Here is a 110,791-nt window from a genome sequence, read left to right as displayed (position 1 = left end):
TAAAAACTAAATTGGGATGCCACATTGTATCTTCTTCTTGTGTACATTTCTGATTTCTTCCGAGATATTTAATCACAAAAAAAACTTCTGAACCATTCTTTATTTTTAAGCTGCTTTAGTCCAGAACAGATAAAAATCATAAATAGATTACAAGAACATCACTAAGTTTGATTATCTTTTTGCAACTCATCTGAGAAAGAAAAATACACAGAGAACATGTTGTCTCCTACTCACTCAAGAAAAAAAGCCCCTAGCTCCTACATGTGCTGCAACCCTCTGTTCAGGTTCTCAGGATGAATGTCAGCACATCTTGTCCCTGTCAGTATAGATTCAGGACTGATCGGACTCTCCTGTACAGAGAAACAGCATTAGTTCAAAGGAAAGCAATTATTAAAAAGCAAAAGAGGGCATCTAAGTCTAGTGAAGGTAAGCACACATTTAATGTAAGTCAGAGCTAAAGACTTTCTTTTATTTGTAGCTTTTCTGAAAACTTGTTTTCAATCAGTTTGTACACTCTGATTTATCTCCACCAAATCAGGATTTAATCCACACATCGCCTCCTCCCTCTCGTTCTAAAAGTCCCTAATGATGTGCTCTCCTCCTCTGATAAAGGTTAACTCTTGCCTTGAATGTCAAAGATAGTGTTCTTATCTTTCAGAGCTGCAAACACTTTACCTTCGCAGCTCCGGGCGTAAACATGACGTCATCCTGACAAAAATAAAGATCACAGAAACTCAAAGTAACTTTTGACTTTCGTAAGTTCTTCATGCTTCTTTGACCTTTCTGCTCCATAATTTATTCCCAAGAGGAGAAGACCGAGGCAGGAAGTTATGCAAGAGTCTCATGCAGCTGGAATTAGCATCAGAACCCCAGGGGGGAAGGAGTATGCTGCATATTCAGTGTTGGGAGTTTATTAAGTATGTACAGTTTTCCAAGTATGACCCCATGATTTAACAGATACAGGTATTAAAAAAAAGATAATAAAAAATTGGACTTTTTCAGGAGAGCATGACTTCATTTACAGCACGTAGACCAAAAGTCCCTTGAGTGACACTGAGCTGGCAGTCAAAGATCAGCAATGAGAAGATGTGTCTTTTTTCTCTGGTAAAAAGGATTTCTTGGATTTATTTTGAAGTAATGGTGGACACTGTTGCTGAACTATAAAAAAGAAAAAGACCGAAAGAAGTACGTGAGCGGTGATGGTAACAAACCCAATGAGGATAGTTGCATCAGCTAGCGTGACGGCATAGCAATGGGACACAGTGTACCCTGAGATGAACCAAACTGAATGGCTTAGCAGAAACGTGGCTTAATGTTACACATTACAGACATGTCTTAGAGCACCAGGCTGTGAGGAACACAGTCTGCTCACCTTCTGGATACTGAACTACAAACTGAGTTTACAAAGGTTTCAAGGTTTCAAACCGTGCTCCTATGAAACTATAAATATGAAACTATCGCCTGGTAGGAATGGGGCTTTAGTCTGCTCGCCTTCTGGACAACAAACTACGCTCATGTGAAAAGTTGCCTCTGACAAAGACAAGTAGAGTTAAAAAAAAAACAAAAAGATCTGCTCTCCAAAACAAATGCACTCTTTGGCAAGGGTCACGTTTTTTGTGACAGTGGGTGCTAGTGCTCATGGGAAACAAAGTCTTTATTCCAGAAAAAACACTACAGATTCCAGCCAAACCAACAGTCCTCTCTAAGCCTTTAGAGTCAACTACAGCCTGCTTTAAACATTGAAACATCACGTGTGTCACACAAAACTCAAATAAAATTGGGTCATCTGTTTATTTAGCTGAGTTAAATGTTTTTTATTCTTTATTGACCCCCAAAAAAACCTGATTCTGAAATTCTCAGATACAGCATCAAAGTTAAAAAGTGCCTGTACTGTATTTCCCTGCTCCTCTGATACCAGTCTGTTAGAGATCTGAGTCCTCCACCCTCGGTCTGATTTACATCTCTGTCACACATGTTCTTTGTCACATGACACCTGAGTCCTTAGAGGTTCACCTACACTCGTAAAGGCTGAGATATTTATAAGACAGATACTGGAATATCTGTAATCAGCTCTATGTAAAGAAACTGAACAAATGCCTCTACTGAAATAACATGTGCCACCTAATAAACTTGTTTATGTGTTTACGCTCTTACACAACCCCCTTGTTTGCATGTCCTCTGTCGTCAAAGCAGAGTAAGTTTACCCTGTGAAATGGAAAAGCCAGCGTTTCCTACTTGTCATTCGGAGCCCTCTTGAATGTGTAATTGCGCCGAGTGTTGCCGAGGTCATGCCGTCCTCATAGATCAAATGTCCAGCCCGCTCTGGTTCACTGTGTTACATGTTGCCTGTCTGAGTGCGTGCTTCCGCTCAGTTATTCCTTCAGGCATGTCAGACTTGTCCCCAAGAACGAATACAAGCAGCACTAAATCATTTCCTGAAGGGGACCACCCTGTGAGGGGATCTTTAAAGGGACACTCATAAATACTGACCTAACAGAAAGTGACGGACATACTTTAAAGAAACAGATAAAAGGGGATTTTTATGTTTTTTATATCAAATAGGACTACTTCTGTGGAAACTTTAAGTGTGAATCTGAGTTATTCACTTATCAAATATCAAAGAAAAGGCAGCAAAGGAAAGGCAGACTTTGTGTTTGGATGCAATTTTTTGTTTGCAAAGCAGATAATGCGTCCATGCAAATAAGACCTTCAAGTTTCCTCAGAGACTCCTTGAAAAGATATAGCAGCATCATAAAACATCTATTTTTATTCAAACTTAAGTGCTTAAATCCCTAGGACAAGAAACACAAGCCCTCCTCTTCTTGTCTGTGTTTCTTAATGCTTGCAGCTTCATAAAAACATAAACCAAACGCTAAGCAGACCCCAAACTTCCTCCAAATTGATTTGCACGTCTTCCCTCTTTGTGTCTGAGGGCCATTTTGAGCCCAACCAAGCATATTGAGTGCTGTCAATCAGCTCCCTGCAGATGTTAAAGTTTCAGGGTGGTTCTAATTGTACCACAGCAAAAGCATAAACACTTGGGCGTGCCACCGAGTAAAGAGTTCAATTACAGACAAAAACACTGCCCCTCCCTCTGCAGGAGATAGGGTGTGCAAATATAGCTCGCTGCCAGCTGCTACCAGACACGAGTTATCTCTCCTGATAATAAACAAACTGCTCCAACACGAGGATAAATATATTATAAATAAGCACATGTGTGAATCACTGACTTTTAATAGGAGCACAGTGAGAGGGAAGTTTTAATAACCCCGTAATGACATCAGTTACTCACATTTACACTTTTGAGAAGTGGAAGTATCATGATGTTATTTAAATATCTGAAAAAAAACAATGTATTTATCCACCCCATGCACATGCACATGCACTTTAATGTTCTATTGAAGTTGAAGAGATAGGAAATGACACCATTTTTGGTTTTTCTGTGCTTTTAAACCAACCCTTAGGATATCTTTCAGTTGTTAGTCCTGCTACACTGACAGGAAATAACAGGAAAAGTATCAAGTGGCTGCTTCTGAGTGTATCCAGTGTCAAAGTGTTTACGTGTGAAATCCTGCAAGGTGGCTGCTTGGTGGTAGAGAAAACAGAGGAGGAGGAAACCACTTTTAAAATTCTGAATTAAAAACTTATATTGGCAGAATAAATCGGACTCAGGGTTCTCAAGATTCCTGTATTCGCAACCAACGTATTTCAAGCTACACCCAATGTAGCCACAAACTTAGATGTGATGAAGTTTTTTATATGGTGGAAATTTCTTATTAAAAAGCCTTAATTTAAAACTCATCTTACCTTCTTTGGACTTGTATTCAAATTGTCCATTTCTGCTTTAAACCCCTCTCCATCCAGCAGTGCCGTTTGTGTCCAGACTTAAGTAAATCTTCTCTCAAGTGAGAAAAACAAGATGCTGACTTTTCCCCCTGTCTCCTGAAGTTCAAAGTGTATAACTGTTGGTGTGAGTATCGCCCTGCTGATTTCCTTTTATAGACACATAATAGCCACAAATAGCTTGCAGACGGCAGCGAGCCTGCAGGGCACCACTAACAATGTTCATGCTGGGAGCTACGAGCAGCTTTGAAGTGCTGCGGCTCTCTGTCATATTTTTAAGAACAGAAACTTTTCCTGAAATAAACACTTTCTTCAACTTCATCACACCTCGGAGCTTCATTTCCCTCCCAGCACGGCTCTCTTAAACGTTATGTAATGCCACTTTATAATGAAATACCTCATCTGGTTCATGCTGTAAAAAGGTAAGATGGTGATGATTAAACTAATTAAGTTGATCAGGGAGGTCAAAAGAGACAACATTGGTGTTCATATTCAAAAACCCACCCCCATGAAGAACCAAAGCGGCAGATACTGTTTCTTTGTGAGCCTTGAGACAGGAACAACATGTTCTTGCAGAAAATTGCGAACTAATTGTGTCATTAAAATAATAAAAAGAATCCACACGAAGACTCGTATTCAAAGTTTCACACTTTGCACAGAAACTTTTGTGAATGCTGCAGCTTTAAAGAGCAGGAAACCCAATGCCCAAGGATAGACCAACTAAGATGATGTAACAGATGCACTCTTTGTAAAACTACTTTAATTTCTGGTGATTTCTGGATGACTTTGTGAAACTTTGGCTGAGGATCCTTTTGCAGACTTTGTTGTCCAAGTTAGAAAGCAAGAGTGTGACCCTGGAGGCGACTAAAGCTTGGTATATGCTTGATGCAACCACAAGATCCGTGCAGCTTGGTGTGGACAACCTAGCCCCTGGCACTGCCCTTTGAAGCAGAAAATTTCCATGTCACGCACTAACAAAAATGCTTAATTTCCACGCTGAGACTCGTGGACAAACCAAAGCTCCTAGTGTCTGAAGTTCAAATAATCAGAGATCGCCATGATTACCATGTGATGAACAAGTCCTGGTGTGAAATTGCCGCCAAACTTGCATCCCAATGCATCACCTATTGTGCAGAAAGCATAACCCAGCCTTCAGGGTGTCTGAGACCACCTCCAAAGCTTGTTAGATGTGTCACAACTGTCAATAAATCAGTCAATCAACACCTTTTTTTATACTGCCAAATCATAACAAATTTTATCTCAGGAAGTTTTCCAAAAAAACATTTTAATTGTGGACATAAAACAAAGATGGAGGAGGATCAGCCAATTACACCATTTGACTATTTGGTTGAAGAGATGTTTCTTTTTTAAAGTTGTGTTATCAGACCATGACTCCAAAGAAAAGGACAAAACAGACTCAAATAAAGCAGGATAAGACAAAAAAGATTGGTTGTGTTTCTATGATTGCACAAACTCAATTATCTGGCCTTCGTTCAAAGTTTTGTCGCATGTTTGAGTTTTCCTCTGGAGATCAGTGAGCATATCTTTGGTTTTGGATATGTTTAGCTGAAAGTCTGACCCCTCACACCAAACAGGAGGTCATGACTGGGCTAATCATCTCGAAGCAGACTCACAATCACAGAATTGTCAGCATATTTTATTATTGTCTTGTTGTTGTATTTGGGGGAAAGTATGCGCCCCTGTGGGGAGCCCATAGAAGAGCACTTGTGATCAGATAAATATCTAATAACTCTGACTCTCTGTGTCCTTTCAGTTAAGAAGATTATGGATCATTTACTGTTTTATAATTTTGCAAGAGTTCAAAAATTTTCTAAATGAAAAGTGCTTTAAAAAAATTAAAAGGTAAGCTTATTTACCATCCTCTGTTTTGTTTCAGGCCTTTGTGATCTGTTCCTGTTAGTTTTTATCTGAGGATGGAAAAACTTTTCAGAAAAAAACAAAATCTGAGTTAAACCATCTTTGTCTACAGGGAGCGCCAAAACCCAAAGCAACAGAGAGTTTCTTCCAAAAGTTTTAAATAACAAACGTTTCTACTTTATTATTACTGTGCTTTTATATTTTCAATAAAAGCAAACTTTAAATGTAAATTATGTGTTATAGATATAAAATTTGTATTTGTGGGTGTGTGTGTACATGTGTTTGCCTTCCCTGTTGGAAAAGTCTGGACTCAGTTTCTCTGCTGGAAAGAAAGAAACAGGGGGGATATGATGTTTGCGAGTGATCTTAAAAGAGAAATTTCATTTTTAATCCGAGTTTAAGAAAGAGCGACAGTGTCTGGAATTCGACCAGTGAGGGTGGATTATTGTGTCTGACACCTGAATGAAAAGAACATTGAATATGTTCATGTATCCAGGTAATCTGAACAGCACTCGGCCTGCCGCTGATCTCAGCATGTTCCTTACACTGATCTATCAGACGCCTGGGAACAGATTTATTTATCTGCTTGTTTTCTGCCACATCGACCTCTGTGTTGGTGCATCAGTGAGTGAAAGCAGACCTCTGGAGTGGATGCTAATCCTTTAAGTACACTACATTCTTCTCTCTGTCACAGCTGTTCTTGTCTGTTTCCACCCTGCTGTCACCCTCCCCCTGTTTCGCAGCAACAGCAACTCCACACAGCGCTAACACTGCCTACACTTCACTGTTGTACAGCCGCTGTTTCAAACTCTCAGAGATATTTAAAAAACGCCCGGAATTTAATCACATTAGGGCCTGTGGCTTTTGAATTTAAAAAAGGTTAATGACTCTAAAATTAAATTTCAACCATTTCATACCTGATTTTCGTTTAATCCTTTTAGCCTTGTTTTATACTCAGCATCCATTAAAAGCCATTTGATATCTCGCACATAACATCCGACACATTTTGTAAGCCAGTAGCCCCAGGCAAATCCTCTAACACAGATTAATTTGGCCTGGTGTGAAGTCATTATTGAGCGATGCGGGGATGTGACCGATTGAATAAATTCATTTCAAAAATCTGGCTTGTTTCAATTTTTTTATATCTGACCTAACTCAAGAGTAGTACTTTGAATATTAGTGCAACCCTGGTTTTGTTTTTGTTTTGTTTTTTATCCTATATTAATTGTATCCCTTTGTATTTTGTCATAAGTATCAACTTTGTAAGAACTACAAGTCAATTTAGTGATCAGTCAGGTCATTTTCTTGGGTTGTGCAGCTGCCATCACAGCTGAGATACTGCCTGCAGACTGACAGATATTCATCATTCAAATTTATAAGAATTGAAGTTCAATCTGTGGAGGGTTATTAACCAAAAACAGTTATGAGGAGATTAATTGTAATAAATGCTAAATTAAAGTTTAAAGGTTAGACCCCATCAAGCATTAAGAATAATCAATGTCGGGGGTGCAATATTGTTATGAATTATGAATATCCGTAGATGGAGTCTAGACACGAATGGTGTTAAGAGTCTGGAGGAGGCTGGATCTTGATGATTTGGTGAGGACTGCAGGGCTGAAGAGCAGAGAACTGAGGGATGAAGACTGGAGGAGAGTCATGACATGAGTCTAAAAAACAGCTGACAAGCAAAAAAAAACAAAAACAAAGCATTTAAACTTTGACAGCTAGGTGATGATTGGTTTACGATTGAAGCTGCGAGGATGTGATTGGATGGAGGGAAAAGCTGACACGCCCCCAGTCAGCTGATAGTGAGAAGCGGGAAAGAGTGTGAGCACACAGACAGTATTTCTGACTGAACTTGCTCTAAGCTTTATTTGTTTGACAGTTGCTGGTGAAAGTATTTCGATCAGATGATTTTAACAGTTAATAGATTTGACTTATTACACATCTGTTGGAAAAGCAGTCCGATTACCAACAGAGACATCACCGTTCAAGACAAACTGCTGTTCATTAACATCTGCATTTGATCATCTTCTCCTTTTTTTTTCTTTGTTTTGTTTTGTTTTGTTTTGTTTTGTTTTGTTTTTGTTTTTAATGCTCTTACTTTTTAGCTAGTATTGCACAATTGAAAACAAGAACATTTTAATAATCTTCTAGCGAAGAGCAACAAATTTGCAATATTTTTGTCACTCCAGGACAGATAAAATTGATAAAAGTTTAACAAAAAAAAAAAAGATGATTCCCCTTTTCAAAATAATATCTCAATCATCTGTACAGCTGGTCAGTTTTTATTAATTTTCCAGGAGACCCTTCATTAAAGAAAGGGTAAATTTGTAAATTTCTTTTATGGTTATCCAAAGTTTATAATTATATTCAAACACTTACTGATACCTGCTACCAACTACTGCAATACTTATACCTCAAACTTTTTTCTGAATGTGTCTTAACTGTTCTATCTGTTTTTTTTTGCTGGACCAGGCTTTGCAGGATTTGGCTGAAGAAAAAGATGGCTAAGCTGATACAAAACTGCTTTCGTAGCATCAACTTATGGTTTTAAAAAAGCTGTGAAGTTATAAATGGAATGTAATAATTTTCACAGGAGTGAACTGTTACTTGTGAGATAGGGATCATATCTCAGGCAGGAACACTTAGTATGGGCATGATTTGTCTTTTTTTGTTATGTTTTATTTTGAAAGTCACTGGGCATTCTTGGGTGGTTTTCGTGTACAACTTCCTGTCTTGCCAGAGCTTATTTTTGTAAATCAACGCGTCACAGCTCTTGCGTCCAGCAAAACCAGGAGGCTTTCATATGTGTAGGTCCAGGTCCGGAGCAGGGACATGTGAGCTGACGTTGACTTCAGTAGAAACCTTTCTGATCTGGTGCCGTGACGGAGAGGAGCAGCCTGTAGCTGTTAGCAAGGAGGCTCAAAGCCAGTTTAAACCAAGTGGCAACCTCTGGTGAAAAATATGAGACAAAACAGACATGCTATAATCTGCTGTTTCTCGAGTGTCCACTTGAGGCTGGCACTGGAAGTATAGGAAGTCACATACACACCAAGCCAAAAAAAAGCTGTTTTCACAGCAGAAATTGACCTGTTTACAGCCTGGTTCAAAAAACTCTGTCTGAATCGCCAAATTTTACTATTGGCACAAACTGTACGAGAGGGTAAAAATTTTTTCCAACTCAGCAGTTTAGAGGATTTTACGAATTTGCCCAATCACAGGCACAGTTTAGCTCATGTGACTGATGTACACCCAATGGCTGTACTCAAAGCCCCAGTCACTTCCAATATGGCTGCGATAGCTCATTTGCTTCTAAAGTCTGTTTCAAAAACAGACAGGTGGCGTTTTCCTTACGCTACTTCAACAGAAGTTAGATTGAGTTCAGTTCAGTTTGAATATCACACCTGATAACAGTAGTGTTGTGCATTGTAGGAAATTCGAATAGAATAATACAACATGCAACATTTTGGCCAATCAGCTTCTATTAAAAGGCAACAATGTTAACTGTGAGACTTCCCACAGCTTATCAGTTTATAAGCCCTGGTACATGTTTGCAATGTTACTGATGAGCTTCTATAATTGCAGAGTATGCGGCAATACAAGCACTGATCCCTGAGCCTCTCTTTTATTACCCAGTCATCTAAACCCAGGCTCTCCGTCTGTTCACTGTGTCGCTGTCTGTGCATGAATGCCTCTTGAGATGTGCAGACTCTCGAGTCTCACAACATGAGACCAGTAATTGACTCTGAATTGAATTTCTCACACTGGATGTGCTTTTCAACAAGTTGTGTCCCCAGATAATTATCACCCAGCAGGCGGTCATCATCGAGGAGTGCTGCGATAAAACAAGCAGCTGTGTTCCACGTGTGGTCAGGAGCAAAGCAGCAAGGTGCTGACACGGTAACAGACAGTCCGGAGACATCAGGACAATTAACAGCTTGGAGGTAACGTACCAGTCAAACACCTCAGACACAATGCGATGGACTGAACTCATCGCTTACGTGTAGATTTTTGGTGTGTCGTACTCCTTGAGTGTTTCCTGTTTTATTTTGTAGTTCTTGATGTTCCTGTGTGCCTGACTTTGGGGTCATTAACATAGTGGTTTCAGGATGAAACGCAAAGGTATTGTTGCGTTCAGGCCTCTCATTTACATCAAAACAGCATTTTAGCTGACCTAAAACAGAAGCTTTTGACACTGGCTAGACTTTACTTCTGGGTTTATATCACCAGCTTCAGGCCTGGCATGCATACTACAGTATTATCAGTCCCTCAGTGTTGCAGATTTTTGCGTCTTCGGGTGAAATGTTGTCGTGTTAACAGAGGGGGGATACTCATTTTTAAGTTTTTGTTCTTTTTTTGACAAACATTTACACTCTGCACATGGGTGCTCTTCCTTTGTTTTCACCTGTCGTGACAGTAAGTCCTTTGAACCTCAATAACCTAATACACTGTGGTCATTTCAAAGCTCAGAGCTTGTTTGATAAGCAGCCACAAAACCCTAAGAAGAAAATAGATCTTTTTAAAGTTAAAAAACATATTTGACTGTCATCTATTGTTATACAGTATTAGTTATACAGACATATAAGTATTCAGAAGGTAATTTTGTTTTTCTCTCAGATGTGAAATGACCATAGTTTGTTGGATCGTCAGGGTTATACTAACAGAGATGGAACACAAGTGTGAGACATGACACCAACACCAAAGAGGTGGGAGCCCATTATGGGAGTATGGTCTTTTTGCTCTAGTTTACATGTCTGCAGCAGTGTTCATTTGTTAAACGCTCCCTGTTAACCTCTCTTTTCACAATAAAAAGCAAAAGGAGATGAGCAAAAGATACATTGCTGATCAAAGAATCTGAGGAATGAATATTTTGTTTTTTAATACTGATGATGGTGAATTCATGTGCTTGCTCACTGACTTTCAACAAGTTTGCTTCAAACTTTCCGTTTTGAGGCCAAAATACACTGGTCAGAGGCGCCGCCATTGTGCAACTAGAGTCTGTGCAGTTTTCTTTTGGCTTTCCAGTATATTGTAACCCCCGCCCCAAAAAAAAAACAAACAAAAAAAAACCACAAGAACAACAGCTGTCAATGATCGGTAATTGTGACTTAAAACCCTGTTCTTGACATTTAAAAACCAATGAAAACTAAACTTTTCGTAAAAACGAAGACTTAAACACAATGCAGCCCAATAAGAGCTTCATGTCACCACTGCATACGCATGTGAGAAACATTTCTATGCTGTGTATTTATTTTTTAAAGTTTGACGACGCCACATCTGGTTTGACTGGGGAGACAGAGTTTTTGACTTATACTACAGCCAGCCACCAGGGGGAGCAGTTTTGTGGTGACCTCACTTGGAACCAAGCAAGATGACATCCCTGACATCCTGGTAGATAAAAGTTTAACATTTGCAGTTGTTATTTATGCCATGCAGCTAACTGATTATCTGTACAGTCGGTCTGTTGCTGCAGGATTAGTTGGAGACCAATTTAAAGTCAAAAGCAGCTTTTCTTCACCCAAACAAATACAGAGGATGTGGGTTGGAGCTTCTATTTGGAGTCAAATGAAAAAAATAGTGCCATAAAATTGATAAGGTTGAGCTGTGACACATTAATATACAAAAAGCAGACTGAGCAGGTCACGAAGTCATGCATGTAAACTACCTACAACACAAAATAAAGTAAACCTGTGTAAAAACTAGCTCGTATTTAACTTGACTACAACAACAAACAGACATAGCGAGTGGAGCCAGACCAGAAGTCAACAGGTTTGAGGTTTTACAGCCCGAAATGACCGAGGAGAGGATCGTGACTAGAGCAGAAATCAAGGAAACTCCTTGATCTGTGACTCCAGGGGTCTGGCGGTCCAGATAGCTGGACTGTACGTGCAGCAGGTGTAAGCAAATATACGAGAGAATGCGCAATCAACACACAACTTAGCAGAATCTTTATGCAGAGACACACCTGATGTAAACCCTGCATAGAGACTGTTTTCCATGAGCACTTTCACCCACTGTCATAAAGATGTGACCATTCAAGGTGTCCATTTGTTTTGGAGAGCAGATCTTCTTTTAAGGTTAAGCCCCAAATCAGTGTGCTTTATAATGCGGATTTAAAAACCTGTGGGTGACTTCAGCTCAGTCCACTTCAGTCTGTGGTCTCTGTGTCTCATCAGGTGGTAAAAATGTGCTGAAAGAATAATAATCCAAACAAAAATAACAATATATTTACACTTTATTGAGAAAGTGGACACTGAACATGTAGAAATCTAAAAGCTGTTTTGACTTTTAGTCTGCACATTCTTTGCTTCTCAAAGTGTGAGGTGTCATCTCTTTCTTCTCTCGTAGTTTAATCTCTCAGGTCTGCATCACTTCACACTGGAGGTGTGTAAATACATTCAGTCTGGCTTGGTCGCTACAGAACTCAGACTCCCCACTGAGCTCTATGATCAGCTGTTTGGCATTTTCTCTCAGAGCTGACTACAAAATATCTGAGCGCTTCATGTCCTCACAGATACAGACTCTGTTCACAAGCATGGCTGACACTTCAGCAGAGTGCTGTGAAGCAGGCATAGGTAGAAGAGTCTGCCTTTGCTTTTTCCTCTCTGGTAATAAAAAATAAACTTTTAAAAAAATACTTTTTAGCAGCACGTGAATCTCCAGAAACATTACTGAGTGTGCAGAAAGCAAAACAAAGATGTGGAAATGAGCCTGTTTGTCTCCCCAAGATGTCAAGGTGGCTGAAAGACAAAAACATCCTTGAGATTGTCACGTGGAGAACGTCAAATCGGTTTCCTGCTGGGGCTCTGCATCAAGGGCTCCACATCTTCATCTGAGGTAGAGGGATGAGTGAGGATGATCCGGGGGATCTGGGAGATGATTGCAGAGAGAAACAGCATCAGGAAGGAAAATAGGCAGGTTGTCATTTGGCATGATATCTCTCAGGTCACATGTTTTTATTTTTCTAGGATTTAGAGCAGAGGCCGAGCTGGTTTTGGTTGATATTACACAGTGGGAGGGTTGTTGATTGTTGGAAGTCTGCTTACTGTCATGGTTTGCTTTCCCCCGTGGAGTGATTCTTTCTTCTGCATGGTAACTGCCTCCAATTCAGACAGTGTTTTCTTCAGGTCCCTCTCCAGATCAGACTAAGAGACAAAAAAAAGGAATAAGGACAGAGAACACCACCAGAGGAAATAAAGTTTTTTTCTGGCTGGGATTTATGTGCAAACTACCCACAATGCCATTCCCATTGCAGAACTTTGCCTCCATCTTCCTGGACAAACTGTCCTCTTTGCTCTCCTCCCTCTGCTGTTTGCTCCTCCGGCCCCCTCCTGCCCGGCCTCGCAGCTGTCGCCCTGTCACGTCCTGAGGATCCGGAGGCGGAGGAGGAGGCTGGTCCAGGTCGTACAGCTGACGAGGAAGCAGTCTCTCTCTGAGCACTTTCATCTTGATGCAATTCCCGGCGTTCCTGAGGGCGGTGACGGCTTGGTGGTGGGTCGCTCCCTGCATGCTGAGGCCGTTGACCTGGAGGGGCGGTGGTCACAGCACATCATAAAGTTGAGGTCAGTGAGAGTAGGAGCAGAAGTCAGAGGTGAGGAGTGTGAGTGGACTAAAAATAGGTTGACCCAAAAAATATATGAACGAGTATGTCAACATAAATCGACTTGAAACAGGCAGACTGATGAAACTCAAACAGAGGGAGAGTTTTTGTTTAAGTGAAAAAAAACAATATCCATAATTTTATCTTTTCCTGAGCCACATTTACAGAAAACATCGAAAGGAGCATTTTTTTATAACCAGAGTTGCTCAAAATGACAAAAAGTTTGTACATCTTATTACTTTTTGAACTCTTAACTTTGTGTTGAAGTTTGCATGAGAAGATGTTGAACAGGTTTATTTATGCTTTTTTTCTTTTTTCTTTTTTTGTTTAATTATAAAGATTTAATTTTATCAGCAAAACAACAAATTATATTGTCAACAATAAAAGTTCAGTATTCAAACAGTTTTTATGTGTATTTAAACAGAAATCTAAAGAAGAACAAAAACGTAGTGTAGATATACACATGAACAAACATTCTTTGACACATAAACACCTTGTTTAACACCTACATACATACAAGTGTAAAGATTAGGTTGGTGTTTTTCTGTGGAAGTTATTAATTTCAAAAATGCATTAGTAAAATTTAGAAATGTAAATTGTAGCAAAGGGGATGTATGTATAAAGAGCCGATCATAAAGAAAAGATTAGAAAATTAAATGAAGATAAAATGAGAGAAAAAAAAAACGTTTTTTAATTATCTTTTTTCTCCTTAATTACCTAAGTCAAGTCACATTATCTTAGTAATCAAAAGTTTTATTTTCAAAAGTATTAGGTATTTAAAAATCATCCAGTCGCTGTACACATATGTATTCAGATTAATCCATTAAAATCATATCATGTTGACTTGTTGTTGTTGTTGTTGTTGTTGTTGTTGTTGTTGTTTTTAACTAATAAAAAAACGATATTTTTTAGTAAAAACTCAATATTCTGACTGTTATATAATTCCATGTCATGTGCTTGGACTACAAGAAGACTGCTGCCTTGACGGCCACAACTATGGATCCAAAGGAATAAATAAATAAATCTCTTGAGCTGTGTGCTGGTTTAATGTCGCCCTCTACTGACCACAAGAGGAACAGCAGCAGTCAGCTTTCACAACGCATGTCTGTGGTTTCCATTCGTGCTACAAAAGATCAAGTCTCAGCAAAGATCACTGAAAAAAAGTGGAAAAATCTGGCATCTCTTACCTCCACTAATCTGTCTCCAACATGGACTCCAGCTTTCTCGGACGCTCCTCCTTTAGTGACTCTGGAAATAAAGATGCCCTGAAAGAAACGTGACACATTAACATGGATGAGAATCTGAATGCTTGTTCACTTCTGTCAGTACATCAGCCGGAGTTAAAGGTACGGGAGCAGGAGCTCTGTTTTCTTTCATCATCTCTCAGTGTTTCATGTGCAGCTGTGTCCTCGGGTTAAAATATGTCAGGGTCATGTTTTTATGCATGTAGATATCAGATCCTCAACAAGATATGTAGAGCATCCCGTATCCTGGTTTTAACACCTTTAAGACGGCAAACCAGGAAGCAGGTGACATGTTGACTTCACTGTGAATCCAGATTTGGATTCAAAGTTGTCTCATACATTTTGTTATCCTGCTGTAATGACCGCATCTTTTAAAGCTTTTTTCTATTTTCTGTTTTAAATTCCTATCTATTTGCTAAGCATTTAGACTGCGTGTTAATAAAAATGCATTTAAATACAGCAGGAGGCAAAAACGATATGATTCAGAAACTCTCCAGCAGATGTCACTCTCGGGTTCTGTTGATTAGCTTTAGGTTGAAACCTTCAGTGAGGTGTCAGGTGTTTCAGCACAGGGGCGTGCACATCTTTTAAGGTATTCTGCACCACTTTAATGATGATAATGAATATTGGCTTGTGACTGAAATGCAAACCGATGTAGAATGAACTAAACATACTTGTATATTTTTTTAGTTTCTTGTATAGCTCACAATTCTAATTTCAAGATGTAATCTTTGTCTTACCCCAGTGGCAGATTTCTTTTTATGCAAAGGCTTCATTTTTCTGTTTTAGTATCTTAAAATATGACAATTTTCTTGACTTGTCAGCTGAATGAGAGTCATTTTAAGCTGAAAAAGACAGTTCTAGCTAAAATTAACATCTTAACATTTTCTTAGATTTCAGTTTTTGCAGTGCAGGATGATTAAACCAGGATCATAATGAACCTGTTTGTGCGCACTCACCTCATCATTGTCTTTGTACGGCAGAGAGCCCCTCCCTCCAGCGATACTGAACCCCAAACTCCCCCTCTGACCAGACACTTTGATCTGTAACTAAGAGGAAATGATTTTTATCTCTAATGAAAGCCTGAAAGTGTGTATGAGGTCTGCGGGGAGAAGAGGAGACTGGAAATAAATGATTCTGAATGCATGCAGGAGCAGTCTGAAATTTAACAAAGATCCACAGCGTGCAGTTACTCTTAATGGCACTTTGGAGATGAATGTTTCCTGAGGAAGAGTCCGCTCTGAGGAAGACCTTTGACTGACTGTGATGGAGGACACCTTAATGCTGTCTCCATGGTGACCGCTGCCTTTGTGCAGAGCTCTGTGATGCTGAGATTTTCTGCTCTCTCTGGTGTCTGTCCTCTGATGGAGAAATCAACATGGTGAGATATTTCTTTTTTTGTTTTAACAGCTGGCTCACACAATGCAAAGGATTAAAAACGAGGCAGGGTGTCTTTAGGCCATCTACAGTGGCCCTGAGGGTCAAAACATGACATTTCAGCAGATACTGCACAGCATAATAACACAAAATCCTATCTCAGATGACATTTTAGAAAATAAACACTACATTGATACTTGAAAAAACTGCACAAAACACAATCTGTTCATAAGTTCAACAACAGTCAGGACAATTTTCACATCCAACATAACAAAGAACATTTCATTAAACACAGATTTTCACAAACCACAGCTTCTTACAAAAATATTTGTCAAAGCAACATTTAAAAAAAAAAACATTTCACTTAACACAAACATGACATTTCTAAAAGCAGATTTAAACTTAAATCGAAGCCAGAAGAGCAAAACGACAAAAAACATGATTTTAAGGCACAACAAAATACCAGAAACTTTAAAAGACTCCACAGCTGCAAAATCTTTAAAGCACAACCTCAAGTGTATCAAACAAACATTTGATATGTAGAAAAACACAAACACATTTCACAAAACAGAAACTGACATACAAAAATAAACAGCTTTCCATATTTAAACTTATTTCCGGAAACCATGACATATCAACAAATCTTAAAAACTGAAATCTGAAAAAGTGTTGACGCCTCGAAAATGTTTTATTTGTAAATACTAAAAGACAAAAATGATGTTTATAATTGCTTTAAAGTTTGTTCAGATTCAGTTTCTGCAGTGAAGAACTTTCTGCTGATCTTTTCTGCATTTTCTGAAGTGTTTTGACCTTCAGGACCACCGTAGCTTTCCGGTGAGTCACATAAAGTTTGCAAAATGTCAGATTCTAAAAGGATAAAACATCCAGCTGATTTGTTTAACCTGTAAACCTTTTGGGAAGCAGCATCAGTGAGAACCTGCAGGAGTTTCAAACCACCTACAGCTTCATAAACAAGTGAATTCAAACAAACGCAGAAGAAAAACATCAGCAAATTGGAAAACAGACCTCCTTGGGTTTCTCAATTTCCTCTGCTTCCTTGTCTGCGCTGGAGAAGAGAGCGCTCACACCGTCCCAGAAGGGGAGCAGACGAGACCCGGCCTGCTGGCTCTCTTTGTTTGACCCCCAGCTGAGGACAGGGAAAGACCAGTGTGTGCTGCTGGTCCTGGGGGGCGTGTTAGTTTGGAGATTTGTACACTCCTGGAGATTTTCAGAAGACACAACCGGCTGCTGGGAAATGAATCTTTGTGTGACAGATGTGAGAATAAAACTACAGACAGTGATGAATACAGGCGCAAAGGAGCTGCATTTCTCTGAGCTGAGCCTCTGACTTCTGAATGAAGCTGCTGATTTTAAAGGCAGATAAAGAATACATTTTTTAGCACCAGGGGGCGCCATTACAGTCAAAACATTGCTACAGCATGAGAATGAAGTTGCCTTGTTTCTCTGTCTGTGCTTTTGTTCTAAAGAGCACATATTATAAAAATCAAATGCTCCAAAGCGTTTATGTCATTGGCCTAAATGATGTACCTTGAGGAGGCAAAATATGAGAATTTAAGATGATGTAGGACTCTAAAATCAAGTCATATAACACTTATAAAACATGTTTTTAATCATAGTTAGATGCATATTCACTGTGCTTGGATGCAAAGAACACAAATATAAACGGCACTTTTTGGGGAACTTGAAGCATGCTTTCATCACTACAACATGCAGCACATGCAGGATAGACGAGTCAAATACGGGACATGCGAGCGAAGCTGTTCAGGAACTTTGTGCACTGACAGACACTAAAGCGATGGAGGGGTTAGAGAGTGGAAGACCTGCTTCAATGCCTCCTGAATCACTTTATTCTCATCATTTTTGGATATATGTATTAAAAGAAAACCAACCTATCTCGACAAACCAACTTATCAAATCAAATCATCAACAAACATGTTGTTTAGTGTTGCACTCTTTTTATTGATCAGTGGTTAAAAAGTCATCCAAATCTCTGGCACAGTGCCTCAGAGATTTGATTTGTGCAGCTTGATCAGAAAATAATTAAAAACATTAAAACAAACAGTTGAACCAATCACTCTGGTCCACTCTTTAAAAACAGAATTTACACAGTTCATCATGTACCACTTAAAGAATTTCAGATACGCCAAGAAGTGCATTAAAGTGGAACTTCTGACAACTGCGTTTTTAAGGATGCCATCTTTGTGGTATGATCCCTGTTTTCACCAAACCACCCACAATCATTTGAACAGTACTCTGTGTGAGGGAGCTGTACAGCTGTTTTTGGCATCTATTCAAAAGATATAGCAAAGCAGTGAAGCACAGCACATATAAATAAGACAGCGTAATTTAAGTTTGATGTGCAGTACTCTTATTTAATTCATGAATCAAAAAAAAAATCCAAAACTATCTGAAGATGTTCTACAGGTTTCAAGGCCATCACTCCACTAATGACAGGTGTATATGGTTTAAATGGATGATAAGACATTAGTGACTGTTTTGTTCGTTATTTTGATTTAAAAAAAAAAGAAAGAAAAGAAGGTACCGAGTTTTAAAAAAAGTTAAAAATCTGCAACTGATTAAGAAATTTGCTATACATTTGTATTTACATCTGAGCTGCCAAAAAGTATAAAAGTATTGATATTCACAAGAAGACTATACAATAATCCTTAATCAGTAGGTCCAAAAGTCCTGTTTCTGTTTGCCCAAAATGTAAAAAGAAGTATTCACCCAGTGTTTTAAAAATAGATATAGAACAAATATATATAATACATTTATGAAGGTTTGACCACATTATAAAGACTGATGATAGTGCAACTATCTAATGTATACTTTTAAAAAGAGGCATTTAAAAAACTCTTTAAAATATCTTTAAGAAGGAGCGTCTCTGTGCAGATTATTGCAGTGGACATTAATTCAGAAGAGGAAGGCACAGCGGCCCCGATACACCGAGTCACACAGGCGCTCAGGACTGGAGATGGAGCACGGTTTACAGGCGTCCAGGGTTTAATCAAAGGAAGGGAAGGCCACACCAGGGGTCATAGGTCAGAGAGAAAAAAACAAGGAGGGGCTGCAGGGGGTTTGTGCAGGACGACATGGCCAGACACAGGAGGTAAGAACATTTCTGAGGTAAAAGGTCACACAGACGTGGTCACTCTGTCTGCAGCGTTATTGACCTCGTTTTTGTTGGAGTCCAGGCCTTTGGCAGCGTTCAGGTCGTTACGGAGGTTCTCGGCTGCTTTCTTCATCGTTTTCAGCTCGCCGGGGTGAGGCGTGGCCCGTCGGAGCAGAGTTCCCTGAGAGATGGGGCAAAAGTTTACTCACTACAAACAGACTGAGTGCCAACATAACCAAGTCTATCTTATCTCACTTAACTACATTTGGACTGTGTAAAGGCTACTCCTATGACGCTAAAGCTCTGTGCAGAAACTCAACAACTCTTACAAATGATGTCTTTAAATTAATAGATTTATCTTAATGTGAAAATGTAAGAGTTACAAAAAAACACACACATCAGAGGACACAAGACAAGATAAAAATCATGAAATCCTGCAAAAAAGACGTAAAACTAGTGCATAAGAAAGAAAAAATCAGAAATATTAGTTGCTAAAATATTGTTCACAGGTCAAAACAGTCTGAATATGATAAAAACAGTCCTGATAAAATCCAGATCCTGATCCAGCCATAAAAGAATTACAATAATGAAATGATATAATTTTCCTGCATGACTAACTCCTGAATAACTTTCATATAATTACTGTGAAATTACTGGACAGTGAAGGAAAGATGAAGTTAAGGACAGGCCTTAAGATCTAGATCACAGTGAAATGTTTCCTCACCTTCTCATCATCCTCCTCCTCATCATCATCCAGAAAGTGAATGGCACTGATCCGGTTCATGGCTTTGTTGTCCCACGTGTCATCTGCCATGTCATTCACCAGACTCTCCAGAGCTCCACAGCGGGCCAGATTATCAGAGCCTGGAGGGGAGTTCAGGAAGCACACGACACAATGTTTAATATGCAGAGAATAAAACGCTCTGATAATCAGAGTGAAAGTTGACGTGAATGTTTCTGCAGATTAAAATCAATATGGTTGTTGTGATTGCTTCCCAGTGAGCCGCCAACTCAAGAAATGAAAGCTGACACACAACCCGGAGCCTGAAACTGCCAGATCACAGTTTCAAATCCCAGCTTAGTCACAAGCTTACAGCAACTCAATCTTCCCTGCCCCCACCTCAGCCTCAGCCTCCCTCATCTGGCCTTCACTCGTCTAATATCTGCATCACTCAAGAGCAAGAAAGCACGGGACAGAAGTGAAGGGATCTGTTTGATATTTAACGAACAAATGGCCTTTAAAAGAAGAGTTTCAGTGTAGTAGTGAAACACAAACACTCTCCAGGTCAAAGTGTTTCAGGATATTGGTGACGACTAAGGCACAAATCACAATGAAGTGCTGTATCAGGCGGAGATCGAGCCGGCCCTCAGCAGCATCCTTATAACCAGCGGGTGAGCTTTTACTGGCAGCAGGCCAGCCGCTGCTAAGCCTCTTTAGCTGTCCAATCCAACGCATTTCTGCAAAAACATAACCAAGGAGGGCCTCAAGGGACAAGAGAGGCCCTGATCTGATACAGAGGATGTGATCTCCTACAGGACCTCATAATCAACAGAAAAACTGGAGGGAAGGATGAGAGAGCACGGAACACAGTGTGCTTCTCCGAGCAGATCATGTGATAATGTCATGAAAAACCGGCGGGCCCTGAATGCTCAGACACGATAAGTGATGGGGAATATTACTCAGATGATATCGTGATTGTTTGAAGTCATTTCACATCAGAGGAGCAGAGGAGCAAACAGAAACAGCATCAACTTGAAGCCTCCTAAATTTTATAATAAAGCATCCGCAAAGATCAGAGACACCTCACCAGGGCTTTTGAATCACCTAGATCCCTCTACCTGCTGGGAAATACTTCATTTTCCTCTGCTCAGAACTTCCTGCAGGAGCTATTTCACAAGTGATGCTTTTTAGTTTTTGTTTTTGTCACCTGCACAGCCACTACAAGGGGCACTTCAGGTTAACAGGCATGGGAAAGCAGCTAAAGAGGCACAGGTGATGTAGGGATCTGGGGAACGGAAAGAGCAAACATTTTTATCTCTAATCTAAAAGTGAAAATCAAAATGACAGATCCCTTTTGTTAATATTCCAGTTCCTTTTGGATTTCACAAGTTTCTCTGTGATTTCTGCAGCTGGAGTGCTTGGGAGTTGCAAGATGTGTCATTTTGAGGCTTCTCCTGTGTATCTCATTACATATCAACAGTGAGAAACTGACACAATTACGATAAGAAATTAAATCTACTGGCTGCGATAGCTGTGGGTCTCCTGTCATAATTTATTATTGTTTAGTTTCAAGTCCAGATGACACATAAAATGTTCAAAAAATTAAAGAAATTATTCTAAAATCCAATTAGACGCCAGTTTTGAATTAAGAGTCCTCACTTAGGTGTACTTTGAAAGCTGGCTTCAGTAAATCTACTGATAGATGAAGAAAGATTACTGTTTCACAATAAAACACTTTTTGAGAGCATCACTCTGCACATTTAAGATGCATGTAAACAGCATAGTCAGACGGAAGATGGGCTGAACATAGCTCAATTGACATGCCTAGATAATGCAATTGCTATTGTGCTGCAGTTGGAGTCAGCAGGTCTTGGTACAGAATAGGAAGTAGATTACCACGATAAATGGGGTCACTGCAGTCCAACACAACAATAACATCATGCAATATAATTAACACATATAGTAGGTAAGAAACATAAAGGGCAACAGCTGCATCCACCTTAGCCATCATCATCAGATTGTTGTTTCCTCTTCTGGTGAATCAAAACTAGAGTCGTGGCCCAGATCGCGTACTTCTGCACTACCACTCATTATTTTAAGTGTATAGGTGCGCTCCCATTGACAGCACAGAAAAAGCAATGCACTTGATTTCTCAGCTGGCCCATTAAAAACAGTCAAACAATAGTTGATGGATGTAATCAATGAAAAGCAGAAGAACTGCTGTAAATGGTTGTGAAATACGATCCTAGTTTCCAGTAAATTTGAAGCTGCAGCGTTTGATTTGGCACAACACTACCCCCTTCTATCGAGTTATCGCAGAGTGTACACAGTTCACTTCAAGTAAGTGTACTTATGGAAGTATGTGATTTGGGACACAGCAAAGTTTGATACACATACAATTTTGCTTATCAAAAAGGTAACAGCACTGTCTACAAAAACAGAGTGAAATATTCTCGGCCAGAAGTCTGATTCTCCTCTAGATCCCCTGCTGTTACTCTACGATAGATATATGATCTTAGCCGGACCACTGTGTGCATGTTAACGTGCTGACTGCCTCAGACTGTAGCAGAGCCTGTGGTTGTTAAAATGAATGTCAGAGAGTGACTCTGATGGCATCTTTACCTTTGTTGTCGGGATCATACGGCTGTTGAGGCAGCAGCACACAGGTCAGCACCTTTTCCCCCGTGTCTGGATCCTCGTCAGTCTGGAAGGTGAGGAGCGGCTGTGACTGGTTTTCTGACAGCCATAAGGCCTTCAGCCGCAGCGTGGTCAGAGACATCGGTAAGTGGACGAGCCTGGAGACAAACATGAAATAAATCACCGCAGAGAAGACACACTGATACACGCTGTTGTGTGAACATTCTGGATGACTACTTTGGTCAGGATAAGAAACTTGGCAGTTGTTTAGACAAGAAGCGAGACATTTTCCAGACGCTGAGGTGAATTTGTTTATGTTAGAGAGAAGCAGCAGACTCTGCTGCAGCGTCTTCTGAAGAACCAAAACAGGTACAGGCAGAGAAATGAAGTCAAAACAAGATTTGACTTTAACCATAAGTACAGGAATGAATCACGAAGAGTATCTGAGGAACCAAAAAACATGAAAGGCTATTTCATTAAGTATTAATGCATCTACATTAACTAATATGAAGGCTGTAGGGGGAGTTTGTATCTGATTATGAAATGAACTTAAAATGCCTTTTTCAAACCTTAAAATGTAAACTAAACCACCACTGAAAAGTTATACATCCATCTTTTATTGCCCAACATTGCTGTGAACAGATATATGTCACAAGAGCAGCCTTTCTTTACATTTGCGACAGCAAATATTTACAATAAGTGACACATTTGAATGTTAAAAAGAAGCAGGATGTGTTCTTTGTCAGAAGCTACAACCTCTGCATGTACAGAACAAGATTAGAAAAGGTAAAAGATGAACATCTTGTAAGATGTTCCCTTTGAGAGACTCAACAGTAAGGCCCAGAAAGCACCAGGTATATTGTCAAGGTGAATAAAAAACTATCAGAGACTGTATAAAAAGGACCTGAGGGTCTTTGAACGCACCTGTTTCCAGACACATCGAGCACGTGCAGCTCTGTGGCTTGTGACAGCTCTGACGGTATCCTTGTCAGTTTGTTCTCTCGTACACAGAAGACATTCAGACCGCTGCAGCCCCCGATCTAAGAGACAGAGGAGAGCAGATAAGACAGAGTGTCAGCTTGAAAACACAGAGAAGGACTCACGTGTAACGCTGAAGCTTCTTTCCTGGACAAAATAACAGCACATAAACCTGTGCTTTGGCCCTTCACTCCAGGATTGAAGATCTCAATAGCAGATAAGTCAATGGGATCAAATGTCAATCGGATCAAATGTCAATGGGATATAGCAGAGTGACCTAAAGGAAGGAGCAGTTAGGCTCAGTGGCCGGACAAAGCAGAGAGTGGATGGATGAGCTGAACTGTAGTCATAATCTATTAATCTGCTCAGACACAGACCTGAGCAGGATATCAGAGCTGCTGCAGAGAATCGTTAAAAGAAGAACGTTAAGCTCATCGTGTACAACAGGAAATATGACAGATAAAGAGCAGGAAGTAGAAAGGAGGGAGTTATTAGTGGAGAAATCCAGCGTGTATACCTGAGAGAGGTTAAAACATACAAGTCACACGATGCTTATGACTTTATTATGCTTTCAATATAAAACCTAAACAAACCCAAGCCAGATGAGCACACAGAACGTCGAGTATGAGATCTGAGTCATTGTAAAGAAGCAAAAAAGCTGTAGTTTACCAGTGTAAATGAAATCTGTTTTCATCAATTCTAACTTAAACATCCATAAACATCATAATATAAATATATTTTTAAAATATTGCTTATCTGTATTCAAACCTGGGGTTGCAGGATAAAGTGTGACCCTCTTAACTGAAACCTTCGGCTATAGGTCTTCATTTAGCACGGTCACTTTTAACTCCAGAACACCAGTTGCTCTGTAAAAGTTGTGATCCTGCCAGAACTTGAGTCCATAGTGGAGAATGATTTTTGACAACCAATCACAGAATAAACCAGACATTTTTATGCTTTTTACAATTTGAACTCAGAGTTTAAAAAATTCTAGCTTATCTGAAAGAATGGAGCTTAACGCATGTGCATCTTTATGATGATGTTTTTAGCCAATTTAATACCAGCCTTCCGCTTTCTTCTTACCAGTGCTTTGGTTTTTCTCTTTTTCTAAAACTGAAATCTGCCTTCACAGAAGATAAACACAATCAGATACATTATTATGTCCACTTCCCTTTCAGCACGAACACATTTCAGCCCTGAATTATATGTTAAGGCCAACTTATCAACAATCAATCAAATCCATAAAACTGGGCCAATGGTCAAGTAGCTCAGAGCGGCACAAATCAATGCTCGGACTTTGGTTCCACGCTGGTTGTCAGAGACATCATGCAATGCTGGTTTGAGAAAGCAGTGACACCATCGATTCATTATCTAGGCCAACTGTTATTTTACTCCACACACTGCAGGCTTTGCATCATTAAGACACAGAGCCATTGTGCCACGTCTGAAGGAGCCTTTCAGATGAAGCTTCAAACCAGGCAAGCGTTCACTTAAGCAGACGAGAGGTTAGAGAAGAACATCATGTACAGACACAATGGACACAGTCAGATGGAGCTGAACGAACCGCAGCCCCGAGCAGTAAAAGTGAAATAAGAAAGCTCCACAAGTGAGAGTATTGTTGATGCAAATATGAATGAACTTTAGACGGTCTAAGCCAATGAGACTAGGAGATGAAGATGTATTTAAGAATTACATAACAGTATTACTGTCTTACTTGACAGCAATAAAGCAGCATGGAATGAAGGGATTTTATTCAGTGGGGGAAAATACATCACAGGTTGGTGGTGAAACGTTATAGTCCAGGTCTGAACTGAGGAATCAGTCAAACAGCACTGCATTTTTATCTAAAAGCAACTGCAGAGGCAAATTCTGAGATGTGAAATGTGGCGGTGCAAGCTCCAAACAGAAGATGGAATTTTGACATTTCAGTCGTCTGCAAGCAAATATCTTTTTCTGTATTTCTGTACCATAATGGGTGACATTCTTGCTCCTCACTGACTGACAGCAGTTTAGACCATAAAGCCAAAAAGGCTCTACCAGCATAAGAAATGTTGTTAGTAGACTCTCCTTTAGGTGCACCTGTGTTTGTTAAACGTGACAGTCTTACCTCCTTAGGTAAAAACGATAGCTGATTTCTGTCACAGTTGAAGTTGGACAGTCGCTTTAATTTCCCAATACTCCTTGGCAAACTCTGAAAAAACAGAAAAATACTAAATTAAAGAGACAACATGTGCTTAAAACTTTAGATAGAAATATCACAGAAGCTTTATTTGCCCCTAGATTTTATTTTCTAACAGCTTATTAAAAGCTATCAAAGTGAAAAACTTTTCCATGAACATGAGCAACGACATCAAGCTGTAAATTATTCCTGCATCACCAGTACGATGTGTTTCTCTCACAGACAGAGACAAAAGAAGATGTGTAGCTCTCACAGATGTTTCATTTACTGACACATACACAGAGACACATTCAGCTGCTTTCGCATTAAATGTTTACGTATTTAATGTTTGTGTAACATTGTTTTACTTCCCAAATTTTCTGCATAAAGAACAATTCCTGAGGAAATATGAAGGTTAATAAGACACTTCATGCAGCAGCTGCATACACACCTGTAGCTGGTTTTCTGTTAGCACAAGCTCAGTGAGGCTTTCACAGTGGCCGATGCTCTCTGGGAGATACGTTAGTCTATTCTGATCAGCTTTCAATATCGAAAGCTTCCGTAGTTTTCCTGCAGAAGAAGAAATAAATTAAAGATGCCACCTGCAGATTTAGTTCAATATTTTGAATTTTGCAAAAATACAGAACAGCAATAATCTGGCAGTTACAGCACACACAGCATCCTGTGCTCATGACTTTAATATGCTTACAGTCATTCTTAATAAGGAGGAAAGATCATTCACATGAGCTTACCGATGCTTTCTGGCAGAGCATCAATTAAGTTCTGAGAGACCAGCAGATCTGTTAGCATCACCAGGCCCCCGAGCTCCTCTGGAAGTCTCTCTATTTTGTTTTCTGATACATCCAGGCACAACATGCTTCTCATACTGCCCATCTCCTGAAAGTCAGAGCAGAGAATTGTATTCTTTCAAAGGGTGTTGCTACATGTTTGGGGGGGCTATGTTGCAAGAAAGCTTTTTGCTCTTGGAGTGGCTGAAAGACTAACAAAAGGTGAAGTCTGTTTAAAACGAAAGCGAGACAAAAGTCAAAACAAAGAGTGAGAAGATCCTTGATATGAAAAAGATGTTGATTGATTGACTCACTGCAGGTATTTCGGCTAACTGGTTTCCATCCAGCCACAGGTCCTTCAAGCTGACAAGACAGCCTATCGACTCGGGCTGTGTGGGAGAAAGAAATGTTGAAATCCAAAGAGTGAGGGCCAGGAAGGCCAAGCAGAAAGCAAAACACACAAGAGGATGAAAGAGCAAAGAACACAATGCAAGTGGTTTAAATGTAGCCACAAACAGCTAGACAAAGAAAGAAGCAAAAACAAGCAGTCGAAGTCAACTTGAATGAAAAAAATGTGAGTACTTTTCTTCTCTTCGAAACCTTACAGCCAAAACAGTTTGTCAAAATCTCCTAACTTTGCCAAATTCTTTCCAAAGTTTACTCCGAGAGATAAAAACAAAGACATTTATTACACTCATAACTTATCTATCATTCATATTCATTTACAGCTTTACTGCTTTTTTAAAATGTAGCACAAGGGGGCCAAAAGAGTAGCAAAAAATTAATAAATAACTAATAATAAACAACTATGCAGAAAGACTGCAGTCCAACGTCCACACAAACAGGAGATAAATTACAAGCAGCTTCAGACACACAAAGTGCCATTTCTTCGCCAGCTGATTGTGCTCATCTCAGTAAATCATTGACCACCAGAGAGAGAAGTGGAACAAGATTACAACTTAAAACCAAAGCTCAAAGCAGATGGCCATCCACCCATCTGTGTGATAAAGAGTGAAAGCTGTTTCTAGGGATGCTCATCTACCTCTACACAAGAGCAAGGACATGAGAAAATTTGGTTCTGCTAATGCTGAGAGTCAAAAACTTTCCCAGCATGAAGAAGAAAACAAAACTTACCAAACTGTAGAGTTCATTATTCCCTAAGTCGAGTTCTTCAAGTCTTTGAAGTGAGGATAGTGACCTGGAAATGGCAGATACAAAGAAGATAATAAATCAAACTATGCAAACGTGTTTCTATAGAGACCAGGCAGTCAAATACTTACTCTGGCAGGAATGTGAGCAGATTTTCTCGAAGTTCTAGTGATACCAAGTTGGTAAGGCTGCAAAAACAAAAGAAAGGGGATCATTATGTTTCTAAAAATGCCATAAAAATACATCCTTGAGTTCCATTTCTTCAAAACTTCTCCTTCCCTTCTCCACAACATGGACTCATATTTCTATCATGATGAGAGCAATCAAAGTCTGGAAAAATGTCTCTTTACAATCAGATATCTGGAAACAGGAAGCACTTAGGAGGCCAGTCAGTCTTATCAAGGCTGTAAAATCAGGACGGCACAAACAACCACTGAAGACTCTGAATGAAGAGCAAAATGTCAAAAAGGGCATCACAGATCAAAGTACATTTATTGCTACACGCGTTGTTTATGTCTCAGCGCTTTACAAAAGCTCAATTAATGAGGGCTTTTATGACAACAGCTGACGAACGCAGCATAAAGTCCATGTCCATAAAAATAAGACGACTTATTATTCAGCATAACAAATTTAGAAATAAAACAGGAATTAAAACCCTTTAATGTGCCTGTCCTCAGGTTTCTGTGAAAGGTATTTTGTTCTGAGTAAAAACACAACCCCTCCTCAGGAGATAACCCGCTGCTGTCATCAACCTCTGCAACATTTATCTTATCCGCTTCTAAAAAACCCACACCATGTTTTTCCAGCTCTGTTATGGTTTTCATTAACCTTTTCCTCCTGAAGGAGCACTGCGTTATGTAAGATGTATATGGGACATATGTGGGGCACATGCTGTACTGTGAAGAAACAGAGGAAGATGTTACAGAAGAACTCCTGAATGTTTTTAGTCACAGAACTGTTCATGTATACAGTATGTATGTGTTACCCTCTCAAACTGCATGCAAAATCAAAATACTCTGGATCGGTCTTGTATACAGTTTCACATCGATGCAGTTCATGCTCTTGTTTATGCTCAGTTTGTACCTGTTGCCATGGCAAACCTGAAGAGGAGGGGAAAAATGTATGTAGATTTGAGGAAGGGAACACAGAGAGAGTGGAGGACTCTCTCACAGCATAGCAGCATGAGTGTAGCCCACTAAGAAAACCAACGTAAAAGAAAAATGCAACACAGTAAACAAAGAGCAATGATGGAAGGCATCCAGTAGTTCATCTTCTTTGTGATTTGCATGTAGCTCTTTATTAGAAAGCGAAATCAAGCTTTATTTCAATGAGTTGTTCTTTATTACCACTAGGGCATGAGAAGTGACGATTCCTTCGACCATTGACCTGACTGCAAACCGAACTGAACCACTATGTGGAAATGGGGCTGTACAATACATACAATGCTGTAGGATATTTTACCGATTCTTACGGCTCGATATGGTGCGGCAAGTTACAGCGCGATAAGTTACGATATGGTAGAAAATAGCATGGTAGGATGCTATACACTATGGTACATTATGGCATGATAAGAAGTGGACAGCGTGGGTCCGCCTTTGACCATTGTACAGTTTTGAAGACAAAATACCCCCACCAGAGGCACCACCATTGTGCAGCCAGAGTCTGCACATTAGAGGCTATGAGGGACTCAGAGAGAATCTGAGTGGAGCCGGGTGAAAAAAGTATTATCATTTTTCTTTTGAGAGTCCAATCTCTTCTTGACTCTCCCTCCTGACATATTTTACAATTACCGCAAATATTTACACAAGCACAGCAGCTGTCAATGACCGTGAAACGTGACGTAAAGCCTCGTTTTTAACCTCTTATATCTAATGAAAATGAAACTTTTCAGAGAAGAGGAGTTGAACACAAGGCAGCCATATAATATCTTCAAATCACCACAACAAGCGGGTGTGAAAAACATTCCTACAAGCTATATTAATTTTTAAAAGTTTGACCGCAGCCCATCTGGAATGGCTGGGGAGATTATTTTTTGACCTGTACTGCAAATTTTGTAGTGACCTCACTTTGAGCCTAGTAAGATGACGTCCTTTTTTTTTTTTACAGTCTATGGTACAATATGGTACTTTACATTGCAATGCACATGCACTGCATATACCATACTATACAATACAATATGAAAAGGTATAGAACAAAACAATATGATATGGTGCATAGAACATTTCTACAACTACCTCAAGGGGTGTCACTGTTTCAGCATAAAAATGTAAGTGTCAATTGTTCGTAGCCGATGATTATCAAAAAGTATCTATACAACATGTTACATATTGTGTAAATTAAGGTCTGTGATGAGGTTCAATTACAGTCACACTGGACAGCCTTAAGCCCAAAAGCTTGGCAATTTGTTTCACTGTTGTTCCAAAGTCTTATTCCTGAACTACAACCACTGAAGAAGCCGAGAGTCTGATCCTGAGTCATATCGCCAGGCTTTTGCCTGCCATACACGCAAGAGATTTAGCTGTTATCCATAATTTATGTCAACATGTAAAACCAAGACAAATCTCTGTTTACTCTAGCTCTAACAGCTTCGACAGCTATCTAATGGTTAAAATATGCCATCCTGATCACTGCCAGAGGTTATTTCATGTGTGCTACTGGACAGCATCAGCTCAAGTTTCACTGCAGGTTTTAATTTCAGAAGAAAGTCTTTCTATGTGACAGTCAACACAATACAAATTCAGTTTATGAGTTTAGATAAATGAAGGTTTCAGGTTGTCACAGTTGCATTAGTGGATTCTGAGAAAGTCGGTCAAATGTCAGGAAATTAGCAACATTTCTGACCAAAAGTGCCCGTCTAGTGGTCGAGTAATGTGATACCTTTAAATCCATCCCTGTAAGCGTTTAAATCCAGTTTCCCTTAAATTCCTAACTTTAACTAAAAAACAACCCTTGTGGCACTTTGACCTTAAAGCACATAGTTCTGTTATTAAATCTAATTATGACTAAACTCAACAATAACGGCCGCCTCATGGGAATAAGAATGCTGGCAGACAGGTCTCCTCGCTGTGGCAAATTTAAAACCATCGCACAACAAGCCTGCTGCCTTTTATGAACAAAGACAATGCAGCCAAGCAGACGACACAGGCAGATGTGTCTGAGGAGAGTAATGTGGCTGGTATGTTTACCCCTCTGTGGTGAGACAGAGGAGATTGTAGAAGACGTTAGTTCATCAGCAGAGAGACACACAATAGAACAGCAAGCACTTTAACATGTAATGTGCATTTTTGTTGCTGGAGTGGATAACCTTTGGTGTCTTTGCAGTAAGAGGTATACATTTAAGCCCAGAAGGAACACTTTTGTGCCATGTGTTAATTGGCTGTGTGGGAGGAAGTGCTCTTAAGCTAAAAATACAGCAGTAATTGTCAACCTTGCCGCCAGATAAAGAGTCACTCAGACAGAGGAGTGCCACTCTAAAGAAATGTTATGAGTTCAATGCATTTTAAAGGAAAATGCTGACAGGCGGAAATGCAGAGAAACACAATGGGTGTTATTTGAACCTGAAGTCATCATTTGAGTGCATTAAAATGCTCGGAAATATAATTTTCGAAAGGTTACAGACATCTAAAACACCATCCGGTCAAAGAAGCACACATATTAGTCATTTCCAGCTCTGATAAACTCTCCTCTGCTGGCAGTCTACATGAAAGCATTTCACAGGCAAAGACAAGATGCATTCAACATTTCAAAGCATGTTTGTTAAGGCATGGTTTTTACTTACTTTCCAATGTTATCTGGCAAAACTTGTAATGAAATATCATTGATGGAAAGGCATGTGAGATTTCGCAGCTCTGGAAAACTTTCAGGTAACCTGGAAAAATAAAAGAGAGGACCCAAATATGAGAGGCCAGCTAAAAAAGGAGACCACATAGGGATCTAATGCAAATGCTTTTAAACACTTTGGGCATCAATTTTGAGCAAATGTTGGAGCAGCTTGCAAGAGCAGAACACTGGTGTAAGTGATATTGAGCAACAGTTTCCAGCTTAGCCATAAACTCTTGATAAATTGAAATTTTTTATCTACTTGTTCTTTATCTTTGCCCTTCGTCCTTCCCTTTCTTCTGCCAGTCACAACTGCAGATCAAATGTTTCAACTCAGATGTAACCATCAAAAGGATCAAACATGTCTGTCTTTTAATCACAATGTTTCTGAACTAACCGGAGGTAATTTGTTGCAGTTGTTTGTGTGAGCCGCAGAAAAAAAAAAGGGTATAAGGCAACTGTAATCTTTGCGCTCAGTTTTCTGGTACAAGGATTCCAAGTGCCTGCAAACGGCCTCACTTTCTTAATACTTACCTTGTTCAAGACAAGCAGACCACTAGCAAATACTGTATTTAAGTTTTTACCTCCTATTCGGTATCAGTAGCTAAAAACAGGGCCTTTGTTTTTTTTTACACTATTTGTGTTCATGCTTTGTGGGTCTCAGCTGGTCTGGCTTTGGGACCATCAATTCTAACTTCCCATATTTACTGAATGAAACATGGTGCATTTTGAGCCTGAGATAAAACAGATTTTCACTGACTGCTTCAATTTTTTGCATGCAAACCATAAACTATGCAAAGAACAGACAGCGTGGCTTCGCTTTTTACCATTGTGCAGTTTTGAAGCCAAAATATCCCCATCTAAGGCGCTGCCATCTTGCAGCCAGAGTCTGCGCAGTAGACACAAAAAATGTCTTATTTCTTTCTTTCGAAAATGGAATCTCTTTCTTGGCTCTCCTTCCTGACATATCTAACTACTCCGGAAGGAACTACACAAGAACAGCAGCTGTCAATCATCATGAAATGTGACGTAAAACCCATTTTTCAACGTCTAATAACTAATGTAGAAGAAACTTTTAAGAAAAAAAGAGGACTTAAATACAATGCAGCCCTATGAAATCATCATTTCACCACAGCATACAGATAAGGGATGGGAGAAAAACAAAACAATATATTGAAGTATCAAGATTTTTTCGTTTAACAATTTTAAATGGGATTTTTTTTTGTTCAAAAATTGATTTTGAGTTTGAAAAAAATATTGAGATGTCAGATCCTGTGCATTTTTTTTTAAATATGGCTCTTGATGTTGTGTGTAGGCACAGTCATCATCATTCAAAGTTTTCGCATGATCTGATGTTAAAAAAGAAAACCAAAAAAGGCAAAAAAACAAAAATATCGAAGAATTAAAGAATCACAATTAAAAACAAATCTGCACCCAAAATATAGAATGGAATTGTGAGAAAAGAACATTGTTCTATAAAGAAGACAAAAGAAACTTTTCTATGAGGTCTCATTATTTTTTTAAAGTTTGACCACAGGTCATCTGGAATGACAGGGGAGACAGGGTTTTTGGCCTATACTGCAACCAGTCACCAGGGGGAGCAGTTCTTGTGGCCTCACTTCAAGCCGAGTGAGTCGACGTCTGTTTCTTTTTTTCAGTGTATGGTGCCAACACCTCTCTTCACAAAACAAGAGTGTTTTTTTTCCCTCAGTTTAGAAAAGTAATTATCTAAAGCTGTCTTTTGTTTTCTCAATTAGCACATGAAAACAAACCTTGCAGGTCTTCGTCTATACTGTAAATGGTGTATTTAAAGTAGCATTAAAGGAAATAATCAACACCTGGATCAATGTATCCAGTATCCCTTTCAAAGCAAGAGCACAGGATTTGTTTTTCAACTTTCTTATGTCCTGGAAAAGACCTGTTTCCTACTAGTTCATAATCACTGCCTTAACCCATCACAGGACAAAAAAATAACTCTTCTTTGACCAAACAACAGGGCTTGGACGATGTGCTTTTCTCGCTGTTTGGTTCTTTAACAACTGTTGGGGGGGCGATTTGGTTTAACCTGTGATTCTTTGATATTTACGATTTTGGGAATTTTTAGTTTGCTTTTTTAACAGCAGACCATGAGAAAAAGGTAAATGATGAAGATAATGTCTACAGGCTAGATCAGGAGCTATATTTTCCAATAAAATGCCCACAACATGAGTCAGAAAGAAACATTTTACCCTCTGCTTGAGAAAAGTGGTGACTTTTTTCCAGTCTAGTTTATAAACAAAGACTGAAATAAAGAGTATGAATTTGAAACAAAAAATGATTTTTTGACAAAGAATCTTGATTCTGATTTTGATATTGCCAAACAAAAAATCCTGATATATGATATAACCATTTTTTCTCCCACCCCTACCAAACAAGCTTCTTGTGTCAAGTGTTTTAGTACTTTAGTACAAAGAAAATATCTGTAATGAATAACACCAAGTTCATTTACTAAACCTTAAAATCAGACATGTTTTCATATTCCTGAAGCAAGCTATCAACAAGTCTTCATAAACAATCAGCACCTGTTCGTGGTGTTTGGACCTTGGTGTACTGGAGCTGCTTGTAAACTTAACCTTCCTAATAAAAAACATTTTTTCCAGAGATCAAATTATTGCTGAATTTCCTGGTTCTTTCTGTGAAAAAATATACACACCAGGACCTCAAGTATTCATTGTTACTGTTTGAAAAGTGCTGGAAACTCGGGCTGAATCTAGGTTAATACTGTGGGAAAAAGAGTGTTTTGTGCGTGTGTGAGTGTGTGTGCACTTCAGCAGTATTGAACTGCACTGCCTTTGTACTGCCGTTCTTTGTTGGCTCCTGAACTACGTACTGTACTGTGGTGTGGTTTTGTCCCTGCTGAGGTGCAAATGAGACTTTATCTCACCCACACAATGACAAGCATATTCTGCAATCTGTCGAGGAGACTGAGAGTGCATGAAAAGACATCACAGCAGGATGCCTTAAAACTGAAGTAGGAACACAACAGATATGAACAAACATCTCCACAATCATGTTTTATTTTTACCTTTTCACCCTAACATACTGCAGTCCTGATAAACAAGCCTGAAACAGTAACTGTGTGTACACAAACCTTAACAGCTATGTTTTCAAAGTGACTAACACCACAGGATATTTTATGAAGAGTGGATAAATTGTTTTTGATAAGCAAACCTGTAATCTGTATAAATACCTTGTTAATGGATTTCCACTGAAATCTGCCACTTGGAGTGCTTTGCAGTATGAAATGCTTTCTGGAATTTCCATAATATCTGAAATAAAGAGAAAAGAAACATGCTGCTTATTAGCATAATTCCCATTTAATGCTCTATTAAGGTCTCCACATTATTCTGACTCAATGATTAGATCAGAAATAAATACAAAATACTATCAAACATAGTCAAATGAAACCGATCAAGATCACAGTCCACAGGGTGTTGCTCAAAATATTTGAAAAGCAACTAAAAACAAAAATAATAACTTTAAATGTGAAAAAATAGACCCATGTTTGAAGACACCAGTGCAAACAAACAGAGCAATAAATGAGTGTTTGTACTTCCTTTTCACAGAGTTTAGTTTCCCTCTCAGTGAACAGCCTGTGTTGTTGTTGCAAGAGAAACCTCACCACTGTATCTAAAGCAATGTGACTGGTCCATAAAACAGCTGAGAAATCTCAGACTAATGCAAACCATGCTTCATTTTCATGCTTGTTTGTTGCAGTAACTTCACTTGAGGAGTAAATCTGTCAGTGTGATTCATTTGAGGAGCTCTTTGCTGTGTTGCTCAATCCAAACAAGCAGGAGAAAATGCTCTGAAACATGGTTCTTAAACTACTAGTACTTTAATGTTAACATTGTTGCTGCTTTGCTCTATTTGCATTTTTTCTTCTTACCATTTCGAGAGACGTCCAGCTCCACCAGCTGCATGAAGTTGGCTATTTCTGGAGGAAGTCTCTGGATCTCATTGTCACTTAGGCCAAGTTTTCTTAGTTTCACCAGCTGGAAAAATGGCTGGAAGGGAGAAAAAAATCTGCATTAAGGAAATTGCCTTAAAGGGTTTTGCATTAAAGCGATGGATTTGATGCCATTGATGCATCCTGGACCAGCTGCAGAGTGCTTTCCATTTACAAACATGCAAACAAAGAAGCTCAAACACTGTCTTTAATATATTTTGTAGCTGATGCATTGCAAATTAGGCATGTTCAAAGTCAGACCAAGGGTCCAAATATGGCCTGAGGCCCATTTTCATACGGCTTCCAGCTTTCATCCTACAATGTTTTAAACAAAACCTACGTTTTTCTAGTAACATTTTATTAAACTGTATTTCGACTGTGCATAGTCTACTTGTATAAATCTAAAGCTCTGTACATTCTGCAGAAACTCAACAAGCTGACATATTTAAATGAAAGTTTGTGCCATGATGTGACAGCGAGAGATCAAAAAACACAAAGGATTCAAGATGAGATTAGTGTTATAAAATGGAGCAGAAAAATAGTTCAGAATGCAGGATCAGAAATATTTAGGGTCTAAAATGCAGGTCAAAATAGTCTGAACAATATGAAAAACAATCCTGATAAAAATCAGACCCTGATCCTGACTTAAAATAATTCTGACATATTTTTCCCATAGCGCCTCCTAATGGAGAACATTTTTCTTGAGCAGAGGCACAGTTTGCTGTGGTCTATGCAGCATATAGCACTGCAGAAGACTGACAATGAAGCACGTTTGACGTCATTCAGTGACTGATTTTTCCAGAATCACAAAAAAATTAGTTGTCAATGGAGTATTTATACATTTACGGTTAATAAACATGTCAGTAAGGGCTGTTGACCCTTGATGATTTTTACAAAATCAAATGTGGTCCTCTTAGAAAAAGCTTGGACACCCCTGGTGCAGATTTCATGGATACTAGCCTCCTACTAAAGGTCAGGAGCTCTGTGGTAGTGGTTAGGACATGAGGTCACTGTAATGTGAAAAAAAAAAACGATTAAAGATGCATGTGTTTTCCTGCTCTAACAGGGGAAAACAGAAATAACTTGAGGGTGGGGAAACGTCAATTAAATCCAAGCTGTTTGCTCCCACACAGTCTAAACAGGAGACAGATAGAAAGCACCTGTGGAGATGAACTGAGTGACAGGAGCGTATCATTGGTATAACCTCTCCTCTTCTCCAGTGGAAATACTTCATGACATTACACCAGCTGTGTCATGATAAAACATGGCTGCTCCAACATGCATACCTCTGCAGGACTTCGTACAGGGGAGGTTTTCACATGTTACAGCAGGAAAATCATGAGTGTGTCTAATAAAATTAATGATGTCTGGATTCTTTGAGCTGCTTCAGAATTACTTAAAAAAAAAAAAAAAAAAAACAAGCCACCACGACTATCATGACTTGATACTGAGAGAATTAAGTTTCATGTTAAGAAAGGGAGCAACAGAGGCTGGATTGCTATCTTTTAGTTCCATCAGTTGGCTGCAGCACAATAAAGGTTTCAGACTGAATACCTCAGACAGTCATCCACAACTTATGAAACTACTCCAAGATGTCATGGTCACAAGTTGCTCATTTAGAGAACAGAAGTCTGACTCTGTTGTCAGTTTTTGAAAAATAAAGATCCATTTGGCAGAGTCATTTGAAAGGCAAAAGCAATTATCCCAGGCACATACTTGACGCCCATTTTTGAGAGCGGGCAGAAGCTTGTCTGCTTGGTGGTGAAGCAGAGTGCAAGCTATGCGGCTTCAGGTTCAGTTAATGTTTTGGCATGAAGAAAAAAACAGCCTCATGAATTTCCCCCCTCTGGCCTTTGTATTTTGGGTGCTGCTGCTTTATTACAAGACAGATTAACAGACTGTAAAGGCTCAGGCATGAGAGCAGCTCCTTAAACCACATCTATCACTCTATCAATCGCTGAGGTTAACTGTTAATATGCTCTAGACTCTCTTGATCTGAATGCCCAGTATGCTGCAAATGGTTTTACATATTTATAACTGAATGGGCTTTTTGCATATTTTTTCATAAGTTTACCCCCATTTTTTCTACTGTTTTGTGACTTGTTGTAGCTGATGCAAAATAATTTTGCTTCAGGCCATTCTGCAGAGATGCTCTGTCAAGAAATTGCTCTATCCCTAAACATAACCCAGCAGTGTGGGTGCCTAAACTTCACCAAGCTGCAACTTTTTTTGTGAATGTGTAGCACAAAATGGGCTAATATGAGGCACCAATACTGTCTGGATAGGTCCAAAAGAAGATCATGGCATAAGTTACAGAGCTTGATAAAAATCTGAAAAACAAGAAGTGTCTGCTTCTTCTTGTGAATTAAGGGCCAGGAAGATGGAAAAGCATAAGGGCCTGTGTGCACTGACTGCATCTTTTTTGCACTGTTTGCATTGATTTTCAAAACAAAGCCAAAAAGGCTCAGCATCTCATTGCTCAGTTTCTGTAGTGCAAAAAATACTCTTGGTGTGAGCTGTCTTCCATCCCTGCACCCACACATGTCCTGTCTCTTTCATCAACCAATTAAAATCAAGAAGGGGCAGGACTTCTAATATCAAATTTATACACATGGTAAAGGACAAAGTAACCAGACTCGTTTTTCAAGGGTTAAATTTCTAGCTCTGAAGCTACCGGCAATGCTTGGATTAAATCCCTACCAGTGTTTTCCAAAATGTATTTTCAAAGGAGTCTTTTAAAAGAAACCTGGAGGTCACTACTAAAAGTAGTCTAATTGACAACTTTTGTAACCCTGCTACTGTCAACAATGCTGAGGGGCATTCTTAAACAAAGCAAAAGAAAATTGTAGCACACCGAAAAAAATTGCAATAGCAGGAAAAACATGGTGTAATGGTAAAGTAGGAGTGAAGATCTGATTCTGCCAGCTAAAATCTTCATGCAATCAGAAAAATGTGTGAGCGCACACATGCATATGCCATTTCAAAATACAGATCTCGTTTTATGTGTGCACAAGAAATATGGTGCACGAGTCCAAAAGTCAAACTCCACCCAGTTATTAAATGCACATGTAAATCCCAGGTCTCAAGACGGTTCAAATAATCTCTAATCCTTCCTTTCACTGTGCAAACAAACCTGTAAAGTCACAAGCCAAGACCAGTGACTGAGCTTTTTTGTCATTTCACTTTCATGTTTCACTTATTAACAAACACAAACTGTAGAGAAAGTATCAGAAGTGCAGCACAACAGACTTTCTCTTCATGATATTATCTGGGGAGTTCTGGCTTGTGCAGACATGTTCGTTTCCAGAAACCCAACCTGAACTGCCACAGATCTGGAAAATCATGCACATTCAGGTAGATTTTCCTGACGTGTCTGTTGCTCGGACTGCCTACCTGAGCTATGCCACTCCTTTCTGACACAGCCGGAAGAAAGGTCAGGTACTCTGAAACCTTCAGCGTCAAAAAAGAGCGAGACCACCTTCATTCAGTGCTTTTGTCCTGTACTAATCCTCGTGATAACAATACAATCAGGGGTGTAACAAAGAACATCACAGATTCTCTATCATTCAGTCGACTTCCACTTTTTCATCAAGCTTTGTGAGTCCTGCATTAACATATTGACAGTAAACCTGTTCTTCCTGTTGGCGTCCTGTGGCTCCACGCCCCAAACAATCACCCATGTGTAACACACAAAAACCAAAACAGCCTGAGAGTCAAGAATTCATTAACCACTCTCTAAACCTGAGTCAATGTTTGAATCTTTAGTTTCACCTTCAGCACTGTTTGCTGGAAAACAAGCAGAAGCCTGAGGGTGGTTCCCCAGAAGAGCCCTGAGTGTATTTGTTTAATCAACGACAGATGTGTTTGTTGCTTTCAGACCTTTACATGACTGATGCAAGAAATGCTTTAAAATATGTGCACAAGCTAAAATACTCATGGCAACATGCACAGACCAACCCTCCAACCTCAGTGAAAGACATCAGTGTCAGACGCTCAGTCTAAAGTTACATGTAGGTTACATCGTCATATGCACACAGTGTTGGATATCACAGCCGAGGCAGGACTTAAAAGAGTCTGAACCACAAGCACTTGTCTGGCACTCAACAAGTGCTCTACTGTGACAGGTTTTTCTCTGCAAAAACACCTCACGATGGGTCATGTGACAGTTAGTAGGTCAGCTCTAACTCGAGCTTCCTGCTCAGGGATTCACAGCTCCGCTCTCTTTACCACTTCAACCACATCGTGAACTCTGCAGCTTCCTGTCCCGCTGTTTCCCCTCCACGTCACAGTCAATGCCGTCTGTGTCAGTTTTTTAATGTCTGAACAGGGAGTATCTCATACATGACAGAAGACAAACACCACTTACCGCAATAAAATAATGAAATAGCAATTTACTGCACAGCCTTGAGTGATGACAGGAGATTCCTAGAATAATTACTACTACTGCTTTAAAAACAGCTGAAGCTAAAAGATGTATTACTAACCACTTAATTTGCAGAATTTTAAGAAATAGTGAAATAAAATAAAGCCTAAAATGTATTCTGTATGTTGGCTAATGGCATAGAGTGATTCCTGGTTTGCATGTTCAGTGTTACATCCCAATACCCTGTTCTCGAGGTGATCTCCATTTTTTAAGTTTAAAGATTGAAAAGCAACCAAGTTTATGAAAAAACAGTGAGTGAAAGAGAAAGTGAGAGCAGCGCTAATCAAAGTAGGGGGGGAGTGAAAACAAAGCAATCAAATAAAGAATTAGGAAGTCATTGTCCTTTTGCTTCACTGTGGTTATGCTCTCAAGTAAGGACATGTATGTTTTGACAACTACACGACCAAAAGCCTTCATCCAAACAAGTCAACTAGTCCTACTACCAGTTAGGGCTGGACAATTAATCAGATTTTAATCGTGATTTCAATTTTGCCATCTGACAATCATAAAAACAATATAATCGAAGAAAAATAATTAATATACCACACAGTGTAGATGTATGCAAGTTCCTGTGCTTCATAGCTCTTCTGTGTTCCATGTGAAGCCACAGCAAGTGTGTGTGACTTATGTGTATCAATAATACTGTATGTGCCACTTGCTGGTTCTTTAAAGTTGTGTTTAAATAAGTACTGAAGTTTTTGAATAAATGAATAATTGTGTATATTAATTGTGATTTCAATATCTCTTAAAATAATCGGGATTCTTATTTTTACCATAATTGCCCAGCCTTACTACCAGTTGGTCATAAGTTACTTTTTATTGATGTAGGCCTGTAGGATGTCTGGCATATGTTGTGTTTAAGCTGTAGTGGTCATCGATCACTTGTCGCACCTACTATGGCTCCGGTTGATGACAGACACCATCAGGTTTTAAACAAGACCAGATGTCAGATGCCATCTCGTACAGCCAATATGTTGGCATCTTCTGATTAAAAAAAAGGAGATTAAGTTAAACGATGGCTATGCCTGATGTCTGGTTCCAGATTTTGTTTACTTCCTCCTGTGTGAGTGTGTCACTCTCTCTGTCTCCGCTCTGCCCTCTGTCACAACCACTTCAACGCTTACTATCATCACCCACAGGACATTTTATTAAGTCGCGCAAAGATGCGCTTATCTATTTATGACAGGCTTGAATCAGATGAGAGAGAAAACAACTGTCTGTAAATGTTTATCAGCCTCAGCTGAAAGACTATTAGCTGTTGAGCTTGAAAGCACAACAGACAACCTTGAAATGTTCAAAACAAGAAAATCAGAGAACACAGAAATCACACTGCAGACACAGACAACACAACACCCTTCCTCTGAGAGTACATAGTAAAAATTGTGTTTTGGATCCACAGAGCTTTAATGTTTTGCTTTTCACTACTATTGACAGTATGACAAATGTTTGTCAAGCCTGATATGCATGTTGAAAATCAACATGGCATATCATAACATATACCTTAGCAGCTTATTATACAGCCTTACAGTTATCTCAACTGACCAAGCTTCAACGAGGAAATGTTTCAGCACTTTCACTTGTAAAGTGACTAAAATTAAAGCAGTTGCTGAACTTGGTTACCAATGAGCAAGTATGAAGAAATGTTATTTCATTCCTTAGTGAAACAGTAAAACAAAATGTCATTCAATTGTTTTTTAAAGCCGGATATGAAAAACGTAAAAACTTGCAGCTCTGTGTCACAGTTTCACTTCAGCCGGGGAAGGTGGGAAATACATTCATATCTGAACTGGACAAACAGGCAGAAGAATTTCAACAGGCAGCGAGTTTTGCATTCCTACTCTCCTTATCCTTTCTTAGTTTGTCTGCAGTTCAGTGAGCTAACTGCAGCTCACAAACCCGGCTGGAGCTGTGTTCTGTATCTGGAGAGCCAGAAAAGTTTAAACAAAGAAACGTGAGTGATTATTCGGCGTCTCAGAACAAATATTACATAAACAAGTGAATAGGTGCCTTAAGTAAAAGATCCCGCCATTAAATGCACACCATGACTTGGTCACCGAGTTTCCGTATTACACTTTTGAAACTACCTGCTGCTATCTGCTCAGATTCAACTTGCCTCATCTTGAAACAGTAAAAACACACCTTTTCTGTCTCATCTTGCCACCGAAGCTGCTTTGTGCATGTCTTTATCTGCCTGCAGCTCTGAATGTTTGATTTCAGAGATGCTACTGAGTCTTCTTGGCTGACTTATATAACTCCCAATACAATGACACATGAAGCGGTCAGAGTTTATTCAGTAAGCCACCTCGGAGGCAAATGTACAGAGGCCACACACTGAACACTGAGCATGTCTGCTACAAAGGTTTAATCCATTAAGACGTTTGTTGGGTTCACTTAACAAGCATCAATGATGTTAGTGTCAAGCCAAAGAGCACTATTAGCTGTTGCTCTTGGCTGTACATAAATGATCTACCATGCAATAATCTGATTTAGTTATACAGACATAATTCAGTCAACACATCACAAAAGTCTAAATAAAACATAAAAAGTAAATGTAAATAAGCTGTGCTTTATAACTTGGCTTATGTACAAAGTAGCAACTGTAAAGAGGTTTCTGTGTCACGGTCAAGCTTTCAGGCTCCCTTCAGATTAACTGGTGCCAATCTGGAGTGGTACACAGATGCTCTTTGGTTTCTATTTAGACTTATAGGATAATGTAAACACAGTTATCAGGGACGTGAATGGAAAGTATTTAAAATAAATGCAAATCAGCTGCAGCGGTACTTTATAAAGCATGGTGTATTTCTCCTGACACTATGCCACAGGGGTCTACGTCACCTTGAACACTACCACGGATGCACAACTCCTACTTTATAAACACCAATACCCTGGCTTTGATATTGGTGAATCCTGAAGCAATCTGATTTATTTCAGCATGTACATTTTAGAGGTTGATTTGATGTAGAAGTACAAACCAGTCTTGAACCTAAGAAGTGGATTAATGAATTTAACTTGCACATATTGCAAGTTTTTGTTAGAGTTGTTGATAAAGTAAGCTTTCAATACCGCCAAAGTGCTGAGGGGCTGTAGTTATCTCCTTTGTGATATTTTTGCCCTGCCGAGCAAAATTGCACATGGTTGCTGTAAACACAGAGGAACACAGAAGTAAAGCACATAGATCTGTCCTATGGATCAGCTCTTTGTCACCAATATCTGATCCAACTTTTTCAATTAGTACCAGATACTCAATACCATGATCAGACTGGTGCATCCCTAAGCACAACATACTTGTGCATTAGAGTGTCTGCATCTCTTTGTAATAATGTGCCTGAATGCTAGCTGACAGTGCAATATCTTTGTACATCAAACTGTCCGATCGGTCAACTTTTCATGTCAGAATCTCGGATAAGACTGGAAGAACCTCTGACTTATGAAGGAGAATAATAGAAACATAAATCGAGCTTTAGCTTTTATGCACACTTTGATTGTTTATTGTTTGTATCATGTAATCCCACACCTCACCCTACAGCAGCCTCATACAGATGTTTCAAAATCTGAGTCTGACTGCTAATCACGACTCCCTCACACACTCGAGGGTATGGAAAAAGTGCTTACTTCACAAGTTCCTACTTTCTCAGGTGTCATGTCTGTAGTTTGTGTGGGTTCATGGTTTTATTGGTCTGTTCTTTACTGTTCAGGTCAATGATTCATTAGGAAAAAGGAGCACATAGACGCATCAACACATCGCATAATGCTGTCTTTGTGTTCAGTCCAGATACCTGTTCCTGCACCAGCTTTCTTCGACAGACAAAGTAAGCAGTGTGACACAGCCATGGGAGGTTGCTCACATTATCTCTGTTCCATCACATTTCTGTGGACATGCCAAACCTAAAAAAGACTCTGTCAGCACTCTTTTTTTCCCTTCTTGAACTTCTGTAAACTGTTCACCGAGCTACTGTCTCTTTGAGATAAGATCCAAACTGCTTCAAAGGTTTAAGACCTGTGAATGAAATAAGAAAAACCACCAAGACACAAAAATAGTGCTTCACTGTAATCAGCTTAACACCTGACCCACCGTGACACCAGTTTGAAGAGATCAGGACACTTTCTCAAGTGAGCTAGACCTTATTTCACAATCTGTCCAGCTGTAAATCTGCCTCTTTACAGAATGTTCTCCCTGCTCAAGGTCACAACAAGAACACCTAACACAGTTTTCAGGCTTAAATATGACCTCCAGGGTGGAAAGTTACAGAATAAAACAGGTTTGGCTGCAAAAAAAGTTATAGGGCATACATGTTACGAATACACTCTGTCAGAGCTCTGGGCTGTATGTAAAAGAAACAACAGAAGTCAGGCTATGAGGTCTTCAGTTTCAGCCCAAGACTATGGTAAATACCTGCCTGTGGAGGGTAACATGCAAATCCCTTTACTAGTATCAGGTTAGTTGGTTAGGTAACAAGAATGAAGGAATAAAGTGTGCCAGAGTATTTCAGTCCACCTTTACCGTTCCTTTTTAACACAGAAATAAAGCCATGAGACAGCCTTGATTCAATGTGTGTGTGACTGTGAAGGGTTAAACCTTGTGAGTGTCAAGACATCGAGTTGTAAAATTAGCCAGAGTGATGACATCATTTTCCCATAACCATTGCTTCTGAGTAAATGGACAGAGCTGGATCAATAATGTTTTGGAACTTGATAAAAATGTGCAGTTTAGGCCTCTCAGCTTTGAGTAGTGCACTACTTTTAAGTAAACGAAAGGTACCTGCCTTGAAAAAGCAATATTTAACCTCTCAGACGTGAAACACTGTTGACATAGGTGGAAATATCAATGCAGTGGTCATGTTCGTATCTAAAGCCATGCCTTTATCAAGAAACCTGATTTTTTTTTTCACTTGTACTTGGAGAGAATGGGGTGTGTTTCTGTATAAGTCCCAAGTGTACCCTGTTCAAACTCCTTTTCAGAAATGCTTACTAGTAACGAGAAAGGTTTTGATTTTTTATTGCATGGTACATAAAACTGAACAGTTTTCTCTCTTTTTTTGACTTTCTGTTGTTTCTATTTTTGTCTTTCCTTTTACCTTTTTTTAGTAATACAATAATAATATAAAAAATATATAATATAATAAATATATGTGCCATTTCAAAATAAAGATATTATATAGATAATATAATATTGCATCATTTTGAAACCTACCCATTAAAAAAGAACACAAAAGGCTTAGAATTATGCAGGAAAGGCACAAAAACCACAAAGATATCCCCTCAAAAGAGGTCAAAAACAACTATTTCTTATTTTTAAAAAAGTAGATTAACAAAGAAAAAATATTAAAATGAAATGAAATGAAATGTACATAATGATCAGAAACTTTGTTGTCAAACTAGTATGACACCACAAAAGATCATAATTGTGGTCATACACCAATTTAAGGCAGACTGGCACCACCATTACTGATGTTCCATGGTTTCTTTTGATCTTGTGCTGATAATAAGTGCACCATTATTGGATCAATATATAGTGTTGGCTGATTTTTTTTTTTGTTAAAGTCATGAGACATCAGGCTTGAAATCCCAATGAGAGACTTTCTAGGGTGATTCATTTGAATACGAGACACTGAGGCTGATATATTTTGGTGTTTGAGTGCATGAAGCTGAGTTTATCTTTGCTGTTATGGTTATTTTTATCATTTATGATGAAGCATTACACATACTCTGCTGTTTTATCTGGAGGGTGAAATGACTACACCTCCTCATGTTTGTAATGTTTCTCTATACTCCCCTCTAACCAAAAATATATATTCACCCTGGACCGCCATCACTTGTACATCCTAAATATTTCTCCACTGAGTCATACAGATAACAAGGTAAGATTCTATCTGTATTGTTAAACTGCGCGGTTTGGAGACAAATGCTCATGGGTTATTCTGACCTCAGCATGCTCACCTGACTGAACAGGTTTAACACATCAGGCACAGAGTTTCGCAGCTGAAACACCTGGGTTTGGAAATGTTTTATGATCATACTCAGACTCCCACACATTCACGTTCTGTGAGCTCACAGTGGTAGGTGTAGCTCAGGGGGGAGTTTCCACCTATTCAGGGTGCATGCCTTGCTGATCTTGCGTAATTATTGTCCCCAGGTCCCACCAGATTCTCATGGGACTCCTGATCAGCTCAGTTAGCAGCTCTGTGTCAAAAGCACTTTAGCTGGAGAGATGCATTTCATGTTTCCAAAGACATGGCACCTTGGCTCTTAGCTTGCCATTTAAACCAGTGAGGGAAAGTCTTTCTTTATAGTGTGAGATGGTTCATCTTTTATTTTATACAGACATATTCTGAATACAACAAGAAAAGCCTGGATGTATGGGAGCCCTGAGTGGACATGCATCCAGACTCTAACTTTTCTGTTGTTAATGGTATCTAAAGACATTAAAAGATTTTCCTGTTGAGATGTGTAAATCTCAGCTGTGATATGTCAACTTACTTTCTCATCATCCCAGTAAAATCACAGAAAAAAATAATAACTGGCTGGTTGCTGTGAGAAATAACAATAAAAATGTGCACATAGTGTACATATGCTTTACCTTTTGGGGCTTCTGTAAATCAGTTCAAATCAGTGAATACATATAACCTTTATAATTCCCAGAAGATTATTATACCTTACATGGTTCTTTTACAAGCAAAGTTAAGCTAATAAACAATCCTGTTTCTGCATGACAATCAATTCCCTGGCCTGTCTTCCTCAAGTCTTATCATTTCTGATTGATATTTTACTTTTTCTTTCCTGTAAGATTCATTTACTAACCTTTTGATTGCTAGATGTTAAGGATTTTACAGCTAGAGTATCTGTTTATAGATTATCCTGACTTTATCTCATCTTATTTTTGCTTAATTTCTTTAACTTTTTAATGATTTTTAACGACCTTGCTATTTGTGTTGGGTGTGTTTTTAAGCACAGACGCACAAAAACTTGCTCTTTGCATGGAAGCCTGGTGCTTGCACTTGGCTTAAACTGTGTAATGTAATCACTAATGATTTCCAACATTGTCGCTGTGATATTCATAGGACAGAATGCAGTGAATTAAGTTAAATTTAAGGCTGTTTTCTTCGTACCTTGGGCAAGTCTCGAAGTTGGTTGGCATCCAGCAGCAGCTCCTCCAAACTCCGTCCGTAGCGGTAAATCTCATCGGGCACATAGAGCAGGGAGCAGTGGCGTTTATCGATCATCTCAACATGACGGTTGCACCGCCACAGGGGTATGCAGTGAAACATCACGGGGGAGCTGGGAATAAATCTCGTACCCGTGCGATAAACAAAGTGCAGGGAGGAGGAGGGGGATGCAACAGATTGCTTCGGCGGGACAGTCTTGAACTAAATTTATCGTCAAGCACCAGCAAGGCGAAACTCTCATGCACGTAAACACCGAAACTCCAACTGTAAGTGAGCCGTTACGGAGCTAGCGTTCGTTCGCTCTCGACGAACATGGGAATAATTCTCGTCGCTGCCTCACTTTGGTTAGTTTGTAGGCACCTGTTTTCTCTCCAAGTAGTCCCTTGTTGTGCGTCGACCTCAGCCGCTTTAAAATCAGCCCTTTCAGCGTAAGAGACGCAGGTTACATCTCCATGAAGAACAGGGTTGCATTCTCGGTTTTTCGTCTCGTCCCGGAGTTAATTTCCTCTCCCGTCCAGTTTCTGACCCGGAACACTCACTCCCTCATTCCAATCCTACGTCACCACTCCTGACGGCTCCGCCCCCTGTCCCTCCTCTGGATTGTCCCGTCTAGTGGTGAGAAGTCCGGCTCTTTTTAGGGAATCGGATCATTTGATTCAGCTCGGAAGTGAACGCTTGGATTCTAAATGACTCTTAATTTAGTGAATATACACATTCAGTTTCAGCGCAATGTTACACTGATGTCATCTGTAAATGCTGTGCGACAAATTGCTGTATCTAACTGATATAAAAATATCATTTAATGTCATCCTTGACTAAAAATAAAAGTCATGTTATATCATAGAAATAGTAAATAGACTAAAATAAATAATGCATTATGCACAAGGGTCATTTCTACATCACTTCTACACATCTTTGTAAATTTGTTAGTCACAGTAGCACAATTAAGCCAATACTTTTTCCACCATATGCGCAACGAAACCAAAATAGATGTAAAGCATTGGAATGAAGGATTTCTATACATCCAACCTAAATGATGGAAAACCAATGCAGCAAAGGTGGTATCAGTTTGGGTTAATGTCGGGCTGCAGAAGTAGTCTTCTTTTAGTTTGTACATCAAATATTTCTATTCAGTGATAACTTTGATTCTTAGCAGGAGGGATTTCAAATTACAGATTTGTTTCAGGCCACATCCGCAAAAAACGAACATAACACAAGTTCTAAAACTTATTCTGCAATCACTTTTTTGAGCCCTGAAAGGCAGTTCATTTACAGCTTACCTCAGAAACATTTACAACACATCCACCATATCTAAGTTACATGTTGGCAACCATAACCATGGATCAGACTAGACTTCACTGATAAATACAAAATTGTATTGCTGTGATAAAAGAAAACACACGCACACTTAAACCATATTTTGTGTTTTATTCATTCTTAACTATAGCATATCAAATACTCACACTGCCTGGCTATTCATGTGATGTAAAAACAAGTCCCTGAGTTATGTTTATTGGGAGTGGCTCATATTGTTCACTTAATGGTGAGTTGGCTCAAAAAACCGAATCGTTTACAAACGACACAATAATAGTCAAGTCCCGCACAGGGACGCCGTGGCACGGAGGACTCACGCAGCCCAGCGGCCACCCCTCAGGACACCCAGAAAGGGAAAACAGGAGTTCATGTGCCTATATAAGAGTATATGAAATATCAGTTACACAACCAGTACAAACTTGATTTATACAGCATGTTTGAATCATAGTGATGCATACAAGAGCAGGTGTGGCGAGTGGTTCCACTTTCAAATAAAAGTTTCAAAAGATTTAATAATCATTAACTCTGCAGAGGAAGCCCAGACACAGAATGGCTAGATAACTCTGCTACATCATATTATTATCTGTTGTAACTAAATGCTGTTCACAGAAAATGTCATATCTAATAATGATAAAACAATATGGTGTAGCATTAAATATGTCCCTTTGCTGTATAATTACGGTCCAACATCTAATCTAGAAAACTCTTTTGTGGGTCTTTTTGTCATGTGGCATCCAGCACAGCTCAGATCATTCTTCGTTTTCCATTCTCATCTCTCTATCCTAACAGGTCAAAGGTCAAAGTCAGCTCTTGTGTGCTGATGAGAGGTCAACATGAGGTCATTTCACCATCACCCAGGTCAGTTAGCTCTCCATCTCCCCTTATATAGGTTCTGTGCAACCTAAAATATTTGTCCCCTTGATTGTAACCATACTTTTATCATTTAAAACAAAAAATAATTCATGTTCTTTTACTTATTTATTTTTTGCACAGAAGTATGAGAAGTTGATAAAAGTTTGCCTTTCAAATTCTTGATCTCATTACCTGTTTTGGCCCTCGGCAATCACTCAGAAGAAACCAAGGAGACAAAGCTTCAAGATGATGAACAGTTTTCCTCCAAGCGGTCCAACTGCTCAGCTAATCTCCACTAAACTCTCCCCCTAATCCCAGAAACACACCACCACTCAGTGCACAGACAATAACTGAGAGACCGAATCAATCATAGTACAACTGGCAGATGCTACACGATAGATCTCTGTCACTGGTCTTTATCACTGAATTGTGAAGCTGCTACTTTGTTAAGACCCATTTTTGTTCCATTTGTACCCAAGTATTCAAATAAATCAAACATGGAAAAACATAGGCCTCCATCTAGGTAACATTTTAAAAGTTGTGAGCAATAAGTCACTTTCACAATATAGAAGAGAAATTGCTTCAAACTACTGAATTAAAAATAAGGTTAGATTAATGATGCAGTTTTGGCAGACCTCCACAGGTGGTGCTGAAGGCTGCAGTAGTCTTAGATTCTCCTCTTTTTTATATATATATCCCAAACAGTTGTTCAAATGCATCCAAAAAGTAAAAATAAAAAAAACTTAAATTGACAGGGCAGGTCCTCCAGAAGTGGCAGGCAGAAGTCTCCCCCCACTAAAGACAACAACATAGTGAGAGTAAGAAAATAAATACTTTTCTTCTGTTATACTGAGCTTATTTGGACACAATTTAGATGGCAAGACATGACAAAACAAGAAAAAAAAATAAACAGATATTTTTCATAGATCTTAACAGTTTACCAAAACTACTTAGACTGAAAGTAAAATCACTGATCTTTCTGAATCAATGTTTTCTACTGAGCATGCACTTTGTTTAATTTAGTGTCAAAATAGTTTGGAGTTCATTTGATCAAATGAGAACATTAATATTTCTCAAAATAAGGAAATGTCACAATGTGTAGTGGTTTTAAGTTACTGCAGATTTAGTAGTGTCACTTCTATGTATATCCACTAGAGGGAGCCAACTCCTATTAAATAACCCACAGAGAAAATATGAAGTCACATTTGCTCATTTCATCCTTCATTTATTAGTGAAGAAAAGTCATTATATCAGAGAAAAAAAATTAAATTCCTGATTATTTTCAGACAAACACAGAATAATCATAGGCAAGCACGCCAGGTCTTCCCTCGTCCAAAGTTAATGACTGATTAAGTGCAACTTTTATCACATCTACGCACTGTCGATATGAAGACATATTATCAGTGTTCATCTGCGTCCCATCTGTTTCTTAAAGGCCTTTAAGGACTTTGCCATAATTGGAGCAACTTCTGGAAATGGAAAAAAATGAAAAATTGTTGTTAAAAGCTTTTACAATTTAGCCACTAAATTTAATTTCAGTACAGAGAAATCAGGAAAAGCATTTTCTATCAAAATTTTTGCACATTTCAGGTGATTTTGTCCTCTCACTTGATTTTTTGCGAGGATCTTGTGCATTTCCACCTCCTGAACTGGTGCTGCTGGATCTACTGTGCTCCTCAGAACTCATCTTTGTTCTACTGTCCTGAACCTTTACACTGTTTGGAAAAGAATCAAAACAATATCATTCACCAAACAAAAACAAAGCAAAGAAAATGACAAAATGAATCTCCATTTGCCTCCCAGTGACACCATGATAGTACAGCTGGTGAGAAAAACATCCCCTGCTGAGACAGACGACAACACGGGCCCCAGGCTTTACCAACCAGAGTGAAACCAGTTTATCCAGCACATTGCTCCAATTCCTGCGTTTGGCTAAGCTCACCCAAAAAGCATGTCACCCACAGCTATCACATGAGTCTCTGATGGTTTATAACTCTGTTTAATGCTCTTGTTGTTGTTCAGAGGAGCTGAGCAGGCACAGGGCTTTGAAGGTTAAAACACAATAGTGTCTCTGTGTACCTGGTGCTTCAAGAGGAAACTACAGTTTTGTTTTTTAAGGTAAACTACTTATCTGTTAGTAAATTATGTTTTCTCTGTGTTTTGGTGTGGACTACTTCAACCTTAGCTCTTGTGTTTGAATGCATGGACTTGGTCCTCATTTATAAACTTTTTAATTTGGAAAAAGACGCTACACCAGATAATACTGACAAACAGATCAATAAATTCAATAAAACCTTATTTAAAAACCTGTTTGTATTTATTTGCATTTTGAACTCTGAAACTTACCTACACCTGGGCTGCTGTGACTGCTGAGCGGCAGTTCCATGTATCTCCTGCTGAATTCGCACATCTCTGGGCGGCTTTGCAACAGTATGTACAAACGCCATCTTCACCTGCCGACCTTCAAACAGTGAGCAGGATGTGATCAAAAATGTATCTTCAAACTTAACAGTTTCTGATTCGTGTTGAGTTCACAGCACTCACCTTTAGGTTTGTTTGAATGTGCCGAAGAGATACTTTTTGTCAGTCTTTTAAACTTCTTTTCTCTTTCTTCGTACAGTCTCATGTACATCTCTTTCCAGGATTCATACTCCTGAAGTTTGGCGTCTTTAAAGTCTCTCTGACAATGTTTGCCCCACAGGTGGTCTGTTGCTCCTATGTAGATCTGTGGAAATTAACATTGTCAGGACTACAAATAAACATCCTCTTACCAAAACTTTTGGAATTTTATACAAGGACTACAACATCAAGGTTTACTGAGAGGGGTCAAGGGAGACACAAGGGCTTCACATATGCTTTTCTTATTATTTTCATACTTCACATAGACAACACCCACTAATAATGCAATAACTGTTACTTTCCTCCCACTGAATGACATTAAATCCCTCCCATCTAATACAGCTTTCTTCCTTTTCAACACAGTGGACTTTTTGGTTCATCTTGTGTCAATTTCAAGTGGGACTACAGATCTAAATTAGCAGCTCACTAAATATGATGCAACCATCCTTAAATTATTATCTACATTGACATTATTATTACACTGTATTATTATAAGTATAATTTCACATTATCTGGTTGAAGAAAGAACTAGCAACTAGACCTAAAATATAAAAAGACCCTATTTGATTTCTAATCAAATGTTATCATTAAGCATATCTGAAGGCTGCAGCTCATCTTTCTGTTTATAAAGTCTTAAAGGGAACCCAAAGTGTCAGCACTTGATGGCCCTAATAAGTTGCTGTTTCCCTATTCTACTAAACTTCACTGTGAGTGGCGTTAAATGTCCCAATTAGTTTCAAACCTTTAACTTTACCACCTTTTAGACATACAGAGGTGCAAAGTGCGTTCTGAGACAATGACATATAAAGGTGCGGGAGATACAGTCAGTGTTACCAACTTAGAAACTTTGTTGCTATTTAGCGACATTTCAGACCCTCTCTTGACTTTTTTTCTCCAAAAAGTGAGAAGCGTTGTTACTGTGGGCCCCTTCCCTTTCCAAAATATTCCGACTGACAAGTCCTCCCTGCTCACAGCTGCAGCCAAGCAACTGCATGCAAATGAAACACGTGTAAGCTTGTTTCTTTTAGGTCACTATTGCCAGTCCCAAGCCTTGAGGAAGGAGGAGGGTTTTTATTTTAACATTAAAAAAAATCAAGAATTGACAGAAGAGTCAATTTATTTCTATCTTCTTATGTCTACTCTCCCTCCTGCATCTTCTTAATTGTCAAGTCTATTACTATTTTTGCTTCTGCGTTTGTCTGGAGATCCTACATGTGACCATGGCTGCATTGTTTACATGTACAATTATCTGTTAGCAGTCTGTAGCATGTCAGTGCTAACTGGTGAAAGGCCTGATGATTTCCCACAAGGTGAGGAGGAGGAGGTTAGGATGATGTGGTGGTTCTCAGGTGTGAGCTAAGAAGTGTCGACATTGACCTGTCCTTCCATCCATCGCTATTGGGAACGCAAGATCTATCTCCAGTAAGATGGACGAGCTAGGTGTGCTAACCCAGCAACAGAGGGAATACCAGAGGGCAGAGTAGCATCATGCTATTCACAGACACCAACGCCACATTTGAAGAACTCTACCTGCTGTGAGCAGACAGGATACAGGAGACAGAGACTGAACAGACTGCTGAGAAAGCTCAGTCCTGGACCCTGTGGAGGTGGAGGCTGGCTGACTGGACAATAATGGCCAAGCTGTCATCATCTATCTTGTTATAGACCTTTTTGCATAAGCTATACAATGTCTTACTTTCGTTTTCCTGATTGCTGCTGTGACTCATCCTGAATTTCTCCCCAGGGATAGTACTTAGTATATCAAGTATTTTCTATTTTATTCCATTGTGTGTGATTTCTCCTATATCATTCTTTCGGTCAGTGTGTTCAGGTTAAAATTGAAAAGACTGAACAGATGACATAGTGCAAAAAACTCTCCAGATGATGACAGGAATGCATTGCAACAAAACAACCGTGGTGGCCTATAAACAAAACTAATTTATGGAAATCTAAGAAAACTCGGAGTCTGTAGCATTTTTGATGTAGTGATTTTTAAGTTGATACAAATATTCATCAAGCAAGTTCTGTTATAGCTCCAAGTAGGGGCTCTTTTCAAATTGAATTTTCTTTGTTTGTGGCAACTTTGGCGCCCCCTGTGGACAGAGCAGTACCTGTCATGTCTTTTTTGTCTGGTACATGCATCGGTATTAATTCCTGACAATCACATCCCACTAACATTTTTCATGTTTCATGTATTAAGAAACTGTGCTAAATTATGATAATCATGTTGATGCAGAAGAATCCTATTGATTTATTGTCTAGATTTAGAATTAAAATAACTCAACTGAAAGTCTAAATCTTTATGATAGTTTTGTTTGCTTTAGCAGGTTATATGGAGGTATCAGCATCTATTTCTGCCTCTTTTATAACCAGCCAAAACATTTTCCCAGGACCTTGAGAGTGTGGCAGTGTTTCATGTCACATGAATAAACCTTTAAATTCTTTCTAAAGTTAAACAATAACTTTGGCTCTCAGTTAAATCAGCAATTTTCAGCTGCTGCAGAGACAAACGGGGTTCCTATTCCTTCCTCAGCAGGTGCCCTAAATAAAGTCTCACTGAGTGTATTCACACTGACATCCTTACTGGGTTGCATTCTTCAATGCGTAGCAGCTGTTCAGGCGTGCACCTCTCCAGCACCGGCTCCAGGATCTCAAGCGGGACTCCACCAGTTTCATAAAGCACTGAGAAAAGATTTCAGCTCCTGAATATAAATCTAACAGTTTGAAGAGAAGGAAGTCTTTGTGCTTTACTCACAGTTGATGTTGTTCTGCAGCGTGCGGATACACTGCTGGTACAGGCTCATCATGACTGGGAGGGAAACAGCCTTGTTTCCAGAGTACACTTGCATCTTTTTTTTTAATCGTTGACCGGTGAAGACTGCAGAGTCTTCATCACATAAGTCAGGCTCCCTCTCAACTATGAGAAACAAAACAGAGAGTAAAGAGTGAAAAATGATAAGCTTATAACTTAAAATATCTTCTTCATTTTTTCAATAGACGTGAAGGCACCTTTTCTCTCCAAATACTCCTCACAAGAAGGTTTGTCACACTCAGGTAGAGCAGCAGGTAAAGGGATGTTAATCAGGTCCATGATTGATCCCTTAGACTTCTAAATTATAACAGAATACAGGTCAGAACTCATAAATGTACAATTTAAATGTAATAATTTTCATGTGAATACCTGTTTAGGGGAAGCAGCAATCGTTTCCATTTCATCCATTCTTACATCAAGATCTCCTGATTCTTCTTTCACTGGGCTCTTGATTTTTTTAAGCCCTTTCTTCGCTGCAAATTTGTCTCTTCTCTTGCAAACATTCACGTCATAGTTCAGGAAGGATTCAAAGGACATGAACTGCTCGTCAGAGTTGATTTCTTCGTCTTCTTGCTTTAGTTTTTTGGTTTTGTGCTCAGCATTTTCAGACTCTTGTACAGATTTTGGACTCGTATGTTTTTCTTTTCTTTTCCTGGTTTTATCTTGGTCATCTGAACCTCTACATTTTTCTGTAATCTTGTAATCTTTGACACTAGCTTCCTGGACCATTTTGGAGTGTCTCCTGTTCGAAATAGACGATGAAGACTCTTTGCCTTTGTTAGTTGTCTCTTGGGATGTCTTTGACTTCTTTCGCGACTCGTTCTCTGACTTAAATGTTTCACTTTCAGATCTACTTTTTATTTTTTCTTTAGAATAAGAACAGGATTTCTGAGTGTCCTCTGAGCAATCAAAACCTCTTGATTCTTTATCACAACTTTTGATTTTCTTTTTCTTGGAAACAACTAAATCAAAATCTTCTTGGGATTCAATTTTCTCTTCTAAGAATTTACTCTGAGAAATACATTCATTTCCTTTTTGACCTCTCTCTTTCTTGTGTGTCTTCTGGGCCTCTAAATCTGCTTTCCTGTCACTCTTTCTTTTAAACTCAGCCTCATCTGAGGACTCGTTACTTTTACAGTATGCTGTTAAGCAGTTATTGTTGAAATCTTTTGCTGTCAGATGTCCATTTTTAGGAGAGTGTTGGTCCAGTTTGTCTTTAGCAGACAAACTCTCTGACGCTTCAACATCTTCTGTTTGGCTGCATTCAAACACAAATAAGTTAGCACAATTTGACATTAAAAAAATGCATCAAGTGCAACAGTTACATACAGCTTACCTTGAGGAGCCTTTTGGGACCAATCTTTTCCAGCTGCTAACAAGTGATTTGGCAAATTCTCCAGCTTGTTCATGTCTGCGCAGTGAGTTCACTGTTTTGCCAATTCCAGTTTCCTGATCCATTTGAGGACACAAGTCAATTCAAGCAAAGAAAAATATTCAATAAAACGCGTAACCTTGGGAAAAATGACTCACAGCAAGAATGTCTAATGTGATTTCCAGATCTTTGAGTTTCCGCAGAACTTTCACAACCTGCAAAGACAGACAGGGGAGAAAGAGCCTGTAATGGTACTTTGATGAAATTGTTGACATTTTAAATTAAAAATGCAACAAAAAGAGATTAAATAAAGTTTAGAAATTCAACAAGCCACATATGGAAGTGTTGTTTTTGGATCTAACAGTTGCTGATTGTGCATTCAGAGCAGAAGCTATGTATGGGAACAACACACCCACTACGGCTGCTCATTTTACTGCATACTATAAATGGATAATGCTACTGCTGGCTTCTGAAACCACTCAATATAACACCCTGTGGAGGTTGTTTTCACTTTCATTCAACTTAGACTCAACTTCAACGTAATTTAACTCAATGTGCAGCTTCATATTGGTATATTTACAAATCAATCTACATGTTAAATGAGACTGAAGGGAGAGCTCCCCAGCCTCCAGGGTTGATGGACAGTAACCATAAGTTGAACAACTGGAGGAGTCGCCAATTTTAGCAGCAGAGCACCTCCCTTTAAAACAGACTGACCCCTGCAGTGAAGTGCTGCAAATGTGTGCCTGCAGAGCACATGTCTGAGCTCTCACTCAGGCTCAACACACATCAAAGGGAGCAGGAAACAGCAGAGCAAAGCTCACAGGAATGTTAATTTATCATAATTCACCCCAAATTATTAGGCTATAACTTCATCTTGAAGGTCGAGGTCTAAATACAATAAGTTAATATGATACAAATAAAAAAAAAGTTTGTCAATCAATGTAAACAGACCTTTAAAAACCTGCCACGTTTCTGGAGCAATTATCTGCCTAATCGCTACAACCGCAAACTTCTGGTATTTGAAGAGACAGCACACTATTTACCACACAGTCACCGATCTGTCTGATCTGTTTATAGTGCGCACTTATATCAGAATAAACTTTGTTTCTACCGTAGCAGAGTCTGCTGAGTCTGTGAGCTGGAGTTTCAATCTCATAATTTTCTTCACCACATCAGAGCTGCTGGCCATCACGGTGCCTCACGTGCAACCATCCACACGCGCACACCTGGCAGCGCGCGCCCGTTGATGACCCTGATATAATGGGCGGGACTCATGGAACATTGTTAATTATGTGCAAATTCAAGTTTATGTCTATTTTTTCATCGTATTTATGAAATAAAATCAGAAGAACAATGAGATTAAGAGCAATGCTTACATGTTCCTAAAGTTTTATTTTTCTGCAACCCACTCTTTGTGAATTATAGGGCCTTTAAATTATATAGTAGGACTAAGAGAAAATTTTCCCATCCTTTGAATGCATAAAACATGTGGTATGCTTTTGCCTTTACCCAAATAAATGTATGACTTGTGGATGGGATACTGACTCTTTCTACTTTAGTGAGTTTATAATTCTTAAAAACAAACAATGCGTAGTAATTTGTCTTTAAACCTAAGCATTAGTTGAGTAAATGAAGCATGAATTGGAAATTAATGGTACAGTCACAATTACACAGAAAGAATTTTTTTTTTAATTCCCAGAAAACCAGGGGTACCTCAATTTTCAAGTAAGAGGAGAGGGACACATTCAATTTTGTGAGAATGAACAAAAGACAGCAGCCCTGACATATTTATTGCTCTATATGTTAGCTATTTCTTGTAGTCATTTCCAGAAAAAAAAAAAAAATCAGCCACCGCGTGACATCATTACAGACAATATGGGAAAAATATGGCAGGATGGTTTTTATGGCAGGATCAGGATCAGAATTTTATCAGATTGTTTTTCAGATTCATGCTGTTTTGAACTGCAAACAACATTTTTAGCCTTAAATATTTCTCATCCTGCATTCACAACTATTTTATGCATCTATTTTCCTTTTCTGCATAATTTCATCACTTAAGTCTAGTCTTGTCCTCTCTTTTGTTTGTTGAAGGCTCACATTTTCACATCCTGATAAATCATGTAAAGATGTCATCTGTAAGAGTTGTTGAGTCTCTGCAGAATGTACGGATCTTCAGCTTTATACAAGCAGCCAATGCACCATTTCAAATGTGCCTTTCTTGACATAAAATGTAGACTTACATATAATTGAGAATATGTCTCATTTCAAAGCCATACATAATACATAATTGATGTATTTTAAGATGAAGATTTGGGGCTGTATGGAAATTGACCTAAACCTCTCTAATTTGCACTTTGAGGAGCCTGCTTATTTGCAAGTTATGAAATCTTCTGGTATGACTGTGTCTGTAAGTAATCTGTGGCACGGGTCAGCAGCATCAAACTTTTATATGTGTGCACCTGGCAGGTCACCTGACCTCAACAGTGGCCACCTAATGAGGCTCAAACAGCTCCTCCGGAGACTTATTCCTGCCATCACTACTTTGTGCAGGGAGCATTAAGAGCATTCTTCCTACTTCCTGGTTTGGCAGCTGCAAAGCGATGGAAAAGCATCAGCTAAATCGGATAGCAAAGGGTCCAGCAGAATGACTGTTGTCCCTCTCCCCTTCATGTTGGAGACGTACCACCTGTGCTGCTCTTGCAGGGCCTCCCATGACCCATTCCACGACCTGTTTTAGCTTTTGCCATCAGGCAAAAAGTATCAGAGCACTACTGCAGAATACAACAGCTTCTACCAACAGGACTAATAGCTTCCCCTGTAATTGGAGGAGCTTTTCCATGAGATCATAAGACATGTACCAGAGCAACAGAAAAATCAAACTCTTCCCATGTCATTCCATTGCAGACGCTGACCAAATCCCCTCTGCATGTTGACATGAAACGATTGGGGCTACTGTGGGACACTCAGCATGCTGGGGGGGTTGTATTGTCCCTGCCCTCTGCCACATGCATTGCACAATACTTGATTGGCACTCACTCCCAGAGAGGAGGAGTTAACCACATGTCTCTTTCAGCAGGGTGACTGCTGCTCTCTCTCTCTCCTGCTCCAGTAACTGGAGGCACAAGTTCCTTCTTCACCAGCCTCAACTTCATTTATCCGGTAAGTGAAACTTTTATTGCATTCTTATGTTCTTTGACATTTTAGAAATATGAGTGCAATTTGATGACTTTAATTGCCATGATTGAAACTTAAGTTACTTTTCACAAACTTTGACTCTAAGAAGCAGTTTGTCTGTGTGAAGCTGAGGACCATTTGGAGAATTGGTTTCACACATGGCCACATTGACAGCGTGCCTCAGTGTTTCTAGTGCTCTTTTCGAGGTGGATTTCTTTTACCCAACTTATCCTGTCTATTGTCTTAATTTCAGATGTACCGAGGCCAGTTTTCAATCAGCCAAATGTCATTAAAGAAAAGAGACAAAAAAAAGCTAAATTGCCCTGATTTGAACTTAACATGTTAGAGGACATGAGGCCTGCTGCTCATGTCTCAAAGTCTATAAAAGGAACGTCATGGGAGAGCCGTCCAGCGATGCTATTCCTGGACTTACTGCTGATAAAATGTGACAGATGCAAAGAGGGGGCTTGTTGACGCACTCTGTAGCCCCCCAGCATCACCTGGCTGCACACGTTTTCAAAAGGTGTCGGTTTCCGGTTGTGCCTGGAAAAAACAACACAAACTTTAGATTGTAAAATGAACAGTTCATCAAACAAGTAAACTAAGGAACTTTACAGGGTGTCAATAACAAAACGTGTCAAATTCATCTAGCCCCCTATGTATTTACAGCCGAGTCACAAATGAGCTACCTAAATCCACCTGAAGGACCATTAAATTTTTGTATCCTTTTTGAGGTAGATGTTTGCATTTTCAATTCCAAAGACATTTGCCAAAAGTTTTCAAAGGGTGCAAAGTTTGGACATTTAACACCTGGAGTCTTCTACTAAAGAGCCATGTTGTTGTGCAAGATGACTGAAAATGAAAAAACAAAATGAATGACTGGTAGCAAACGTTGTTCAATAACTTTTATATATTGATGAGCATGAAAAGAGCCTTCTAAGAAAAGTAAGCTACCCCTTATACATCCCCAAATCTGCATTTCTGGATCATGTTTATACAGAGCACAGGAATGAAGCAACAAGCTGTGGATACAGATCAAGGTTTTTTGAGAGTGATTCTGAGCCCATGTAGTGATTTCCACTACAGAGCTGTGTCTCTATTAATGAAGAGCTACCCGTGGGACCTCAAATTTTCTGAAATTTTATGCCGAGGAATATTATTCTGGATTGGTAAACTATTTCCTTACTTCCTCATGGAGTTAGATAGCCATCTTTATTGCAGTGAGAATTGGCCTATCTAAAGTGCTTTTGTACTTTTTTTATGTTACTATCCTTTGCAAGTTGATGCCAATAACTACTTTTTTCTTTTACATTACTTAAGTATTTTAGAATTCAAGATGGATTGATATTTTTCATAAAACCATAAAAGTCTTTGGGTTGTACATGTATTCCTTGTCTTTGCACTATTAAATAAAGGTGCTGAAGAATTTACAAACCATCAAATTCTGGGCAAAAATTTTATACAGGGTCCTAACCACAAATTAGGTTTTTTGGAGGAAACAATTCAGCTGTGGTGACTTTATCTAACCTTTGACTACCTTCAATAAAATTTTATTTTAGGGTCAAATAAAATCCTTGAAAGGAATAAATTAATGCTGATTTTGAAACTAATCTGGGAACTACCTTTTTTAGTCTCACTTTTTTACTACTGACTGAATCTGATAAAGTTTGATAACCTTTTTCTGACATGTTTTTCCTTTATGTTTTCAGAAGGTTTGGGCTGTGTACCTCTGCTCCAGCCATGGCACCCAAAAAGAATAAGACAACCAAGAAGAGCAAAGGGGACATCAATGAAATGACCATCATGGTGGAGGACAGCCCCATCAACAAGATCAATGGGCTGAACACCCTGCTAGAGGGAGGAAACGGCTTCAGTTGCATCTCCACTGAAGTCAATGACTCCCTGTACGCCCCAAACCTGCTGGAGGGTTTGAGCAACATGAGGCAGGACAGCTTCCTCTGCGATCTGACGGTCGCCACCAAGTCAAAGTCTTTTGATGTCCACAAGGTGGTCATGGCCTCCTGCAGTGAGTACATTCGCAACATCTTGAAGAAAGATCCTTCCCTCCAGAAGATCGACCTGAACGACCTCTCACCTGTCGGCCTCGCCACGGCGATCACCTATGCTTACTCTGGGAAGCTGACCCTGTCACTGTACAGCATCGGGAGCACTATCGCTGCCGCCATGCTGCTGCAGATCGGCACCTTGGTGAAGATGTGCAGTGACTTCCTCATGCAGGAGCTCAGCGTGGAGAACTGCATGTATGTGGCCAACATTGCTGATGCCTACGACCTCAAAGAAACCAAGGAGGCGACTCAGAAGTTCATGAGGGAGAACTTCATCGAGTTCTCTGAGATGGAGCAGTTCTTGAAGCTCACCTATGAGCAGATCAGCGACTTCCTTGCTGATGATTCCTTGCAGCTTCCCTCTGAAATCACAGCCTTCCAGATCGCCATGAAGTGGTTGGACTTTGATGAGAAGAGGCTGAAGTATGCCGCAGATCTCCTGACCCATATTCGCTTTGGTACTATCTCAGCCCAAGACCTGGTGAATCACGTCCAGAGTGTCCCCAGAATGATGCAGGACCCCGAGTGCCACCGTCTCCTTGTCGATGCCATGAATTACCACCTGCTGCCATACCAACAGAACATCCTCCAGTCACGTAGAACAAAGGTGCGTGGTGGCCTCAAAGTGATTCTCACGGTGGGTGGACGCCCTGCCTTGACGGAGAAATCCCTCAGCAAAGAAGTTCTCTACAGAGATTCAGATAACGTTTGGAATAAGTTGACAGAAATGCCGGCAAAGAGCTTCAACCAGTGTATCGCAGTCTTGGACGGCTTCCTGTATGTGGCAGGCGGTGAGGACCAGAACGATGCCAGGAACCAGGCCAAGCATGCTGTCAGCAACTTCTGCAGGTAAGAACTCCTTGTCCCTTTGCAATGAATCAGTTGAACTTGTTCTTGCAGAATTCCAAACTGATGATAACTCTTTCTTCTTTAGATACGATCCTCGCTTCAACACCTGGAACCACTTGAGCAACATGATCCAGAGGCGTACCCACTTCAGTCTCAACACCTTCAACGGCCTGTTGTTCGCCATTGGAGGGCGAAACAGTGATGGCGTTCAGGCCTCAGTGGAGTGCTATGTTCCCTCATCTAATCAGTGGCAGATGAAAGCCCCAATGGAGATTCCTCGTTGCTGTCACGCCAGCTCCCTCATTGATGGCAAGATCCTTGTATCAGGAGGTTACATCAACAACGCCTACTCCAGAGCTGTGTGCTCATACGACCCCTCCACTGACTCCTGGCAGGATAAGAGCAGCCTGAGCACACCTCGTGGTTGGCATTGTGCCGCCACCGTGGGCGACCGAGCCTATGTCATTGGTGGAAGCCAGCTGGGAGGTCGTGGGGAGAGAGTGGACGTCCTCGCCGTTGAGTCTTACAATCCTCACAACGGGCAGTGGAGCTACTGCGCGCCTCTGCACACAGGAGTGAGCACAGCAGGTATTTCCATTTTGAACAACAAGGTGTACCTCCTTGGGGGCTGGAATGAGGGCGAGAAGAAGTACAAGAAATGCATTCAGGTGTACAACCCCGACCTCAACGAATGGACTGAGGATGACGAGTTGCCAGAAGCTACAGTCGGCATTTCATGCTGTGTCGTTACCATCCCTACACGGAAAACACGCGAGTCCAGAGCCAGTTCAGCATCTTCTGCACCAGTCAGTATATAAAGTATTAGGCAGTAGTAGTGCTGTAGTTTACATGTCTAAAGGTCTCCAGCTCTTCTGTTGCAAAAGTCTTGGTACCAAACTCTTAAACTTATCCCCTTGTATCCACTAACATATATTTTAACTCCCTTAAGATGAGGAAAAACTGAATAAAGCACATGGATGATGAAAAAATCTCATTTATCAGAAGCAAACAAAAAAAGCCTTGGCCTGAAATCATAAAAAGAATTTGAAAGCAATTTAATATATTTTCAATATTTATTATGTGTTAATCAGTAAAAATTGGAATCATTAAGGTCAGTAATGTCTTAAAAAGAGACAAGTGGATATTGCAGCAACCAGATGCATCAGTTTTAGACAGAAGCTTGTTTTTGGGGCCAACCAGTTGTATAAACTTTATTCAAACTGTTTTCTGTTACAAATAATAAAGGCAATTTCAAAGGTGAACAATGCCTTTGGGGTTAATAATGAAAACAGCACAGAAACTAATACCAAAAATGATAATTCTGCTGGATTTTGTGACAGTCTTGTTAAAAAATGACTGTAGCGACTGTGATTCTCTAATACTTGAACAGATTAATAGACAGGAAATAATTAGAGCTGGATAAAGTGTTAGCATTACCTGCCAGGAGTGGGTGCTCATGACTAGAGCTTACACACACACACACACACACACACACACACACACACACACACACACACACACACACACACACACACACACACACACACACACACACACACACATAACACTTTCATGAGTTCTGTTGGGAAAATGCTGTAAAGGTGTGGAGCGTTGAATGGGTCAGGATGTGATGGTGATAAGTTATTTTGTAAAAAGAAAAAAAGAAAAATATAACTCGGGGATGGAAGTGGTCAGCCTGAGCGTTCCTGGAGATCGAGATGTAAATTCCTTGAATGCTCATGTCTTTTAATTTTTTTGTTGGATTGTTTGTTTTTAAATTAAAGAAATGAAGTGTAAGCTGCTCTGAGCCATTGTTCTTTATTTGAAACATTTCATGTCCTTCCAAAGGCCAAAATAAGCAAATAAAACAGGTACCGGTTATGTTTTGGTGTTATTTAATCATTTTTATTCAATATTACTTAGACTTTGACATTATTGTCGTTCTGTACGCAGCAGGTGTATACAGGACAAATTCTGTTTACAAAGGGCACAGTTTTTCAGTACACAGATAGCAGTAGATAGCAATAGGTACAGATAACAGTAATAGCTGTATTACAGTTGTAGTGGCCTAACATAAAGTGCATCAGCAGTGGAATGCACAATAATAAATGAATAAATGTGCAGCAGTGTCTTAAAACTGACCTGAATAAAAATAACAGTGAAGTGTGTGCAATAATGTCCAGCAGCAGTGAGTATTGTCTGTAATTTAAGTGTTAAGCTGATGACTTGGGGGACAAAGCTATTGCAGAGCCTGGTCCTGCTCTGAATGCTGCAGAACCTCTTTCCACACAGTCCGTGGTAATGGGTGTGAAGTTGGTTATTGTGCCTGTTAGGTGGCATTTCTAAAATATTTTTGACTCTAGGGAATTTATGACCTGACTTTAGTACAGCTGATATTGTTAAATGAGTTAATGAGATTGAATAAAAAAATTTAGTTTCACCACATTAGGAAGAAACAAATGGTGAGGACATAAGGACAGCATTTATTTCCCGTAGACTTCAGCATTTTGACTTCCTATACTTCTGGTTTCAAAAGTCATAAATTCTGTTAATGTTGAGCCAAGGAGCTCTTTTTTTGCACATCATCTCAAATTCCAAGGTGTATTTACACACACAAACTAAAAGATAACTGGTTAGTATTTACATGCAGTCTACCATAAATCACAAAAAAAAAACCCTTTTATGACAAAGTTAATGATTTACTGTGTAAATATACTCTATACTGAGTGTGTATGTAAAAAAAAGACTAGAACTAAAGACAAAAATAAAGGGAAGTGCTATTTCAATTCAGACCCCGTTTCTTGTGTTATCCCTCAGATTGAAGGTAAGATGATTTATTAGGTCAGAGTAATGGTAGTCATATTGAATAAAATTTGAAGTCACAGAACCTTAACTTCAGAATCACTGCAATACAATTGTGAAAGGACTCCTGTGCCTAATTCCTGTCAACTTTTTCCATTAATGTCCAGGTTTTGATTATTTCACCTGACGATGGAGTGAAGAAAGGGGGATGTCCTGGGTAAACTATGCACAGACAGACTTTAAATGATAATAATCTTCTATCTCTCATATTCTTTGTATATAAAAAGGAAATTTAACTAGTTTTATACATTCATGGTGAGAACGTCAAGGTAAGAATAAATTATAAAACCTCAGACATTTGCATTGTCCTATTGATGCAAATTTTGAATAATCTATTTCTTCCATTTCAGCTAAATATTGTTTACTAACAACACCTTTTTCTACATATTTAGGTTATCTAAGTCTCACAAATTATGGTTAGGCTAAAACTGTTGGTTCCCTCAATAAACAAAACATTTGAATACTGCATGTTATGAATGATGCAGCATTGTTAATAGAAAATGGTAGCTGGTCAATTCCTGGTAAGAGTCCCTTTTTTAATAACAAATATCTGACTTCTGAAAGAAAAATTCTGCTGTCTTTTGACTAGCAGCCACATTCTTATTTAGGGCAGATGTCAGTGAAGTTCAGTGACCTGTGAACCAGTTTATTCACACACACACACACACACACACACACACACACACACACACACACACACACACACACACACACACACACACACACACACACACACACACACACACACACACCTAAAGAGAAGTTGATAGAAAGCGCAAATGCTGTGTCATGATTACAGTCAGCTTTCTTTAACAACTACTGCACCTCCTGATTCTCTGCCTCGGGTTGTAAACATGTCTCATTTTTCTCAAGCTGGAATCTGTGAATGAAAAAAAAGCCTAAGCACTTAACCTTTGTGGTGGTTGCAAGAAAATATGAATTGCCCCTTTATTCAGCTAATCTCTCCAATATATCAAGAAAATGAACTATTAGCTGTTAGACATTGTGGTAGACCAGACCAAGACATGTAAAGCTGCCACTGCCCACACTAATGTGGTAAATTGAACCCATTTCTTTGGAGGACCTACAAGATCGTAACACATTTTCTTTTCTCCATTTTCTCAAGATTAAACATTGATTTTAGTTATTTTATTGGAATCTCAATTTATTTAAAATCTTGTTTTCTCAAGACAACTGGATAATTCCATATCATTAGCCAGAAAACGCATGCCAAGCTGCCCTTCTGCCGCTGCCCAGTATTAAGGTAGGCTACTGTGATTCTTGGTGCTTTGGCTTCTTTATGAAAAGTACAAAGAAACACAGAAATTTAATCATGCACTCATATTATTGTACTATTGCACATTTCTTTTTTGTACTCATAGTTGTTATAGCTCCTGCTCTAGAGTATAATTGTGGCAAGTGTGTATATATAGATTAAGACGATTAATCTGGTTTTATTAAAGTATAATATTTTATTGTTCCTTTTGCATATTTTTCTTTCTTTCAAAGTATGTTCTATTTTATTATTTCAACGGATTTAAGGATACCTGAAAATTAAACTTGTAGTCTTGGAAAAATAAGCCTTTGTTTTCTTGAAAAAAGAAGAAAATTTGTTCAGTTCTAAAGAAAACATGTGAAATTAAGTTGTTATCTAAAAACAATAAAAATAAAAAAAAAAACACTTGATCATGACCTTTCAGGGTGTCCTTTATTTGGGCTTCCGTAAATCTGAATTCGTATTTTAACAGCATAAAGTCTTTTATTAAAAAAAAAAAAAATCATATTGTTTGTTTAGATGGTCCTCTTTTTTCATTTTTATTCATTCATTATTTTTTCCTTTCCCGGCCCTTGACTTTAAAAGCGAGTTTGACTGAATTTTCATCGTGAGTTTGCTGTTTCCGATCGCATTGAATGCAGCACCAGTCTGTAGTGATTGACAGGCTGTAGGGCGGGGCCTAGCAGCAAAGAATGCTGAGTCATAGTGATGTCATCCCCCTGCTCCGCTCCGCCTGACGGCATCACGTGTGTGAAACCAGGAGGGCGTTCATATGAACAACACACAGCCCGGCTCGAGGAAGCAGACTGGCTTGGCAACAAAGACGTACACACTAGGCACACGTATCTGTCATTCCATCACAGAGCTCCACGAGTAGCTGCCTCAGTCTTTAGTCCGTAACGGAGCCGAGGCTAGCGGGAATCGGCTCGGAGCATTGCCAGCCTTGGATGTGCTTTAGCGAGCTAACCAGGCATTAGCAGGTGATGAGCAGGGGCCTTCTTCTTGAGAGCTTCCAGCTAAGGTTACGACAGGGCACGCTGCTTAACAACACTACCAGACCGCAACTCACCACCAGTAGCCTTCAGTTTACATCTCCAGCCTGTTTGTGCCATGGGTTTACTCTCTCAGGGGTCTCCACTCAACTGGGAAGAAACCAAGAAGTACGCCGATCACATCAGGAAACATGGAATCATTCAATTCCTCAACATCTACAATAAAGTGAAGGAGCGGCAGAAAGATGTGCTGAAATGGGGAGATGAGGTGAGTAAGGTTTCTTAATGTTATCGTTATCAAACATGAGTACGGTGCTGCTGCTTTGATCTGTCAGTCAAGATGGTTGTGCATGATGCAATACTCGTCTTATATGTGCTACAGGTACATAAATAGATGCGTACAGTGTTAATCCAGGAATGAGAGGTTGTATTCTGCCAACATTGGATATAACAGGAAAAAAAAATAAACAGGGGAGAAATTCAATGTGAGAGTTTAAAAGGTTTTAAAGTAGAAAAATAGACGTAAACATGATAGATACGTGTCACAAAAAACAGAAAAATATTTCATAATTGCTTTTTTTTGCATGGATTATGAATGTATAGTTTCTAAATGGTAAATAGGCTTTCATATTAGTATCTATTCAGTAATTCTAGCAGCATACTTCCAAACTTCTAGTTATGCAGGTGTTATATGAAGATTTGCAATGACTTAACATTAAGTTAAAGCTCACTTCAAAGTACCTGAAGATGTGGATCTGGCAGTCGCATGCACTCTTCCTGCATGTGCATGATGCAATAAAAATACTTTTGTCTTAAAAACCTGTAAAAACTGGAAAAAAAAAAAAGATAGCTGCTTCTCATTGTTCACTCCAAATAATACCAGCAACTCCATATCATAGTAACAAGCTGACACAATAACAACAACAACAATCTTGGCTGCTGCATTTATTCCATCATTTATTATGCATATGCATGATGCGAGTACATTTTCACTCTCACGTAACTCTGCAGAAAAGATTGCAAGCAGATTAAGCTTCTGAAATGTGAATCCAAAACAGTTTTAATGTAAATCATGAGCAACTCTTACCATTAAGTATCATAGTAATTTACTGCAAATATTCATAGTTCATACAGAGCTGCGTTTTTGCAAGTTGTGCCTCAACATGTAGTTGAATGTACATTTCATGAGAATATGTGAGCCTCTGTCATTTAAGATACATGTGCTTGATGCTTAAACTTAATCATTTGTCTTGTAGCTGTCTCTCTGTAAGCCTGACAGAGCTCCCTGTGAGGACACATTCACCCAAAGCTTGACATACAGCATGTAAAGTCTTGTCGATATGTTTCTGTCATTTTATGAAACTCTCTCCTTCCATTCACTCACAGTTTGCCACCCACCAGTTCACAAAACTTCAGTGTGCTTCAGCTTGAACAAAGTGTTTTCATTTCCAACAATGTGGAATGCTGTTGTTATAGATTAATCCCTCTTTCAGACAGGGGATTACAGGGTTGCAGAGTCAAAGTCAAGGAAACATAGCTGATGGATTGGAGTTGATGTGATGTTGTTGCCATGAGATCTTGAAAATGCACACTTTGTTCCGTGGTCTAGCGTGCATCGAGACAACATAAGAAGAGTGCATTGAAAGAGCACATCCGTGTACTGATCATGTGTTCTGTTTGTTTGTAATCATTTACTCTAAGGTCGAGTACATGTTGGTGGAGCTGGACGATAAAGACGAAAAGGTCCGGCTTGTCCTGAACGGAGGAGATGTTTTAGACACTCTCCAGGAACAGGGCGAAAACATAAACCCCAAGTAAGTACGCTCTCTATGGGACAACATAACAACAGCTGGATGAACTACAAACATGACGCCATCTTTGTTTGCGTTAGGTTTAACTGTGTTTGCAAACACACGTTGAGTTTGTGAGGACACGCATGGCTTCAGTTAGTTTTTCTTCCTGGAAGGGGTCAGGCTCAGAAATATGTTGTTGAACTTTAAGCACAGAGCGGTTTCTTATCTGAATGACATTCGGTGAATGCCACACCTCGAGCACCCACAGTTTTGGCAGGGCTGTTATTGGCTCATTATTTGTTTTGGATGAGCTGTAAAGTGGCTGATTGTGATTTCATTTGATTTTGGTTCAATAATGTGTCCGACTAATCTGTTAGACAAGATTAACCAGTAGGAGCAGGACCAAGCTTAACCAACAAGAAGCCCAATTATGAAACAGGGCAGCTTTATTTGTATAACACCTTTCATACACAACAGCACTTCAAAGTGTTTTACAACAAGAAAACAAAAGGAAAAAAGAGCAGGAGTGAAAGCTTTACACTCAAAACACTATGTCAGATGTTATTAAATGTGCAAAAAAGAGGTGAAGGGTTAAAATAAATTTTAAAAAATAGAGTTAAAATGTAATTAAACAGCAGGAGCGTTCTATAAAGAATTTTTTAGTTAGACTTTAATGTAAGCAGAGTGAGGGTTTGTCTGACATCACCTGAGAAATTATTCAATCTTTTACTGTTTTCTTCCCACTCTTGAGGCAGTCAAAAGGTCAACTCCAGATCTCCACATGTCACAAGCATGTCTGTCATGAGAAACTTCCACACCAGCAGCATTTTGGACTGCATTGTGCTTTTAAAGCTTTGTGAGCAGAGCTGCTGTAATCTAATCTGCTGGAAATAGGAGTGTGCATTAACTTTGAAGGTCTCACTTTGACATTATTTGTCTGACTCTGGCATTGTTTGAAAATCTCTCTACTAGTTAATAAGTCTGTTTAATAATCCAGTTGGCATCCCTCTGATGCAAGAATTTATGACACTTCCACACCCACATAAGTATGTATGTAACCTGTACGAACACCGCTGTTAACCCTTTATCAGCCAGAAAACTTTTACAAAGCCTGCATCTAAAAAATAAATTAGCTAAAAAGGAAGTGAATATTTTTGTCATCATAAGGTGTCAATGTTCAAACTTTATAAACTCAGTTTGTAGTGTAGTTTAGTAGCCGGCTATATAAAGTGTTCCTCACAACTGCTTTGAGACGTGTCTATAATGTTACTGAACCCTGGTTATGTCCTACCACTGCTCATCTACCAACTCCAACCTCACCAAGCAGAGGTAACGTAACCTCACTCTTCATTTTATTGTTAGACTCTCAAGTTTGAACAGACCACTGCAGAATAACTGCTGACTGTGGGTTGGAATGAACAATAACACAAACATCATAACTTGTGTTTTAGCCTGTGCTCCATCACTCTCCTGTTTAGTTTTCTTTTGCTGAGACGTCCAGCTTCAGAGTCCACCATTACTATGAAACTAATCCAAGAAATCCTTTTCAGCAGAGAAAAAACAGATCTCAAGTCTCACTACTAAACTTTGTCTACCAGGGTAGTGTCACCCAGAGCCCTGTTTGCACCAAGCGGTCCTGTATGGATCAATACAGTTTGGTACGGGTCGGATCTGTAAAGCTTGATCCTGTTTGTGTTTTCACAGCCAACTGTGCTTTTCTTGTCAGGTGGCAGATGTCTAAAGCCTCATCAGCTATGTAATAGTGTGACGGCAGTTTTAGTCAAAAGAAACTCCACAAAATGTGTACCGTACCGAGATGCACCAAACTGAAGTGCTTGGTAAAAACAAGGCTCAAGAGACTTCAGGTCCCAACTGCAAAAAACTGAGAACTAACATTTAGAAATAACCAGATAAACAGGCAAATATATCATAGTGAGATTATTTCAGTATTAACTTATGAATTCCTCTCAGAGCCTTTAACTTACAGTCAATAACCAACAGATATAACATAAAACAACACACGACCATTATCAGAAAACGGATCTAGATTTCAGAATCTGCACGCTCTTGTTTTCAGTCAGCAGCAGGAAGAGAAACCGGTTTGAAAACATCAGTAGTTTTAAAGCATGATGATAGTTTAATTAAAAAGACTCGCAGGTGAAAGCTGTCAGAGTTGGAGGTGCAGAGACCGGCTGCACCACCCTGCAGCCAAACACCTCGTCTCATTGTGTTTCACATGTACTGAATTTGCCTTCAAGCTTGTTCTTTACTTTGACTTTCAAATCCACAGTTTGCACACGTACGTATGACATAAGAGGACTGATGAACGAGTTGTGTGTGCTTTGTACTGAAAAATCCCTTCCAGTCAGGCCAGTTTTTAATTAAACACCTTTTCTGGGGCATTTAAAGGTGTCTCTTCTTCAGATTTATCTCCATATCAAGCCCGAACCAGTCGTCCTGGTGATAGACGCGGACTCTGGCTCTGAGTGTCTTTGTTGCACACCTGGTTTTTACCTCTAACAGCTCCCTGAGGCTCTGTAAGTTCAGAGGAAGAGTCGAACCCCCTCCTGATCTCTGCATATCTCTTACAAAGTTCAAACTGGTTGGTCCTGAACATTTTCCTGTTCTCAGCACTGAGCAGCCTTCCCACACTGCCATCAACCCGGCTGTAGAGATGATATCAGTGCAGTGGGCCATGTCTTCCTCAGCTGACCTTACTCAGATAGTTTGTTTCCTTATATTTGTAGTGAGTCATTGAGTGAATTTTTATAGAGATGTGTCCACCTCAGCACCTTTGCTGTCCCCTCGCCTCAATTTATTCCTCAGCTTGTGGTGCAAAATCTGAAATCTTCTTATCAGTGAAACTAAATGTTCCTTTTCACAATATAAGTAAAAATCTGTGATAACATTATTTATTAGTGTGATATCAATCTGTCATTCTTTCCGAAAGTTAAGTCCTGCTCTGTGTTTTCTTACCCCGCCTGTCTGCAACCTGAAAAACAAATACCAGATAGCTTTAAGTGCTGCTCTTTTTTGCCGCAGGCGCAGTTTAACTGTTCCAGGTAATCTGACAGCAGCTGAATGTGAGCTGAGGCTCTGTTTGATTTCTCTGACAAGGTTTTATTCATTGGTTTAATATTTTTATTGATAGGTAGTCCTTTGCAATTTATTTTATTACACATGGTGGTGTTAAGATGATGATTTATGTGCAGTGCTTTTCTGCATTATATGTTGAGCTGTGTAGTCATCAGGGTGCAGGTTTGGCTCAGCGGTTGTGTTCAGCCCTTTGCTCAGCCTCTTTAAAGTCTCCTTCCACAGTCCTCTTCTTTAAACACAGAAACAGACAAAGGGGAGCTGTGCACATGCATGGAGGAGTGAGGACACCTTCCTGCGCACTGTCCAACATGCAAGACAGTTTGATAAGTTTCCACACTAGAGCTTCATCAGGTTGACAGTTTGCAGAGAGATACAGGATGTCTTAAGAAGGGTGTGGCTACAAGTCTGCACCTGATCAACAACACAGCATCAGGTCTGAGTAGACAGAAAACATGCAAACATCAGTCTTTTAACTATAGTGAGAGCAAAAATTGTTTTAACACCTGACAGATCTGAAAGTATTGAGCTTTTTTTATGCCAACAAATCTTGATCCTGAAACTTGCAGATGCTTGCTCTGAGCTCAACAAATATCAGATGAAGTGACTCCTTCTCTTTTTATCTACTTTTAACTTAAGTATTTAGTTTTTCCTCCTTTTGCAGCAGTTACAGCAGCACATCTTTTGTATAGTGTTAGTGTATTTCCTGAGAGCTTTAACACTAATGTTATGCCATGACTTCTGCAACTTAATCCAAAAGATTTCATTCAAATGAACAGTATAGCTGTGCAGTTTGTTTTACAACTTGAACAAATTTGCTGGATGAGGTTGAGGTCCGGACTTGAAGAGGCCAGTCCATCATTTCCAGTGTTCCTTTTTACTAAGAAAATGACCCAAATCTCTGTCGGTATTCCCAACTCCTCAGTATAGAAAGTTGCTATTAGCTGTCCTAAAAGTTGCCGAATGACATCATCGCCTAATTTGCAAAGTAAATGATGCTGTTCGGAGAGAGGAACAATGGTGTGCACATATGATCCTGGGAGAGACAAAAGGAGTGTAAAAACAATGTCAATGAACTTTCTTCTGTCCATTCTTCTTGTTTTTATGAGATTTGCCTCTAGTTGCTTTTTTGAAAGAAAAAGTTGCTAAATTTTGTGACAAAGTTGCTAAGTTGGCAACACTGATCTCTGTATGATGGCCTTATTTTTTGGTAGATTTAGCGTAAGGATGACTTTGTAGATATTTCATTAGTTCTTTAGGTATTTTAATGGACAATTTAACAAAGACAACCAAAACCTTGTGAATGGGCCTAATGCTGTAATAAATTTGGCCACCATTTTTACAACCAAATTCAAAAGGAAGCACAGTTGAATCAAAGGAATACATTAGGGATGAGTTCGTTATTAAGTCCTTTAGAAGACAACATCACCCCCTCTGAAATGAAGGCTGACCTGGGGAGAGATGCTACGGTGTTGGATAAAAAAATAGGAACACCCCCCCCCCCCCCCCCCCCCCCCCCCCCCCAAAAAAAAAAAAAAAAAAAAAAAAAACAATAAGAAAACAAAGCTTTGAGAAAATACTCGTTATCCATGTGAGGGAACAATTTTCTCAAGCTTAAAGCTGTCAATCAGTACTGCATTTGTTCTTGTACTTCACTTTCTACAACAATGAGGAGCCTCAAAGTGCTTGACAGCATCTAAAAAACTTCCCTGAACACTTCACAATCTATTCACAAAATCAATATTAGGTCTAAAAAAAGGATTCAATAAAAACAGAGAGGCATGATAATGAATTTGAAACAAGGAAACTTAGGGGACAACATCAAGATGTCTAAATTCTGCATGTGTAATGAATAAATGCAAAGTGGTATCAAAACACTAGATTACACTCAAAAAAATTAAAATTTTTCAACAAGATGGACCAAAATGTAAAATAAGAAAATGGATAAGATGATCAAGAAGGTGAAAAGAATTCCAGAGACGTGTTTGAGTGCTGTAAATCTGTGTTATGTAAAGTGAGGGTTGTTTGGCCTCAGGATTTCTCTGACTGATAACGGTAAGCGCTCACCCCGGGAATTCCTTAACCGTTGTAACATTTCTCTAAAACAAGGAATTCTCTGCAGGCGTTGTGAATGTGTTTGCACAAGCCGGAGAGTGTTTTGCTTTGCTCGCTGCTCATGACGTCGAGCTGAATCTGTGAAGCCGACTTCACCCAGGGGAAATACCAGAGGCAGTGGGAATAGTGGAGCTGATGCATTCCTCATTACTGCCCCTCTGTCGCACAGGGCAAAGAGCACGCTCTGCAGCACAAATATGGCCAGTTTGTTCACCTTTACGAATGATAAACCAAGCTCATTTTCAGACACATAATTGTTGAATTAAAACTAAGTGTTTTCTCCATGTATGTGTGTAAAAGCAGAATGTTTACACCATGCTTTAACTGTTTCCTGCAGCCACCCCACGCTCTGGAGACCAGAGTATGGCAGCTACATGATCGAGGGGACTCCAGGGCAGCCGTACGGAGGGACCATGTCAGAGTTTAACACTGTGGAGGGAAACATGGGGAAGAGACGACGAGAGGCCTCATCAGTCCTGAACCAGAACGAAACGCTCTGCACCATCACCTCATTCCCAAGGTACCCAACTTTCAGTGGGTTAGCCAAAAATACACCAGAGAGATTAATCCGCCTGTCATCTACTTCTGCAGGGACACACTTTTTCTCTTGTGTTGTGGGATTTTGTGGGTTTCTCTATTGTTATTGATTACAATCTGAGTATCAATGCTTTCCCAAACTGTTATTTTGGAAAATAATTAAGAATATCCTGTTTTATCCCTCCAACTTCAATACTATGGACCATTTAATGTGGTTCCTTTGCATAAAACCCTGAAAGTACTGTTTTAATTCACTGGTGCCATGTATTCATTACTAAAGAAGGTCATGGGAGTAATTTTAAGTGGAAAACATTATGAGTCTCATTAGATTTTGGCCTGTAGTGATACAAATTTCCTCTATTTTGACCTTTTTTTCAAACCAAACAGTGGATTGATAAAGGAAACTGTAGATTTACAGTTAATATCAGTGGCTCTTTGCTGAAAACTTCTCAAACATTTCACTTTTTCTGCAGGTTAGGTTGTCCTGGTTTCACCAAACCCGAGTACCAGCCGACTCCTGTTGAAAAGGGAGTGTCGAAGTCGCTGTTTTTCCCTGACGAAGCCATCAACAGACACCCCAGATTCAGGTAGCGCTCACAGGTTGAACTTTGTTACAGGGGAACTGAAAAGTCTTGAATTGATCCTCATTTGTAATAATGTAAAACAAAAAATACAACATCACTCGGCTGTGAAAGGATTTGGTTTACATTTCTGCTCAGTTTCACAGTTGAAGGAACTGTGAAGACTTTCCAAGTGACTTTGAAAAGTTTCCCTTCTAGATATATAATCCAAAATTAAAAGACAGGACCGAATTGATTTAAGTCTCTTGCTAGTCTCCGATAATGTAACATTACAGACATGTCTCAGAGCACCAGGCTATCAGTAGCGCTAAATATAGCCTGCTAATAAACTACAGAACACACTGACAAAGTTTGCTTGTTGTCATGTTTCAAACAATCCCACTACGCAACTGTTAATAAATACCTTGCCTCTTGGCGTTTTATCCAGTAAAAGTTGTTTTAAGCAAAGAAAAGTTGAGTTAAAAAGAAGATCTGATCTCTATTAATTTTCCAAAACAATCACACGCCTCGTTACGAGTCATGTCTTCATGACAGTGTGCGTGCGACCTCCGGCCAAAAGGTGTTGCTGCAATCCACTTCAAACTGATAGTCCTCACAGTTCCTTCAATGCCAGAAAAAAATGTTTTGCTTCTGAATTTGATAAAGTAGATTTTCTAACACTGTATGTTTGAATTGTTTATCTTGTTTTCTGTTTCAGCACCCTGACCAGAAACATTCGACACAGAAGAGGAGAGAAAGTCGCAATTAATGTGCCAAGTGAGTTTTATTTCAGGAAAGGGTCTGAGCAGTTTCATTTACAAAAACTAATGTCTTTTAAAAATAAAATCTAGTATAAAATGTTTTTGCATTCATCTAAAAACATAACTTTGAGCAACATCCTGCCCCCAAAGCTCATGACAGAATAATCAAATGAACCACAAACTCTCTCAAGAAGAAGATTAGCTGCAGAACTGTATTTATCATTAAAAAAATCTGCAGATTATATGTTAAGATCACAGTTAATGATCTTAGCTGGATGGATGAGATTTGGGATGATTATTGGTTTTCAAACTGCAGGAATTAAAAAAGTAACTCCGACTCCTTTAATTTCTGTGTTTCAGTCTTCAAAGACAAGTGTACTCCATCTCCTTTTGTGGAAGAGTTCCCCGAAGACGATGGCGAAGCAGCAAGAGCAGCTCTGCCTGATCACATCTACATGGACGCCATGGGCTTCGGCATGGGCAACTGTTGTCTGCAGGTACGGAGCGAACTGGACAATGCCGTGTGCTTTCAAACAGTGATGTAATCAAGATGGTGTAACCGGGGCTATTTTGACTTTTGTTGCAACAGCTCCTTTACAATCTGAATAAGTGATTTATAAATGTACTTCAGCCTCTTTTTATGATGCTTTTTTTCAGGTGACATTCCAGGCTTGTAGCATCGAAGAGGCCCGCTACCTTTATGACCAACTTGCAACTTTCTGCCCCATCGTGGTGAGTAGATCGATAAACACGGAGCTTCCTGTCATAAATTTTGATAATTTACCTGAGCTCCCAAAGCTAATGTATAACTAATCATTTATTAACCTAATAAAACTATTAAGAAAGTCAATATGAAAGATGATAAAAAGCAGACACAAAGGTTAAACATAGTCTTTTGGAACTGAAAAGGCATTTGCATCAGACAAAGAAAAGATAAGTCTATTTTTTTCTCATTTGGGTGACGAAATAAAACATCACACTTTACAGCTTATTATTTTTCTCTCTACAGATGGCACTGAGTGCAGCCTCTCCCTTCTACAGAGGCTTCGTGTCGGACAATGATTGTCGCTGGGGGGTTATTTCTGCCTCGGTGGATGACCGGACACAGGAGGAGCGTGGGCTCAAGGTAAGCACGCAGAGCTTGAAAACCAAGTCTGAAAGATGATCGTTTTCAACAGAAAACCCACGTTTGGATCTCTCAAATTAAAGTTCAAATTTATCAGAATTAATCAAAAATACTTTTTTCTTTTGCAGCCGTTGAAAAACAACAAATACAGGATCTTCAAGTCCAGGTATGACTCAATCGACAGCTACCTGTCCAGCTGCGGTGAAAAATACAACGATATCGATCTGACGATAGACGAAGAGATCTACAAGCAGCTTCTGGACGCAGGTACAGATGTTCCAGAAACAGGCTAAAAACAACACATTTCATCTGTGCCTGTCATTAAAAGACCCTGTAGAGAAATTCATGGATTAAATCAGCTTTCTGTGTGTAGGGATTGATAAGCTCCTGGCTCAGCACATAGCTCACCTTTTCATCCGAGACCCACTGTCAGTGTTTGAGGAGAAGATTCACTTGGACGATGAAAACGAGTCGGATCACTTCGAGGTGAGGACAAAAACATCCATGAAGAGAAAAACAAACATCTACCTTCTATTTAAAAGAGTGTTTTAAAGTGGATATCATCTCTATACAGAACCTGCAGTCGACTAACTGGCAGACGATGAGGTTCAAACCTCCTCCTCCAAACTCTGATATCGGCTGGAGAGTGGAGTTCCGCCCCATGGAGGTAAAACTCACCTGCAGTATCACATTTCTGAAACTTTTTACATTATTTATGTTTAGATTCAGCTTCAAATCTCTTGAAAAAAAAAAAAAAAACACTAAGGAAATGTTTTTGTTATCAGGTGCAGCTGACCGACTTTGAAAACGCAGCGTACGTCGTTTTCGTCGTCCTGCTCACCAGAGTGATCTTGTCCTATAAACTGGACTTTCTGATCCCTCTGTCCAAGGTACAAAAAAGGGCAAATTATCTAGAGGCTTTTAGAGAATTCATTCACAAACAGAAGAGATTTTCAGACTGAAAATAAAATCATCGTTTTGTTTTAGGTTGATGAAAACATGAAGGTGGCGCAGAAGAGGAATGCAGTTCAGGAGGGGATGTTTTACTTCAGGAAGGACATCTTTAAAGGTAAAGACAAATCACGTCACCGAGATTGGCAAGAGGAGCGTCATATCTGTGATCAAAGCCTTAGAGAAGAATGACTGACTCACTCAATTCGTCCACCAACAGGCTGCAACCCCGGCTTGGACGGCACTGCTTCTGCTCAGAATGGTTTGGAGAATGACACCTCAAATGAAGAGTACACTCTGATGAGCATCGACACCATCATCAATGGAAAGGTGATTATCGTCTTTGCTTTTGACATTTGGAGTTTAAGTATGAATCAGTTGGATAGTGGTGTTGGTCTGTTGGATAGTCAAACACTCTGATCAGTACTGAAATCTCTCAACAACTTGAAGACAGCCCAAAAGAAATTAGATATTCATCTAATTCCCAAGTTAATTCCTGCTTATTTGATGATACCCTCGACTTTTCTAATTTCCAAATTAGATGACTTTTAGGTTTTTATGAAGCCAAAACTGAACTACATTTGGATTGGTTGTCAGCAACTTCTGGCTTACCCACATGATGAGATGCTAAACATCTTGCACATCTGGTCTTTGTTTTTATTTTTTTTAACCAAGCGAAGACGTAGTTTTGATGTTAAGTTCATGGACATTTTAAAGAAAATATTAAACCATGTTAACAAACATCTTGAAATAGTTGTATATGTTAGCTTCTGGTCAAAATTCTGATTGTTAAGTTGTCTTTAAGGTGAAAAGGAGGGCATAGGGGATAAAAAGTGGTGACCAAAGGTATCAAAAGCAAATTTAAACTTGAAATTTGTGTCAGTCTGCAACTTTTTTGGAAAAGTGCTGCTGCTGGTCATGGATCTATGAGGTTTTCTTGGTTAGATGAAATAAAATACAGTTTTGATGACACTTGCATAAAAAAAATGTAAGACCAAGGTGTGGGTTAAAGTGATTCAGATTTTTTGGGATGCAACCTTGATGGCTCTCGTTAAAGTTTTATGTGCAGGTCCAACTCAGGGAGACCTTGTTGGAGACGGGGCTTAATGGGGGGTATTAGATATCCTTTTTGGCCTGGGAATACCTTGAAATCCCTCCAAAGGAGCTAGGAAACATTGTTCGACATTGCGTGCAGACACCACAACCACAGCTTAGAAGGATGGACGAAGTCTCTAAAACACTCTGTTAATCTTAAAAGCTACTTAAGAATATTTAAACAATGCAAATACACATTATTTTGTCATGCATTTGAATGCTACAAATTTAGGGTTATAAGATGTTTCCAGGACTTCAGATGACACGTTCATTGTCAGACTTTTAGGAATGGGTATCATTAACCAGTTTCTATTGAGAGTCAATTAGAAATAGATCAATCCATCCGCAACATTAGCCCTCATGCACAACAATTCCCTTGTCATTTCTTAACATCAACACATCAATCATGCTCATCAGTTAGCAGCAGAATTTCCAACACAGTGGCGTCGAGATCGAAGTGAACAAAAGCTTGGCTTCACTTTACCATAAAGGACGCTAACAGTGTACAAAGATTATTTATATTTTATGTATTTAATGTCCAGAGATTCAGGCTCCAATGACCATGTGCAAAGATTTCCACTTATTTTTATGCATTTACATCCAGAAATATCCAGATATCCAGTGACCAATCACATATTTATTTACTTATAAACTCAGTAAAATATTGACACAGAAAATCTGTAGAGCTGGCTTTTTATACCCTAAAAATTAACAGGAGCTATTGATAAGGGAATCTACAAAGAATGGGATTGATAAGCTGAATTGACTATGAAATTGATTTCAATAAAATCTTATTAAAACCCATAGTAGTGATTATTCTTTTTAGGGCTAATCTCTTAGCATGGTTTTTAATTCCTGCTTTTCTTCTTTTTTCATTACCAGGAGGGCGTATTCCAGGGTCTCATCCCGATCTTAAACTGTTATTTAGAAAACATGGAGGTGGATGTGGACACCAGGTGCACCATCCTCAACTACCTGAAGCTCATCAAGAAACGTGCCTCAGGTGAATAAAGGTTTATCTTCTCACTATGCGATAGATTTCCTCTCCTTTCAGCCTTAACTCTCTCTGTGTTTCTGAATCAGGTGAACTGATGACCATGGCAAAGTGGATGAGGGAGTTTGTGTCAAAGCACCCGCAGTACAAACAGGACAGCGTTCTCACAGACAAAATCAACTACGACCTGTTCAAGAAGTGCGACAAAATCGCGAAAGGAGAAGAGCAGTGCCCCGAGCTCATCGGGAACCCGGTCAACAGGTTCAAATGAGAACGTAGGAGTCCAACGACAAATTCGCATGTGAAGAAAGACCAAATGTGTGGCTGAGAAAGAAAGCGGTCCAATCTAAAGAGAAACGACATGTGTGTGTTGAAGAAAACACACCTGCATTAATGTATGTAAATAAACTGTACCAGATTTTTATGATCACAAATTATTTTAATAGGATTAAGACTTGCAGAAGGTTGTGTAATAGAAATCAGATGTGTATTTATTTTTCTCTGGAAATTAAGGCTCTGTGTGAGAATGTAAATGTAGCTACCAGATGTACAGTAGTCTGCTTTTAATCCTGTCTTCTGTAAATACTGTACTTCTGCTCTTTGAAACATTAACATCCTCGGGTATTTGTTTTTCTCTCTGCAAACGGGCTTTCTTTGCGTTTCATAGGTGTTTTTTTCTGCATTTTACAAGAATTGTTTGCTTTGCTGACATTGTAGTGGGACCTTGAAGATAGTGTTGCATTCAACTGGAAAAGGCGAACCATTGTTTGCAATGTGATGCTGCTTAACAATAAATCTGTAAAACTGTAACAACCACTTCAGACGTCTCCTGGAATGCTTTTAACTTAAAGGAGCCGCATCAGATGGATTTGATTTAAAGCGCTCTATAAACATGTCTTGAATCCTTTAATCCCTCTTTATAACCACATGAGAAGCAGTTTGAGTGACACTTCCTGAGAAAAGTCTGTCGCCAGTACAGCGACATCATTTGGATGAAGGTGAAAATGTAAGAGTTCTGAAAACATATTAGAGGACGCAAAATGAGATTAGAGTCGTGAAATGGTGCAGAAAAGAGACAAAATAGTGCACAAGAAGGAAGAAGTTAGAAATATTCTTGGCTAAAGATTATTTTATGATCAAAATAGTCTGAATATGAAAAACAATCCTGATAAAATCCAGATTGTGATCCTGTCATTAAAACATCCTGACATCTTTCCCCCCTATTGCCCCCTAATGGAGAACATTTTCCTTGGTCAGACGCTGAGTTTGCTGTTGTTTGCAGCACGTAACACTGCAGAAAACTGACCACTTTTCATCTGGTATCAAGAGACAACTGACAGAAAAAAAAAGAGATAGTTGGTCATAAAGAAAAAATGAAAAAAAAAATCCAACTTGCTCTACAACGTTTTCATTTTCCTCCACTAGATGACAGTGTTGAGCCGCAGTTTTACAGAACAAGCTGCAGAGACACACAGCATGATGGGTGACTACAATCCTATACAGAGAAAAGAACTGGCCATATTATTCAAAAACTACATAATGAAAAAAAGAAAACATTATTATGAGATTCAGGAATTGAAGTTTTAGGAGAAAGTAGAGGCACCGCAGCGAATGAAACACTTTAGAGAGTGGGATAAATGATTAGATAACTGATGAAGGGTCAATAAAATCCTACTGCAGGTGAGGGGCTTTCAGCACAGCCATCTGTCCTCTTTAATCCAACAGATAAATGGATCTAACACAGCTGACCTGTGACCTGTAACAGAAAACACAGGTGTTACCAATAACTCTAATGGCCCTTTTCTGTGAAAGTGACATGGCATGATAACCTGAAAGATATCAGAAAGCTTTCGTAATTATTGTTTTGTTCAATCTATACTTTTCATACCTTGAAAAGTCTGAATATTTGTTGGTCTCTAAAGTGAATCAGATCAGAGCGTATAAAAAGCACTGTGTCTGCGTTTGTCTTTCCCAGCCAAAGACCTTGTATGTGACCCATGAATTTAAAAGAATCAATAAACAAAATAAACAAACATGGAGCTGTTTCCTTTTTTAAACACCAAAGAGATCGATGAGAAAGACTGCTGAGAATTATGAACCGGTGCAAACATGACCACATCAAGCATCCCCATGCATGAACTGTGCAGGTGTTTTTCCTTAAATCAGTGATGCCTGTAACTCTGTTAAGCTTGAATGAATTATATCTTTTAACTGCTTGTATTACTTTCACTCTGGAAAAATTACAACTTTGCATTTCTGGGACATTTTTGTTTTCTTTTTTTCATGTTACTGAGTAAACCTCCAACCTCTTCATCCTAAATATACTAGAGTTCACTATAAGCTCAGATCTATTGTATAAGATTATAGTCTGTAGAGTTAGCGTGCTTATTAACACTAGATACAAAGCACGGCTGTAACTGTCAGGGATGGTTTGATGTGCTCAGTGATTAATTAACACATAATGGCACTACATCAGTTGTAACAGCTCATCCTCTGAGGACCATAACCCTAAACCTGAGCAAACACACAACTTTGAAAGCAACATCTGACAACAGTCAACAGTCTGAAAACATGCTCATCAGAAGGGTTGGTCATCCTGTGCGAGTGCATGTGAGTGTGTGTGTGTGTGTGTGTGTGTGTGTGTGTGTGTGTGTGTGTGTGTGTGTGTGTGTGTGTGTGTGTGTGTGTGTGTGTGTGTGTGTGTGTGTGTGTGTGTAGATGCTTGTGTGTTGCTACATGTCAGCCCTGTGATAGGCTGGCGACCTTTCCAGGTTGTACCTGCCTCTCAACCAAAGACAGCTCTGGGATAACCTCCAGCCCCCATGACCCTGAACAGGATGAGCAGTAATGAATGGGTTGCCCTGCAGTCTGATTGCAGATTTCTTAACCAATCAGATGTCTGGTCTCAAACCAGGCTGCAGTTCCAAAGGCCAGAGGTGGAGGATGTGGGAGGTTACACACTCTGTAATAAATGAGGTTGGCTGGATTATCTGCCTAATTGTTGAAATCAATATCAGATGCAGAGAAATGTAGCATCTGTTTCAGTCTTTACTTTTGCAAGTGGTCTCAGGAAAATCTGTGTTCTGTACAATCAGCATATTTTATGCTCCACATAAAGAGAAGTGCTAACCAGCATAAATTTAATTATGCATGTATATAAAAGTAGTAGTTTTATATCTAGACTTGAGAAAACACAAAATGAAACCCTTTTACGTTTTAGAATGTGGTCAAAAAATGTTCATGACACTGCCAAAGAAAACTTCATCGAAGCATCTCCATTTGTGATGGAATACCATTTGTATTGTCCAAAAAAAGAATTATAATAAAAATAAAAAATAAAAAAAATAAAAATAAAAAACAGTAATACTGCATGTAAATAAGTATAGTATATATGACTGGAAAACGGATGGGCACTGTTGTAATACATTTATGCAATTCTGGTATGTAAGGACACTGCATGAGCTGGTCCCATTCAATGTGTGGATTCTTTTTAAAATTTTAATAAGCTAAAATAAGTGTGGATTGATCATCATTTTTTTTTAAATTTGATTTTTCTTTTTTCTTTTTTAAGCAAAATGATAAAAGTTTGTTTTGCTTATATAAGTCTTTAATTATTTTTTCCCCTTTTTTTCCTTTTTTTCCAAATGAGCTTTTGTTCATTCGGGATAAACTAATTATTCACTGTCAAATAAATGATGTAAATAAAGGCAGCTGCATCTCACACCCTGTAGCAGCATGTACACGAATATGAAAAAGAAAGCATGGCAAAAAAATACATTTGTAGACATTATGATTTATCTGAGTTGGTTTCACACAAAAACTCCTTATAGTAGCTTTAAACTGTAGCCTATGAGGAAAGAGTCTCGGAACAGCATCCCTCATGGCTGTCCTCCCAGACTCCGCCTCCAGCTGCTCTGAGTTAACAGAAAAGCCTTTAAACTAACTGTAAAGCACAGATAACCCTTCATGTCATCTTTCTGACTCCGTGTGTGGTTTCGTTGCAACACACCGGGTCACCTCCTGGCTGTTCCCCTCCTGCAGGGCAGTGGGCCAGTCTGCGTGTTCCTCCCACTATTTTTCCACTGAGCGACAAGGCTGCACATTGTGCTCAGACCGGCCAACCACACAAGGTTACTCTGACGATCTGTGAGCTCGAAAGGTAGGCAGTCCTCTTTCTGCACACGGCTGCAGCTCATCACACACACTTTGACTCTCTATGAACCGCTGCTGGGACGTGTGTCTGACTCTGAGGTGAGGTTTTTAATCTGTGTATTTGTCAATGTGGGAGCGCGCATGGCGTCTGTTCGAGCGCGGAGTTCGGTGATGCTGAAGCGGTGACCTCTACTGTTACTGTAGCCTGGATGTGATCGACAGGATGCGATAACTTTGTCTAGTAACGGAATGAATGACTTCGCGGAAGTTTTCGATGCGAAACTGGAGATTTGTGTAATAAATCACACCGAGCAGCACAGTGCGGAAAGTGCAGTTAGAATTTCACGTGTGACCCTGATGTAAAATCACTTTTACACAATAATGCTGTGCGTAAAGCTGACAGGACGCAGACTGAGGACGTTATTTTTACGCGTTCGTCACACGCTTGGTACTCTGCATCCTTTTGACGTTGAAACGAGACTTTGAAAACAACCCAAACAGTCATTCAGCGTGTGTTAAAGTGTGCGTGTTGGTGTGTAACTGCTTTGTGGGTTTGTTCCTTAGATATTTCTGCTTTTCTGCTGATGTCTGCTGCTCACAGTGTTTGGATGGGAAACTTCTGGAAAAGCTGCTGTTTCAATTTAAAGATATACATACACTGAAACTGCAGTATCAGCCTTTACAGTGAATGTGCACATTTATGGTCTTAGATACAATACAGACACAAACAACAAACAGCAGCTCATAGATTATACTTGTACAAGTCTAAATATGATATTGATATCAGATTAGGGATGCAAGGTCCATTTATGAAGTTCTGATACCAAAACCAATACCTGGGCTTTTGTATCAACCAATGCTAGTATTAATTTAACATTCTCTTTTCCTTTAACATTACAATGAGACTGAGAATTATTCTAAATGTTCTGAAATAAAATAAAAATACATCAGATTGACTGTTTTATTAATTTATGGGAGTATAAATGTGTAAATGTGAGTTAATCTTCAACACTCACAGGAATTAAACTTTAAACCTCTGCAGTAGATAAGCGAGGAGTTGAACCTGCACATGTTGTCATCAAAGTTGTTGGTATATAAAGTATATAAAGCCTCTTTATAATTTAAATGTATAAGAAAAGCAAGCGAGCAGACAAATATGAGGAAATTGTTAAAGCATTGTTATGTGATTTCTTGCTATGTTCCCCTCATCATACATTCATCAATGGTGGCGATTGCATGAGTGATCTTTTGCTGTAGATCAGTGATGTCCGGTATCTTTGTTCGATACATGATATCTTTAACATAGCCCTGTAAAATCACTGAGTCTGCATATTCGATTTTGTTTCATAAACCATGACGCACTTTGTGCCTTTTCTTGTGAAGTATGCATTTTTTAGGTGTTCATTTAACAGTACATCTTCTATAAACAGGATGCCTGAAATACACAAATGCAGTGTGATTAAAAACACAGTGAGTACATTGAACAAATCCAATAAGATATCTGATCAGTTGCCTTTGTGTTTGAACTCTAAAGAGACTTTGTGAACACTGCATTTTTTTCCACTGAAATTATGATATAGATATTTTCAGCATCACAACGATCTCCCAAAATTTGTAAGACTCTAAATCACTATAAAGCTGTGCAATGTGCAACATTAACCACAACTAGAGGGGCACTAGCTCCTAATCATCAGTCCTCGCTCTCAGAGTCCATAGGGCTGTTTACATCAGTCATCATTAGATGTGTTGATGAGAGGTCAGTGTCCTTTGTTATTGGAGGATTGAGTGCTCAGACCTATTTTGCAGCGACAAGCGAACAAAGACTCTCTAATTTAAATTTAGTCTCTAATTGGCTCTCCTGTTCTGGCTCACCGTGCTCTGGTGAAGGTTTTGCAGATCATTGTGTTCTGGTGCAGCATAAAGCATCTCTGGTGCTGAGGTTGATCACAGTGCGGCTGATTTTCTTCCTGTTAGGAAAGCGGTTATGGACAGATGCAGTACTCAGTAACTGCAGAGTAATTTGTTGCTCTGGCAGCAGTCCGTCAGAGTTTGATTACATGTACAGGAAATAGTTCTTTATGCTGGGATAAATTAATTTAAAGGCACGTGTTAATCTCTGTATGCCCTGTGTAATAACGCTGTTTGAAATATAAGAAATGTAAAAATGATACAGGGGGAAAATGATGCTTTCTTTTCAAAATAAAACAGTAAAGAAATCATCTTAGGATACAGGCTTCAGTGGGATTCTTAGTTTTTTTTATTGTCTAATAGTGTCAAATTATGGATTTTTCACTGGAATTTATTTAGGGATGTTTGATACCTCTTTTTTTCAGACCGATACTAGTGCGAGTACTCCCTCTTGAGTACTCACCGATACTGAGTACCGATACCACTAGTACTTTTGATATATAAAATTTAAAGTATTAGTGACAGATCATTTTGATCAAAGACAGCACAGTCACTCTGCTATTAAACCCAAAATAAAACACAAACAACTCTCTCACAATACAACCGACAACTGTCAGGTTTAAGCAAGCAGCAACCTCCAGTCTAAGAATATGAGACAATATGCTAAAATCTGCTGTTTCTCGAGTGTCTGCTTAAGGCTGGCGCCGGAAGAACCGGAAGAAACATACACACCAAGCCAAAAAAAGCTAAAATTAACCTATTTATGGCCTGGTTCAAAAAACGTCTCCTGTCTGAGTCGCTAATTTTACTATCGGCACCCACTGTACGGGGGTGAATTTTGTTCTAACTCGCCTGTTCAGAGGATATGCGGATCGTGAGCTTGCCCAATCAGAGGCACAGGTTAGGGTCATGTGACCGACAGGCCCCCTATAGCTGTACACAAAGCCCTTGCCACTACCAATATGGCCGCTATAGCCGCTGTACTTCATTTTCCGTTTCAGAAACAGATGGATGACGTCGGGAGACTACGTCCATGTTTTATACAGTCTATGGGTTTCGTTATTTTTTAAAATTGTCTGAACAGGGCCTGACACACATTTGCCGTGGTGTTAAACTGCAGTTAGTAGTGGCAACTACTGGCAAGGAGGATGTGCTGAACGTAAGATTTTCTTGCCTTGACTATCGGCTGCTTGTATCAGCAGCATTCACAAGTACTGTAACCTTGAAAAAAGGCTGGTATCGGTGATACCTGGTATCAGTATTGGGCCATAGTCCCATAACCTATGACTGGTATCAGAGCTACATATATCTTGAATCAAGATATTTAAACTCTGTCACTCGTCTTTCTTTGCGCAAAGTCCTGAGTCACAAACAGAAACTGGCTGCTTGAATCAGTGACTTGTCATCTTGTTTTTGTGTAAGATGGTGTGTTATTGTGGGAGAAACAGGCTCTGAATCCCAGAGTATCACATCCAAAGAAGCAGCTATAAGAGAGAGTAACATACAGGAAAGGCTCCTGTGTTTGTATGTTTTCAGCTGTAGACGCAGGTGTAGAGGCTGTCAAGTAGTGAAGCAGTCTGTGACGTAATTGGACCAAATTGAATGCACAGCTCATAAACACATCCCTGGAAACAGAGACCGCAGTATGCTGTTATTTCTGTGGCTGTGTGGAGGTATTTCATGCAGATACTGAGGTGATGCATCAGGGGTTTAGGATTTAAAGAGTCATACTAAGGCAAGCCAAAGCATGCATGCACCATAATCAAGACTGTGTGACTAGGAGGTTTTAGGTTTTAGAGAAGATAAGATACTGGGATTTAGAGGTAGTGCTCCAGGATTTACAGAGTTGAAAGGTTTGGGGTGAAAAAGAAAACATAACAGGACTCTCAAACTTTGGGTATTTGTCTTGGCCTTGTCCAGCTACAGGGATAAGAAGGAAAAGAAGTAACAGCAATGCACCATCACCAGTTTTTTGAGAGATTAGTAAGTCCTTAATGAGATTTTTCCTTTGCTCTGTTTGTAGGTGACACATGGAGACCTTCAATCATAAACTAAACGCTTATTTTGAGACATGGATGGGTCCAAGAGGTGAGTCAAGTTCATAGTATCTCTCAGAATCAGTAACCCATAAAGACAGAGTTGCTGTCGTGTTGGATGTCTTTGTCTCCTGATGTTATCTGCTGATGTTATATAAATGTTATGATTACATTATTTTATCACAGCAAATCCCTATATTGAGCAGAGAAGGTGAAGGTAAACATTACTTAAGACCTTTCACCAAGGTGTTCCATCATCACGCGCGTAGTCTTTGCATGGACTCGTGCTCTGCCAGAGTTTTTCACCTTCTTGTTGTTAACCCTTCTTGGTACTGAGCAAACATTCCTCAGAGCTGCGGCTGCTTTTCACTCCTCGCCTCAGCAGAGATATAACTGACCTCTGTTTCTCCATATTTCAGATCAGCGGGTGAGAGGATGGCTGCTGCTAGACAACTACCCGCCTACCTTCGCTCTCACAGCCGTGTACCTTCTGATCGTGTGGATGGGGCCCAGGTACATGAAAAACAGACAGCCCTACTCCTGCAGAGGCCTCCTGGTGCTCTACAATCTGGGCCTCACGCTTCTGTCTTTCTACATGTTCTATGAGGTAAACAGACTGCTGGGTTTGGGTAACATCCTGAAGGAAACAAGAGCTAACCCTTAATTTTACACTGATTTAGAATATATAACTGGTTGCTTAGCAGAGATTTGACACCATGATAAAAAATAAACATGTTTTTGTAATGTTAATTGAAAAAAATGAAGTTACCCAGCTGCTGGTTAGCATAATTTAGCATTTAAACCAGAGGTGAGTTGTAACTGTCTGCTAATCCTTAAGCTATTAAACTCCTAACACTATTGACACTGAGATTTTATTTTATTGTTAGAAAAATCATGAGAAAAAAAAGGCATATTTCCCCTCATACCGGTGTTTTAGGAAATCCTTGTTTCAGCTTTCATTTTAGCTGCTGGCTCTTTAAGGCTCCCTGCTCCACTAGCCCCCTTCCCTCTGATTGGCCAGCCCTCTTGAGGCCTGTCAGGGGGCAGATCTCTGTATTTGAGGCCTGCCCTTCAAGCATGTCATAAACCAGATAGAAGATCCTTATATGATGTCCTCATAATTTCAAAAAAATCCTCATAAAGATCTTGTGCCCCTTATAGAATTGTCTGGTTTTTATCTTTGATTTTAAGTTATTTTTGGGGCGTTTATGCCTTTAATTAGACAGGAGAGAAGACAGTGGATAGTGGAGGAAACAGGGTGAGAGTGGGGAGTGACATGCAGGAAAAAAAAGGCCACAAGCTGGAATCTGGGCCACCAGTGGGGCAGCCAGCGTGACCTAAACCACCAGGCCATCTTCGCTCCTAGAAATGTCTGTTCTGATCAGTTTTCAGATAGATTCAGGGATTTCTATTACGAATATGTAGAGGTTTAAAAATCTATTTAAGTTTAGTCTGAACATCCAGCATTGTTTATTTTTATGGAAGAAGAATAACCTCTTTAAACATGTAGCATTGTATAGCTTTGTTGGTTTATAGCCTTTTTGCCAATCTTAGCATTAGAGTTTTACTATTTTTTGTAAGAAAGCAATAAGCAGATCCCTCAGAACTTCCTTTAAAACAATGTGCTTAAGTCAGGAGAAAGATCCTAAGCTTGGCTGCAGCTAACAGCTTCGTAATGAGAGTTGGATTGATACTGAAATGGAGAAAAAACAAGAATCTTGTTCCTCAAAATGTCTAATTGTGGCTCTAAATACGATGCTAAAATCAAATTTTAGTTAAACTTGGCTTAAAACTCGGAAAATAGAAAGAAGGGTAATAGCCTAACTAAAAGGGAAAAAACTTCTTTGTTGAGTACTTAACTTTTTACAATTAGCAATCAACGCTTTTCCAAGCAAAATAGTTTGAGCTTAATGAGCAGATAAGCCAAGAGTGGCTGTCTTCTAATAAAACCATTCACAAGGGATTAATTAAGTGTTTTTCCATCAACTTTTGGGACACTGACTGAGGTTTGTGAATACTGAGGAGAGTGAAATGCTATGATCCTGACAGGCTCGTTGTTTTCTCCATCAGTCCCCTCCTACAGCTTTGCAGACTGCTCGATCAGTTTGATGCAAAGCTGCTTTTTTTAACAGGCCAACTCTGTAACTGTGATTAATAGGGGTCAGGATTTAATCAAGCTCTAAATTGCATTCTTGTTTCCTCAATGCAAGCTGAATTTACTACATTAGTAGTAATACTGCATTAGTAGTAATTGATTCTGTTTTGTATGCCCCTGAGGAGTAAGTAAACATCTGTGTGTTGGTGTGAATTATCTGCACTCTCCTCTAAATCCCACAGGCAGGGAAAGCTTCTTGTCTCTCTGTCTGCATTGCGTAAGGCCCCAGAGGACGGCCGGCTGCAGGCTGAACTTTTGGCAGTCCAAAATCAATGTCACCAAAAACTGTCCTGTACTTTGACATGATTAAAGTACAGGGCAGCGCTGTTCTTGTCAGCCATCCAGGGCACAGAGGCTTATCACATAATGATTGTGAATAATTTTATCTATAGGCTGACCTGTACAGCTGTAGGTTTGGAGGAAGTATCTGGGAGGAGCAGAAAGCTGGAGGCTGTAATGATTTAATACGTAATGCTTTAACCTTGATTCATTCTGATGCCTGCTCTAAACTTGTGTCACTTTCTTGGCTTTGGGGTTATTTAGCGAAGCTTTTTACAGCAGTGGACAAAGACTGTAGATCTTTATCGATTTGGTGAATCAGCATTAAGCTAAGCCATCAATGTGCATTTGATAATTTATTCTGAAGAAGAGAATTTGTGTATTTTTCACAGGATGCACAATGCAGTCTTTGATTTTTTATTGTTTCAAATACAGTTTGAAATAAAGTTCAACAGCTCTCACAATTACACAACTTTAAGAAACCTTTCATGAACTGGTGAAGGTAAATGTTTACCTTTGGCTCAGACTTTTCAAAAAGTAGGGCAATGACGCAAGACAGTGATAAATATAAAGCACAAAAATGAAAGTATGACTTTGCTGGTTGCATGAAAAATGACTTAATTAGATAAAGCTGCAGCAATACAGCATCTATCTCTGTGTATCTGTCAAACTGTAACTTGTTTTTTTAATGTATTGTTTGTGCAGTATTGTAAAATATATGAGCTTTAGTGATTGATACCAACATAATGTTACAGCAGGAGCACACTGGTCAGTGTTACCTTATCTTTCAGTGTGTGCACTAACTTCTTTTTAAAGGCAATATTAAAACACTTCATATCCTAACGTGTCATCTTCATATTTGAAGGGCATTGTGTTACTTTGTGTATTCAGGGATTTGAAACCTAATTTATCTTCTTGTGTTTTTCCTTAGCTTGTTGCAGCTGTGTGGCACGGAGAATACAACTTCTACTGTCAGAACACTCACAGTGCACAGGAAGTGGATAAAAAGGTGAGTCACCCCTGAGGTTTACTGGAAGGAGATTTTTATACATTGGAAATGTTTGACTCAATCTACCTTTGTTCGAGTCAGGATGACGTAAAGGGGCGGGTCTTTAGCCTCTTTGCAGACAGTTACAGGGTGCCCACCTGTCAGTCAATGCAGTAATGCCCATATATGGGCTTTGAAAAAACACACTTGGTTTTCTACACATGATCTTCTTCACTTCTTTTGAAACATTTCCTTTAATTCAAACCATGCATGTCTGCATCATTTGATTTAAATGACTGGTAAAATCATTTGTACCTCCGCCCAGGAGGCTGTGTTTTTGGGAGAGTTTGTTTGTCTGTCTGTCTGTGAACATCATAACTCAAAAAGTAACAAACAGATCTTCGTGAAATTTTCGTGAAATATCCTAAATAGGATAAAAAAGAAGTGATTAAATTTTGGAGGTGATCCGAATCACCATCTGGATCCAGGATTTTTTTAAACGATTCTTTATCATTGTGAGATAGGGCTGTTTCCACCATATGTGTATATAACTCCCTGATAAATGGTCGGATTGCTTTGCAAAAGAATACAAGACAAGGTCGCCATAATTTCTGACAGATGTAGAAGTACCATCCAGATCCTGGCAATATACTGGACACTGAGAACTGAAATATGAAATATGTAACAAATTATCGTACAAACCTGCAACTAACACCAAATTGTAGCAGACAGTCTGCTGAAAGGGAGTATAACATTAAAGTAGGACTAAAGTGTTGCATGACATTCACAATATGCTTGGTGAAGGTCTGCGCTCTCTGAGTGCTTTTCTAGCTTCAGTTTGTTTCTTATTCAACCCCTTTAATGTAAATAACATGCCTAAACTAATGACACCAACTTCTACATCAACTGCAGGCCAGCTGGAATTTCTTTTAATAGAGAAAATGTGTGTTTCATCTCAAATCCAATGCTTTGTTTGGTCTGTGAGGGTCTCTGTAAATCCCATCAGATAAGCTGCAGCAACAGGGAGTCCGTTTAATCCCATCATGTCATCATCATCATCATGACTCCCCTCAGCTCTGCCGCTGAGGTGAAAACAAGGCTCAGAGTCAAATCTACAGAGCATTTCAGCTCTAATGAAATGAAAGTGTTATCATTCCGTCACCGCTTTATAGTTTCATCCTGAGCTTTGAAGGATGAGCTGCTTATCACTTCTCATTATGTGTCATCTCTTCAGGAACAAACTAAATCTTTGACTGTTTCTGTTTGCTCTCAGATCATAAACATCCTGTGGTGGTACTACTTTTCCAAACTCATCGAGTTCATGGACACGTTCTTCTTCATTCTTCGCAAAAATAATCACCAGATCACGTTTCTTCATATCTACCACCACGCCAGCATGCTGAATATCTGGTGGTTTGCTATGAACTGGGTACCCTGCGGCCACTGTGAGTATTTAAACACAACTTCCCCGCTTCAGTGACTTAAAACTTTCCAAAAATCATTTTTATTGTTTTTTTATTGGTTTTTGTTGCTCCCTGTAGATGAATAACTTCTTGTGTCTCTGTTCTGTCTCTGTTCTGTCTCTCTCGTCTCAGCGTACTTCGGTGCCTCCATAAACAGCTTTGTCCATGTCGTGATGTATTCGTACTACGGCCTCTCAGCCATCCCAGCTGTCCGGCCGTACCTCTGGTGGAAGAAGTACATCACACAGTTTCAGCTGGTGGGTTTATCCTGTGGTTTTCAGCTTTGAACAGATTTAAAGACAGATCTCTAAAGACTCTGAAAAGTATTGAGCTTTATACACTCATCGGCCACTTTATCAGGCACACCTGTCCAACTGCTCGTTAACGCAAATTTCTAATCAGCCAATCACACGGCAGCAACTTGATGCATTTAGGCATGTAAACATGATCAAGACGATCTGCTGCAGTTCAAACCGAGCATCAGAATGGGGAAGAAAGGTGATTTAAGTGACTTTGAGCGTGGCATGGCATGGTTGTTGCTGCCAGACGGGCTGGGATTTTCACACACAGCCATCTCTAGGGTTTACAGAGAATGGGCGAGCTGATAGAAAGGCAACAGTAACTCAAATAACCACTTGTTACAACCAAGGTCTGCTGAAGAGCGTCTCTGAACGCACAACACATCCAACCTTGAGGCAGATGTGGCTACAGTAGCAGAAGACCACACCGGGTGACCCTCCTGTCAGCTAAGATCAGGAAACTGAGGCTACAGTTCACACAGCAACACCAAAACTGGAAAATAGAAGATTGGAAAAACGTTGCCTGGTCTGATGAGTCTGGATTTCTGTTGCTGACCATGTTCATCCCTTTATGAGCACAGTATACCCAACTTCTCATGGCTACTTCCAGCGGGATAACGCTCCATGTCATAAAGCTGGAATCATCTCAGACTGGTTTCTTCAACATGACAATGAGTTCACTGTTCTCAAATGGCCTCCACAGTCCCCAGATCTCAATCCAATAGAGCACCTTTGGGATGTGGTGGAACGGGAGATTCTCATCATGGATGTTCAGCCAACAAATCTGCATCAACTGTGTGATGCTATCATGTCAATTCCGAGACCAAACTCTCGGAAGAATGTTTCCAGGACCTTGTTGAATCTATGCCATGAAGGATCAAGGCAGTCCTGAAGGTAAAAGGGGGTCCAACCCAGTACTAGCAAGGTGCACTTAATAATGTGGCCAGTGAGTGTATATACCAAGATCAAAGGTCAAATGTTGGCCCTTCCATGTTTTGCGCAACCTTGCACTATTTTTTTGCATCAACTGAGATATTTTTGGCTCTGGATCAATACTGTGTTTCTATAGGCTCAGTGTGTGTGTGTGTGTGTGTGTGTGTGTGTGTGTTTCCCCTCCTCACTGCTGTGCATCTGCTTGTGTGGATCATATTTTCTCCATAGATCCAGTTCTTTTTAACCGTGTCTCAAACACTGTGTGCTGTCATATGGCCGTGTGGATTTCCAATGGGATGGCTGTACTTCCAAATCGGCTACATGGTCACGCTCATTGTCCTTTTCTCAAACTTCTACATCCAGGTCAGTTTTGCATCTTCTTTTGAAACATTTATGAATGATTTTCTGTAGATATATAATTTTTATTTTCTTATAATCCTTTAAAAATTTGTAGTTGAGCTTTAATGTTTTTAGAGTCACATAAAAATTCAAAAAGTCACCGTGGGGTTTGGTAACATCAGACTTCTTTACTATGAACATTGCTTTATTTATCTGCCTCTGACTGCAAAGCATCCTGGGATACCTAGGGACGTAAGCCAAGCTGGTGGTGCCACTTTTTAATGACTTTCTCCCTTCGTAAAAGATCATCCATATAAAGTAAATAGTGCTAAACGGTTTAGTAATTAAACCCTGTAAGGTTTGTTCAACAGGCTCCTTGACTCATGACAAGTGAAGCAGCAGACGAGGGCGGCGTGTCTCTTTATGAATTGGTTACTTATCAGTGGCTTTCAGTGTTACTTGTGTTGTTCCTTCTTGTTTCGATTTGCGTTCCTGTCGTATTTAGTCCAAGATGTGCATTGCTTTGGAGAAAGTGTGTGTTAAATCTATTTTTTACTCTGTAGCTGCTGCTCATAAAAACACCTAATGCAGATTAATCTGCAGATGAAAGTAGTCCCTGAAAACTGCATTTCTGTGCTACTGGTTTGTGCGGATTTGCAAACTCTGCAGTGCCCAGCTGTATTTTCTACACTTTTACCAAATAATACTTTTTTAATACTTTGTACAAATTGATGCTCAAAGTGAGTTAGAAAACAGTGACTAACTATGAATCTGCGTGGTAGCATTAGAGTACTCACTTGATGAATTTAACTGAATATCATTTTATTTTTTAAATCCATTTTTGGTCTTATGTCTGTATTTAGAGTAGAAGAGATTGGACCACAAGTAAGAAGCAACCTTGTAAAACTGACGCCACTCTTGTGTTTTTTTTTAATAGATATTTTGTTTATGATGCATATTGTTTTGTTGCAGATAAACAGGGAATTAGGGGATTGATATAGTACATTCTATTCTATTCTATTCTAGTCTATAGGGTGAAATATTGATGTGATGTTTTGTTTCCTGCAGCCTGTTGCTGATATGCCTCTTTAAAGAGGGGTACTGAGCTTTTTCTCAGGCTTTGTACTGTGTTTCTGGTGCCCTCATAGTAGTTTCACATGACTCACAGTTCCAAAAACCTCTTTTTTTTCTCACTCTGGTGTATTAAATTTACAAAATTTCAGGTTTCGTTTAAGCTGCTGTCTCTTTAAAGGCTGGGTGATGCCTCCCGCAGAAACATGACGCATAGAAATGAGGTGCAGAATCAGCAAAAACGCGTGTGGCTGTGATCCTTCTGAACACTCTTGGGAGAAACTTTGCGGATGCGCCAAGCATAAACTAAGCTTAAGGCTCCCTGCTCCACAGACCGCCTTTCCCTCTGATTGGTCAGCCTTTAAGACTAGGGTGACCAAGTGCTTACAATCCAAATGTGGGACAAGGGGTGTGTTTGTGCGGGACAATGTGGGACAATGTGGGACAGGTTTCTTAAATGTTGAAACAATGTCCATCTAACCCTGAAACATTTATATATCTACTAAGACCAAGCTTATAATAACATGAATAACAACAATTTGATTTAGTTGCACACAGTATGCACATTTATGTGAAGGAAAATAATACTCAAAAAAAATATTAAAATATCTACTCGTAAAAAATTCAAAAAAGAAACCACAAGTTTCTTAGAGCTTGTGAAAAATTGTGGTTGTATACATTTAGAGTATTGGCTATTTTTTACGTTCAGTGTATGCTGTCAACTCTTAAAAGTCAACTAGTCTATGCACAATAACATGAAAAGGCACTGTCTGCGCTGGCTGTTTCTTGTAGGTTTTACATCATGATGTGTGTCGATTCACATCATACTCTACCCCCTACCATGTTTAATAGCGAAATACTGGATCAAGTTCCCAAAACACTCGCTGTAATTCACCCTGCACTGGTTTTGATCTTAAATAAACATGTTACCAGGTCCTTTTTTCTCAAAAGATTCATAATTTTCCTCTAAAATCTGCATTATGGTGTCCGAGGCTTTTACCTTTGTTTTCGTGCCAGGAAGACACAGGTGACAGGTCGATGAACTCCTGATGCCACATGCACGTTAGTATTGCTTGACAGCAGACACAGGCAATGGTGACAGTCCTCTTCAGCTTTTAGATGAAAGTCATGCTATCAGAAAAGAGACCTCCTTCACTTTAGAGAGCAAGAGCCAATCAAATTCGGGACATCGTCTGAATTTGCGAGATGTAGGAAAAGTGATTAAATTGCTGTGCAGTCCCACACAAAGCGGAACACAAGGTCACCCTACTTAGGAGGCCTGTCAGGAGCGAAGCTGTGGGCAGACCTTGGTGTTTGAGGCCTGCCCCAGAAACATGTCATGAACTAGAAATCCTTATGCTATGACCTTATCATTCCAGGAAGTCTCATGAAGATCTCTGAGTGATACCATACCATACCAACTTTATTTAAAGAGCACTTTTAAAAACAACCACAGCTGTAAACAAAGTGCTGTACAGGTAGATCAAAATAAAATTATAAAAACAGATAAGGAAAAAAAGACACATAAAAGAAAACATATTAAAAACAACTACAAGCAAATAAAAACAAATAAAAGGGAATAAAAGAAAGCCAAAGAATAAAAATGGGTTTTAAGACGTGTTTTAAAAGTGGACAGTAAAGGGGCCTCTCTAATGTTAAGAGGAAGACTGTTCCACAATTGGGGAGCAACATTAGAGAACAACAATGATATTTCATATCTGTACTTGAAAGCAGAAATACCCCTCTTTAAATCTCAATTTTTTTTCAAACACATCAGCTTCCCAGATGTTTTGCTGTTAAATTTAATGTAGTAATTGTTTCTCTCTTTATCTGTTTTCTAGACCTACAAGAAGCACAGTGTTTCCCTGAAGAAAGAGCACCAGAACGGCTCTGTCACCTCAACAAATGGACACGCAAACGGGACGGCACACAAGAAACTGAGGGTGGATTGACATTTGAGGACCCTTCACCAAGCTCTCAGTGTAGCGTGTTAGCTAATGCTGCTAAGAGGTATCTGTGTCCTCTATTGTAGAATAGACTCATGCACTCACTTTGAGAAGAAGTAAGCCATAGCCACATGCATTCAGAGACTTTCCATGTTTTTGCACACGTTCCTACTCACGCTGTTTGAATAGAGTGTTTAACAGAGTAGGGATGATACTGCACAATAATGCCTCCCCACCAACCTCATGAAGAAACGCCCTCCTAAGCAAAAAAAAGTCTTTTGTGCAACCAGCAAACAAACACACATCCTGACTCATTAAACAACGCTTTAAACACAGGGTCCAAAGATGAAGGCTCTCGTGTGTGTTGGCAGCTGAAGGTTTCATCATCCTTAACAACCTAAAGGACAAATAAAAGCGCTCAGAGCTTATTGCTGCTCTCAATGTATAACTACAGCACGCATGCTGCACCTGTTTGACCTTCCTCCTGCCTGTAATGTTGCATAATCCTTTATCTGACCTTTGTATTATTCTATTTATTGACAGGTTGGGGCAGCAGGAGGTGAATTTAATGCATTTGCAGAGCAGGGTGTGGGAAATGTAGCCATGCAGCTGCAGCATAACCAAAGCTTAAAGAACTATATTTATATAAAAATCAGGTTAATGTGAAAGGGCAGTTTGTTGTGTATTACGAGCAATAGGGATGGAACGGTTCACGAAAACCGCGGTTCGGTTCTTATCTCGGGTTTATGGTCACGGTTTTCAGTTCAGTTGGGTGTATATTGTTGTTATTTTTAGTACCTCAGATTACCATATACCCTAATAATCCACTATTGACAGATTATTTTCAATCATTTATCTCATGTAAAGTCATGAAAAACCTGGATGGATCATTAAAGCTGAGAAACACATTGCCAGTTTCAACATGCCAGCTCCTCGGTAAGGAAAGTCTCCATTGCATGTCCTAGAAGTCACTCAAAGCCACTAAATGACGCTGCTGTCTAATTTGCATAATTATCCATATGCATGTAATTGTCACAGACTCTGTAGGAGAGAAATAACGTGGGAGAGACAGAAAGCAGGCAAAACACAACATCATAAGTATATTGAGAGCTACAAATTAATTTTCTACTGTCCATTCTTGTTTTTTATGTCTAAATATCAACCCTCCTCCTTTATCTGGGCTGGGGACTAGCAGAAGTGACCATAATGAGACACACACTTGCGTAATTCATTTGAATGTAGTTGTCTGCTCTCGAGCAGCAGGAGGAGACTGCTGTGAGTGAGACTGTCTGGACTGTGTTTTGGATAGGGGAGTCACTCACCAGAGGGGTCTGAAGAGTCATTAAATGTAGCGATTAGGTCTCTCAGTTGGCAACTCTCAATCGCGGTTTCATCCTCCACGTCCCCACCGCCGTCATCAGAGCTCACACTGAATCTTAAGTGCTCCCAGACAGCAGAACGCCACAGGTACACTCTGTCCTCATGTACACAACACACACTTCACCACGAGTTGGATATGATCGTATGAGCTACACACTCGCTTCAAACAAAGTAGTAAAATGAAGAAAACAGAAAAGCACAAACTGAATAATGCATGCACCCCGAACCGAGTGAGAAAAACCGAATGGTTCAGGTTTTTTCATAAACCATTCCATCCCTAATAAGCTCAATATACAAGTTTCCTTTATCATCCTTTATTGAGATAAAACCAGCTCCTTATGGAGAAGGTTTTATCTACTGTAGCTTTAATTCAGTAAAAACAAAAAGTACTTGAAATCATTGAATTAATGAGGACGCAATGACATTAGGGTGCAGTGAACTGTTGTTTTTAGGTAACAAATTCATGAAATAAATATTTATATGTTAGTGCGATATACCTAAATATATTTTATTCATATTATAAACTTTAGAGTTGAGAGTTATAGCTTGATGAGGAATTAATCTTACTTCGAGTTCTGTTAAGTAGATGCTCTGGAGCTCTTCATGTCTTGTGATCTTTGAGTAAGGCCTCTCTATGAGGATCCAAAACCACAAGAAACAGAAAACAGGAAGTTTTTAGCTGCAATAAAAACTTGAGAGTCGACTGATTACTGTCAGATCACCTTCAGACAGAAGTAAAAGTCTGTAGCCAGTAAGACAAGAGTTGTTTTATACACAGATTAAATTGTATGCGAGTGGAGAAACGTTTAACAATGACATTTCTTCACTTCTTTGAAGAAATATATAGTTGGCAAAATGTGAACCATCCTGCAGTCTGCAGACAGATACTTCTGTAATACTTTAATATAGTCACTTAACTTCTTTTTTTTTCTGAAAGAAGCCTGTATGATCTGAGAGAGTCAAAAAAAGATGTAAACCTAAACTAATCCTGTTATGATCCGATCTAAAGCTCCAGATCAGCCACTAAACTGAGCCTCTGGTTGTGTTCTTTGTTAAATAAAACATCTCTGTTATTTATTGTGGGGGTCTTTATACAAACAGGGTGCCTTCTGGACCAGTTCATTTCCTGTTCTACCATTTTCACCTTTACAATATGCAAAGTCATGTTAGTCCATGTGTGTCAAAAATCCTGATGAAATCTTGTGCCTGTTTTCAGTTTCTGCTTCTGGAAAAAAATCAAATGTTCTAAATCATAACGTGGAATAACAACAAAGTTGATCAAATACAAGGGTTAAACTTATGCTGAAGCAGATCAAGATGACTGAAGACGCTGTAAAAAAAATGAAATCTAAGCAAGTGTTGGCATCTTATTTTTATTTTTAAAATGTCCTATGACCATGTTCACCAGATAAGTCCAGAGAATTTCTTATTTCAAGATACTGAAAGACAAAAATGATGCCTGTTGAGAAGAAAATCTGCTAATGGGGTCAGAGAAATACACTTTTTTTCTTTCTTTTATTAAAAATTCTTACTTCAAGAAACTTGACAAGTACAATTGACTTACCTTGATGGAAGGTTTATTCATTTTTGTCTTTTATTATCTTGGATTAAGATATTTTTCTGAACGTGTTAGGGGAAATTGGCTTTTTTGGTTTAATGGGACATTTCTCATGAAAAATAAAACATAAACATTTGCTAATATTTCAATTTTTGCAGTGTACAACCTCATCCTCAAAAGGCTGATTGAGATCTTGTTTGATTTGATCTGGTTTGGCTGTTTCTCATTGCAACCAGTATTTATGCTAAGATGGCATTTGTTGGTGGCTTCACTTGTATATTTAGCATGCCAAGACACAGTTAGTCTTGTCATGTAGTACGTAGTATGTAGAAAAGCATATTCTAAAGTTTCCTAAAGCAGAATAGACTCTTTTAACCACGTTTAAAGCAAAAAAAAAAAAAAAAAAAAAGAGTTGTTCAAGAGTTGTTTTCTGCCACAACGCTTTGAGGGTCTAACACTGGCTTAACTCTGGCGTAGAAAACATTGATACATGAGTGTTTGAATGATGATCTCTCTGTGCTGCACCACAGCGCTGCTCTCCTGCTGATTCAGTTTAATGAGGGACTGTGTGGCCTCGTCCACTGAGCGAGCACAACATGGAGCGGAAACGTAAAGGTGACCTATATTCACACGCTCTGCATTAGAACAAATTGGTAAAATCTGAATAATACATGCAAAGGTCACATTTCCTTTGCATGAGGGGTTTAGTCCTGCTGATAACACACATGTGCATGAAGCATATCTACCCAGATACTGGATCAGGACTGTTCTTCCATTTATATCTCGTTACATACCAGTCCAGTCCCCTCTGTGTACAAAGTGCCACAGAAAGCTGTGTTTATATATTTATGAGCTGGATTACTTAAGATCTTATTCAATAAGAGGCCAGGGTAGAATATGTGTATGTAATGACGTGTCATTTATAAACTGTTAAATAGATCTATTTTCAGAAGTCTAGGGTAAATCTGGGTTAACATGATGTGACTCATGCTTTACTCGCTGTAACACATTAAATACAAACTGAGAATGTAACGCTTTGTGTTTGTCTTCCATATAAAGGATTAAATAGTAAAAGTAGACGTTTTTCTATGGATTTGTGTTCCTTGTAAAACTTATCGTCCTGCCTCCTCAGTGCTTGTAAACTGCCAAATCACAGATCTGGGATTGAAGAGTCGAAACTACAACTCAGATTCACATAACTATTCCTTTTTATCTCAGTAGTGTAAGTTTTTGTGTTGTAATCTTACTTTTCAGCCTTAAAATTAGGATCTAGTATACTATTATTTGGACTTTTTAAATTGTTATCTCAATTTTCTGTCTCAGAATTTTGACTTTTTCTCTCATAATTTCAATTATTTCCTCACAGTGAACTCTTTATTCTGTAGTTTTGACTGTTTTTCCTGATAATCTTGATATAGTGTCCCAGGGGCTTTTTATCTCAGTGTTTTAACTTTTCTTTTTCTATCTCAGAAGTCTAACTTTTCATCTCCAAATTCCAATTACTCTTAATCTCATTCCAGTATTCCATAATTTTAACTTAATCTCAGAATGTCCATAAAATAACTCAAGATTTTGACTTACCTCAGTTTGATTCAGTATCTTATTCTTTTGGCATTCATTTCTCGTAATCTTGACCAATTATCTTATAACTGTGATTTTTTTATATTCTTTTTCATGATTTCAAATTTTTATCTTTTAATCTTTTAGTCTTAATTTTGTATCTCATAATTTTAAATCTGAATCATGATTTTTTTTATTGAATCATTTAGATTTTTTTAATCTCTTAATCATAATTCTCCATCTCATAGTTTCAAATTTCTATCTCTTAATCTTGATTTTGTATTTCATAACATGGACTGTTCCTCTTAATCTGAATTTCCTATCTAATAATATTGATTTTTTTAATCCTTAATCTGAATTTTATATTCCATGATTTCATCTTTTTATCCTTAGTCTTAATTTTTTATCTCATAACCTGTGCTTTTTCAAATCATTATGGCAAGTTTTCTTTTTTCCTGGTGGAAATAGGCCTTCATTAAGCTTGTGTGTGTTCTACTCAAACGATCAGAGGTTCAAAAAAAGGTTTGTGGGAGGTCTTCAAATACTCTTCAGACTTTATTTCCAATTTTATCCATAAAGGTTGAGCAGGGCATGTAGTCTGTGAGGGTATTGTGTGTTATTTTAAGAGCACAAAGGTGTTGAGTGATCAAAAACCTGCAGAGCTCTCGGTTACACACAAACCTCTCCTGTGGAGAATTCAGAGAAAACATTTTTTTCTGATAGCTCTTATCATCTTCCAGCTCTCTGTTAGCTTTGTGCTGATACAAAAAGGCCTGAGGAATTCTTAGCATTCAGCTTTATAAAGGAGCATTCTGCTTAGAGTACACCTGGTGTTTGGTAAAGTAAGAGCAGAAGGTCACGGAAATGGAAAGCAGTAGCAGCCCACCTTCAGCCCTCTTTGTCTTTCTCCACTTAAGTCTTACTTCACTGACCTCCTCCTCATCCTCCTCATCCTCCTCCTCAGCCGTGCGTGCAGACTGTGTCACACAGCGCTCGGGTTAGAGGACAGAGAAACTGTTTGTGCATTTTGGTGGCGTGTCCATCGGCCTGCCACTCTACAAACAATGCCTTACTCACTGATTTTGGGAGGCAGTGGCCTGAGGGTGGGCTGAGGATGATAAGGCTCTGCTCTAAATACAAACACGTCTGTCTTTTACCCATTTTCAGACACTCAAAGTAAACACAAGCTGTCTCAATCCTTGTGCCCTGTCATAATATTTAGACTTCACCGATAAGTAACATAACCCTGCCCACGGGTTAGCTCTGAAAGTGATGGAAAAAATGAGCTTCTGTATCTAGACAATTAATCAGCTGAAAAAAAGCTACAAAAACCTGATCTCATACAACCCTTCAGTTGCTTTTCTTCTCTTTCAGTTGTTCAGGAAGAAATAGGTCACATTTTACTTCTTCCTATTGAGATCTAGCAGCAGATTGTAGGTCAGGATATTTTTAAACCTTCAGTATTTTGAGATCAAACGGTCAGAAATCATTTTATTGGAATTCAATACAACTTTTATTTTTTTTCCGTAAATCCCGTTTATCTGCCCGTGTTTGTTCTCAGAAAATGTAATACGTGGATTATACCTCAGTGCCCTCAGCAAGACAAATGCTGTCGAAGTCTGAAATCACATCTGCAACGACTTTTCACTGCAGGTTGTGTAACAGGATCCCTGTAATGATTTTAGTTTGATGTTTCATTTTGTTCTTACTGTAATACCAGGGACGTCTTCTTACATAAAAGCAGAAAAACAGAAAGTAAAGGCCAAATGAAGAGCCCGTTGTGTTCACCAGTTTATTCAGAGGGAGAAAGTGCACAATGAAACAAAACCAGCATAAAGATTCATTACTTCAAACAGGCGAAGAAGGCTGCTAACACGTTTAGCTCCCAGCACATTAGCATCTGAAATAAGAAAATAAGTAGTTTTCTATTCTGTAAACCTCCACCGTAACGTGCTAAAACAAACCATCACCCAGCTGCAGCAGAAATGAAAGAGACTGAGGAGTATGTGTTTAGCTAACATGGTGAATGGACTTTCTCTGGTCTTTGTGGGCGTGTGTAGGTCTCCAGCTTCACAGAGGCTGCTCGGAGTAAGCGGTGTAACTCTTGACACGTGCAAACAAGAAGGGAGCGTACATCCGGTCCAGGTCGAAGGCTGTGACCACCGTTTCTCCAGTCAGCCTGGAAACACAAAATCAGTCTAATTTCAAAAAATTTCAACTTAATTTGAATTATGGCATTTTTATCTTTTCTAATAATAAATTTAAATATCATATATAAAATACTGATATATTTTATAGATACTGCAAAACTGCAACTGGGAATTCTCTGAAAACACTTATCATGAGGTGGAAATACATTGTGACACTCCAAGAATCAACATTGGATAAGTAAGGTTTCCAAAAAGGTGAGTGGTCATTTCTTACAAAGTAACCTGATTTTACATGACGATTTCCTTACTTTTGGGGGATCGGTGATCTGTGATCAGAGATAAGAGATCAGTCATCAGTCCGTACTTGCATATGAAACTGTATACCTCTGAGAAGGTCTGACAGCCAGCAATTGGTGCGTTTTGCTCTGAGACCTAAAACTCAGGACCCTTTATTATTTTTTTTAAGTTAAAATGTAAAGATTTTATTGTTTCAAAGGTATTGTTCAATAATTTTTAATATAATAAGATTGGAACTTTGAGGGTATATGCTGTTAGGTATAAAAAATAAAAAGTAAAAATCTGTATCGGCCCAAATCGGTCTCAGCAGGTCAGGCTTTTCAAAGATCGATGATCGGCCAGAAAATAGTGTTCGGTGCACCCCTAGATCTCATTCTTCAATAAATTCTAACAACAATGATTAGAAATGACTTCTTTGTTTCTATGCACTTCTTGCATTGCATGATGTTTTTCCTTATTTTCTTGATTGTGCATTGGTTCACGTTCCTAAATGAGGAAAGAGGAATCATGTGGACATGAGGAACCCATTCCTGAGATCTCAGAGCTGTTATTTGTGTAATATCTGAAAGTAAATAGAGTGTCTAGAGAAGTAACAAGGATCTGCATCTGTGGTTACAAACACAGGCCTCCCACTGTCCTCTACTCATGTGAAACCCTGTCTTTGAGGCTCAATCAATCAACAGAAAATACTATTAATTAAACTATTTTGCCTTTACCTGTTACCTTATGTTAAACGTAGCTTTACACTTGTGACTTACTTGTAAGTAATGTGGCAGGAGTGGTGGATCCACACCAGCTTACTGAAGTTCTGGCGCCCCCCAGAGGACACATGCAGTCCCACATGAAAGCTGTGCTCAGCCTCTGGAGGAGGGTTCCGCCTGCAGAACCGATTCTTTTGAAACTCGGCTGCTTTCTGAAAAAAGAAATTACTCTGAATTCTGAGGAAAAGGTAAGATTTAAAGCTCAGGTGAAGGTTCTGACTAATATGACATTAGTAGATAAAGGGTAGATCCACAACACAGAAGACGCTTTGAATCTGGCTTAATCATTTGTTCCTTAATCCAGTAAGTAGGTATTTGATAATAATAATATTGTGTTTCCTTTGTTGAAATTCTGTATGTTCTACATATATTTTTTTGTAAAGATATGAATCTAGATGTCTTCTGTGCTGCTTTAAAATGTGAAGAATGGTCATATTTTTATCTTTCACATCGAAACACATGTTCTGACCTCCTCTTTTTTCTTGCACATAACAGCAAAAACTTTGGTTTGATTGTCTGTATCCTGTGACAGACGGAAATGGCCGAGCAGAGCAGCTTCCATCCTGTAAAATAAAACGCATTTCAACCGTCATAAAGAACGCCTAATCTCAATTTGCTGAGCAAAAACTCAGTTAAGTTGAATTGAGAAACCAGTGAAGGTGTACCTGGTGTTCTTGGTGCGCAAGCGAGGGACAACGGCCAGAGGGTCTTCTGGAGAGGTTAACATGATGACGTGACCATCAGGGAAGAACCGCAGGTACCTGTTATTAAAAACAGCCAAACTTCAGCTACATGTTATGTTGACCCCAGTAAGAACAGCCTTTAAATTGATAACAAAACAGTTGATCCTTTAAATTTATGACAGAAGCAATCACAATAACTGAATCTGTCATTAAATATTAGTCTGTACCTGTAGTACTCCACGTGGTGCCAAGCCCGGTAGAATCCATCCAGAGACTCTTCTCCTTGACGAATGTAGGACGTCTTACTGATATAGACACCTGTGAAAGAAAACATGAAAAATAAACAAATGTCTTGCTTGGTTTACATTATTTTAGGCTATCTGGGGTTAGAATGTTAAATCTGGTATTGATACAAGACTTGATTACCATCAAAACGGACTCGAGGCCTTTGCAGAAACATATCCCTCCAGGACTTGTAGGGAACAACTTTGGTGCAGTTGCGTCCCCAAACTCTCATACAGGCTGAGTGCCAGATCTCAGGGTCTCTGCAGGAACAAACACAATGACTGAGCGAAGCCTCTGTGTGTTGTGTCAAAGGGATTCTTTCCATTTCCTTTATTCTAAAATTATATCAGTAAAAAGAAGAGTGAATTTAAAATCTGAAACAGTAGAATTATAAAACTCTGTGGATGAGAGTCAACATTTTTTTAAACACCAAACACTTCCTGAAACATAAATGTAGAGGTGTCTGATGTGCTGAAGCGGCTGACCTCGCACAAATGTAAAACCCTCTGCACACCAAAGAGAGCTGCTCCAGGGCTCGCATGTCCAGCTCGCTCGACACAACCCAACGAAAGATGTACATCAGGATTTCCCGAGGCAAGGCTAGATAAATAAACAGAAAGATTAGATTAGATTAGATTACAAATATGTAAAAATACAAAAATGTATTTTGATGCGTTCATAATTCGATGTGATTACTCAGATTTACCTGAAATGTGCGTCCAAGTCATGTCCAACTCAGGAGTGCAGATCTTTGGAAAGGAGCTTTCCAGTGTAAGCTGCTGCTCAAAGTAGGCAAGTAGATCCTCAATGTCTCCATCAACATCACTGTCCCCCAGGCTGAAAATATAAACACAACATGGTCGGTGAAAAAAGAGGAAACATCACTTCCCCTTGTACAAGAACCGTGCTGCTTTGATGCATGAAGAAGGATGAACAAAATGTGTTGGCATGTGCCATCAATTCTGCAATCCTCACAAAATGAAGACAACACAAACTTTTCTTGAGATGGCAAAAAAATTATTTAGATATTTGCACAGGATTTTAAGCTTGTGAGGAAAACCAACAAGCATTCAACTATGTGTTGAATCATTGTATGCTTAAATAACCCCAAAGAGTTGACTCAAAATATCCAGAAACAAAAGCACTCACTATTTTCCTCCAGCTCGGTCTGCATCAGGAGGACGGTTATAGTTGATTCTAAACTCGATATCAGGCACAAGCTGCATAGCCATACGATAGAACTTGATGGCTACAAAAAAGAAACGTTCCAAAAATGACATAAAGTTCAAAAACTAAGTATTTTCAGCCAGACTCTTTTATGTCTACACCCTGCATACTCACCTTCATAGACAGTTCCATTTTGTTCCTCCTCAACAGCTCTCAAGAACAACTCTGCTGCCTGAAGGAAGATTACTCACATCAATGAACAGCTCACTTTTCTTTTACCACAAAACATGAAAAGTACCTGACCTCCAGACATCCTCTCACAGCTTACTTTTTCCTCTCGAGCTATTTCTTGTGTCCTCTTCACACCTTTAGCTCGCAGCAGACTCGGGCTCGCTCCGCTCTCTTCAGCGCTCGGCTTGAGCTCTGACATCCACTGAGCTCTGAACTTGTTGAGCTGCACCTGAAAAATCAACACAAAACTTCTCCTCAGACTTATTGTACAAGCAGAAGATAAAAATATGTTTCTGTTTAACTGGAGGGTTGGTGCGAGAACAAACATCCTCTGTATCAGCAGCAAAAAAAACAAATCTAATGGGATGATTATGGATTTCATGAAGGGCAGGGCGGCTGTGGAGGTAGACTCCATCATCAGGAACCTGAAGGGCAATCACTTCCTGCCTGGCTGAGAAGGCCTATGAGTGCCATTACTTCCCCGGGAGGCTAAGGCCATCTATAAACTCATTTTAAAGATGCTTGGTGGGAAGCATCCTGTTCTTGTGCATTACTGTGTGGCTTGGCAGCTGCTCTGCTGTGGGGTGAGGCCTTGCAGACGGTGGTGAAAGCTGCTAAGAGGATTGTGGGAAGCATCTACACCAGCAGATGCAAGAAAAAAGCTTCATGAAGGACTCCACCCTCTCTACACACACCATTTGCCCCTCCTCTCTCTTTATCTTGTTCAAATCCTAAACTTGTGACTTTAATAATGATTAAGGGAGTTGTATTATGTTGAAATAACAGGAAAATGTTGAAAAAAAGGTGAATAAAAAGCTTAAAAAAAAGATCACAATCTGTATCAATACATTTCCCAATACCTACCTACCTACCTTAATATAAAAAATATGTGGAGAGTTGCATCAATCTACTTACTGGCATGCATTGTGCAAGTCAAAGGTATTTGCATGAACCTTATAGTACTTATACAGGATATAATTCCGCAGCATGTACTGACACATCATCTTGATGCCTAAACAGGTACTTAAACCTTCAATGAGATGAGCTGTGCATCATGAATCTCACCTTAGACACACCAACACCCCTAAAGAAAAAACAAGAACCTGCTTATCTGCTTTATCAACAGAACATTTGGAACATCAAGTGGTGGATCTAAGCACAGGAGCAGGTTAAGGTATGTGTTCTCTGAGTTTCACATGCCAAGCATTTATTTAACCACCTTAATTACACTGTAAGGTATAGCTCCTCCCAACAATAACCAGGCGAGAGAGTCTGAACTTGTTTTCCCATAAGATATCTCACCTGAAGGTTTGGGCCATCTGAGCCTTCATCTTCATCCTCCACTATCCCTGTGGTTTCTGCATTTTCTTCAGCCTGGGGTGAAAAGAAGAGAACTTTTTATTACAGGAGCTGGTTGTCTTTAAAAACAATGGTTCATGGAATTTCACAGGTTTTTTTCTACAAATGAAAACTTTGGTTGTCTGCAACTTAAAAATGGGCCCCTGAGTTTATTTTTGGTAACACAGACTGTCCAACAAAGCATCAATGAGCTGTACTACTATTCCAAAAAAAACCCACGGCACAAATTTAGTTGACTTCTTGTCCTGTTACCTGAAAGTTGTCATTTAAAAAGTGGTCATAAGAAATACTCAAGGATACAGCAGTTCAACCCATAAAATCAGCACTGAATTCCTTTCTTGCAGTGGTATCAGTATGTCGGAGCTGAGGACAAAACCTGAACATTTCCATTATTAACTGTATTTTGGAGTCTAAAACAACATCATTAACAACAACAGTTACAAAGATAAATATATTACTGCATATATGATTATAAGTCGTTGAACATTTATTGTGACTTTACTGACAAGATCCAAACACAACAAACCGTGGGGACATGTGTCAAAAACATGTGGTGCAGGCTATTTGCAGCCAAATAATTCACAACCCACTCGCTATTTTTTCGAGTTTCGCCCTCACAACTTATCTCTTATTTAACTCTCTGGGCGTAATCAAAAAACATGTTAGCCGAGCAGGAGAAGTCAAGAGCGCAACGTCACAAAACAATTTTAACGGGAGCTACAGGTAAGACCAGACAGGTGACGTTTGCAACAGTAGCGTGCTAGCTAAGCAATTAGCTCGCTTGTTTTTCTTCATCAACAAGGTAGAAAACAGCTGACTCACCATGACAGTTAGGCCTTAAAGTGTCTGATTAGAAGCTTCACAATCACAATTCACGAGCGTTTACAGTTCACGGTCGGAGAAACGAACAACGCAGCGAACATATTTACGGGCTCGCAGGAATGCAGCCATGTCGCTGAGTAGCCTGGAGCTTCTGTGACACAGGCAGATAGGAGGTACGGGATACTGCAAGCTGCACGGGGACGGTGCGTTTATGATGAATCTGGAGTTCGGAAAAAAGAGTATCAGATCTATGGCCGCAAGTAAAGGCATTAAGTAACACTTAATAACACTCGTCTTTTAACCCAATGCATTAGCGAAATTAACATCTTACTTGCCTAAAGTAAGAGTTATATTGATTTAACTACTCATGCATGAAATCAAAGTTAGAGTGTGACCCCTTTGTCGGCTTTACGCTAATAAACTCCGAGGTTCCAAGGTGTACATGAATGCAATCATGGAGGATCGTCTTACTCAACCAGGTTAAATTGAGTAATAGATACAGAAGTTAGCTTTAATTGCTCAGATGTTCTTAATTTTTATACTAGAGGATTAAAAAATGGGATCGTTGTTTTGTTTCACTTTATATTAGTTATACAGGCGTTTTGCAGGTGACACACATGCAGAATGTGCATTATAAGTTCTGTTTCAAGTGCCCCTTATAAGTGGAAAACCTACGGGTTAAATATTAGTAGTCAAGGAAAAACATCATTTCGACTAGGAAATATCTTCTTATGGAACTTTGGCAATAATATCTGTGCTTTTAAAAGGACATCTAGTATGGATATGAATGTTATTATGACAGCAGAAGAAAATTGGTATTTCAATAATCACATACATATAAACCAAATTTA

The 110,791-nt window shown here is 39.2% G+C and overlaps 6 protein-coding genes across 6 annotated transcripts; 3 read left to right on the top strand and 3 right to left on the bottom strand.

The window, feature by feature from the left end:
* Nucleotides 1-17,915: 17,915 nt before the first annotated feature.
* Nucleotides 17,916-47,483, bottom strand: lrrc1 (leucine rich repeat containing 1). Its single transcript, XM_074676374.1, has 14 exons — nucleotides 46,846-47,483; nucleotides 35,257-35,374; nucleotides 34,558-34,636; nucleotides 31,288-31,377; nucleotides 27,641-27,697; nucleotides 27,495-27,558; nucleotides 26,675-26,749; nucleotides 26,325-26,469; nucleotides 26,024-26,142; nucleotides 25,522-25,605; nucleotides 23,361-23,476; nucleotides 22,422-22,594; nucleotides 19,803-19,942; nucleotides 17,916-19,259 (listed from the first exon to the last, which is right to left on the bottom strand). Exons 1-14 carry the CDS (start codon nucleotides 47,002-47,004, stop codon nucleotides 19,101-19,103), a joined length of 1,578 nt encoding a protein of 525 aa, XP_074532475.1. The 5' UTR covers nucleotides 47,005-47,483; the 3' UTR covers nucleotides 17,916-19,100.
* Nucleotides 47,484-50,280: 2,797 nt separating this feature from the next.
* On the bottom strand, nucleotides 50,281-57,113 carry eloal (elongin A, like). The gene is made up of 11 exons (XM_074675979.1): nucleotides 56,986-57,113; nucleotides 56,030-56,086; nucleotides 55,836-55,948; nucleotides 54,869-55,757; nucleotides 54,697-54,796; nucleotides 54,443-54,604; nucleotides 54,272-54,369; nucleotides 51,613-51,793; nucleotides 51,415-51,529; nucleotides 50,677-50,783; nucleotides 50,281-50,537 (listed from the first exon to the last, which is right to left on the bottom strand). The coding sequence occupies exons 1-11, from the start codon at nucleotides 57,061-57,063 to the stop codon at nucleotides 50,476-50,478; spliced, it is 1,962 nt and encodes a 653-aa protein (XP_074532080.1). The 5' UTR covers nucleotides 57,064-57,113; the 3' UTR covers nucleotides 50,281-50,475.
* A 1,863-nt stretch (nucleotides 57,114-58,976) lies between these two features.
* klhl31 (kelch-like family member 31) lies at nucleotides 58,977-63,636 on the top strand. Its single transcript, XM_074676145.1, has 3 exons — nucleotides 58,977-59,033; nucleotides 60,758-61,963; nucleotides 62,049-63,636. The coding sequence occupies exons 2-3, from the start codon at nucleotides 60,789-60,791 to the stop codon at nucleotides 62,779-62,781; spliced, it is 1,908 nt and encodes a 635-aa protein (XP_074532246.1). The 5' UTR covers nucleotides 58,977-59,033; nucleotides 60,758-60,788; the 3' UTR covers nucleotides 62,782-63,636.
* Nucleotides 63,637-66,837: 3,201 nt separating this feature from the next.
* Nucleotides 66,838-80,950, top strand: gclc (glutamate-cysteine ligase, catalytic subunit). Its single transcript, XM_074676469.1, has 16 exons — nucleotides 66,838-67,361; nucleotides 68,795-68,907; nucleotides 74,432-74,614; nucleotides 75,105-75,218; nucleotides 75,910-75,968; nucleotides 76,313-76,449; nucleotides 76,610-76,684; nucleotides 76,962-77,078; nucleotides 77,207-77,345; nucleotides 77,452-77,564; nucleotides 77,653-77,745; nucleotides 77,864-77,968; nucleotides 78,066-78,147; nucleotides 78,250-78,359; nucleotides 80,007-80,127; nucleotides 80,208-80,950. Exons 1-16 carry the CDS (start codon nucleotides 67,212-67,214, stop codon nucleotides 80,387-80,389), a joined length of 1,893 nt encoding a protein of 630 aa, XP_074532570.1. The 5' UTR covers nucleotides 66,838-67,211; the 3' UTR covers nucleotides 80,390-80,950.
* Nucleotides 80,951-84,005: 3,055 nt separating this feature from the next.
* Nucleotides 84,006-101,647, top strand: elovl5 (ELOVL fatty acid elongase 5). The gene is made up of 8 exons (XM_074675455.1): nucleotides 84,006-84,277; nucleotides 88,202-88,266; nucleotides 88,634-88,821; nucleotides 91,580-91,657; nucleotides 92,910-93,081; nucleotides 93,232-93,356; nucleotides 94,560-94,694; nucleotides 97,583-101,647. Exons 2-8 carry the CDS (start codon nucleotides 88,209-88,211, stop codon nucleotides 97,691-97,693), a joined length of 867 nt encoding a protein of 288 aa, XP_074531556.1. The 5' UTR covers nucleotides 84,006-84,277; nucleotides 88,202-88,208; the 3' UTR covers nucleotides 97,694-101,647.
* A 2,316-nt stretch (nucleotides 101,648-103,963) lies between these two features.
* fbxo9 (F-box protein 9) lies at nucleotides 103,964-110,121 on the bottom strand. The gene is made up of 13 exons (XM_074675039.1): nucleotides 109,941-110,121; nucleotides 109,062-109,133; nucleotides 107,857-107,988; nucleotides 107,703-107,760; nucleotides 107,511-107,610; nucleotides 107,068-107,198; nucleotides 106,847-106,961; nucleotides 106,503-106,621; nucleotides 106,304-106,394; nucleotides 106,059-106,154; nucleotides 105,863-105,956; nucleotides 105,391-105,545; nucleotides 103,964-104,364 (listed from the first exon to the last, which is right to left on the bottom strand). The coding sequence occupies exons 1-13, from the start codon at nucleotides 109,941-109,943 to the stop codon at nucleotides 104,256-104,258; spliced, it is 1,275 nt and encodes a 424-aa protein (XP_074531140.1). The 5' UTR covers nucleotides 109,944-110,121; the 3' UTR covers nucleotides 103,964-104,255.
* Between the last annotated feature and the right edge of the window lie 670 nt (nucleotides 110,122-110,791).

This window comes from Halichoeres trimaculatus, unplaced genomic scaffold (genome assembly GCF_033239565.1).
Source record: "Halichoeres trimaculatus isolate MK-OKI-2021-1 unplaced genomic scaffold, fHalTri1.1 fHalTri1_scaffold_8, whole genome shotgun sequence".
Taxonomy (NCBI): Eukaryota; Metazoa; Chordata; class Actinopteri; order Labriformes; family Labridae; genus Halichoeres; species Halichoeres trimaculatus.
The sequence above is the reverse complement of the archived record's forward strand: the minus strand, read 5'-3'. Positions and strand labels throughout refer to the sequence as shown.

Excerpts from the sequence above, each read along its gene's own strand:
- lrrc1 (XM_074676374.1), bottom strand. The coding sequence starts at position 47,004 with ATGTTTCACTGCATACCCCTGTGGCGGTGCAACCGTCATGTTGAGATG. Across the intron at positions 27,559-27,640 it reads CTGCTCACATTCCTGCCAGA|GTCACTATCCTCACTTCAAA; the intron begins GTAAGTATTTGA and ends TGCCATTTCCAG. Across the intron at positions 22,595-23,360 it reads CTCGATGTGTCTGGAAACAG|GCTCGTCCACTTACCGATGT; the intron begins GTGCGTTCAAAG and ends GTTTGTCTCCAG.
- eloal (XM_074675979.1), bottom strand. The coding sequence starts at position 57,063 with ATGGCCAGCAGCTCTGATGTGGTGAAGAAAATTATGAGATTGAAACTC. Across the intron at positions 55,949-56,029 it reads TCACATTAGACATTCTTGCT|GAAACTGGAATTGGCAAAAC; the intron begins GTGAGTCATTTT and ends CAAATGGATCAG. Across the intron at positions 54,797-54,868 it reads TTGCTGCTTCCCCTAAACAG|AAGTCTAAGGGATCAATCAT; the intron begins GTATTCACATGA and ends GTTATAATTTAG.
- gclc (XM_074676469.1), top strand. The coding sequence starts at position 67,212 with ATGGGTTTACTCTCTCAGGGGTCTCCACTCAACTGGGAAGAAACCAAG. Across the intron at positions 68,908-74,431 it reads GGCGAAAACATAAACCCCAA|CCACCCCACGCTCTGGAGAC; the intron begins GTAAGTACGCTC and ends TGTTTCCTGCAG. Across the intron at positions 80,128-80,207 it reads CATCAAGAAACGTGCCTCAG|GTGAACTGATGACCATGGCA; the intron begins GTGAATAAAGGT and ends TTTCTGAATCAG.
- elovl5 (XM_074675455.1), top strand. The coding sequence starts at position 88,209 with ATGGAGACCTTCAATCATAAACTAAACGCTTATTTTGAGACATGGATG. Across the intron at positions 88,822-91,579 it reads CTTTCTACATGTTCTATGAG|CTTGTTGCAGCTGTGTGGCA; the intron begins GTAAACAGACTG and ends GTTTTTCCTTAG. Across the intron at positions 93,357-94,559 it reads ACATCACACAGTTTCAGCTG|ATCCAGTTCTTTTTAACCGT; the intron begins GTGGGTTTATCC and ends TTTTCTCCATAG.
- klhl31 (XM_074676145.1), top strand. The coding sequence starts at position 60,789 with ATGGCACCCAAAAAGAATAAGACAACCAAGAAGAGCAAAGGGGACATC. Across the intron at positions 61,964-62,048 it reads GCTGTCAGCAACTTCTGCAG|ATACGATCCTCGCTTCAACA; the intron begins GTAAGAACTCCT and ends TTTCTTCTTTAG.
- fbxo9 (XM_074675039.1), bottom strand. Across the intron at positions 107,761-107,856 it reads AAATAGCTCGAGAGGAAAAA|GCAGCAGAGTTGTTCTTGAG; the intron begins GTAAGCTGTGAG and ends ATCTTCCTTCAG. Across the intron at positions 107,199-107,510 it reads GACCGAGCTGGAGGAAAATA|CCTGGGGGACAGTGATGTTG; the intron begins GTGAGTGCTTTT and ends TTATATTTTCAG.